This window comes from Acipenser ruthenus, chromosome 29 (assembly GCF_902713425.1).
Source record: "Acipenser ruthenus chromosome 29, fAciRut3.2 maternal haplotype, whole genome shotgun sequence".
NCBI lineage: Eukaryota > Metazoa > Chordata > Actinopteri > Acipenseriformes > Acipenseridae > Acipenser > Acipenser ruthenus.
The window spans coordinates 7,934,840-8,070,324 of record NC_081217.1 but is presented as its reverse complement, the minus strand read 5'-3'; the positions used below and the strand labels follow the sequence as shown (position 1 = coordinate 8,070,324).

The 135,485-nt window shown below is 37.7% G+C and overlaps 8 protein-coding genes and 1 long non-coding RNA gene across 17 annotated transcripts in view; 4 read left to right on the top strand and 5 right to left on the bottom strand.

Annotated features, from left to right (window-relative positions):
• The first annotated feature begins 14,323 nt into the window (after positions 1-14,323).
• Positions 14,324-19,749, top strand: LOC117430369 (peptidase inhibitor R3HDML). 2 transcript variants are annotated; one of them, XM_034050354.3, is made up of 6 exons: positions 14,324-14,668; positions 15,140-15,466; positions 16,983-17,101; positions 17,749-17,851; positions 17,940-18,055; positions 18,758-19,749. In XM_034050354.3, exons 2-6 carry the CDS (start codon positions 15,191-15,193, stop codon positions 18,882-18,884), a joined length of 741 nt encoding a protein of 246 aa, XP_033906245.2. In that variant the 5' UTR covers positions 14,324-14,668; positions 15,140-15,190; the 3' UTR covers positions 18,885-19,749. The 2 variants fall into 2 exon arrangements, with proteins under 2 accessions (XP_033906245.2, XP_058860128.1); XM_059004145.1 differs by having other exon boundaries at positions 14,325-14,668; positions 15,108-15,466.
• Positions 19,750-21,919: 2,170 nt separating this feature from the next.
• On the bottom strand, positions 21,920-36,366 carry LOC117399554 (uncharacterized). Its single transcript, XR_004660909.2, has 3 exons — positions 36,170-36,366; positions 23,707-23,769; positions 21,920-22,261 (listed from the first exon to the last, which is right to left on the bottom strand). It is a non-coding gene; the product is annotated as an uncharacterized LOC117399554 (long non-coding RNA).
• On the top strand, positions 23,755-57,649 carry LOC117428354 (hepatocyte nuclear factor 4-alpha). 4 transcript variants are annotated; one of them, XM_059004143.1, is made up of 10 exons: positions 23,755-23,879; positions 48,159-48,333; positions 49,855-49,949; positions 51,331-51,437; positions 52,176-52,331; positions 53,223-53,310; positions 53,561-53,713; positions 53,895-54,131; positions 55,777-55,899; positions 56,094-57,649. In XM_059004143.1, exons 1-10 carry the CDS (start codon positions 23,831-23,833, stop codon positions 56,234-56,236), a joined length of 1,326 nt encoding a protein of 441 aa, XP_058860126.1. In that variant the 5' UTR covers positions 23,755-23,830; the 3' UTR covers positions 56,237-57,649. The 4 variants fall into 4 exon arrangements, with proteins under 4 accessions (XP_058860126.1, XP_058860127.1, XP_033903131.3 ...); XM_059004144.1 differs by lacking the exon at positions 23,755-23,879 and adding an exon at positions 30,425-30,548; XM_034047240.3 differs by lacking the exon at positions 23,755-23,879 and adding an exon at positions 45,062-45,262.
• Positions 57,650-62,207: 4,558 nt separating this feature from the next.
• On the top strand, positions 62,208-69,868 carry LOC131702072 (alpha-tocopherol transfer protein-like). The gene is made up of 5 exons (XM_059003746.1): positions 62,208-62,319; positions 63,397-63,837; positions 64,317-64,510; positions 65,124-65,234; positions 67,300-69,868. Exons 2-5 carry the CDS (start codon positions 63,411-63,413, stop codon positions 67,576-67,578), a joined length of 1,011 nt encoding a protein of 336 aa, XP_058859729.1. The 5' UTR covers positions 62,208-62,319; positions 63,397-63,410; the 3' UTR covers positions 67,579-69,868.
• Positions 69,869-70,111: 243 nt separating this feature from the next.
• On the bottom strand, positions 70,112-80,032 carry LOC131702071 (serine incorporator 1-like). The gene is made up of 10 exons (XM_059003745.1): positions 79,737-80,032; positions 77,668-77,829; positions 76,911-77,104; positions 76,455-76,534; positions 76,153-76,290; positions 74,399-74,568; positions 72,556-72,646; positions 72,038-72,224; positions 71,060-71,290; positions 70,112-70,928 (listed from the first exon to the last, which is right to left on the bottom strand). Exons 1-10 carry the CDS (start codon positions 79,773-79,775, stop codon positions 70,790-70,792), a joined length of 1,431 nt encoding a protein of 476 aa, XP_058859728.1. The 5' UTR covers positions 79,776-80,032; the 3' UTR covers positions 70,112-70,789.
• Positions 80,033-82,296: 2,264 nt separating this feature from the next.
• Positions 82,297-85,761, bottom strand: LOC117426403 (uncharacterized). Its single transcript, XM_034905272.2, has 3 exons — positions 85,319-85,761; positions 83,420-83,764; positions 82,297-83,105 (listed from the first exon to the last, which is right to left on the bottom strand). Exons 1-3 carry the CDS (start codon positions 85,454-85,456, stop codon positions 82,974-82,976), a joined length of 615 nt encoding a protein of 204 aa, XP_034761163.2. The 5' UTR covers positions 85,457-85,761; the 3' UTR covers positions 82,297-82,973.
• A 1,259-nt stretch (positions 85,762-87,020) lies between these two features.
• On the top strand, positions 87,021-111,114 carry LOC117428832 (cAMP-dependent protein kinase inhibitor gamma-like). Of its 5 annotated transcripts, none has more exons than XM_059003898.1 (3): positions 87,021-87,169; positions 109,350-109,528; positions 110,176-111,114. In XM_059003898.1, the coding sequence occupies exons 2-3, from the start codon at positions 109,378-109,380 to the stop codon at positions 110,259-110,261; spliced, it is 237 nt and encodes a 78-aa protein (XP_058859881.1). In that variant the 5' UTR covers positions 87,021-87,169; positions 109,350-109,377; the 3' UTR covers positions 110,262-111,114. The 5 variants fall into 5 exon arrangements, with proteins under 5 accessions (XP_058859881.1, XP_058859879.1, XP_058859880.1 ...); XM_059003896.1 differs by lacking the exon at positions 87,021-87,169 and adding an exon at positions 87,332-87,354; XM_059003897.1 differs by lacking the exon at positions 87,021-87,169 and adding an exon at positions 99,939-100,109.
• A 2,643-nt stretch (positions 111,115-113,757) lies between these two features.
• LOC117427649 (adenosine deaminase-like) lies at positions 113,758-130,488 on the bottom strand. Its single transcript, XM_034045829.3, has 11 exons — positions 130,328-130,488; positions 125,492-125,553; positions 124,865-124,987; positions 123,010-123,153; positions 122,129-122,244; positions 121,502-121,626; positions 118,565-118,636; positions 116,018-116,119; positions 115,390-115,457; positions 115,004-115,133; positions 113,758-114,371 (listed from the first exon to the last, which is right to left on the bottom strand). Exons 1-11 carry the CDS (start codon positions 130,376-130,378, stop codon positions 114,267-114,269), a joined length of 1,098 nt encoding a protein of 365 aa, XP_033901720.3. The 5' UTR covers positions 130,379-130,488; the 3' UTR covers positions 113,758-114,266.
• A 4,477-nt stretch (positions 130,489-134,965) lies between these two features.
• Positions 134,966-135,485, bottom strand: part of LOC117429528 (CCN family member 2-like) — a 7,073-nt gene continuing 6,553 nt past the window's right edge. The window contains exon 5 of the mRNA XM_034049113.3: positions 134,966-135,469. Coding sequence (XP_033905004.3) covers positions 135,212-135,469 — 258 coding nt within the window. The 3' untranslated portion in view covers positions 134,966-135,211. The remainder of the gene's footprint in view (positions 135,470-135,485) is intronic.

Sequence of the window (135,485 nt, the reverse complement as noted above, 5' to 3'; positions counted from 1 at the left end):
TGATAACCCTTAAATTGACCTTCTGAAATTAGGATTGCATGGGGTCACTAAACTGGTATCACTGGATTTGCTTGCAAAGGTATTTCCACTTTTTTAATTAGTGTAATAAATATAAGAAAATGTAAAGCTTTTGATTTGTTATAAATATGATGGAATATAACCTGATTTTACCTGCTTCTGTTTGGGATTTAAATCTTTAAAACAGCTGAAACTCTGACCCTTCCTGTGACAGGGTAGGGTCACGGCCAAGCTGTTCCCAGCAGGGATAGAGACTGAGACAATAACGCTGCAGTGAAGCGCCAGTGCACACGTTTAATCACCAAGACAGTACACCAAACTAACAAGCAAACACATTAACACAACAAACGGCACAAGGGCCAAAACAAAAGCTCTACAAAACTCAGACATAAACACAGCACAGCAACATGAATCTCCACCTCGATCACCAGCATTAACTCTTAACATGAACACCCTTTTTATACACCTGTGACTGGAGCCTCATTAATCATGCATCCTTTATTCAATTTACAGCTCCAGCCACATTCCCACGTGTTCTGACAGGGAGGAATTTAACCTCCTCCCTGCCAACCCAATCCCCCCCACCCCCTCCCCCCCCCCCCACACACACACACCTGTGCACCGGCAGGGCTTTCACCCTGCAAAAATTACATATTAGAGTTTTCTGTTCATCCTGCGTAATCAAATACATGGTTAAGTTAAACTAAACCGTCATAAACCCATGTTTTTTAGATCTACTGTGTGAGTACATTTCCTGCAAATAATATACATTTTGTCCATTTGAAGACCACCCTAAATCCCTTATATCCGTGCTATCCTTCATACATCAGTAATCTTATACTAACGGAAACCAGAAGAACATACCTGGAACAATGTGTGCATTTAAAATCTGTGCACTGATGCTTTTGTTTCACTCCCAGCTTCCAAAACTTAAGACAAACTTGGCTGTACTTTTCAAAACAGCTGGACTCCTATAATCTGAACTAGACTATACAGTCTGAGTAAAATACAATTCTTAGGAGAGAGCCTGGAACATTTCTATGTTTTGCTGTTGGTTTATTGAGCTGCATTTTGAATCAAACCAAAATGCACAAAGCCTGTGCTTCATTGAAAAAATTGAAAAGCTTGCATTTCTGGGGATTAAAAACACTGTTGTAAATGATCTAAACAATAGCGATTATAGATCCACTTTTTAACATTGCTACATACAGTGAAATCAGGCTTAATGGAATTCCGAGAGGTGCCTCAGGTCTGCTTTTTAAAGGAGGTGATATGGAGAATACAGCATGGTAACAACAGCAAGTGCCACTGGTGATGTCCCGAATAGAGTTTCTCTGTGATGCGTCGTGGAATACAGAAGACGAAATGTGCGCTCTGATTGGCTGAAAGATCCTGCTCAGTCTATAATAAATATTAAGAGACAATATTGTTTTACGATGGCACTCACGTTGGAAAATGCTTGTGGCAATAGACAATTTCTGCAAATATACACTGGGTAGTTCCATTAAAGGCGATACAGCTATAGTAAATATTTGATTTGTGTCTGTCACTTGTAGGCACAGTTCCCAATGTATAGACCTTTTCATTTTTTTGGTGGTGGTGTCAGTGGTGGCACCATCTTTTAAAACATGGTAGTTTTCTGTATTTACAGTACATCATTACAGATTTCAAAATAAATAAATAAAACAACACACACCTGCAAGTAAGGTGGCAGCCAGGTTTATCTCAACGTGATCACTCACAGTTCTTCACACAATCTAAATGATTTGACTTCCTCATATACTGTACCTCCAGCAATACATTTGGCAGCTGATGTACACTAACACCGTTTTCATACTCAGGTCTTTTTCTAGTAGGTCAGTTGCTGTGCTGTATGGCGTGCCATTTTCTTAGAAAAAAAACATAACAGAAAATGTGTGTATTTCAGTTTTCAAAATACATTGCTCCTCTTCTGGTGCAGATCCATTGGCATCAAGTATGTTTCTGATCTTGCGTTTTTAATGCGTGCACATCAAGCTCTTGACGTCTGTGAAGAATTTGCTAGGCAGCCGTATCCAGGGTTATGGAAAACAGGGATACACACAGGTTTGCAGACAGGCCATGCTACTATTACTGATACACTGAGACACTAGGGATCATACAGCATACAGCTATGGCCAGAAGTTTTGCATCACCTAGGATTGAGACATAACATCATTTAGATTTTTTTATTTATCATGTAATCAAAGAAATGACAAAATGATATTGCAAAAGTCTACCGGAAGCCATAATAGTAGTACCGTATTTCATGTTAGAATTCGAAATGTCACTTTTTTTTTTATTTTTGTCAGTTTTGTTGTTAAGTATATTGAAAACTACAATGCGGTATATAATTCAATGTTAACATTATTCAGCAGGTTTAATTCCACAAAATCACTTAATTCTACAGGGTGATGCAAATCTTTTGGCCATAGCTGTAGTCCTTATCTAGATTAGCCATACATTTGGCATTAGGGTAAATACAATAATAACCCTTCGTACTAACAGCCTCAAGCCTTACATTTCATTTACCTTGCCCACTCCGCCAGTCTCATTGTGTTATTTTGAAATTCTGTCAGACATTGTGGGGTTTAACATGCTGTTCACAGCATTTAGGTTCTCTAGACAAGTCAGATATAGAGAAAAATGATAACTCAATATTGGAATTTTGAACACAGAACCACTCTCAAGATCACAAACGGAATGGTGGACCAAACAAACACAATGTGAATCTACTTGAGGTGGTGTCTGGGGTCTCATTTATCAATAGTTCAAAGGGGAAGGAAAACCAATAAACAGGTGTCTTCTTTCGCAAGAATATATAGTTCCATCTGGAAAAAAAATGGAATTCATTGACAGAACTCAGAAGATATGCTTTTGGTGAGCAGGTGCTTCAAGGATGTGTCTTTTTTAGCTCTACTGTTTTATATACCAGTGAATTTTATATATATATATATATATATATATATAATCTTATAAATAAACTATTTAAAAAGAACTCTTGGAAAGGTATGCCTATTCACATCTGGGGAGCAGCTGTGTGTTTTTAAACGCCATATAGGTAATGAAATTACCTCACGAAGTGTAAATACCACTGCCTCCATAGCAAACTGTAAAGCCTGGTATATTGTTCTATTGCTCGTAAATCAGGATACCATTCATGTTCACAGAATAAAAGAGAAGGAAAATAAACTCCTTATATAAAAAATATGACATTAACGCCTTAATCCCCTTTTCAGACACCGGCAGGGTTACAAAGCCTAGCAACACCGATAAATGATCTATACCAAGCTCTGGAAACAAGTACCAGGTCCAGTGTTACATTTACTTGGGATAGGGAATGCATGTTTGTTTCACTTTCTATAGTACCAGATATCATTTTCTTTCAATGAAAATACATGTTTGCTAATACATGGCAGGTACGATTTATGGAACTACAGTCAGCACTCACATACCCAATCCTATACAATTTTGACTTCAATGACGGGTCAACACATGTGACGCATATCTGATTATTTAATTTTGGCCCGTTCCATCCCTTGTCCATTTTTTCTGGGAGCACAAAAACAATACAGTGTCAAAAATACATAGCTGAAAGGACGTGTTTTAAAATTAAAAAGCTTCCATTTAGATGTACTGCAGTTGGTTTTGTTGGTAAAGTATTTTTCAACAGTATTTTAATTCAGAACGATATGATTCTGAAAATATCACTTGCCAAAAGAGATGAGACGTGGACTGTATTACAGTACATACTTTTAAATCCAGTACGTATTGTAGCAGCATGTAACTTCCCATTAACGACCCAACAGCAAAATGAAATAAAAATGTTACCCATGCACAGAATTGCTTAAAACGTAAAAGGTAATGCAATTTAGCAAAAAAAACAGTTTCCAGGATTAAAACAGTGTCCAAAGTCAGTATTCAAAATTGAAGAATATATTGCTTGATAAGGCCCTAACGTCACAGTTCACTTGCAAATAATGCACCAAAATGACTAAAGATAAAAGAAAAATACAGCACAGTATTTAAAACTGTTTAATGATTAAGTGTTTTACATTAATGTAGCTTGTCTTGTTCGATTTGTTTTTGCTGCATTTTCGTCAGGTGAAATTGGAGGAAGCACTTTGTAACTGCACAGTAAAGACAGGCTGATTTGTCATGTGAAAAAAAAACAACAAACAAAAAACACGCGCTGTGACGGATAATCAAATAAATTGTAACATTGAAGAGATGGGCTTTGTATCAGAAAACTGGTGACGGAGTCAGAAATCACGTGTGACAGGTAAGTACATTAATTTGTTACATATATATAATGGGAATTGATTTGTTTCTTAATACAAGGATGGTAAAACGCGACTGATGTGTATCCGTGCACTAACTGTATTTTTTTAGCCATAACCACTTTAATTAAGGTATCCAATTTATAGGGCAGTGGAGTTGAAGACTTTGAGATATCTGAGAAATAGCCAATTTGGACGTAGCTTGGATCTGTTTTTATATATATATATATTCGATGGGAGTCTCAATCAGTTTAGACTATTTGCTTGTCTGCCCAAGCAGAATGGTAAAGGAGACACACAGACGGGTTGAAACTGTGCATGCTGTTCAGCGCAATAAGCAATGGCACCCCACCAATGTAAATTGTAACATGTTTAAGAATTCTGAGTCGTAAAAGAATCCCAGATGAAAGCTGAGCAGAGATGTAAGCAAGCCGGCAAAGGAGAGCCACTCTCATCTTTACATTTTCACTGTCAACAATAAATTATTTCACTTCAGAGCATGAGGAAATGTCACTGATTTTAAATGAAACTTACAAATAAAGGTGGAGATCTCACATATTCAAACAAAAGTTTTCAAACTGGCCATAAAACAAATCTGTATTTTTATTTTTTTGACTGATTCCTTTTTTTCTAAAATTTTGAAAACAGGATAGTTTAGTTTGGTAAAGCATGGTTAACAAAAAAATAACTATGGTTAATAAGCATTGAAAAATACATGTTTACTGTGGTTATCTTTTATAAGGGATTAGATCATTGCTGAGTTTAACAATCAGATATAAAAACAATATTTACCACCTGAAACTTACAGATTGTTTGAAGAAAACGATATATATCTCAGTACTCCCTTCACTTCTACCCCTAACAACAAGTGAAAATGGCTGAATAAAAAAAGTGCTGTACAGCGATTCTGTGACTTAACGGATAATGAATTACAAAACGTACTACAAAAGAAAGATATGGTCATCTTAAGTATTACGAATTGTAACATTTTTGTTGCAGCTTTGAATAGGGGAGAATAATATTTAATCAGGATAATAAAGATGTTTGGATGACTGGGTTTAAAATAATGGGGGTGTATGACTGCACAGATTTTCTTTGCAGAGTAATTTGAAATGCATACATTTCCGTTCTTGATTCCAGACTGTTGCTTATCTACTAAAGTACTAGATATTCGAGAGCCCTACAGTACGTTCAAAAATCAAACAGCTTGCCTTGTTTTACACAAAATACACATTTTCATATACAGTAATCGAAAACTGGAAATGGCAGGTAGGTTCAAAAGATTTGAGCAGTTGTGTCTATTTGCTTGAGGGGCCTCCAAAAAGCAAAGCTGCAGAGTGAATTCCAGTATTTTCTCCATTATGCCATGGCTTTCAGAGTTCATTTAAGAAACTGATCCAATAGAAATGGCATTCAACAATTTACTGTCTGTTTCCTTTGGCACTTAAAACGTGTGGTGTTATCCAGAAGCAAGAACCGAGCCTGCCGACACTGCTAACTCTAAAAGATATATGGAAGACTGTCTTGCAGTGTGACGCATGGGTGGAGTTCACTGATTCCACTGCCAAGCTACTGTCTTCAACCAAAAGAGCAGGGTTCCCTGAGACCAGGGGAGGGGACACATGTCAGCACTGTGGCTGAAACTTCAAACAGGACTTTAGTACCATTTCTTTTATGTTCGCTTAACAAAAACACAATGTAGTTGGACCAGCAAGAATCATTTCTTGCGAGCATAGCACTCTCTAGACATCACATGATACCAACAGGCTTTTGTATGCTTGGACACAATGTCTAGACTTAAAGAAGTGATGTCACAGCATAGGGGCTAATTGGCACTTTTTTGATTGTCTGAGGAGCATCCTTTAAGTTGGACTTTTTTCATATTCTAAATACAATTTAGGGAAGTCATTGTTGTCCCTCAGCCCACTATATAGAAATGTATATAGAATATTGTGTAGAATGCTGTATGATGCAATCTGATACCCACTCTTACACAGCACCTATACAATATATTTGTATATTAGATTAATGAGGTGTAATTTCCATCTACTACAAAGTATTTGATAAAAGCCTTCTGATGCAAAGAAATTTCAGATGGCCTCATCACATCAAAATCAGGGTGTGCTATATATATATATTTTTTTAAATGTGTAAATTGACCATTTAAATGTGTGATACATTGGAAGCATTTTATTACAACTGCAAAAGGATCTGACCCCTGCAAGAAATCAAAACATTTGGCGCTGCCATAGCTGCACTTTATAATTGCTTTGATTGAGTAACTTAGTTGTGGGAAACTTGTCTCCCTTGTTTCTCACAAGGATTTATTATGGAGTCCATTCACCTGTTTAACATGTTGAAAATGATCTTTAATGGAAATGCAGTGGCACTGCAATAGCAACAGGGGCACATGTAGCAGAAGGACAGCTACAATGATACAAGTTACTGGCAGAATATTACCATAGTGGAAACATACCTGTGATCCATCGTTTCTGCTGTGGTCTGCTAGTACACTGATACACTGGGGTTGTTTTGGACTGCAGTGCGACTAGAATCCTGAATTTCTAGATGGAATTGTTAACCCCTTATTCACATTACTACAGTACAGTGACATGAGCAGAACATCAGGGTTACATTTTTTGTTTAATCCATCACTCTTTAGATCCCCAATATGCCAGCAACTGAAAACTCTAAGGGGGTAATGTACAGAGCAAGAGGGTTTTGATGTGAGTTAGTTTGTAGCGAGTATAAGATATTTAGCAAACAGATTCCTGGAAATGTCCTATGGAAAGGCCCCATTGTCACAATTCCCACTATCTATCACTGTGAAGGACTACATCACTGGGTAAATTTGTTTTCAGCCTGCCAAAACAATGTAACAGGCCCAGCTGACATGAACAATGTGTCATTACATGGTAACAAGTGAAGCCAGTTGCCTGGATTTACGGTAAGTGACGTGTTTCATGCAGCAAAAGGCGTTGCTCAATGGTTTCCTGGGCTGGGGATCCCATGTTGACTCTCAGCAGCTGTGGACCTTTTCAGTTGACATTTCTCCATCGCATACACAATAGGTGTTTGTTTTACTCTTAATTGTCGACAACTGACGGATGAAGTTGTTTCAGTGATTTGAACTATGACAAATCAGCGTTTTACTAGTTTGTATGAAATGGAATACCGGTATTACTTTATTCCTTACTACTAGGAGAGAATTTACTCTAACTCAGGGTTGTTTGTGTGCATTGGGTCATTCTGTACATTTTAAATGAACGACTTCACATAAAATATATAGCAACACATTGAGTAAATATTTTGATCTGCCTGTAGATTACATCGTCTCTAAAAATATCCTGTCAATGTCCAGTCTGTTCGCTTGATTCCGTTGCTCATCTGATTAATCCCTTTTATATTGCCGTTCAGCATTTTTTCATATTTAGTGACAGAAGTATTAACTACTTGATAGAATTTGCATCGGTGTGTCTGCTGCTATATTTAAAGTCTTCTTTTCATTCATTGGCATTGCCGTGATGGTAGTAGTTGTTTTTTTTTTTTAGCTACCCCAAGTCTTGATTAAAGTCTCAAACTCTTTGAATGGAACATGTGAAAGCAACAACAGAGGAGGATCCATGATTGACATTTCTGTTTATTATGGGACCTGAATGTTCTGATAGGGGTCCCCCTGTCTCTAGATCCCCTAGTTTTGAGTTTTATGTGTCACAATACATTCCATACATATAACATGCTTGATCCATCACATCCCATTTGTTACTGTTCTTGTGTTTTCTGGTGGTGGTTTTCTGTAAAAGTCCCCATTCCAGTCACTGGACTGATATTCAACATCTCTAGAAGTTTGTTTCTCATTTTGCTAATCAAATGTCTATTAAATGTGGAGTTTTGAAAGAAACACGTGTTATAGCTAACATGCATTTTCATCTAAAATATCTGGTACTATACTAGAGTAAGGAAAAGTCTCAGTTTCCATGCCTCACTTGCATTTCCTTTGTCATTTCACCTGAACAGTGTAATCTGGGTCAAAGCATGGTACTGACATGTCAATCAATAGGGGAAGCAGCTCTTTGCTTACTGACAGGAAAGTAGCCATTGAAGAAGTGGGGACAATTCAGATGAAATGTCCAAGAAAGTGCAACACTATCTAAAAGCATAGCTTGCAAACAGAGACTTATTTAACCTAGTGAAGCACATGTGAAACCTATATAGCTCATGTCATTGCAGAACGGGTAAGAACTGATTATTTGAAAATCAAAGGAGAAAATCCTACCCTTATTAATAAACCTACCGGATGGTACTGTAAAAGGTCTTTTAACGCTGCACTGGTTGTCTTCCCTGGCTTTTTAAGTTTCGATATAATGTGCTAATGTATTGGAAAAGCTGGAGTGTTTATATTACATTATCTGCCTGCTATGAAGGAATGCTAAGTACCGCTTTTCTCCAGCAGGTGAACCATTCCAAAGCCCTATGCAGAGGGTAACATCTGCGGTACATCTGCGGTACAGCTGCAGATTCTTCAATGGCAATGCAGTTACGTTACAATGAAAAAAAAGGATCTTTACGAAGGGGCAAAGGTTGGAAGAGTACCACAGTACTCTATTGGCATATTGGTAGTACTATAATGGTCCGAACCAAACCAATAATACTGTAAACAGTTTAATATTAGTACCAGTGTCACGGGAAATTGGTAGACCGTGAAATACTTGGATATCGCCTATACTGCGCATGCGCGAATTTCTGAATTTAAACGGTTCATGCCAGCAATTTATATCTGTATACTTTAATAGTTGAACACCGTGTGTTTATTTATTTATTTAGTTGAACACCATGTCTTTATTTATTTATTTATTTATACAGCCAGCCCTTGCGTCGTGTACTCGTCAACTATAGCTATACCATAAACGCACAGCCCTAACAGCGTCGCCTCTCCCCGCCCTCCACACACACTGCAAGCAGTTTGAGTGACAAGTCAATATTGAAGACGTATTATTTTTTAAATATATGTGTTACACGTATTTTATCAATTACAATCAAATTATCTTTTTGTTATCGTGAATTTAAAACAAACATACATGCGAATGACATGAAATCACGTTTCATCTGCAGTGCTAATCAAACCCTGCTGAATTATTTCCTGAACACTAATAATAACACTTCTTAGTACAGCGCTTATAAACGCTTACCATAGAAAAATACATTGCAAACTTATGCTGCATATTGAAGCAGCGAGGCATGGTACAGCATATTGAAAACAAATTAATTTAAAAAAAATGTTAAAACGTGTTAAATGCACAGTATAACTATTTGAAAAATACAATAAAACTATACATATACATAGATATATATATTTGGTCTACTCGGTGTAAATAGTTTTTGTGTTTGAATCATTGAGTCTTGTTTTAACAGGCAAAGTGCTAACCCTCCCTTTAAATTCAGAAAATCGCGCATGCGCAGTGTAGGCGATATCTTCTTATTTCACGGTCTACGTATTTCCCGTGACACCGGTGTTCTACTTCAAAAAGCACCCGTAAAAAGAATCACAGATTAAAGGTCAGTGGTCTGTATTTCCACTACGTGTAACTAGTATAGTAAATGTATGAAGTGGGCAATCTTGGCCTGTTTATATAGTGTAACATTTCAGGTTAATTTGGAGAAGGTTCTTTGGAATGCACACGTATTATATGAATCTAAAACCTTGGTGTACATTTACTAAAACTGGACTACATTTTTTAGTTAGGCTGCTTTTGCAATTTAACTTATATCCCTTGATGTGTTACTAAAAAGCATATTGCATTATTAATATTATCATCTGAATTTAGTTTACTTAGTCTTAAGGGGTAGTTTTCAGATAATTGTTTTTTCAGAAAATAAAGCCGGATTTGAACCCAGATGTTGAGAGAAGACCCTGTGCGCTGACCCACTGCCTCCCAGCCAATCCCTTGCAGCTTCTTTGAAGTAATCATTGGAACAGCATGTGCTGGGTGTAGTGCAGACAGAGGCAGATCTGTTAGGCGAACATCATCTTCTGCTTTCAAAGAGAACATTGCTCTTTCTTTTGAAAAAAGGAATTAGTAACACTACTGTGGTAACTTTGCTTTTTTGTTTTTTAACTCAGGATTTCAAAGCACTGAACATGGTAAAAGGTCACCAGGGTTCAAGGAAAGAACAAATATTTGGTTGCGTTCATGCTTTCTGGGGTTGCTGAAGGGATAAGTCTTGCCTTGGAAGTGTGTGTGCAATGCAGACAATACTGTAGGCTGTTTCAAGTCAATAGATTTGAACGATGACGATGAAAGTACAAAGACATTAGTTCCAAACCTGCACCTTGAATTAACTGTGCAGATTTGAATATGAGTATGTTTAAAATGTGATTATGTATGAGTATGTTTAACATATGATTATGTATGATTATGTAAAATTAGATTTTGTAATTTAATAATAGAATTGTTATACACTGAATAATTACCAAAATCTCCCTAATGGAGACAGCTGTCTTATACCATTTGGTGTTCCTAATAAAGTGTTTCATTATTCAGTGAAAATCTGGAAAAACTCCCTTAGCACTATTCTGGTGATACACTTTTCTCACTGCTACTGTTCACGTGTTTGTGCCTATTGATGTCACAATCCTCTGCAGTCTTTGTCTTCCGCTAATCAGTCACCAGCTGCTTCCAGCTGCATGTAGACCAGTGAGCAGCTGCATTCTGGGAATGCAGGCCATGTGGAATAAAAGGAAAATAAACTATTTGAACGTTATAACAAAAAACACCTGAAATAGCGGTATCAGCTGTGTAAGTTAGGTAGTGAAATAACGAGGAAGCACAGTATACACATATATAACGAGGGATCACAGTATACACATATATAACGAGGACGCACAGTATACACATATATAACGAGGGAGCACAGTATACACATATATAACGAGGACGCACAGTATACACATATATAACGAGGACGCACAGTATACACATATATAACGAGGACGCACAGTATACACATATATAACGAGGACGCACAGTATACACATATATAACGAGGGAGCACAGTATACACATATATAACGAGGACGCACAGTATACACATATATAATGAGGGAGCACAGTATACACATATATAACGAGGACGCACAGTATACACATATATAACGAGGACGCACAGTATACACATATAACGAGGACGCACAGTATACACATATATAACGAGGGAGCACAGTATACACATATATAACGAGAGAGCACAGTATACACATATATAACGAGGACGCACAGTATACACATATATAACGAGAGAGCACAGTATACACATATATAACAAGGACGCACAGTATACACATATATAACGAGGGAGCACAGTATACACATATATAACGAGAGAGCACAGTATACACATATATAACAAGGACGCACAGTATACACATATATAACGAGGGAGCACAGTATACACATATATAACGAGAGAGCACAGTATACACATATATAACAAGGACGCACAGTATACACATATATAACGAGGGAGCACAGTATACACATATATAACGAGAGAGCACAGTATACACATATATAACGAGGACGCACAGTATACACATATATAACGAGGGAGCACAGTATACACATATATAACGAGGACGCACAGTATACACATATATAACGAGGATGCACAGTATACACATATATAACGAGGACGCACAGTATTATATACATATATAAAGTGCATTTCCATTGTATGGTTTCACAGATTCAGTTTTACATCAAGTGTTAGTTTTCCCTCTACCGGTAACCACACGACCATTTTTAGACAGGTCACTGAGAATTGAGAATTTACCTCAGGAACATGTCTCACCCATACAGAGCCAGTGTGTGGTCTATTTTTGTAAGCCCCTTTTTTTCTGAATGCTTCATGGTCTGCAGAGTTCTTGTTTTCACATGGCTGTCAGATTCCTCCCATTCTGAGAGAATGTAGTCAGGTTGTCATGAATCAAAACTATGGATAGCAGAAAATATCACCAAACAGTAAATTGACGTTTGATCTGCTGCATGTTTCTTGGAATCTATTTCAGAGCTCTTTAGCTGAAAATAGCTTGATCTCTTAGAAGTAAATAAACCATTTATATCTACCTACTCAAACTTGTTAGTATTTTTATTTTTACTTTAGTCTTCAATTCTGCATGTTGAAGTATTCACTCATTTTTGGAACTGGCTAACCACAACAGTTCCAAAACGACATAATATTGATTAACAACCCTACAAATAAGTGTAATTGATCATGTATTTATCATGACTCAAAACTGAATCAGTGCCATTTTTCTCCCCAATTTAGAATGTCGAAGTATGTTCTCTCACTGGAGCAACTCCCCATAAATTCTCAGGATACCTGAAAGTCAGTGGGTGCCTCTGATCCCAACACCACACCAATCGCCTCCAATCCAAGGAGCTGCTGACAATTTGCCTCCATAACCTGTGTAGAGCCAAAGCCAATGCAACACTCCCTGTGGAATCCCCAGCCAAGAACTTATGCGCTCCCCTGACTTTATGATTCCCCCTGCACACCATGTGGTTGTGCCTTTAACATAAGTGAATCCTGAACCTAAAACACTGCATTTTAGAATTTCTCTACCCATTGGCAAAATATGTTGTGCTCAATTGAAGTCATGCATGTGTACAGGGAGGTGATCATTTTGAAACTATAGACTGTAACCTTTGAGCAGCTCATAAAAAAATGAAATATTATGCACTAATATATATATATATATATATATATATATATATATATATATATATATATATATATATATATATAAAATACCGTTAAAGAAAAGATCAATTCAAGATCATTATTATTTTTTTTAACTTCATGTTTATTTGTGCATTTCTGAGTCATCCTGCGTACCTCCTATGACCCTTAGAAGTACCCCGAGGGGTACGTGTACCCCTGGTTGAAAACCACTGGTCTAGCTCATCCTTTTCCCCAACAATCAAGTTAAAGTAAGATGCCAACATCTTACTGAACAGTTCAAGACAGTGCCAACTTCTCTCTTTTTCATTGGCCCTGGGCAGAGTTCTACCAGCGGGTGCTGTGTACTTTGGCATGCGCTGCAGTCTAGGGGTACAGTATATTACACCTGGCAAAAGAACAGCCCTGAAGCAGTTCCTGGAATCCAGGGTGGCTGGAGAACTGCTGATTAGGCAGTGACTTACAGGAGGCCTACATTGTAAAGCACGGGGACAAAACACTGAGCCTCTCTTTATCATGACGACTAGTATGTAAAGACCTGCTTATTTAACTTTTCATTGTGAGTGTATGCTGGGAACCACAGCTGTTTCACTTTGTACAAACTCTAGAAGCTTTTAACATGTCAGCAAGAGTGTAAATCACCTCAGACTCAGTCTTTTTTATACTGATTCAACAGTAATACTTTATAATATGTGTTTGAAGTGCAATTGCGATATCTATTAACAAATATTGATACTATTGCATTGATAAAAATGAAGCGAAACAGAATCAGGCTTAGATATGAAGGTAAAAACAAGTAAGAAATGACCGAATCGGCTCAAAATATGCTTAAAGGGACGTTATGTGATCAAAAATAAAACCGGAAAACTTCAAGCCCTAGTTATGGAATATGGAACCACTTTTACATTCCACAGTAATAACATTAAATACGCCTAATAAAACTTGAATATTTAAATCAGAAGCTGACCTCAAATATTACACTGCTGAGCTGTAATTAGGATAATATTTTGCATTATTTTGCCAAAATATCACAACACCAAACTGGAATGCTTTTCTTGTAATTCTGCAAATCATCCATCTATCTATCTATCTATCTATCTATCTATCTATCTATCTATCTATCTATCTATCTATATATATATATATATACTGTATATATATATACATATATATATATATATATATATATATATATATATATATATATATATATATATATATATATATATATAATGGATTGAAATGTGTAAAATAAAAGAGAAACACATTTGTGGTTATAAAATGGATTTTAGTCTCTATCCATGCAGTGTATGTATGTTGTTGGACAGAATGTGCCAACAACGTCAGTCCAGGAGGCACATTGCAAGCATTGAGGGAACTAAATCAGCTATCTGTGTTTTCTTAACGTTAGGACACCCCCATGGGGAGAGTTAAGATCTAGGTTTGTGCGTCAGATGCCATCAAAGGGCTGCAGGAGTTGGCTAGGTTCAATCTCTCTGCCACATGTGTCAGAAAGGGCTGTTTGCTAAGGCTAGTCTTCAAGTCTGGATCTTGCATTCTCGCACTCTGTCTCTCCCTCTCTTCTGTCTAACTCTCTTGGATGACTGCTAAAGGTATGTGCAGTGTGAGAGTCAGACCAGCTGTTTCTCTCACATCTTACTTGACTCAGAGAAAAAAAAGACATGTGCTCTCATATTAATCCAGTTTTCAAAATAAAACCATATTCATTATTTTGTATATAACTACAACGCGTTTCTTTCTAAATGTATTAGGAATTCTAAATTAGTGTTAATTGATATAATCTGTTTTTAAATGTCTTTCTTGAGATAGACAATTACTGATAAGTGCTGTTCATATTTTAATATTAGGTAAGCCTAAGTATCTGTGGGAATTAAGTATTGCTACATTGCATGCAAAATTCTAAATCTATTTTGTAGGGTAAAAATAAATGTATCAACATTAAGTCTACACTAGTATTATCTACACTAACCTGTGCATGGATTTAAAAGAAAAGGGGTAAAGTGCTTTTTCTTTTTTTTTTTTTTTTTAAAGACATGCACACTTCATTTTAGATTACTGTTCAGTTTTAGCCACTTTGGAGCACCCTACCCTGCAAAGCCACACTGAAGAGGAAAATGACTGATGTATATTACCACCTGTATTTCACTGGCATTGTGTTGTGGATAGCACAGAACTCCAGCTCCTTCGCTTTGCCAAACGCTACCGGCGTCCTGCAGCGTCCAGCCAGCGGTGCTGACTCAGACCTCGAATTCAGGGACTTACTCAGCCTCGGCGTTCCGCGCAACAGACGGAAGCGTTACATCTCCTCCAGAGACATGGGCACGCTTTTGGATTACCACAACCGGGTGCGGTCGCAGGTATTCCCCCCAGCGGCCAACATGGAATACATGGTAGGTAAATGTAAAAAAAAAAAAAAAAAAACTCAGCTTCAGGATGTTTCTTACTTTTTAACTAGTTTTGTAGCATCGACGGGGGCTAAAGCAGTACAGTGGGGTTGTGAAGAAATGCAGCGTTTTGATTCCCTCATAGATTAACTTAAGAGTTGGTCAGAGACAGCGTTTTGAAATGTAAAAATGTAAATGAATCAGAGATTTCAAAAAGTCAAAGTGAAATTGTTAGTTCAAAAATAGGGAGGGAATTGTCTAACCTGTTTATAGAGAGATTGATTATATAATTGACATTTGTAAAGTCTGTACAGACGCGTGATAAATCATATATAAACATTGTAAAACCTATTAAACACCATGGCTAACCATGATAAAGCTTGGAAAATGCATAGTTTATGAGCAGGGAGAAAATGTGGTAAACTCCAAAGCTAATGTGCAAATACACCATGGCGAACTCAAAGGTTCAATTGCCTGTGAAATCTGCAGGAATATAATACTGGCTGGTTAAGTTCGTCTTAGTTGTTTCTTACAGGTTTGTACATTCCTGGGGGTCTTTCTTTGCAGAAAAAGCACTGAGACAAAAGGTCCAACCTCATAAATTTCTTTTGCATACTAGGAGGGAAAAAAAAAACAGTTGCCTCTTTCCTCTATCCATTTAGGTAGCAAGTTGCACTCTCATTACTTTAGGTTATTTGCTGCATTGAATGCTAGAAGGAATACAAGATGAGGTGTGTAGGCCAATGAAGAAGGTGCTAGTGTAACAGTGGCAGTGTGCTGGATCTGGTTCATGTCCAGCAATGAACAGAAGCTGCCTTGCTAATGTAAGGCATCCAGTAAACCAGCTGTTCATTTTCAATGAATGAATACTGCTGCAATGCACATTTTATTCAGAGGGTTTTTCGAAAATGTAACAGTTTAATGCATATTGTTGGTAATAATTTGTTCTGTACTGTAAATGATATTCCACCTTCCATTTAAGACTTATCACTGTGAATCTTTTCTGGACATGTTACACATTACACTCAAAAACCAAACCTGCCCTTCTGATACCTCTGCAATCACAATGGCTGTGTGGCAGGAGTTGAAACCCCCTCTAAAACCCCATAGATATCTAGTACTGGCATTGATTATCATAGAAGGGAGACAACAGCTTGTGCCACTACTGATAAAACATTAAGAACACTTTTTTTTAGCTTACTAATACTGTTAATAGGTAATATATACTATACTGTTTATAAAATAATAAAAACGGTAAAATAAAACCTCATTTGCTAAACATTACTACAGTAGCATCTTTAAAAGTAACGAAAGTACCACCCTTTCAATGATACAACCGATCAGGAGATGACAATCCTGAAGTAGGGATATATTAACCAACTATGAACAAAACATCTGTTAAAATGTTAGTAAGCTTGTCGTTAGCAGCTAATAAACTAAAAAGGTGCCTCTTAAGGTAAAGAGTGACCGAAAAAAATGTATTATCCAGACAATTTGAGCATGTTTTGTTCTTGTTTTGCAGATCTGGGATGAAAGACTGGCAAAGTCTGCTGAAGCCTGGGCAGCACAGTGTGTGTGGGACCACGGCCCCCCTCAACTCATGAGATACATGGGCCAGAATCTGTCCATTCATTCTGGGAGGTAAACCAAGGCTCTTCCTTTCATTTTTGTTGGCATGTCATCTATATTTCTGCCTTAAGTAAATCATGTTTAAAAATCCACACTTTAAAGAGTAAATCCATTCAATTTTATTTTTTAACTCTCCCTCTACCTTTGCATGATGCTTGCAATCTGAGTTCTTACTCAAATACTGGGTTTTCTTTATTGTTTCTGTTTTGAGGATTTTTCATCTAGACTGAGGAGCTGCTCTTTAATTCTAGTTGGCCACCATATATGTAACATAGGCTAGATCTGTGTCTTTATAAAAGTAGAGCCAGTGATCTACACTGTGATATGTCTATAGCAGGCAGCTAGAACAGAGTCGAAGCTCCTGAACTGGGGTGAAAGCCAGAATACAGAAAAAGTATTTGCAGTAAGACTTAATAAAAAGGTAAGGACTTTAAAAAAAAAACAACAAAGAATGTCATTTGGACCTACTAACTCTTTAATGAATAACCCTCTTCTGTGAGCACTGACTGTAGCTATTGTCAATGTCATCTTTCATGAGCACTGAGTGGGCAGTCCAGTTCAGTGAAATGATCGGAGGATATACAGAATAAAAGTCTTACCTTCCAAGTTACACAAATCTTCTTCTTAATTATGAATGGATTTGTCCTGTTTGCTTCCAGATATCGCTCAATCATCGAGCTTGTCAAGTCATGGCATGACGAAAAGCAATATTACTCCTTTCCTAATAAGTGCAGTGGATCTGTCTGTACCCATTACACACAGGTAGGTAATAAACCCTGAATTGCATTCTGTGATCTGATTGCATTTAAATAAACAATTTTTCTCAGCAGTATTTCAATTCCCATTTCAGATGGTGTGGGCCAATACCAATAGAATGGGATGTGCGGTTAACACCTGCTCCAACATGAATGTGTGGGGAAGCAGTTGGCGCCGTGCAGTGTTTCTGGTATGCAACTACTCCATTAAGTGAGTATATGAATCTTGATGTTATCCAGAGTTATCTTGTACTGTTGTCTTTTTCACCCCTTTATAACCTTTTCAGAATGGTTCATAGTTCTTTTGCTCTCATATTAAATTTCGTTTTTTCACTGTTGCTCAAACAGGCTCCAGTCTCTGTTGCAGGCCTCTGTTGTTTTGCCTTTTGTCTTTGGTTCTTGGTTCTTGAGAAATCATGTGACACTGTGACCTTTCAACAGTCAATAACCAGGCACCAGTGACATATTACAAAGCAACACAGGCCTGCAAGCAAGTTGGCAGTCAGATTGACAGAGCGATATAGAAAGGTGATTAAAAATATATTTTTAAATACAGGTATATTACCAATGTGTACTTACCATTCACTAATATTCCTAAACTTAGCGCACAATTCTGTGATTGTGTGTATCAAACTCCGTATATTAACAAGATGTGCTTAACAAGGTCATTTTCCTGATCATTTATTTTATTTGTAAGCACATGCAATAAAAGTTAATGGACCTAAAGCTTAAAGTGTATCCTAAAATCTTAATATTAGAGAAACAGAACTCACAATTGCAAGGAACCTTTTAACTCTCATTACAATCAATCAGTAACTTTAACCATGGTTTTATCAGTTCTAAAAACTATTAAAGTACTTGCACTCATGGCTTCCATTGTTTGTTTATTTGTTTCTCCATTTTCTGTTGCCAGGGGTAACTGGGTCGGGGAAGCACCCTACAAGATGGGAAGGCCCTGTTCTGCCTGCCCTCCAAGTTACGGAGGTTCCTGCAGCAACAATTTATGCTCTTCAGGTTTTAAATCCAATAAAGTTAACTGATTTTAGAATTTTTGTACTGTAACATCTCACATATAAAGCCACAAGATGGAAGAGGTGCTCAGTTTTGATATTGTGTGTTTTTTTGGTTTTTTTAAAAGAAAACATTTTGAAACTATTATCAACTTTTCCTTCCTGTATAATAAGGGTGCTTGTTCTATTAACTTATACAAATTAAATACGGCAGAATTTGACCCACTTTTAGTATGAAATACAATACAATATAGTGAAACCGTGTTAGAACAAGTTTAGTAGGACATTGCTTAGGTCATTAAGACCTCATAAAGGTACAGTATTTTGTAACAGGAATCCCTTGTAAGACATCCACGTGTACAAAGAAATACCACTTTAAGAAATGTCACCGTTTCTGGAGTTCAATTAAAGCTAAAGCTGGTTTTCCAGTCCAACAGCAAGCACCATCTAGTGGACACAATCGGAAGATACTAATGCAGGTATGCTAACAAAATAAAAGATTGCGTTGTTGATCAAACTACACCTGCTGAAACATACATTTAGGGATTTATAAATTTGTTATACAAAACAATCCTCCCTATGTATAATTTCGACTTATTTTCCATTACTTTTTAATAACAGGCTGTATTTTTTTTCCAGTTTTTTTAAATTCTCAATTTTACTTTTTATATAAGTTTTGATATTTAAAAAAAATCAGTGAGGTTTTATTTCATTATTTATTAGTAGTTTGAAAAGCATCTCTATAATATTGTTTTATTACATGTGAACTGTACATACACTATGTTATATCTTCTGCAGTTGTTACATCTGGATTACCAGATGTTTTTATGTTGCACTGTTAGATTTGTATTTTGTTTGTTTTAAGATTAAAGGATTTTTTTCTTTTTTTTCTACATGATTTTGTCATGTGTAGTTGATTATAATATATAGACCATTTTCTGTAACTTGTCCAAATATGTAAACATTCTTACGTAATGGGTCGTATTTATTGGCAAAGCCAAATGCAGCTACATAGTCACAAAGCTTTAGAACTCAAAATAATGAATAATGGTTTAAGAAGCACCTGACAAAACCGCCCCCAGCTTCTTCTTTCACACACCTGTGTCTGTGTTGCTTCATGGTCACACTATTGATAAGTTAACTTTGACATCCTTTCTAAAGAAGTGGACACAGTTTACAGACTGGTGAATAAAATGTCTTATCTGCTGTTTCGCCACCATGCTGCAATTGTGCATACATGATTTTCGACATGGCATAAAACATGAGACAAGTGTAAAGCAAACAGGAGGTGTATGCAACTAAAGAGATATCTGTGTCCAGATAATACTGCTGTGTTCTGCAAGCATGTTTTAATCAGCTCATTGATTATTTTGGTTGGTCTCAATCAGCAGTGATCTGCTGTTTTTAAGTTACAGTGAAGCCCTCTTAAGTTCATCTCAGTTAAGATTAAATCGCAGTTTCCATCAACGTTATATTAGATCTGGCTTTTCCATCATATTTCAACTGAATCTTGTTTTGTTGTCTCACACTATACTGAACCGTTGGTGTGAAACTGAGCAATACAGCACAGTAGCAACAACTTTTGCTTCTATAGCAACTGGCTTTTAAATATTTACACATTTCTAATTCAAGTATAAAATACAAGCAAAGGTAAATAAAAGGGGGACCAATGGATATTATGTTGAGGTTTTGGTTATTAATTGGAACCTATGTTGTGTTTCTGAAAGGAGAGTCCACCCTCTAATCACATACGTAATCACACTGTTCCTATAAATAGCCCTGTCGCCTGCGCCTCTTTGCCGTTTCTTTGTTTGGTCCTCCTCCTCCCCAGCCTCCACCTTGCATCATGTCTTGTCTAGGGGGAAGGTGGCCCAGCATGCCACTAGTCTGGCCCGCTGGCATTAGCTGTCATCAATCGATAGTCATTACATCACAGTTCAGCCAGCACATATTTTCAGAGCTATTTACTCCTGATTGGCATCTCTGTAATGATAAAAACAAAAACAATTTACCATTCTAAAACACATACAAAAAATGTTTAAGACTATTGGGTCCTAAAATAAAATGGGTCGTTTATTTTAAGTTATTCCATTAATTGCTTTTTTTCTGAAAGAAATGTGTTATCACAACAAATAGAATCTTACCCTCTGTGTTAAAGTGTAAAACATCATGAATCAGGTTGGTGTTGTCTGAATGAACCACTCCTATATGTGTTGTATATGTCAATAGATAACAGTGATACACACTTTTCTTTGCACCTGTGAGTATGTGTGAGCACAGCAAGAGGGTTAATTGGATGATTGTTTACTTGATAATTGATAGGGCTATAAAAGCAGGCAGCTGTGTGGAATGGGAAGAGGAAACAGAATGTAAGTTTTGCCACAAGCAGCATTTCCGCTGCCTGTGTGCTCCGCACAGCTGTCAGTTTTGCCGCTGCCAGAGTTGCCACACCCAGAGTTGGCCCTGCTGGAGTGCCCTGCATCGCTGGCAGTGTTGTCACAACCAGCATTTTCGCTGCCAGAATACCACGCACCACTGTTGACGTTGGGGACACCCCGGCAGTATTAGGTGAGGAGGCCGCTACCACAGCCCCAAGCACCAACCCACCCACAAGAGTCCACATAGGGAAGAATGGACATATGGTGAGGGGGGTTTAGGGGGGTTTAGGGGGGTTTACTTTACTATCAGTGTGAATTTGTCAGCATTAAGAATCTTTCCACACCCCTTTAATCAGATAATGGTTTACTATCAGTTAAACATTCACTGTAGGTGACCATGGAGGCCAAATCCACTACAGTAGGGCTGCACCCAAAGGCCCCCTGCAGATATTTTTTTACAGCCAGACCCTAAATTACTTAATTAAACAAAAGGGAATGAGCAATTTAGTATTTACTGGTGGTACGCTATTAAATATGGCATAATTTGAGTAGCATCATTAAAAAAAAACACTTATACAAAATAAACGGCATGGTGGCCAAAACAAACAGACACACAAAACAAACAAGTACCGTGCTGGTCGAAATCCAGCACGAGTAGCAATTGTAGTTCCATTTCTTTGTATATTCACTCATGTCTCGATCTTACTGCCTGAACACCCAACCCCAGAGTGAGAGATTTCCACCTCATTTATGCAGCTGTGCCTGGGCTCGATTGCCTGTTAGTCATTCAATCAGGTATAGGCACATGAACTGCTTTGGCAAGGAAGACAATCAATCCTTCCCTGCCAACTGTAAACACCTGTGCACAAATCCATACATCTTAAACACTAATAACACCACACCCCGTGCACCAATACATACATACATTGTAACTAATAATAACAGAAATACAAAACACGCCCAGGGGCGGGGTATCCCGCCACATTTCCCTACAGTTCTCTTAGAAGTCCAGGTTTACCTGGGGTTTAACTGAGAATAAATGTATTCGTTAACGCTATCTTGCAAAAAATATAAATATATAATTTTCTATGTATCCTGAAACAATGACAATATAATGAAAATTAAATAATATTATTGAATTATAAAATAAATCTCACGCCACCTGGACTGTCTAATTTAATTTCAGTACATTGGTCACAATGCAACACACAATCAATGGAAACCCAACACAGCTGCCATCTTGGTACGACCAATCCAAGTTTACAGACTGCACTGAGGCAATGTGAAACTGTTTGAACCTTTGAGCTTTGTGAAGCAGGAAGTGTCCTCATGGCCCCTGGATCAACCGTTTTCATTTGTACGGGAGGCGCAAAGCACTAGACTAGAGCAAGCTTTCTACAGAGGAATTCATTTTAAGACAAACGTTGTTATTTAATGTGTGCCCTATTTGCGGCTGCATTCACAAAATGAAGTATATTGCAAGTTTGTTTTAACAACTTCAAAATACAGGGGCTCCCGAGTGGCGCATCCAGTAAAGGCGCTCCTCGCAGGATGTGCCCTATAGCCTGGAGATCGCAGGTTCGAATCCAGGCTATGTCACAGCTGACCGTGACCGAGAGTTCCTAGGGGGCGGCGCACAATTGGCTGAGCGCTGCCCGGGTAGGGAGGGCTTAGGTCGGCAGGGGAATCCACGGCTCACCGCGCATCAGCGACCCCTGTGGCCGATAGGGCGCCTGTGGCTCTGCAGCGGAGCCGCCAGATCTGTGTTGTCCTCCGGCACTATAGGTCTGGTAGCATTGCTGTGGATCTGCAGTGCGAAAAATGACGGCTTGGAAGGAGCACGTTTCGGAGGACGTTTCCTGAGTCGGCGGGGGGGTTGCGAGCGGTGAGCCGGGGATACAGATAATAATTGGGCATGCTAAATTGGGGTGAAAACCGGTGTAAAAATAATTGGCGACGACTAAATTTAAAAAAAAAAAAAACTTCAAAATACATGCACAATTACTGCCCTGCAGTGACACAGCAGTAACACAGCTCTAATCGTTGATACATTTGCATACTGTAGTATGCATGGACAGTTCTGCGCCTGTTAAGGAAATGAACACATTAACAGGGAGATTTTCACATGTTTTCCCAATCAATATGCTAAAAGCATGACATCGATTTAACAAAGTGTAACTTCAGTGTAGCTAGTGTTGCTAATGAACAGCATTTTGAAGTGTGTGTAAAATTAAATAAATTGCTCAAGCTTCAAGACTATGGATGGAGCATTTCAGTTTTTGACTGACACATATGCAAAATGGTGAAAAAATAATATGGCTGTAAAGCTGTGTTTGAGTTTCTTTCCTCACGTTACTATAGTTACAGCTGCTATAGATTCGCCTGCATAAGAGCCTGGTTACTGTTTAACCTCCCCACCCACATTTGTCCAGATTAGAGAATCAATAAGATAACAGCGGGATTACAGGCCTTACCTTACACCAACAACACCTTCCTCTTCCAACCGAAGAAACCCGACACAACTGCAATATCGTTCTCTAAAAGGTAAAAAACAACAACCACAAAGCATCTCTCTCGTGAAAACTTGTGGGTCAAGATATGGTCAATGTTAACAGGCAGACCAAAGTGAATATGGACCTTCCATACGGTAAGCTACCAGCAACTTTTTATTCATTTGTTGTGCGTCAACATTACAGTATGAAGGTGTGGGATAGATTACTTTCTGTTACTGCTTGTGGGCCTAATGGAAGCAGATAAATGTTCCACAGACACTTAAGGATCTGGACATTATCCTACAATATCATGCAGAAGCACAATATGACTAAATATAGCCTTGCAGGAGAAATGTGTTGTGTTTTTAGAAAGACCAAGGGGTTATAGAGAATAGAGAAGCACAGCTCATTACAAACATATACAGGATACGTCTGGGACTTTGATTACCGAATAACAATCAGGATTCGAAACTGTGACTCCCAATGGGACATTTGCACTTCCGAATGCAGACTGGAGAGCCAGTACCTGCAACTCCATTCTGCTGCATAACTACTGTAAATCATTTAAACAGATACCGCTGCGGGTGTGTAGGATTTGTAGAATGTAATTTGGCATAAATCAGATGAATAAATTGCAACGAAGATGTTGTGAGGCACATAGCTTGTTTGTTCAGATGCTGTGTAGATTTTATAGCCCAGTCTGGGGGCATGTATGTAAATTAGATTTTTAAAAGACAGTATTGATTATTGACAGGTGCACAGCATGGGCTTGTTCTGATTCTAAAACAGGGCTTCCCAACCCAGCTCTCAATTACTTAACTAGACCCTTAATGAACTAATAATTTGCTTAATTAGACCTATTTACTTGTTTTCAGCTCTTAAACAGTTGCAGATTTCACGTTAGCCGTAACATTTTATAACTTGAGCTCTGCAACTTTTTAGGAGCTGGAAACAATTAAAAATATCTAATTAAGCAAATTATTAGTTCAATTAAGGGTCTAGTTAAGTAATCGAGAGCTCAGTTGGGATGAAAACCAGCAGACACATGGGGTCCCCAGGACCAGAGTTGGGATGCCCTGTTCTAAAAGGATGCTTTTCAAAATACAGGTACATGAACACAATGTAGCTTCACTACAATAACACTGTTACATAGATGTTGTTACTGTATGCAGTGCCAAGTGCATGTAATAAATATTAGTAAAAGATAACTACAGTGTAGTATAGTTAATGTATCTGAATTTTGAAGTGTATCAGAAAAGCGACAAGGATGCCAGTTGCACTTCAAATTGCATATGAAATATGTTTAACTAAATATACAATGTCTTGGTTTGAACATTGTTTTGCTCAAGTTGCTAGTATAAGAAGCTGGAGACTTGGAGGCATCTGTCTACCTACGTCACACTTTCATTTTGAACATATATCAACTACTTACATTTTTACATGACGTATTGTGGACATGTATCTCAATAGATCTGTTTCTGACTGTGTACTTTTAAAAAGCAATAGGGCAGTTAAAAATCATATCCCAAAGAAACCATACTGTACATTTATTCAGATGTTAGAATGTTGTAATTTGTTCTTTTTTTCTAAATAGTGGTCCTTGCGAGGGACAACGAGGTCTATAGTCAGGCATGGAGGTGCTGGTAGGCCCGGCCCTTCTGCCTTTAGCTTCTGTCACCCGAACCGCCAACTGAGCCGAGCTGTGTGATGGCTTTGTGTGGACGTGTTCTCCAGGGTCTGAACTGAGACTTGTTTGACCTGTCAGATTCAAACCTAGACTCCCAGAGGCATGGACTTGCTGCTGTGCTAGGGTTCTCATGTCTGAAAAGAGACACACAGGCATGATGCTGAAAGAGGACACGGTGTCACAGTCACACCACGTGTCTGAGTGGCTTCCCTCACTTGGAATAGCTTTGAGAAGCACAAGGGGTGCATTAGCTCAAAGCCTTTGTTTACAACCACATGCTTAAGGCCCTTGTCGGCCTGCAGTTAACTTTATGTTACAAATACATTTCCTTGGCAACTGCCGTCTTTAAGCTTCTTTCAGGCACAGATATTCCGTTATGTTACATTTCTTTGTGCAAATGAGGAATGTTGCATTCGTTGGCCTAATAAAAGCCAGTGGAATTCAGTTGTTCTTTTCTGCAGGCTTTCAATAGAAATTTATTGGTGAACCTTTTTTTCTAGAAGGTAATCACAGTGAGAAATGATGTCAAGTGTGGCTCAGTCGTGGTGGTACCACAGGACCATAACCCCCCTGCCCCCAAGTTGCTTGACAACATTCATTCTCAGGTTCAGTGGGTTTATTTGATATTGCATCAAATTAATATACTGATGCTAGTGACCCTGGATATTACTTAAATTATCAGCCAAAACATTAAGTGCACTGTGGCAGGGCGGAGGAAAAGCAGTACACATAAATAGAGGGGACAGGCCAAAGCACAATATATGTGTTTATTTATCACGGATATATAAACCGGTATGTTGGTGTGTTCTGTGTGGTTGTTCGAGAGGAGGAAAGGGAGAGAGCGAGAGAGAGAGAGAGAGAGAGAGAGAGAGAGAGAGAGAGAGAGAGAGAGAGAGAGAGAGAGAGAGAGAAAAGAAAAACGAAAGTGAAAATAAGGATACACGTTGTCTCAAAAATATAACTCAGGCTAATTGACAAAACAGTTACACATATTTAGATAATAATTCTTATCATTGGTACCCAAAAGTTTAATCGATTCATCCTTTAAAAACTCTTTAAAAAAAACAGTTAACATACCAAATAGTAATCTTATTAAATAGTAGTCTTGAAACAGGAAACGTTTTCAGTGTGATTATTTTGATATACTCTTATTTGCATGCTACCATTTGCTTGTATAGCTGTCTATTTTTTGTCAAATCTGCTGCTTTAGTAGTGATGTAAAATCAGTGGAGGGCTTTGACACGATAAAGGTACTTGTACAGGCACTTTATTTACATCTTCCACTAGGAGTCAAGCAAAGCAGTGGCACAATATGATGTTCTGTCTAGGTTAGCAATACAAGCACATACTCTTTACTCCAGCTATTATTTTCTCTTTGTTTACCACTGTGTGTCATTTGCATATACACGACTGGCGTTTCACTTCCTCTATGGGAGCATTTGTGCTGGAGTGAATTCTATCAGCACATATACCACTGTCAGAGTCCCAATTCAAACCGTGTTGATCTTGTTCTGCTGCTGATCGAAACAAACAGAATCGATGCCAAGTGGAAAGTATTTAACAAATGCATGTTGCAGGTTCTCCATTACGTTTTTACTCTGAGAGTATGCATATTTCTGCTGGGTAGTGGTCTTCAGAACACACTGCAAACTGTGGGGCAGATGCAGCACTGCTTGTCATTGGAATGCTGCCCTTTTCACATCTTCTGACAGACGGAATTCATCTCTTACCTGGCCCAATGCTAATTGGGGACACAAATCAGTCCTTTTATAGTCCAGTTGAAAACTGTAATAAAAGAAAATAAAGACATCCTGGTAATACAAGCAATGGTCTTCCTATATATGTGGATAGTGAGTGCTGTATATGTTCATAATGGTTTGACTTCTGTGATTTGTTTGTACCAAATATAGGGCAATGCAGTCTCTGTATTCAGTAGGCAAAGCAAGGGTAGATAAAATAGCTTTGAGCCATTGGTGGAATGTGACCCCAGTGACAATGCTTTCTGATTTTGGTTTCACAATGGAGTGAACCAAAACAGAATGTTTTTTGTTTAAGCGTGATGGTACTAGGATGCGATCTAGTGTATTACTGGAACCTATGTGGTTATTTAGCTGTTACTTCAAACATTAGAATGGGAAAGTGGTACATGACACAAGTGACAAAATCATTGCAACAGTATGTTACCCAACCCCCCACCCCCACCCCCATTTTTAGATTACATTAATATTGCAAACTTAATTAGCTGCTGATGTCTTAATGGGCTTTTCAGTATTTTGGTTCTGGTTCATATAAAAAACAAAATATTTCAGTAACACTTTAGTTTATAAGTGGTTATAAAAAATGGCAAAAGTGGATAATAACTGTATTGCAAAAACAAAGCAGCCCCATACAATTGGTGAGACAAACATATAAAGACAGACAGACAGACAAACAGACAGACATAGAAAGACAAATACCTGAAAAGACAGACAGACTATATATTATAAACAATAGTAAAAAAGTGTATAATAATAGTCTTATTATTTCTAATCATATTCTATAATTGTTAATAGCATAATTAATAACATGTTTATAGATTGTTTATAATCACTTATAACGGATCCCTAAACTAAAGTGTTACTGATATTTCTTGGTTCAAATATTGGTCAAATTTTCAACTGAGTGTCATAAAAAAAAAAAAAAAAATTGACAATACCATTGTATTACTTTTTTTAATACAGTAAGTGCCCAATAATTTGTTTCTTGTCTCACCCAAACAAAACACACACACACACACACACACACACACACACACACAGTCTGCAAATTTTTGCTTTAAGAAATAACCCAATTTCAGAGCACCTCTTGGTTTATTTGCTAGCTTGCAGAAAGTTAAATTAGTCAACCGCACTGTAGGTGTACTGAGTACTGAGTAATGTGTCTCTCTGATAACCTAGGGAGGTGAAGTGAGGGTCGGGTGTCTTTCATGCCACAGGTACAAACAGCAAGACCGTGTCAACAAGAGGCCTGCCACAGAGCAAACAAACACACGTCAGCTTTACACTGCACTGCACTCATAAAGAAATGAAACTGCTGTTTTATTGCTGGTAATGCTGTACGTTGAAACCTATGTGTTTTTATTTCAAGTAGCTACATGTGTGTAGTTCTACTAATGCAATTTAAATAACCCAGTATGTTCATTTAGGAGATTCACCTTCATACGTTCTAACTATTTCTTTACCAGTAGTTTGAAAGCAAATTCAAAGGCAAAGAGAAGAGTTAAAAATCAACAGTAAAAAAAACAAAAAAAACAGCGAGGACACTCACCTACCTCAGCTGCTTCTTACTAGTTTTTTTTTTTTACTGATAAAATTGGTTTTTTTCTCTTAGTAAATGTCAACTTTCACTTTAAAATAGGTCCATGCAAGTTTGCTGTCAACCGCAGTGCATTTCTGTGTTTGGAATGGTTTAGTTCCTGATGGATAATGCTGGATAGTGTGAATGTGTTGGGTAAAGGACCTTTAGACCATATTCTGGGTAAATTTGAAAACCACTGAATAACGTGGTGTCCAAGAAAACAATCAAATAACCCTCTCAATGTGTGCATTGCTTTTAATATCAGCTATGCTATTTATTTATTTATTTATTTATTTATTTATTTATTTATTATTACTAGGATTTGCTGCAGAATTGCTTTAATTGAAAGCGTGTTAGATTCAGTAGTGACAGTTATTTGTTTAATGTTTCCATATGCAATAAAACAAATGTGTGAGCATTAATGTAAATTATTAAGGCTCCTTTGTAAAACTGCAGGACTGGATGGGACTCAGATATGTTGTTGCTGTTTTCTTAATGTAAACCTGAGCAGTATAGAGCAGTATAGAATGTAGTATACAATGTGAACACTAGAGAGCGATAGTGGACTGCCTCCAGTGTCAGGTTCATTGTGGCTTCTGCCACCTAACTGGTGAGGCTTTACATTATTGTTTTGTAAGAACAGTATCTGTCTGTTTCTAAAATGTTTAGTGCGGTTACCTGTGATACCAGCTCATGTTTATAAACACTAATTGAAAAAAAAAAACTTTCCTTAAAACAGCCCACAATGTTTTGTGAATATAGCCCAATGCTTGTTAGGTTTAGATGCTGTAAATCTTAGACAGTTCCTAGTGGTGGGATACAGGGTGAACTGAAATTAGATCAGAGTTCTATAACTTGACAATGAAGGTATTTATATTTGGTTGCCTGGAAGAGAAAATTAGGGTGGTTTTATGATACAATGTTGAATTATTTCATTTCTTTTGTACTGGGTTGAAAATTGTATTGCCAGAGATGAATTGTTTTCTAAACAGAGTGATGTTTGTATTTGTATTTTTTTTTTAAATCTATACTGCCTCTTATAAAAATCTCTAAATTGAAACACCCACTGCTTGTACAACAACGTAGTTCAATTAACTGAATCAACATGGTGGTTTTGTTCTTGAAACACTAAACAAACGCATGAACTAAATGTGAGTTTCTGAGATATATATGCTGATAAGTGTTAGAATACTAGATTTACAAATGGTATTGATCATTTATAAGGGGTTGGTAAGGGACATCATTACAATGTCTGGGAATTTAGGATTAATACTCTAATTTCTCCGATGGATGAAGTGTGACTGTTTTTCACAGTCAGTCAATCGATTGAAGAAAGGGCTAAACCCCACAGGACATCACTGTAAGTAGAAAATAACCCAATCCCAATTCTGTAATCCATACATGTCCTTGATTGTTAAGCATGCATTCCTAGCGATTCCAGAGCTAGCTTGTGTAACTAGACATACACTAAGAGTTGACTATAACATTTACATACAAACTGACCAAGAATCATAATGAAGTGGAACCCTGTGGAATTAGCAGGTCTTTACAGTGGACACTGTTAGCCTATTCACCTCCAGTGAAATCTCATTGTGACAGGAATTAAAGGATTATCCAGGCTGCCACACTTTAGTTTACAGTCCCTTCATCCCCATCTTGGTTTCTTAATCAGGGCCTGATGCTGCAGTGTTCAGAGGAAAAGAAAATGTACAGGCAGTCAATGAGGCTCTTTTTCTCTGTGTTTTGCGGATCTTATGAAGCATAAATGGAGAGGATGGCTCAATGCATCTCATTACTCCAGGTACTAAGACTTTAATTTCAATAACTGTAACCGTTGACAACACGACTTGCATACCTTGTATATAAATTAATGCAAGATGACCAATATATGATGCATTTGTCTTGTGTGTTTTCCCAGATTGCTTTGTTATATTATTCTAATTCTAACAGCGACAATCTGGTACCTCTACTGTATGTTTTAAAATATTGGTTCTTTGAAGTAGGCCTGCTTCTTAAATAACTGTGCATTGTTTCGTGAAAAAACTCCACCCTTTCAGAAAACCATTTAACAGTGGTACAGTACATGTGTTGTCACTGAGGGTCTTAGAATCTGGATAGTTTTTTCTCAGAAACCTGATGTTAGAGGGAAAAATCTCATTACATGTAACCATAAAGTCGATTTAAGGTGAATTTCTTTGACTATGACACTACAGTTTTTAAATACAATCACTGAACTTTTGAGTATTTGTTTGATGTTATGCATTTTGTATCTGTTCTACGTTGCTGCTATTTACACTGGGACCTGCCTGGAAATTAGACATTTAGTCACAGGGAGTAAAATAATAATAATAATAAAAAATAAATAGTGCACGTTATATTCACCAATCTTCTTAGCCTCTTGAAGACCTTTTATATTGTAATTAAGTGAAAATGTGTGCTGTTTCATACTCAGAAGAGCAGCATTAAAGTCAGGAGGCTAGAGCCATGCACCTCTATGTTGTGTCTTTTACACACTGGGTCAGGCGTTGACAGTATTGAAGGGGAAGGGGGTAGCTCATTGCTGTTGCATACCAGTTGATTATCCCCCACTAGGGGGAGCATTGCATGTCCGTTTGTCTTTACAGTCATAGATGAAACCTTTCCTTTCTTTTTTTTACTTCCATTTTGACTTGTATCGAGAGAACTGCTTGTCTAGTGGTTACAGCATTCCTTACCACAAGCTTGGGATATATGGATGAACTGTCTGGCTGTCTGTATGTCATTTGTACATAAGGTGCATGTAGATCATGGTGATTTATAATTCAGGATAGAGATACCTCTTGTATTTAGAATGTGTCATGGTTGCTCACTTTGTTGGGTGGGGAAAATAAATCCCTGCATTGCTTCCTTGTTTTTGATAGTGGCTTTAGGGAACACCTCACAAACACATCACTACATTATCAACAGTGTCAAAGCTCATATTCATGTGAGCTCTTTAATGAAAATGCAATTAGGTCACACCTTTGAAAAGTGTGATTCAATGTCAGCATAAAACAGGGAGAACCTGGGAACTGTAGTGTTTGATTTAACTTAATTATAAGAAAACTTATAAGAAACATCAGTTTGATGGAACTATCCGAAGCGTTTGCTACTGTACTTGATTTAGTTTCTCTTATTGTTCACACCTTTGATAAGTCAGTCCTTAAGATAGTAATATATATATATATATATATATATATATATATATATATATATATATATATATATATATATATATATATATTACAGTGTTAGACTGTTACAAGTTATAAGCCATATTTCAGTTTTATTCATGTGCTTTTATGAAGAGTACTTAATGAGTAATTGTGTCCACTAGATGGCACTGTTAATTACATAGTGCAGTGGTTTTCAAACCTTTTTTGGCCCTGCAGCCCTTTCCAAATAATCTAGTTTACCTTGTACCCCCATCTGAGATAGGGTCATAATATACCTATGAAAACAGGGAAAAATACGGTCTTTTCTAATTACTAGATTAAGTACTGTAAATGGAAAACTGCTGTTAAAAACGAATACAGTACAATTAGTTAACCACAGTGTATTAAATGACTAAGGCGTATACTGTGTTTTATGTGGAAACACAACCTTAACAGTGAAAAGATACCAATGTCACATACATAGTGCATTGCTGCTGTAAAATATGAGAATACTGGCCACAGGCTTGGCTTCTTAGCCACTCAGTTTCTAAAACGTCTCCAGTTCACCAGAGTTCACCAGTAACTGTAGCAAATGATTCAGCCAGATAGTAACTGATTTCTGTAGAAACAGAGACAGCAAGATACCGTCCGAGGAGGAGATCTCAAAATGACATGGTTAAAAAACAAAACAGCAATTTAAACCTTCACCAACATGTATTCTCAGCAAAATGCCAGTTAATAATTAAGCAGCTTTATCATGTGTTGTGATTGATTTACAAAAAGAATTGGTTTTAACGTTTATTGATGCAATTGTTTACTTATTTATTGTACTGAGGCCTACTTACACTTTTATGAGTTTATGACAGGAACCAAAGATAATGGAACAAATGTTTGGCATAAAAATTATACATTGTGCACGATATTATGTTACCTGATTTGACTGGGTTTTATGCAACGCTGTAATTACAGTTTCCACCACAATACTTACATAATATTAAAATTACAGTATATTGTTACAGTGAAAACCACTTGAAAGATGAATTGGTTAATAGAATCAACCACATATTGTAATCAGAAATGCCACATCTATGTTAGTTAATCTAAAGCATTTAAACCCATATTTACTGACTACATTTTAAATAAAGTTGTGTATTAAGGATGCTGATAACTTTATGAAAAGGTTACCCATGTCTATCATCTAATTTCTTGGTCACACACACACAAACAAAAATAAAATACAATGAATCTTCCAGTGGTTTTGACAGATTAATGAGGCTCTCATAAACACATTAGGCTCTATTTGATGGTAGAGAACAGCTTATCCAGTTGGTTGGAACATACTAGTGAAAATCTGGAGATGCACCAAGGAATCTGTCCATGCAATCACATGGTAATCCACCAGTAGTTTGCCATTGATATATCTAGTTTTTAAAGTCATGGGGGGATTTATGATACAAACCTATTATTCCTAAATATAAAGGGAAGCTCTCATTATATATTTGTAATATTATTTAGCATATGGCTGCTCATTTTGTTCTTTTCTTATAAAAATGTCAGTGTCATCCTACCACTTCAAAGTAACTACTGCTGACAGTGTGGGTACTCCACCAACCCTCTGTTCGTCCGGTATGGTGGTATTTCTCTGTCAGCTGTATACTGTATAGCAAGAGTATTGTGTTAGAAGTTTCCAGTCATCAGTGCATATATATATATATATATATATATATATATATATATATATATATATATATATATATAGATTTGGCCAGTATTGAAGTTCCCCTAATAGCAAACCAATTGTACAAGTGTACACAAATTATTGAAATGATTTATCCTGAGTGAAAGTTCAGAAGTAACACACTGTGTAAGTATTTGTTTGTTGCACTGTTGATTTGATGTGTCACACAGTTGTACCACCAGCTAGTAGTTGAGAGGATCTTTTTTGGACCTTTCAGCGTTCACATTAAAAATGTGAATGTTATTAAAAGTCAAGCCGTGTTTGCTAATGCTTTAAGGTGCTGACTAGTGCCTAATGATCCCAATGAAATCCAGGATGGACAAGCTTTGCTGAAAGGGTTCTGACATTTGTCATTTACCTTGTGAGATGGTGACATTTAAATCCAATTGCTGTGTGTGTGGCACAACATGCAAGTAATGAATATGAATCAACAGTTCGTTGAATCCAATTTGCACACTGTGTTAAATGGCACAATTTGCCAATTTACACTAATCGGGGGCAATGATCTATTTACGAGACAACAGAAGGTAGACATGGGCAATATTATAGTACACTACAAGTACCGCTTATTAAATATATTTGCACAACTGAGCACTGTACCTTGCAAATCAAGTGTTTAAGAATGAAACACACATCTGAAGAAACAGATTAGAATCAGATTGGATTGGTTTAAACCGGCAGGTTATAGGTTAATGAGATCAACCCCTTCGTTTCTTATAAGTTTTGAGAGAAAAGGGTAGGTTATTATGTATTTCAGAATTATTTCAAGATATTCTTCATATCATGGCAGATGAAGAAAGTCAAGGATCATATGCAGTAAATGCCTTTATCTTGTTCAGGTATTAGATTAACAGCTCTTGTAAGAGGCTATATGCAAACATTCTAATCAGAAATAAATCTGCCTTCCACCTCAGCTCCAGCTCAGCAGTGTTTTAAACCAGGGACCATTTCATTTTCAATTGCTGGAGGGTTTTTTGCCAATGGTGGTGCAATATTTTTATAGAGGCAGTAAAATATTAGAGTCATCAGCCATTTATGATTAGCCACAGCCTGAATGCTCAAATATGTGAGAGCAATTTGAATTTCATAGCTTTAGTTAATCTTTATAGAAAAACAGACTATTTTATTTTCCTCTTAAGGCGCAGCTAAATCCCTTTCAAACATTTTAATATGATTTTCTCAGGAATATAAATACATCCTAGAGACTCAAACCCAGGCAACATCGAATGCAAATATTCTTTCATTTTATTAATCGATGTTATGCTTTTAATAGAGGATCAATCGTAAATTCCTAAATAACTTTACCAAAGTGAACTGTATTACTACCGTATTGTATTAATTAGTAATAATAATAATAATGATAATAATAATAATTATAATAATTATTATTATTATTATTATTATTAGTAGTAGTAGTAGTAGTAGTAGTAGTAGTAGTAGTAGTGTTATTATTATTATCAGAAGTAGGTTTAGTTTAATTTAAAAAAAGACAAAGAGATACAGCTGCAGCATACTTGTGCTCATGTTTAAACACAACATCAATTCCTTTGCATTTTCACTGTATATGCTTCTACCAAAGACTATCGACTGTACAGGGTCTGTTAAAACTCATTAGGGGCCTAAAATGAGATTTTCCATTTCTATATTTCTATACTGAATCAGTTGTATGGGTCAAGAGACCCTGGCTTACAACAATACACCCTGACAGACACAGGTACTGCAGTACTCCTACACAAGCTATCTTTCTGGCACCCTGTAATCCCATGTCCAATAGGTTATAAACCCTTTGGGTTATACAGTAGTTTTTTAAATAATAATGCCAATATCAATTTTTCACCAAACTCAAATATGCCTTTCATTGGGACAGAGTGTACAGTAGTTTGCCTCTCTTTCTGCAGTAAACCTGGGTTTATTATATGCAAGCAGCTACCAGTAATTCAGAGGAGAATATGTAGATGGTAAACTTCGTAACACTTTAAAACAATACCTGCAAAGTCATAATTAATCCCTGCGGTACAGTATATATTGTAAGAATACCATCAGAAATCAGAACAATTCATTAATAAAATATACATTCCTATACTGTAATGGACACAAATTGATAATGAAGTTTGTAACAACATCAATATCTTTTTATAGATTTTTGCACCCGTTATGGAAAACATTGTTTAACTTCGAAATAAATACATTTTTTGTTATCGCAAAGATTAGCCAGTACTATTACAAAAAAAAAAAAAAAGTTTTAATACATTTTGCTGTAACTAGATCCAAGATTTCTTGAAGTATGGCATTGCTAAAGCACAAACATCAGCCAAGCCCGGCTTGCATGAGAAGGCTACAGATCAGTTATCAGTTAACAAGGTTTAGTTCTATGTAATTATAGCACCCTGTTGCAACCACACACAATAGCTTCGTAATGCTAAGCATTAAGGCCTCAAATACGCTGCTGCAAGCACATTAGCTCAACTAGTATCTATCTTATCATATGCACATCATAGCCATAAAACTTACTTTTTCTACGTGGAGAAGCACCTTTTGAAGTAATAAGCCATTCCTTCATATTCAATATTCCTCTTTTAATTTAGAGACTGGATTTTAATAGCGATCCTTTCAGGTTTTTTTTTTTTTTTAAATGTCGCAGCAGCTTGTTCAAAAGTGATCTCTCTAGAGAAATGCAAAGGTACAAATAGGTTGTGGTTACAGATGGAGTTTGGTCAGTGGTCGGAGATCTATATTCTGAAGGTAGACTTTGTCCACAAACTGGAATTTGAAATTTCAAAGGGAGAAATACTGTAGCACAGGGAGTTACACAGTTTTGAGCAGTCTTTGGCTGTTGATATTTATCCTGATGCAGTTTGGATCATTGATTGCAGTGCGTTACTTTGTGTTAGTCTTTAACTTAAAGGTAGAATGAGGTGAAATAAATATCTGAGTATGGCTTACTGCTGTTTGTATACTTTAAATATAGTCATACAGGATACAAATCCATTGAGATTATTATTATTATTATTTGTTTATTTAGCAGACACCTGTATCCAAGGCGACTTACAGAGACTAGGGTGTGTGAACTATGCATCAGCTGCAGAGTCACTTACAATTACGTAAATGACTCTACCAGAAAGACGGAGCACAAGGGGGTTAAGTGACTTGCTCAGGATCACACAATGAGTCAGTGGCTGAGGTGAGATTCAAACCGGGGACCTCCTGGTTACAAGGCTGTTTCTTTAACCACTGGACCACACTGCCTCACAGTGTGGTCCTGTGGTTAAAGAAACAGATGTAACATCTTGTTTACTGTGGTGTCCCATGGCAAGCTGTAATTACACAGTTACAATATACTGTTCAGTACATCCAGACAAATCACTAAAACAACATCAAACTCAAAAGCAAAGTCTCATATTCAAAGCAGAATTCCATTGAACTGATTTATCTGCTCACTTCTACAACCTATACAATCAACATAAAACCTTTTATAGCTTTTTCAATTAAATTATAAGTCTCTTATTTATATTTTCAACTTGTTCCATAAGTTTGTTGACTATTAAAAAATATATATTATTTCTTATCCTGGGTACAACCAAAAGTTATAATAATGTGTGAGAATCATATACAAATTGAGGGGCTGGTTTCTTCATGGCCTCATATGCTTACAATTTAAAATAAGTCTAGAAATTCAAATAGTGTTATGTATGATCTATCATATTGTTCATTTGAAGTGGACATTAATTCAGGATTCGTTCAATACATATCCATGTTGTTGATATTTTTAAATATGTGTTTATTCATAATAAATTAATGCTAGCATTGGGGTTAAGTATACATATTCTTTGATGTATTTGAATTTAATAGTAAATCATATGCTTGTTCGTCTATAATCACATTTGAATTACAGACGCTCATTATAAGTTATTGCCCCTTCTATGTAAGACAGATTCATTGTCTCAAGTTTTAACCTATGAATTACGAATGAATGTTTAAAGTTCTGGATGAAACTCTACACCTATTCTATTTGTTTTAAATGTGTGCTGTATTGTAATAATGTGTTAAATTAATATATGATTTGGTTTTGCAAATGATAAGAAACTAGCACCACATATCATAGCTTTAACAAACAAACAACGTTCTCAATGGCAAAGCAGCAGTGAAGAGGCAATAGTAGCAGCAGGAATGGCATGACAAAGACGGAAAAGTTATAGTACTGCAATGAACTGTATTTCAAATTGCAGAAATAAAATCATTCTGAAAGAAAACTGTGGTTACAGTCCAGATTAACCACAGTGTAATGTAATGCACTTTCGCTGCAGAAAATCAGTACACTAGCACAATCTTTTTTTAGCGACTGTTTTCCTCCTATGTAATTGTTTTACTTGTTTAATATCATATGATGTGTGTTCTGTATGATTCTCTATTGCTGTTTCTGCAGAAGCCATTATTTGCCATGCTTACTAACGATTCCAGCTTCTGAAAAGACTCCTCAAGATTGTGGGAAAGTAAAATAGGGAGTGCAGTGCACACCAAAGCCTGTGCAACTCTGAAATATGTGATCAGCATTAAGGATTATTTTTCAGAAGCAAATCTTGCTGGGATAGTACGCATGGAACTCTGATATAGTTACTTAACTATATTATTTAACTCAATTTTTTTTCTTCTTCTTCGTTTTTTGGGTTGGGTGTTATATATACGGTGGCTCACTGAGGACATGGAAGAAAATAAAATGAGAAATTTACTAGGTTGAGATACTGAGATATTGCAAGCATAGAATAATGGAATTGGAATTGCAAGCATAGAATAATGGAATTGGAATTGCAAGCATAGAACAATGGAATTGCAAGCATAGAATAATGGAATTGGAATTGCAAGCATAGAATAATGGAATTGCAAGCATAGAATACTGAGCTATAATTGCAAGCATAGAATACTGAGATATTGCAAGCATAGAATTGCAAGCATAGAATAATGGAATTGGAATTGCAAGCATAGAATAATGGAATTGCAAGCATAGAATAATGGAATTGCAAGCATAGAATAATGTCCAGTCCAGAATCATATTAAAGGACATATCTTAAACCCCAGTGCACTAGAGCGGACATTTTGAAAAGAGCTTTGAAACAGACTTTAAAGTTATAAGTGTAAAAAGTTGTCAGGATGTTAACAATAAAAAAAGAAATTACAGGTACATTATTTAAACAGTTGTAGCAACACATGGGGACATGTAACGTTATATTTTCCAGAATCCCACTACTTACTCTTTAAACAGGTAGCAATTAAATATTAGGAAAATATATGTGATATATAGTATGATATATTCTTTTCTGGCTTCCTAGTAATAAGCTTGTTGTTGCAGCGATGGTACGTGTAATGATAAACATAGTTGACTCACATGTTTTGATTTAAGGTTATATTATCCCTAAATATGGTAACATGATGGTGGACGAAAAAGCCTTAACCTTGTAGATTGTGTTTTATAGACATGTATATTGCTGCTCTTAAGATTTCAGGGAAAATGAAGATCTGTTCTGTGATATAAGGCTTTAATGACAGCTCTGATAAGATATACTACATTCCCTGGCTCATTTTTTTCAGGCTTACCCCATTAATGGTGAGAATTTTTCTTTAAGCAAATATTGATATCTAAATAAAAATGTCTTAAGAGCCCTGAATAGCAGTAAAGATATGTGTTAGCAAGCACAACAAGATTCAAAGCTGCCCCAGTTTTACACTAATATATTTTTGGCAAATTTTTACTATATTTGTCCCTTGTTTTGCGAAATCTTCGTGCCAGTCCATTTTGTTTACACACCCTTAGCAATACTAATTGATATTGTATTATAAGTGATCAATTTATAGGTGTTGGAAAAAATAAAAACACATGCCATATGTAGTGGACACTTTCTTGTAAATGGATTGTCCCTCAAATGGATGATACATGCTCACATACCATGTAACACGGATGTTGAATCAGTGTTATCCTGGTTGCCCATGGCCCCCAACTCCTTTATCAGCATTACAGCAGTAGATTCTAATATATTATTGTAGCATTACCGCTATATTGGATTAACCAAAGAGGCGACAATACGGAAAAACCTCTTTGACGGACAATACAGAAAAAAAAACAACTTTGTCATGGATCATTAACTAAATAATCTAGGTTAATTTGCTTTCCCATGACACACATTTTAAAGAACGACACAGAATCGCTTCGCTAACCATGGGTCACCTGGGCTTCGTGAAATGATTTGGGATCTTTTGCATGCTCTCCAAAAAATCTGATCTATTTATTTATTTTGCTCCAGCGAGATAAAAGGACATGTTCCTCAAAATGAAGCACTTTTAAACAAAGTGCATAAGAACTGAAGTAAACCACGTTCTAATAGGAACTGAGCAGCAGACACACAAATATTCATTCCAGCAAGTTTGAAAACTACAATTGGGACACCCTGACAATTGCAGTGTATTTGGACCATTGCATGACACAGCATAATCAGCACTGGTATATGGCAGCACAATGGCACTCATATGGTGCAATAGTATAGCAATGCATTACCAGTGTGTGCTGCATTGGCTCATTACATTTTAATACCATTAGTCCAAAGTATAACAATCCTACCACTGGGGCACCACTTTTCCTATGCCTCGTTGGAGCTGCCCTTGTGGAACCACTGCATTGTTACTGAAGATGGTTTGTGAAGGGGAGATAGACAAAGTGGTTCTTAATTGGTAATCCAGTTGAGCGAACACTGTAACTGATATCCCAAAGTCTTTTCCTGTACAGCTCCTCCGAGGAGCCTCCCACGCTCAGCTCAATGGCACTGTACAGCTGCTGGCTCACTCATGCATGCCTGTGACACAAAGAAGCAGTTAGCTGTGACTACTCACATCAGACTGGCATTCAGCATCAAACAATATTAAACCAGTGAAAGGATCCAAGGTCTGTCACGACTGAAAGGGGGGAAAGAAATACTAATACATGTTATTCCATCAGTCTACTGGCCCATTATGGTGTGTGTTTCTATTTATTTGTCTTTGCTCTTTACCACAACTGAAAACTTTTTTTTTTTTTTTTTAGATTGGTTCTGGTATAGTTACTTAACTATATTATTTAACTCCATTTTTTTTTCTTCTTAATTTTTTCAGTTGGGTGTTATATATACAGTGGCTCACTGAGGACACTAAAATGAGAAATTTACCAGGTTGAGATACTGAGATAATGTATCATCTGATCTTGAGATAACTGTTTGAAATGTTGAGATCTTGAGATCATTTATCACGTGATCTCGATATAACACATTGCTATTTTTTTTCCCACTGTCCTTAATGAGCCACCGTAGTGGTACGCCAGCAAGTAAAGCATTATTTTAAATCCCTCAAGCTCAGACAATGCATGTACCCAAATCCTGCTGGGCAGGCAGTTGCATTTTCAGAAAGGAACTCTGGTCTGGATACTTGTATATGATTTAATCCAGTAGCATTCATTTATGCCAATGTGCAGGCAATTGAATGCGAAACCCTCATTTTTTTCCACATGTTAACTCTGTTATTTGAAATATTTGTGTATTTCATTGTTTTGTTTACCAGACTGTGATTGGAGTGTTTTTTGATACCGTTATCTGAACTCTGACTCCAGGTGTTATTTAGGGAGAAAGAAAGAAAACAATAAAGAAGGAATGAAAGCATATTGAGATGTTTAGTTAGTCCAGGATTGTACTATACAGGTGGGTTTGTGTCATGAAGGTGCACTGTGGATAATCCTTGCCAGAATGCTCTATAGTTGCGCAGGCCTTATGATTTATAGACCTTGTATGCTGAAGCACCCAGGATCAATGACCTGGGGAATTCCTTGGCAATCACTTTCCTCTGTTGAAATGAAAGGCTCAGCACTTACTAACTCCTTCCAGTCGCGTTGGAAACTGATTTACACAACCCATTTTATACGATTCATTAAATGACTTACAGCTCGTTTCACAGACCCTGATTAGCAATAATGTTAATTTGGGTAAGTTAGTCCGCGATTCATGCCAATCAGTCCGAGAAACAAGCCTCAAGTGCTTCGTATTAGTTCTCAAATCCACAGGGCTTTTGAATGAACCTAAACATTTTTTTTAGAAATCTCTAAACTCTTTAGGAATATCTGAGGTTACTGTAAATACCACTCTTTAATTGATTAATCAAAAAATGATTTACTAAATCATTTTTAATAAGAGCAGGAGTTGTGAATAGTGTTTCTGTAATTCAAAGTTCTGAAACTGTATGGATACAAGTATATTGCAAAATGCTTCTAAATGTTTAGTGTATGCTGTAATAGACATAGTTTTAGTGTCATGTCAATATCGTATCTATATTTTTATAGTTAAATATCTCCAATGGGAATTGGGGAAAGCTGTGCAGTTGGTTTACAAGCATCAAAGCCTACAATACTTGGATTTGTTTAGCAGTGGGAATTCTTTAATTGCACATTCACACACAACCAATCGTATCTGCCAACTGCCTTTTTTTAAGTAATAATAATAATAATTTATTTCTTAGCAGATGCCCTTATCCAGGGCGACTTACAATTGTTTCAAGATATCACATTATTTTTACATACAATTACCCATTTATACAGTTGGGTTTTTACTGGAAGAATCTAGGTAAAGTACCTTGCTCAAGGGTACAGCAGCAGTGTCCCCACCGGGGATTGAGCCTACAACCCTCCGGTTAAGAGTCCAGAGCCCTAACCACTACTCCACACTGCTGAAAATAGAACTGGATTTAAAACAGAACAAAAGTATGTACAGTATGTGTTCCAATAGACTTCCATTAATATCCGATAAGATATTTATTTTGAGCTTCTCCTGTCGAAAGATAATAATAGATAGTAATAGATTTCCTTACCTGTAATTTACATATTTACAAATGTGTTTAATTATTTCTTATTATTAAGTTCCCAATATAAAGGCTTCAAAGTGAAACATTTGCTATTGCACAACATCATTTAGATATTTAATTTAACATCATGCAATCAAAGAAACTTAAAAATGATATCTCAAAAGTCTACCGGAAACCATAAGAGTTTCATGTTAGATTTCGAAATGCCACATTTTTCAATTTTTGTCAGTTTTTCATTAAGTATATGGAAAACTACAACGCGGTATGTAATTCAATATGTTAACGTAGCATTATTCATCAGGTTTCATTCCACTTTATGAAGCTAAATTAGTTACCGTAATTCTATTGGGCCATAGCTGTACACAAGACGTTAAATTGGATTTTCCCTGCCTGGACACTTTTATGAGCACTTATCCCCCCCCCCCGGAGTTTCAAACAGGAACACGAAGTCGACACGTCTATCAGCACTGTGTGTGTTCCTGCCTGCCATATTGTCTTATAACCCGAAAATGAAACAAAAAACACATTTCTGTAACAATGGTTTCTAGCTCTCCTTGTGTCCGCATGTGCCCTGCATTGCAACTGAAGATCAATCATGAATGCGAAGATCCGTGATAGTGATGATTCAGATAGGTATTTATTTATCTATTTTGGTGTAAATAGGTCACTCACCTTTCTTTGAATTGCTTCCTTCTTAATAACTTAATGTAAAAGATAGCACTTAAAGTTAGGTTTAGATCCAAGAACTCAAGATAGGAAGGCTTAACATGCCCAATTTTTCACCAGTGAATGGCATACACCCTTTTTGAAGAGTTAACTGTGGTATGCAATGGTAGACAAGGCTTAGTTTTTCATTGCTGTATGGTAAAGCTAACATACATTAAATTCAGTACACTGGGCCCAGTTCAACGTTTATCTGGGAAAGAGGGTTTTAGGAAAATAGGAATGTTAAAAAAATAATGGCCATAGTATAGTTAAAGCAATCGTGGACAAACTAACTCAAGATTATTGTTAGTCAGGTTTTGTAAAACCAGTATATTACCATTAGGGTTTATTCTGCTACCTTGCAGGATGCCACTTGTGCTGCTTGGTAACCACAGCTTACCATGATCTTTTTTTTACCTTTACTTATATTTCCTTTAGACTAAAAAGAAAAATAACAAGCAATAGAAAGTTTTATTTTTACGACTTAGCACTTAGTCTGTCTTTTCAGTGAAACGTTCTTTCCCAACTCCCAGCTTAGCCATTGGCCAGCTTAGAGATAATCATTAAGGCTTTCTATAAAGTAAACCAAATTAAATTCATTTACATATACAGTATAAAGGTATAGTTAGGATAGCTGATTGCAGGCTACTAGGTACGCTATTTATCGAATTTGTTTCATCATCGCTGGCATATCGCTACTCCATACTTTGCATGTCCTAGGATTTTTACACCTATGTCACTGATAAGTAGCCTATGCAATAGCCTGGAATCAGCTGTCTTGTACATGTACAGGACACTGCCCAGTTTTTAAAAACGTAGACGTCTTGAAGGTTTCCACTGCTGGAATAGCAACCTGCTAGCAAAGCAACATGTTGGCAAATAAGCAGAAGCACATAACTGACTTGTTCATTGGACTTTAAAACGAGGAAAGACCATAGTGCTTATAATAGTTACATATAGAGAAATAGAGTCTACTTGGAATAGAGTCTCTATCGCTGGCATAAAAATCTGATCCACTCTGAGGAGCGTTATCTCGTTGCACACTTGATGTGCCCTGTAGTTATCACTTCATTATTCCTTTGATCACAGCACTATTCAATCACATTTCTTGACACAGGACAAGCCCAAACACACCCATGCTTTTAACTGAACACTCAAGAATGACACAGAAAGTGCATTGTTGAGAAGGTGTTTCTTTCTTAACAGTGGATTGGTGAATAGGGGAAGTGCAGAAACTGTCAGCAATTGTTTAGGTTGAGATAATGAATGATGTCACCAAGTACCATTACTTGATCTATTCTAAAGACTGGCATATTTAAAAATGCCATTGTTTAAATCCTTCATATAGAGCCCCTTCAGGTTCTTGGGGCCTATTTTAACCTAAACACTGGCAGATCTAAATACACCTGTCCCTTTTAATTTATCAACTAGTTTAGAACTCGGACGATCTTACTTAAGGTAAGTCCTTAATTAGTGCTAATTGATATCTGTGAAACAAGCAAGTAATAAACTCTCCAGGCTTTTTCATTCAGGGACAATATATAATGGATCTTGGTCTTTGAGAAAAGAATCTTCTATGGGGTTCATCCTCAAAAGGGACATTTTAAAATAATCCTGCAACCGCTACAGCTATTAAATAGTAGCTGAAATCAGCAAACTTTACTGAAGTATATGTCATTAAAACAATAAATATCTAAAAAACAAATCTCAGTCCTGCTATCACTCGAAAACAAGCTGATACACCAATGAGTGGGCAGGTTAAACATTAACCTGTAAACCCCTCCACCTCTAAAGAGAACAGGCCTTGGAGTAGGCTGGGCCCTTTAGTCACAACTGGGACTCGGAACTCACTGCAAAGGGACAACGTTGTGGTCAGTTCAGAGTTAGCCTCAGACAAGAGAGCACGAAGTGACCTGATAATGCGACTTTCGAAAGCACTGATAGACATGGACATGGCAGACTACAGCGAGGCTCTGGACCCTGCCTACACTACATTGGAGTTCGAAAATATGCAAGTCCTGGCGATGGGCAATGGTGAGTCTTTTACTGCGTGAACCTAATAATAGCTCTTATAAAACTGTAATACTTAAATACTATAACATGATTTACCATGCTTACTGGTGCTTTAAATGGCACTGCAGTCTTTATAGCCGCTTTTAAAAAAGACCAAATAATAAAAACGATGTGTGCAATTATTTAATGCTAATACTGCAGTCCCAAATCAGTTAACTTTGGTTAGGTAGGAGTGCCACCTTATATTGTATTGCCAATTTCTACAGCAGACCAAATGCACAGACATTGTATAGTGCTTCATACATTTCTAATCGATTTGCTTGATATTTTAATTTCTATTTATTATATTGTTTTAATGTAAATTCTGTGAACAGTGCGATGATATGGAATCCCCTTCTCTGTCATTGCTGTCTAAACTGTGATATTCAGACCTTGATGCTGAAGTTATACGTTTTATAGATACCAAGTGCAATTATATTCTGGTTTCATGGCTCATCAGATCCCCTCACTAACACAGTAATTAATTAACCCAAATTCTCTCTGTTTACCTACGTGTCACATGCTCTTTTTATTTGACTTGGAAAACTCAATCATGGCCTAGCCTTGTGAGAAAGCACTAGCCACTGTAACTACTGAAGCAGGACAGATAACAAGTCCTGCCTCTTTTTAATGCAATATTCAATTTCAATGGAACAAATTGCAAAGTGCCCGAAAGATGTCATGAATTTGGAACTGCTATTAATCTTGACAAATTAGCCATAAGTAATATGAATTAGAATGATGTTACGGTATTTGTATTAACAAGGACACTACTGTATTTGTGACAGTTCCCCCAGAAACAGCTGAGTTGCATTATGACGGTTTTAGTGGAGCTGTCAAAATCTACAATTGCAGACTCATTGCATAGCTGTCAAAGGTGTGCATTGTTACTGGGAGTCATTGATATAAGAAGTAGGAACAGCTCTGAAACTAATCAACTGTTAATCCTTAGTCACACATCATTGAACACTTTTAATAACATGCTTATGGATGCTTGTGTGATCACAACTATCCTACCGCTGCATTTACAAACCTGTTTGCCAAGAAAGATACCCCAGTTTCATCTATACCAACACAGTGCATGGGATACCCCATTTTTAATGGGTTAAGGTAGGAGATGTAGGGGGATGTGGGGTGAATACAGGCGATTCAAATTTGTTTTAATAATATATATATATATATATATATATATATATATATATATATATATATATATATATATATATATATATATATATATAACCTCAAGGTTTCTGTTGAAGAATGTTTTAAATGTGTTTTTTATTGGGGGGGGGTTGTTGAACCAACAGGGCTTAGAATAATATACAACAGCAGATGCTGTACATGTACCAACTTTTAAAAGCTGCTGTTAAAGGGGTGCTATGGTGCTGCTTTTCAGGTGTGGGTCCAGATGTGTAAAAGGGTTCAAGCAGTAAAACGATATTGCATGAGAACGAATGTGAGTTAAATCATACATTAGGGACAGACTGGTCTGCTAGTGTGCATAGCACTCCTGCTGCTAATTGTACCATTGAGCAGCCCAGCCCAGATCACTCTTACATGACTGGCCTCACTGGAGAGCTTCACACGTTTTTTTTTTTTTTCACGTTTTTTTTTTTTTTTTTTTAATGCAGTTTTGCCAAAATCAAACTGAATCAGACACAATATCTTTAAATTATAATGACTAAAAAGCCATAGAAATCCCTGTGTAATTGCTGTTATTGATATGATGTTCCACCTGAATTCAGTCTGTGGCATATTTCAGTCATCTAACAAAAAAATTAATGCAGAATAATATCGTATCCTATGTAATTCTATTGGCATACATAATATTTTCAGATATTATTTTAAGGTGTTACATTGTTCTCAATAGTAGAGTCCAGGCCCTATAGTATTGTATAGAATGCATAGTAGACCCACAACTGAGCATATAACAGTAATACAACATATTATATCCTGTCTGCAATAAATGATCACTAAACATGGAAGGTTTTAGACTGAAACAATAAATACCTTAACTCACATCCAATCAGAACTCTCATTTGGATAGATTTAAACCTAGAATCTCCACTGTTCCACTTTTTAACTAAGCAAACATATTGAAACTTAAACCTCTGGAATAAATGCCAGTGAACAGTGTTGCTGTCTGAGCCATTTGTTTATCCAAGCTGTACCATGTACTGTTATCAATAGATAGGAGGGTTTTGAATCATAATGAAAGTGAAAAGCAGACCAGATCCTACTGATTATCATACATTATGTACTAGCACATTTTAAATAGTTATCCTCCAATCCGACAGAGACACAAGCAGATTAACTGAATGCAAATAGACTGTTTTATTTCAAGTAGTGTACTCCTTGCTCATTTATCTTATCTTCATATTTGAGTAGAGTAGGAGAGGATACCTTTAGAAGATGATAAGGTCACTAATCTTCCTTTAAAACATGTTTATTTGGTTAGGGCAATGATTATTTTGTATAATGCTGCTCCAAAATAACAACAACGAACAATGCCAACAAAATTTCATACGAGTACCAGATATTCCCTGTATGAAAAATAAATGTGTCTAGGAATGTATAGTTTATGGAGCTGATATCTCTGTAAAATTTCAAACGTTATATTTTAAGATTTAAAATTCTACACATAAGAAAATCATGGATATGTGTAAAATAAATGTAAGAAAAATATTATAAATATTCCCTAGACTATATATTTAATATAGGTCATATATATAGCATGCTACAGAATGTCTGAAATATAATAAAATGCTCTTTGAGTATATTTTTGCATGTTTATTTTCATTGCACATGGTTTAACAACCTCTATTCTAAAGTGTTTCTAGTAATAACAATAATAGAAATCTCCTGTCATTTTTAGACTCCTCACCTGCCGAAAGTGCGAACATGAATGCCTCCAGTCACCTGAGTGCAGGAGCTCTGTGTGCGATATGTGGGGACAGAGCCACGGGGAAGCACTATGGAGCCTCTAGCTGTGACGGCTGCAAGGGCTTCTTCCGGAGGAGCGTCCGGAAAAACCACATGTACTCCTGCAGGTGAGACCCGCAGTGCTGGGGTGGGGAACCTGTCAATTCAAAGGTGTTTTCTTGAAGTATTAAGACTGGTGTCATCATATTGCACTCCCAAAGCCAGTCTGCTCTGAACAGACCCTCAATTAGTACAAATTTTGGACTTACCTTACCTAAAGTAACATTAGCTAGTATTATGGGGTCTGTGAAACCAACAATGGGCATGTAAATATAAGCATGGCATGAGTATCATTGTTCTTTGTGCAACCTGCGTTCATGTAAGCCCCACCTTCATGGTTATTGGACATGGCAGTCAATATTAAACCCATGCATAATCAAATCAAACACACTCTATTTGTATTCATGGGCCGTTGATGGCTCCTTTACCATCAGTGGTTGTCCGAACCATATCAACACATTCCCGATACGGCCTTACAAATGTAAGTAGATTTTCAGATTCGCCAAGAAATCGGAAAGCTAAAGGTCAGTGTAAACTTATACAGATGTGAATACAGCCTATTATACTGTAGAAGCATACTTGCCAACATTTGGAAACTGTTCAGAGGGACACCAGAGGGAGGGTGTAGCAGCTAACTCCAATCCTTCACATTCCAGTGGCTCCCACATTATACTCAAAATCATACACACCAAATCATTCATCAGTAACCTGAGACCTGGTCATGTGAACACAATCACTGCAGTGCACGGGAGTCAGCAGCCGCTAAAGAGAAAGAAATAAAAAGAATAACAGTACGGGAGCGAGAGCGAACGCCCTAGAGCTGTGAAGAATATCGAGACTGTCGCGATCATCTAGGGGCTGTTGGCATGTATGTAGAATGGATAAACATTTCAAAGGATGTTTGAAATGGTTCAATCTTCGTTGTTTTGACCATCACCTGATTTCCCTTTAAAATATGCCATGTTCTCTATAAACAACACCATGCTTCCATTTTTGACCATTACTATGTATTTCAAACAAGAGCATTATTTTAATAAAAAGTGCTGTCTGTTAAGCCATGTATTCAATACTGACATATGAACATGTTATTCATCCAACGCTCCTGTAACCACACATTGAAAATGTGTCTTGTTGTTGTTATAATATATTCTAAATGACTGTGAGGATCATTCACATAGAAGCTGCTCTTGTGGCAGGTAATGTAAACGTTTATATATGGAAAGCTTCCTGGATTACAATTAAGTAAATGCATTGCCTTTAGGGCCTAACTCATCTGATCAACACAGTACATGAGTGTTTTATAAGACGTTTTTTTTTTTTTTTTTTTAAATAATCAAATTATTTAATAATCAGAGCTATTCTGCCACTGTTTCACAAAAATAGCGAATAGTTCCCCAGAAGTCTATTCAAAAATGTGTTACTGATGTGTTATGTTTGTGGAAGTAGAAGAAATATCAATTTTCTTTCTGTTCATTGTTCACTTGTACACCCAGAGTGAAGAATACCTCATTTTTACTCGTCCGATATTTAAACTGCTCAGTAAAGTTAAAGCTGTTTTTAATGTGACTATTCCTTCGGTTGTGTTTCAGGTTTAACAGGCAGTGTATTGTGGATAAAGACAAGCGAAACCAGTGCCGCTACTGTAGGTTGAAGAAATGTTTTCGGGCAGGCATGAAAAAAGAAGGTATGACTCCTCTGATGTAAATACTTGCAGGACCTCATCCTGGACTGTATTCATCTGCAGCCAACATGTTCTGCTTATCGTGAAATTATCTGTTTAATTCAGTTGAAAACATAACACACTTTCTGTTTATTTGTTTTTCCTTTTAGTCTTAACTTAGATTCAGTTCCATAATAAACTGTCTTAAGGGAAAGTGGAAAAGCCTATTCACTCCTCTCACCATTCTGTGAGTTCACTTTACCCCTGACCAGAACACCCCCCTGACAGTCCCGGGCCAAGCAGAGAAATGTCCTGTGCTGGAGTTAGAGGCCTGAGAGGCTAGTGAATTAGCCCTATGAGCCTCCAGGTATCTCAATACAGTTTTTAATAGAGTTACTTGGGTATTATTTCCAGTGACTCTGTGTGGAAGCCAGGTTGTGTCAGTTTAATGCTACTGGCAACTCTGATCGAGAGAGCCTGTTGATTGTGGAGCACCGTGCGTGTAAATTCCTCATCTGTCAGTACAATACTGCTACTAGATTAAAAAATAAAAAAAAAACTTTATTGCCACCAGGGATTACTGGTGAACTGCTGATAAGGTAAGATTACGTTAAAAACAAGGAGTATAGAAATGCAACTGGAGACATACCTGAGCTGTGTTGGAAGCCAAGTCCCAGTCTGTTAATGTTCAATAGAAACCGCATTGAGGTCTATGACCGGCTTTTGCTGAACAAACATTTCTAAAGCATCATTGCGTGATTAAACACTGCATCCTTACTGATAAAAACACCATAACCTTGGGAGGGTTTTTTTTCTCTTTTTTTAAACAAGAGCTGACTGTAAGGTTTTCTATTGAGGGCGTTCATAGCGGGACTATTTATTAAAGTATTGTACTCCTATTCAAAGAAATCATTTGAAAGGATTGATTCATAGTTTTCCAGGGGGCATCCACTAATAAAACACCTATACATGTGTTATGTAGGGGTTGATGATTATTAATACAAAGTTTATTAGAATAGCATGTTAGTAAAGCTTTTGTAAGGTAATTATAACACTGTTTTACTATAGCATGTTATTGTTATTATTATTATTATTATTATTATTATTATTATTATTATTATTATTATTATTATTGTTGTTGTTATTGTTATTATTATTATTATTATTATTATTATTATTATTATTATTATTTGGCTAGTACATTTGTAGAGGAAAACATTATGAAATAAATTAGCTGATATGGGAATGGTTCTAACTTGGAATTGGCTAGTAGTTAACAAAAAACACATTTGTGTGATCAAAAGCTGTAATTCATTGTTCATTTTAATTTAATGAGTATTGCATGATTATTTTTGCCTGTATATTTTTCAGTGTGATAGAATATTGTTGAATATTTTCTCCCCAGCTGTTCAGAACGAAAGAGACCGAATCAGCACCAGAAGGTCGAGCTACGAGGACAGTAGCCTACCGTCCATTACAGCCCTGATCCAGGCAGAGGTGTTGTCAAGACAGGTAACTCACAGAACAGATAGGCAAGCTGACTGCATCTGCAAGTTCAATAGACTCTGAAAATAACAAGTCTATTGGGCAACACTTTACATTGAGTCTCCAATTACAGTGTATTTACATAGTCATTACACGTTAAATACATGTGTCTTTACACTTAATTACAATGTTATTATGCACATCTAAATGTACATCTTTTTGCAGGATATATGTAAGTTAACAACTGTATCAGAAAGGGTTAGGATTAGGGGGTTAAGGTTAGGTTTAGAGTTAGGGTTATGGTTATAGCATGCAAAAAATGTGCACATTAAGTACATTGTAACTATGCATAATAACATTGTAATTATGTAAATGCACACTAATTAGAGACACTTAATGTATAGTGTTACCATTGATTGACCTACAAGAAATTGTTTCACTGTGGTTGAATCTGCAATGCTTTCCAAATGCAAATAAAACACTTGCAGCATGTGAGGCTTTAGAAGCTGCAGTCATTGTTATGTGTGTATCATCAGACTTCAATATGCATTTTACAATATAAATCATGTTATCAGCAGGTCAGTAGTTTAGGGTTTAAATGATTATAACAGTGGCAGCAGCATGTAGATCTGCTACCACAAATAGGATTTCTAATAACAGTTTTTATATAAACTGAATCTCAGTGTTATTGTTTTTTATATACCTGTATCAAATATGATTTTCATGCATAATTGAAGTTTATACAGTGCTTGTATCTCGTTTCAGATTTCCTCTACATTGCCAATACTAAATGGAGATATCCGAACAAAGAAAATTGCCAGTATCATCGACGTGTGTGAGTCCATGAAACAGCAGCTCCTGGTCTTGGTAGAATGGGCCAAATACATTCCAGCATTCTGTGAACTAGCACTAGACGACCAGGTGAGCCACCTGGACTCCAGCTAATACAATGTGTTGTATTTTAATGCGTGCTGCTTCCAGTATTTCATCCTGAGCTTGCACATTCATATGCCAGTAGCATTCCATGTTTCCAAGATCATTTCAAATACATTTTCTTGTTTAAAAAATCAACACAGGTTTATAATAAATTCACATCACCACTTAAATAAACTTGGTTTTCTGAGAGATTTCTTAGCATTTCAAACTGGCCAGAAACATGGAAAACCTACCAGGCTCCATTTATTTTGCACCAACCTAGTAAGCTGGTTTGAAAAATAAAAAAAAGCTCCACAGATTCTGAACCATGCAGGAGACAGGGCTTGGTAATTCATTTCTAGGTCCTGAATTCATGAGAATGAAAGAGCCACAAACAAGGAAATAACATCCCAATTACAATGTGAGCTTATACTTGTTTTTCAGTTAGTTTTGCACCAATCCTCTTGATAGTGTATAGCTAGGTACTGTCCCTTGTCATACTTCAGGGGAGTGGTAGAGCTGAGATTTAAAAAAACACTGACGCTTGGCTTGCTGTTGTACAGAAGGACTATGGGGCAATTTTTTCAAAGAATTTCCTCCAGTCTTTAATTAACTCTGCCTTTTTGAAAGGACAGAAATGCCTGTTAATGTTACACGACTATAACCACTAACTAAGTAATGAAATGCAATGTCTCTCAAGCTGTTGGTTTCTCAGTCTTGAAACATTTACACGGAATTGTCTCGCCTCTAAAAAACAAGAGTTAATTAAAGACTAGTGTAAACACCCAGCATATGAATACACTGAGATGAAGTTTTGAAGGTACAGTAATGATTTTAAATAGTGCCCTATATTCTCCTGTTTCAGTATTCAAATAACTATAATGCTGATTCATACAGGTGGCTTTACTACGGGCACATGCTGGGGAGCACCTACTGCTTGGAGCAGCAAAGAGGTCTATGATGTACAAAGACATTTTACTATTAGGTAAGAAAATGTGATCCCAAAGGGAGAGCTGAAATAGTTTTATCACTACTCTGGAACTAATGTTGGTGTAGGTGTAGATTTGCATGCTTTTAGCCCAGACATCAGTGTCTTGAATTTCTTTCAATATAGATTTCTTGTAGACTGCAACTTGGAAATCAACCACAGTATCACGGGTCTTTGTGGAATGACTTTGTGGGTGGAGAAGATTGGGTGTTGATTCCAATTTTGTTTTTTCTTTTTTTTACCAAAGGAAATGACCACATTATTCCTCGTAACTGCCCGGATTTAGAAGTGAACCGGGTTGCCGTGCGCATCCTGGATGAACTGGTGCTGCCATTTCAGGAGCTGCAGATGGACGATAATGAATACGCATGCTTGAAAGCGATTGTTTTCTTCGACCCAGGTATTGACTTACTGTAAAAATGCAAAACAAGTGCAGTTTATATATGTCTGCAAACTCAGGATTCTCATGTTGAGGTTCTGATTAATGTAGTAGCCCCTAGTTTAGCTCAAAGAACATGTAGTATAGTCTATAGCTTCTTTTGGAATGAGCTGAGCGCTCTTCTTTATATTATCTATCCCAGATTCCAAGGGTCTGAGTGACCTCAGTAAAATCAAGAGGATGCGCTACCAGGTTCAGGTGAGCCTGGAAGACTACATCAACGACAGGCAGTATGATTCGAGGGGCCGCTTCGGGGAGCTGCTCCTCCTCTTGCCCACCCTGCAGAGCATCACCTGGCAGATGATCGAGCAGATCCAGTTCGTCAAGCTCTTCGGGATGGCCAAGATAGACAACCTCCTGCAGGAGATGCTTCTAGGGGGTAAGCACACTCACAGCTCCACACTCGGGCACTGGAAAGATATGAATAGCTTCTGTCAGGGATTCCCGTTGTCATTCTTCAACTTTTTAGTTTATTAACTGTTCACAGCCAGCTTAATAACAAGTTAGCAAATCATATTCATGGTAACATGTTTATGAAAAAAGGTATATATATAAAATGACTATTAACACACAATGAGCAACGTTTGGTGGTGCTAGTAAACTGTCTGTTACCAGTTACAAACTAGAATGCCCTTTCTTAACTTTAAGGACTATTTGAAGGTTTGCAGACATAATTTATAATCAAAATGGACTTTAACAAACATTCCTTAAAACACTCCTTAAAGTTTTGTGAATAAGGCCATATAACTATTAAGGACTGGTAAGTCCTTGATAAAATCAAGCCTGCAGATCGAGAAAACTTTTAGAACTGTTATTAGTTCCTTCACATTTTTCAAAGCACTCTTTAACCTAAAAGAACCACTCTTCAAAAAACAGTTTTATTCAAGGCTGAAGAGCTCAGTTCCAACCCAATAAATGTCCCATTGGTGCAGTATGTGATACCTGTTTCAATATATTATAAGGAGTGGTTCAGTACAATACAGAATGCAGTTAATGCCACTTCAAATAAAGTGTCACAACAAAATAAGAGCAATCTCGAGGGTGCTCAAGTCTTAATTGTACACCGAATAGCACAGTGGCAAAGGTTATCTGTATAACTGTTGTCAGAAGCCTTTTAAAAGGTTGATATGGTTCAGTTAATGAATAGGTAAATCAAAGGGTTCACTGGCCCGGGCATTGGCAGCAGTCAGTTCAGCCTGATTCCAGCCAAGGCTCTCTCTCAGTGGTGTGGCCTTGGCCTCATTCTTAGCAAAGGTGACCACGTAACAATTAGCAGCTCCAGAGCCAGAAAATACTGGCTTACATAAAAAAAATCCCCAATGTATGTTTTCTCATCATATTTTATAAAATATACAAACAACTCTTTCCTTATCTTGATTCTAGACCTATATTAATACAATTGCTGACAGTTGAGTGCATGTACTTCCCTTATTCACTCATCATACATTAGTGTATTGTTTAGAATATGTTTTATGAGCCCCAGCTGGTGTATGTGTTATATATTATTAAACCCTTAGATTACTTCCCAATTGGCTAATACATGGTCACATGACAAAAAAAAAAACTCAGCAATGACTTCTAATGCCAACATACAATAAACAAAATGGTGGACCAGTCAAGCATTACAGATTTCTCTAAATGAATAATGTTCAATAAGAGTTTAATATTAAGACTTTAATAAAGCTGATATGTACCTACTGTCTGTCACTTTTTAAACCCTCAGGACATTGTTTTTCATTACAGGCCTCAATTCTAGTCAATATCAGCAAACACTATAATAAGGTGTGCATTTAATGGATTTGGATTTCCTTTTAAAATCACTGCTGCAGATACAGCATTCATCCACTGGGTGGCAATGTGTCCTATATAAAAAACCCATTATAAAAAGACAGTAGGTCACCCAGGTAAAATGTAACAGCATTAAACGAGACAGGAGGTAATTTTAAATCCATTACACAACTATGCATCACAGCATACTTGATTCATGTTCAGATGATTACAAGTGTTTTGTTTTCGGTTTGAAGGTTCTGCAAACGAAGCCCCTCACACACCCCACACTCTCCACCCCCACTTGGTCCAAGAACATCTCAGCAATATTGTCCTAGTGTCCAACAACATGCCTAATCAGATTCACAATGGACAGATCTGTAAGTACAAAACAATGATAATGGAACCACACACATCATTTAAGATTAAAAAAACCTCAAACTTCTAGAAGCAGGTGAAAGTGAAAGTATTACACTTTGATAGCTCCAGTGTTGTACTGTTTGTGTCGTTAATATCAGTATTATTATTTTTGACTTTCACAGTATTAACATTCCTTCTCTTTTTCTTTGTCCAGCCACTCCCGAAACTCCACTTCCTTCCCCTCCTGCAGGCTCCAGCTCAGAGCAGTACAAAATGGCACAGGGGGTGATCACTACTGTAGCCAAGCAGCCAATATCTATCCAACAACCCATCGCAACCAAGCAAGAGGCGATGTAAGAGCCACGGGGGTGGAGGCGATGTAATAGTCATGGGGGTGGAGCTCGGAACCTCCAAGCAGAATGTGAAATGATTTTGGATTATCTTTTTTTTTTTTTTAAGTACAGCCAAGAAAGCTGTAGAAATAATAATTTATGGTATCTAAACCTATTGTACAGATGTTAGGAAAAACTATATATATATTTATCTGTTGTGACCACAAGATGGTAAGCTTGGACACAGAAGTCTAACAGACCGTTAAGAAAAGTAACTCAGCCTTTAACTTGAAAGACCCCCTGGCACACAGTGCCTTCTTTTCAGTCCTGGTGGTGAGAAGCTCACAGAATAAATGTAGTTTAGTTAGCCGTTTAAAATGGTTTGCCGTCTACTTTTTCTACAATGATATAATAAAACCCAACATGAAAAAAGCCTTGGAACATAATCCAAACAGCAACTTTTCTTCAAATCTGGAAATGAAAAGGAACCTTATTCACAAATATGTTTTTAAATGAAGCTTTACATACTGCACTGCAACCCTTGGCAGACCCGCAGCAGTGCAAGTCTGAAAGCTCCATTCACAAAGACATGTTCTATTGATATCATATGACATGTTTTATTGATATCATATGACATGTTTTATTGATAGCATATGACATGTTTTCTGGTGGTGGCAAAGCAGAGCTTCATTTTTATCAGCAGTCCTCCTGTTTGTTTGTTTGTTTGTTTTTTTATTGCATTTTACTGAAAATTCATGTTGTTGGTGCTTCAATTATATGATCAAATGAGTAATTCTAACATTAGAGAAACAATGTTAAATAGTTTCCTACATTTCTTTTTTTCTCTGGCTTCCATCTGATAAGAATAGGCACAGTACAAGAATGCATACATACATACATACATACATACATACAGTACACACCTACATTCATTGTAACACTTCTAAATGCTATTATTTACAGTGTAAAATACATACAGTTTGTGTAGCAGAATACTGGTGCAACTTTTTGTCAATATTCCTTTGTTAAAACCTTCAGATGTAAACCAAGCTGTTACTTAAAAACTGTCGTTTCATATTCTGAAATGGGGTTACAGCCTTTTATTGTACCTGCTGTCTTGGAAAGTGAGGCTTCTTTAATTTATTAAGTGCTTAATTTCCCAACCAAATCAATGTATAAATTATAATGACTGTTTCTAGTGATGCATCGAAAGCATAAAGCAGTAGGCACGGGAAATAATTCAGGAGATGTTCTTTTTTCCCCTTTGTATTTAGAGTACTGTAGTTTCTGAAAAGTGTATTATAAATGTTTTATTAACAGAAAGTGCCTTAACAACCACGTGTATACTGGATACTGCCTTCAGGTTGCAATAATGGTGGTGTTCTAACTTCTTACTATGTCAAAAATTAAATAAATGCCAAAAGATTTTTTACACAGACTTTCTTGATTCTTCTTTCCATCCATTTCTGAGCCTGTTTCTGGTCTGATAGATTTGAAAGAAGGTACAGAAAATGAAATAATGTCATACATATTACCTGTTGTACACTTCTGTTTGTTAGATAGCTTTAGAGCTTTATGTTTTAAAATGATCTTATTCAGTTCATGCAACCCTGGCTCATTGGGTAAAGGAATGACTGCACGGTGTGCAGGGTGAGTCATATTGTCACTTAAAAATGTTGTAGTAAAAGCATAGAAAAGTGCAACACAGCCAAACAAAAGTATGATGAAGCATAGGCAAGCACTGCAAATCCCAGAGAGGTATGGTAAAGCATGCACATCTTGGTAAAGTGAGGTAAATGCATGGTATAACCAGCATAGGAAAATTGCTAAATTATTACGGTGAAGCAGATAATTGATTAATAACAGTAAAGGATTGGAGAGAATTTCACCCTCCTGGTGAAGTGGCCCTAGTAAGCACAACAGGCTACTTATAAGAGTAATTCTTTACCCTGGTATGATATCAGACTTAATATAATAATGAATATACATATCATGTGCAATTGTGAGCCATAGATAGCCAGGTGCTATTTCCCCTGACCAGTGTATTACCAAGGACAAGACCATGAGCAGACCACATCAATGGTAACACAATGCACTGACATGGCAGCAGAACATGGTATTGCAATGGATTGCCTGCACTTGTAGGTTCAAACCATTGTGATATCATTGGTATGTCAATGTATGAAAATGTCACTAGTGTAGTCAAGCAAGAGGCATAGAGCAACCGCATTGACATTGGTAAGAGCAAAACCCTTAGTAAAAACCTTAGAACCTCAGGAATAAAGAAAACCAGAACTAAACCCAGTCCATGCAAAGGGAGTGCACCAGACGAACAATACTGGAACAATAGTGAAACCAGCATCAGAAATCATGGGCACTGCTTACAAAATATCCACTCTGCTAGAACCAAAATGATAGCAGAAACAAAACAAGCATGCTGATATTGTTTCAGAGGCTTCAGTCTGTTATCTTTGAAAGCAGTTTGTGCAACTTGTGTTTGCTCTGCAAATACTGGGCCTCCAGTAAGCATTCCATCAATAGCACAACACCCCATGACAGTTTATTTAAGGCAGTTTATTTGTCATTTTGTAACTTGAAAGGCTGTTTCTTTTTAATTAAAAAGCAGAAATTCAGCTCCATTATGTTGGTTCTTCAAGGGTTTCCTTTGGGAGATACACAGATTTTACAATGGTTTCTCAATAGAGATATAGAAACTAATATCATAATAGATACTATCATATCGAGAAAGAGTTATAAAGGGTTCATTTGTATCAGTGCATCTCTATAAAATGAGTTTTCTTCCTGAAGAATGTAAAACTATTATTTTTTCATCTTACTGTATTGCTGTTCTAAATGAGACAGATTGTAGACTCCCATCATTCTTTTTACCAGGCCTACAGTACGTGATTGAACTGGTCTGTTATCAAGAAGGGTCTGTAGTCTTCCGTGTTAGCAAGCCCTCACCTTTGTGAGCACTCCTGTACAGAAGCCAGAAGATCTTAAACAGTAGTAAGTAGATTTTAATCAAATGTTATGGGATAGTGTCACTATTGAATCATACCATGGGCTGAGACTCAGTGTTCGCCATAGAAACTGCACCCATGGAAAAAGGAATCATAAAAAAGGCAAATTGGACAACGTGGCATTGCTAAGTCTTCTTGTTCTCTCAGAGCAAGGGTTTATGATTACTTTATAACTCAGTCATAAAATAATTAAAGCTTGCTTCAAGGAACAGTAGTTGCCAGTATTATGTAGGTTGTTGTTCTGTTGACATAGTTACACTATTCATTCCTCTTACAGTCAATCCTTTTAATATCACTCCTGTTACTGTCACTCTCCACTTAGTATCACACCACACTGAAATATACTGAGTATCAAGCTGGACAATCCATACTTGTACTATCATCTTTACCTTTTTTTGAAAATGTGTAACAGTTTACAGTTCCTTTAGTTAAAGATACACTTGTGTTAACTGCAGGTTAGAATGGAGGTGGCTGGAATAGAGGAGAGAGATGCTCTAGAATAGTGAATTATTACCCCAACAATATGAATTTAATAGAATGTGTCTTATCCCAGCTGGGTATGTTGATCAAGTCTCATGTGTTTTTTAAAAGCTACAATATAATTTGCAATGCCCAAGTGAAGGGAGGGTTCTTTAACAGGTGTTGTGTTTTCTACAAAGCAAATCAGTGACAGGGACAGCTATTAGCTGCGGTTTAAATTATTTACTGAAATAATGACTTTTGCAGTGCAGAAAAAAAAGAACATTCTTGAGAACGCCATGTACTGGCAGGGGTGCTGAGTCAGGAGAAACTGCTGTAAATGAATAATCAGTTAAAAGTTTTCATTGAAAAACAAACAAAAAAAAACATCAGCAAAAACCAAATTCAATGCTCAGCTCCAACAGTATTAAACAAAACTACTTAAACGGGAACAGTTTTTAAACATGTTATATGAAAACAACCAATGAAATACAATCCAAATGACCGTGTGGAAGAGAAATGCATCGCAGTGTAATTCAAAGGTTGTTTATTTCTCATTTTGTAACTTGAATGTTTTTACTGTTTACCTTTCCAAAAAATAGTTTACCCTTTGGAGTAAAGTTTTGAATATTAGCCCCAATATATTATTCTAGCAAGTAGCTTCTGTCCAAAACCAAAGGCATAGGATTCATTCAATTAAAGTAAAGTAAAAAAAAATCACTGTATTAAAAAATATATCAACACATTGCAACATTTTATAAGCTGCTTCGGAGTGGCTTTGTGCATTGTAAATATTTCTAAATAGTATGTGTTTGTGTTAGTGCAGCGATTGGAGTTAAATCTGTGTCCTATTTTCTGTATAATTCCCCTCAAACAGCCAACTGTGTGAGAATGTGGCTGGACTGTGCCAGTCTAACCTGATTGGAGGGGAGCCAAACACACCTGTGAGGAGGTGGCTGGGTTAATTGGATAACTGATTACACCTGGCCACCTGCACAAAAGGTGAATGGGTAGAGATGGTTTAACCAAATTACAACTGTGTGTGTGTTGGCTGTGTGAATGTGTGATGTAATGCCTGACAAATGCACAGTTTCAAAATACATGCTTGAATTACTTTTTTTTTTTAAAAAAGCTCCCACAAGGGTAGGGCTAGAAGAATCTGCTCTGGTGAAATGGTTATAAAAACATGGAAATGAATTAAATACATCTTTAAAAAGAGGATTTAAGGAGAAGTTGATGAGTTAAACAGGGACGACATCTTGGAATACAAAATACATTGGAAATAAAAGGTTGAGAGTGCTGTTAAGATTCTTACCAAATATTTCAAAAGCACCAAGCTTTTAAAAAGAGATACGAATTCGGCAGATATTTGTTTTCATAGTAGACACACAAGGATAATAGATCATTTAAGGGATATAAATGCAAGCTAAAGCACACGGAAAGTAAGTTCATATATTTGTAAAGATAAATGTTAAATTACAAACAGAGGGGGGAAACTATACTGTATTAAAACGTTTCATTTATAATAGTAACTTCATTAAAAAAAAAATCCTGAACTACAGCATGATGGTGAGACCAGTAAAATATTATATAAAAGACAAGAGAGTCACTTATTGAATATAATAAATATGAAAAGAAATGAACCTATAGTGGAACACTTTGAGTGAAAGACAGGAATAATTTAAGATTTGTGGCTCAAGTTAAAACTTTTCAAGGACTATATAGAGCACTACATAGTAGCAGTGCAAGGCTTATAATGAGATCACAAACACAGATTCAAATTGGAATAAACCGACATATTTGCTTTGCCATCAAAATCCTACAAGTACCTCCACTGTTTGTTTTCAAACGCATGCTGCCTTGGGAAAAGTATGAAACATACCGAAACGTTAGCCAGACAGGAATTTTTGAGCAAAGATATAATGGAGGATACACCTGAAACTTTCATAGAATAGTGTAAATGTTCCACGAACGAGGACAGCTGAATAACCCACCAAAGGGCAGTCAGTTCACTGAGGTCTCTATAGAGAAGAGTGTGGCGCCCTTTAGGAACTGATAACAGACAGGAATGAAGTTGGCTCCTAACCTTTAGAAAAAGAGTGTGAACACACTGGACTTCATAAGAAGACGTCTGATTGTCCACAGTGGTATATATTTCCTATAAGTCTGATTAACCTTACATGTCCAGAACTGCCAATGACATTTCAACAACAAACAAAAGAGTAATCCTTATCAGTAAAAAACAACCCCTATACAGGTTTAGCTTGGTCAATTTGTATGGTGCTTTAATGCTTCGCCTGTCCTGGATTTATAAGTGATGCATGACCACCCTCTGGTGGTACAATTCGGCATAGCGTGTCAATAAAGTAAAATGTGATATATATATATATATAAACACTTGGAGGAATCAGAGGTATTCTTTGCTTTGTCGAACACTTATTTTTCTGAGTTAATAATTAAACTTGTTAAATGATACATTGCTGTGTTAACGCATATATTTTCATTATACGTATTAGCAGGAACATGACGCGATGCCACCAGTTATCACGTGATATTGGTTATCCAAATGGATAGGCTGACAAAGAGACTACCTGCACAAATCCAGGAAGTTGGAAAAAGTGGACAGGTCAGTGACATTAGGGGTATTGTGCTATAACATTGTCATTAAAAATAAAAACGTGTGTTTGGATACATATTAATGAATGATGTACATGCATCAACAAGGGCGTTTAAGTGTATTTATTGTGAATATTAACAAGCGACTGCATGGTCTTTAAATCTGAACAAAGATAAAAGCATTTCCAAATACCGAGTAATTATGGTTAAAGAAGAAAAAAAAAACGTTTTATTTTTTAGAGTTTACTAAAGAGAAAAATAGCCTACTATTTGTATTGTAAATCGGACGGCAATGTGTGTACTGACAGTAAGGTATAGACTGGATTGGAAAAGTGGGTAGGGTGCTTACGAAAATTGACCACTTACAGGGTGGAAATAAATTGCATTTACAGTAAAAGTTAAAATATACATTTTAATATTTAGGTCCTCGCGCATAGAATTTTATTGTTATCATTTCTAAGCGTTGTAAGCGATGATGGACAGGACGCTTTATTCATTTTTTGGTGCGGTGGTGTATGCGACAGAGACAGGCTGGATATTTCTAAGCGACCTGCTATGTAAAACCCCGTCATGATTTTCCTTGGAATTCAACATATTTTTCTTCGTCTGGTTTGGACAGATATATGGAAGTTACCGTTTATGTACATCGTAATGTAAAAAAAAAAAAAAAATAATAATAATAATAAAAAAAATCATATTTTACGCTGTTGTTTCTTTTGCTCTTCAAAAAAATGCAACCCTAGATAGACCCAGGGATCTGATCAATGCTCTTCTTCTTCTTCTTCTTCTTCTTCTTCTTCTTCTTCTTCTTCTTCTTCTTCTTCTTCTTCTTCTTCTTCTATTTTCTAAATATTCCCCACGTGTCTGAGCTGTCTTGAGGGGTGAGGGGTTAGTTCAGTTGTTTTCGATTCTCCATTGAGTGATGATCACCACTGACTGCAAAGATGAAACCACTAAACCTATTTAATGTGGCAGATTTGTACCTTGAAGTATAGAGCAGAAAGTATTGGTGCATGACAAAGCAAAAACAACAAACAAGCCCATTGGACAGATCTTTTATAATGATACAATATCTTATTTTTCTCAGTACACAAGTAGCCAATGGCAGAAGAGAATGACTTCACTGTTGCTGGACCTGTTGTTGAAAACGAGGTTCAGTCACTGCCACATGCGTATTCCTGCACCCTAACACCGGAGCTGGTCGCTAAGGCTAGAGAGGAGCTTCAGGAGAAGCCAGAATGGAGACTCCGAGACGTCCAGGCTCTCAGAGATATGGTCCTAAAAGATTGCCCAAACCTCAGGACTCGCTTAGACGACGGCTTCCTGTTGCGTTTCCTCCGGGCTAGGAAATTTGACTATGACAAAGCACTACAGCTTCTAGTCAACTACCATGCCAGTCGACGCAGCTGGCCGGAGGTGTTCCACAATCTCAGGCCGTCGACAATAAAACACGTGCTGGACTCGGGGTTCCTAACTGTCCTACCACATCCAGACCCTGACGGACGTCTTGTCTTGTGTCTCCGACCAGGTATTCCATCCACTGTAACATAGTAGAATCCATTTTATTTCAAATACTACAAGAAACATCAGAGTGGGGGTTAGTAGAACATGCTGGGAGACACGCCTCTAGTTTGGATAAGGAGTGATTTCCAATAAAAGAGATTCAAATGTATTAGATATGTATTACATTAAAAACATCCCAAGGCGCTATATAGATGAACAGTTAAGAGCAGGTCAGCGGATGCTTTTTTTTTTAGTGCACACATTGACCGTGTCAACAATATTCTGTTTACAGTTTACTACATTCTTCCTGGTTTGGCCTTTTAAGCATGCCTTTTTTTTTATAAGCAGACCGTGTTGAAAGACCACTTTGTTACTCAAAGACAGTCCTGCCTTTTGGAAATCTGCTTGGTTTGATAATACAAAAAGTTATCAAGTTATCTTAAATATGAGGCTGGCAATTCAGCTAGTAATTTTTTTTTGCATATTTCTTCTTCCCACCTGTAGGGAAGTGGAGACCTAGTGACTACCCCTTTTTAGACACTATCCGTGCAATATATCTGACTCTGGAGAAACTGATCCAGCCGGAGGAGACCCAGGTGAATGGGCTGGTTATTCTTGCAGACTACAATGGGGTTGGGTTGGCCCATGCCTCTCAGCTAGGACCTTTCCTGGCCAAGAAAGTGGTGGGAATTCTTCAGGTAAGGGGGCATCTCGAAGGTGCAGTTTGCTATTAGAAATCTGTATTACACACATACACAACCAATGGTAAATAATATATGCAGTATTATAGTAATGGATGAGTCATTAGTCAACGTGATTTAACTATGGCACCATATTTTTACAGGTATGATGATTGCATAGCATTTTTTGTTTTTGTGAATAAGCTGTCCCTCTCTGATTTACAAGTCATTTTAGTCTGATCTGACTTTGGTAGCTGGCTGACAGTAGATGCCTGGTTGGCTGCACAGATTACTGAAGCAGTGAAAGTCTCAAAAACCATTCAGGAGAACAGATCCTTCTTTGCAGATTTTGGTATTCAATGAGGAAGGATCGCCTAGCCTTCCACAACAGTTCAAATGCTGTGAAGACTCCAGTGTAATGGCATGCCTTCCTGTTTTTTTTTATTTTGATATGAATCGGGTATGATATTCTTTCATTAATAATCATGCGGAATGACATAAACCCCACCCCTTTGTTTTCAGTGCTGACGTGTTCTTTTTTGTAGCAGTGTTTAGTGATTGAGGCTCAGAATGTTGTGGAGCATGCAGTGAAGGAATGCAGGCTTAGAAGAACTGATTTTTGTTTTTCCAGGATGGGTTTCCGATTCGGATAAAGGCAGTCAACATCATAAATGAGCCCAGGATTTTCAAGGGGATATTTGCCATCATCAAGCCTTTTCTGAAGGAGAAGATGGCACAAAGAGTAAGTAACTTGATGTATTAAGTGGTGATAAAAACTAAAGATTGTTAAAGCACGCTGCCTATAACTTTAATGAAAAGCTATGGTGTGAGGACACTATAAATGAAATCGGTACAGTATGGAATTAAATATCTCCTTTGTTTACTGCTTTGACGAAGGATGATACATTTTAAAACTGACTGATGTATTTAAAGATCAACATGCTTTATGTGGGACGAAAAATATCCTGCATGTTTCTAAACATGCAGGATATTTTAATTCTAAACATGCTGTTGAAATCAGCCTTATATATTAAGACTGTCTTAACACAGTAGACGGCATTGTCTGTATATAATAAAAGAAGACTGTAATATATATATATATATATATATATATATATATATATATATATATATATATATATATATCCTACCGGTCAAAAGTTTTAGAACACCTCCATTTTTCCAGTTTTTATTGAAATTTACGCAGTTTAATGTCTCAATGTACTCTGAAATTAAAGCATAGAACAAATAAACAATTGGAGATAAAAAAGAAATCATGGAATCGTTTTGTTTGACAAAATTTAATCTAAATTTTTGACTCATCAAAGTAGCCACCTTTTGCAGATATAACAGCCGAACACACTCGTGGGATTCTTTCTACAATGGAAATCAAATATTGTTCGGAAAGTTCTTCCCAACACTGTTGCAGAAGTTTCCACAAATGTGTTGCACTTGTAGGTTGCTTTGCTTTCACCCTTCTGTCCAGTTCATCCCAAACCAGCTTGATGGGGTTTAAGTCTGGAGACTGTGCTGGCCATTCCATGATTTGAAGCCTACTGTCTTGTTCTTTTCTTCTAAGGTAGTTCTGATATAGCCTGGAGGTATGTTTTGGGTCATTATCTTGCTGTAGGATGAACCCCTGACCAACTAGGCGTATACCAGAGGGTATTGCATGGCGCTGCAAAATGCTGTGGTAGTAGTTTTGGTTCAGGGTGCCACTCACTCTGTGCAAGTCGCCGACTCTGGATCCAGCAAAAGAGCCCCAGACCATCACGCTTCCTCCTCCATGTTTGACAGTTGGTGTCACACACTGAGGAACCATCCTTTCGCCTACTCGACGGCGTACAAAAACCCTGCGTGATGAACCGAAGATTTGAAATTTTGATTCATCGGTCCGTAAGACCTTCTTCCAGTCTTCAGTAGTCCACTGGCGGTGCTTCATGGCCCAGGCAAGCCTCTTTTTCTTATTTTGCCATCTTAGCAATGGCTTTCTTACTGCCACTCGACCTGTCAAACCTGCAGCTTGAAGTCTTCTCTTCACAGTTGAAACTGAGACTTGCTTACTTCGACCAGTGTTAAGCTGTGCTTGAAGCTGTTGTCCTGTGAGCCGCCTATCACGCAAGCTGTTGACTCTCAGAAACTTGTCTTCTGATTCTGTTGTGGCTTTGGGTCTGCCAGACCTCTTCCTGTCAGAGTTTCCTCCAGTTTCCAAGTACCTTTTGATGGTGTAGGAAACTGTACTCACTGACACCTTGGCTTTCTTTGCAATTTCTCTAAAGGAAAGACCTACACTTTTAAGGGTTATAATGGTCTGTCTGTCAGAGGGTTTGTAAGTAATCAACAAAAGTTGGGACACCTGTAGGACTTGTTAGCATCAACTTTTAAGGCTTAATTTACTTCCATTGCTGCAGAACAGCTGTAAGTTGTTAACCCATTACTTGTTCCCTGAAAAAGGCCTTTTTGTATAACTCTGAAATGTACATTATTTTTCAGTTTTTGGTAACCTGAACTTTTTTTTTTAACCTCTGGCAGTTTACCGCTTACCTTTGTACCATTTCAGGTTATTCACTGGACTTGAACTGCTTAAATTTCAATAAAAACTGGAAAAAATGGGGGTGTTCTAAAACTTTTGACCGGTAGTGTATATATATATATATATATATATATATATATATATATATATATAGACTGAACAAATAGGATGAACACAGGAGTAACAGATACTGTTCAAACATGTCCACTTTTGTTTGTAATCAGCCTGTAGTACGTTTGTTTTCTGTGTGTTTTCTCTTATTCTTTCCACCTAGTTTATTCTTCACGGGTCAGACCTGAACTCCCTTTATCAAAGAATCCCCTCAGGCATCCTCCCTGAAGAGTACGGGGGCGCAGCTGGTAAACTGAACACTGCAGATTGGTCAACAACCCTACAGAACTCTGAGGAGGAGTTTGTGGTGGAGTTCTGCCAGCCAGATCCACTAGAGGGCGCCGCTCTACCAGACTCCATGCTGTTTGAAGGGGAACCCTCTGAAGCACAATGGGATGATTCCTACAGGGGAGCGAGGTCACAGTTATATTACTGTTACTGATATACAAAAACATTTGGGGTCAGTACTGTTCTTGTGCAGAAGCATATACAATGCTTAGTATAGATGTAAAAAGCAGGGCCATTCTATGGGATAAGCATTCTGCTAATAACATCTTGAAGGGTCCAGTTTTAAAAGTAAAGCATGCCCCATTTGTTTTAATGAAAAATAGTTGCAAATAGGTCAATTATTTTATTGTTTTGTTATATTTAGAAACAATGGAGGAAAGCTTTTATAATTGGTGACAGTGACACCACCAAGTTAATTTCCATTATGACATTACATATTTATTAGAAAATTGATTCCGTACCAACAGCCGATCACCTTCCAGCTCTAGCTGGCTTCTATCAGGTGGCAGATGCCAGTTTCATACTTCAAATGTGTAAAGCACAGAACAGTACTACCCAAAAGCAATAAACTATTCCTTACTGATCATATTATCTTTTTTTCTGTTTAGCATTTCATTTTTCTTCTTTGAAAAAGGTTTATATAATCAGCATTGTGTTTTTTTTTTGTTTTATTTCATGTACAGTAGAGTCAATTATCTGAACTAATTGGGACTGCTACTAAGTTGCATAATCGATTTGTATAGATAATCTAACAGGTATTAATAACAATTACTGTACCTTTAATAATATATAGAATAAAGTTAACATACACAAGTACCTACTGATGTTATATAGCTGGTAACCTATTCTATCACATTAAGCATACAAAATTACAAAGCTTTACAAATCATTAAATTAATGCAATTAATTTAATCTACAGTTAAGGTAATGAAATACTGTCATTAAACGTACCATATACCAAACTTTGAAAATCAAAGAATACAATTCAGCACAACTTTGACACATTACAGAACTTTAGGAATCATTAAACTTCAAAAATTCAAATACTTTGATACTTGCTGTTAAGGCATTGTAATAACATGCAATTGAAATGAATAAAAGTTCTTAGCTGCTCAATAACAGACAGGATCTCCGGCCCTTACTGACGAAATAGAAGAAAAATCAAGAGCGAGGTCACTGTTTTAATTTGCTTAACTGCAACAATTTAAAGCACACGATGCTCTAGCTAAGGGTTTGGTGGTCTGAATAATTCTTCCATTTGCCTCAGTCTGCTGGTCCTTTTTTGGGGAAGCTAAATCTCGTAGCCATTTTAGCAGCAGAAGCTGTGTGTGTAATACACCACACGCAATTCATCACGTGATTACAGATGCGTTCCGTTGATTAGACAGTACGGTTGATCAAAGATCGGATAATTGACTCTCTACTGTATATATAAAAGGAGAATAACATGTAAATGTCCAGTGTTACAAAACTTTTGAAATTAGAGACGACAAAATATATGATTTTAGATACAGACCACATGCATTCTTTTAATAAAATAACTGGTGATAATCCGTATCTGGTTATATCAAATAACATGTCTGTCTTTTGTAATTGCCAAATGCATCTGATTTAAATGTGGCATGAAGCTGTATCTAAAATGCATTTTTGCTTCATATTGACAGTGAGCTTTTACACGATTCTAAATATAGATTCCGATAGCTATAGACATGTTGGTAGAAACTGGGTTAGCAAAATATGATTTTGCCTTGTGGCCAGAGAATTAGTTGCTCCATAAACATGTTTTTCATGTTACAACCTTTTGATTGCCATACTAAATGGTACTCTGAAGGGACCTTAAACATTTAGTTTAATGTGCAAATGTAACGGCCAATATCATCTTATTATTTAAAAAAATAATTTATAGTAAAATGTATCTGTATTTGTGGCTTCTACTTGAGAATAAGCACTGATACTGCGATAAAAGCGATTCAGTGTTACAGATGGTTTGAGTCTCTTGGAGAGTTAACACAAACCACATTCGGTTTCAATGCATACTTAATGACAAACTGAACAGAATCAATTCATTTTCAAAATAAATCTTATTTCAGCCACCAGACTGGATGTAATTGAAGAACGACTCAATTTCCATGTAGAAAACAGCTTGCATCACAACTGTTTAAACAGACTCTCGAAGAGTTCCAAATATGTTTGATCAAAACTGTAATGTTACATCTTTGTAGTTTTATTACGTGTTGACTGCTGTTGTCTGTTTTGTGTTGCCTTGTTCGGACACCTGTGTAAATCATTTGTGAGGGTAAATCTCCCCACAAATACTTTATTTTAAGCCTTAAAAGGGACTGATGCTTCTTCTGTACATTGTGCCAAACGATTACTCTCAGGAATTCAATCCAACTGTTCTGCAATTATATTACAAGCTATTCTAAATAAAGTTCAAAATGAAAGCGTGTCCTGGTGATTGTCTCTGAGAAAGGATAATTCAGTACAAACACATCAGGCTAGGGGGATTAAATAATCATCTTTAAATGAACCTTGATGTTGAACAGGTGCGTCAAATTTAAACGTGTACAAGCTTCAGTTTAGTTTACTAGAACTAACGTTTAGAAATTCACGAAACCTTTACCAGCTACTACTGCACAATGCAACCGAAGTCGCAACAAGAAGCTTTAAAAAAAAAAAAAAAAAAATCTGATAAATGTTTTATTTATTTTATAGTGCAAAGCCATACAGCATAAACACATTGCTTTGTTCAATGAGCTACAGCTAGGCATATACAGTTTTATCAGCCTGCCAACCTAACACTTCATTTTAGATTAAAAAAACACAAATATTTTACCTATTTGGCAAAAGCATCTTATATTGCAATTCTGTAGCACTTGACTATAAATTATTTTTTCCTTGCTGAGCATGAACTTTTGTAAAAGTAATATTTTCAAGTTTAACTAAAAAAGCACAAAAATCAATAGAAATATAAAATGATTAGCAGTAAGGTGCATTAAAAATAAATCTATAAAACATAAGACATTAACTTAAACACAGTTCTTATAGAATGTTCAGTGCACTGTTGGTTTAAATTTTAAAAAAAAATGTTGCTGCTCTTAGACCTATTAACATAATAAGAGAGAATGTAATTGGAGCAGGTCTCAGACTACAAGGAAGCATATTTTATATAACGCATTCAGACAAACAATTTTTTACATACCCACAAGCAACAGCATTTTGCATAGCAGTGATGGAACAATGTTTTAACAAGTCAACTAAAAACAAAATTACATTTTAGAACCTACAAGGGGAAAACAAATAATAATTTGGCTTCAGAAAAAAGGACTGTATTAAGAAAATGTGCTTTGTGGAGAAAGATGGAACTAGTTGAATTCCCTGTTGGTGAGAACGACTGGGGCAATCAGGGTCCAAACGTACAGGACCAGACAGACCCAACTGGACGTCATCTTCACCCACACTGCAGGCCACTTGCTGGTCATGGTCTTATAGTCTGCATCAGGGCTGTGGATGGAGAAAAATAACTATTCACTTTCTATGTATCAAAAGTGCACAGAAGAGCTCACAACTCTGTCCTTGGCTCAACCAACAAAATAAAAGCTTTGAATCTGCACCAGAAAATGTTGTTCACTGACCTATACCAGTTGGTGAGAGTCATCATGATGTACAGTGAAGCCAGGCACAGCATAAAGTGGAAGAAGGAGTAGCTGTACTGAACCACATCCCTCTCATTGTCTTCAACACGCCGTGGTCCATTCCCATCCTCAAGATGTCCGCTGCCCCCTGCCGCGGTGTCATCCAGCATCACCGAGTCGTTGGTGGACAGGGTCAGCTTGTTCACTTGGGAGTTGTTGGAGGAGCGGATGCTGCATTTGAAAAAGCAAACGGTTTGGAATTGTGAGTTTCTCCATGGTGTAGCTCTTCACTAGGTTACATTTAGGACTGGGGAGTTTGGCATGTCTGCAATGCAGTGTAGATGTCATTTAGCTTATCCATCACCTATCACCTACCACACTCTTGCTATTTTTTTTTTTTATAAATCTCAGAACTTTCATCCACCAATCACGAAGCTCCATTAGAGCAGGGGTTCTCAAACTCAGTCCTGGGCCCCCCCTGAGCTCTCAATTACTTAACAAGACCCTTAATTGAACTGAACCTGAAATTTGCAACTGTTTAAGAGCTGAAAACAAGTAAAAAGGTCTAATTAAGCAAATTATCAGTTTATTTAAGGGTCTAGTTCAGTAATTGAGAGCTCAGTTGGAACAAAAACCAACAGACACGGGGTCCCCAGGATCGAGTTTGAGAACCCCTGCATTAGATGCTACTACTATATGGCAGATGACTGTGGAACATGCAATGAACCCGTGTGACAAAGTTACAAGTTGTTGAGTTTGAGAAAATACTAAACGAAGCAAAATAAACTTGATTGGAGGGCATTCCCATCTGGCTCATAACTTCCTGATGCGGTCATCTACTAGACAGTAATGCCCGAAACAACGTCAGGTAAAACCACTGTTTTGACCTGCATTGGAATTCAGTCACAGGTTTTGCCAAAATGCTGCTCTTTTGAGCTAAGGTTTTCCCAGGTTAGATTTTTGGTTTTAACTTCTTACCTTGAGAACAGGATGCACAGGATAAAGATGACAAGCCCAACAATGCTCTGGGCATCCCACCACTGCAATGACTGATGAGGGGCTGGAGTTTCATCACCAGTAATCACTACAGTCCTGTTTGCAGGCACCACGGTTGGAGCAGCAATCTGCTCAATAATACTAAGCAGACTGGGGTTACAACTCCGATCTGGATCAGAAACAAGATAAGCAGAAACAAGAGTTAATAGAAATGAACAGAACTGTTTAAGCCACGTAATCAGAAAATGTTGGCCATGCAAAATAGAAGGTCATAATTATTTTCTTGCTTATATCAGCACACAAGAATAGCTGAACACCTGGATTTCTTCTATGGTGGCCACTGCTTTCATTTGTGAATTTAGTTTTTATTCAAATTGCACTGAAGGTTTTACATACACCTCCAAACTGCATTTGCTGTTGGCCCAAACTTGGCAATAAACTATGTGCAAGAAGGCCCCTGAAAAGTGTATAAAATGTCTTGATCTGAGTTCAGTTCTTACCAGGTTCATTTGTCATTGCTGACCATGTAAGGTACATTGTATAGAGAGTGATGATGGAAGACTGCAACAGGCCTGAGCGAGGCTGAGCCTCCTAGAATACAAAATGATATATTTATGTTAGTAACATGCATACAAGGATACATATTAAAAGTACAATACGGTTTCAAAGGGTGAATTGCAGTGATCTAAAAGTAGCGTCCTAACTGGGGATGATCCTGTGGTTAGTATGGAGGACAGTATTAATGATAGTCTGCAGAGTTTCAATTGCAAAGAAACAGATGTTTCCAGATAGATTGCAACAATGTGTCAGTCTTCTGCCCCCATAGAGGACTGTAAAACAAGGTACTGTTAGTCCAGTGTCTCTTTATGCTTAAGAGCTGTACTAACTTGTCACTCATATGAGATTAAAAGATTATATTAAGTATCCTTTTCAGCACTGAAGAGAGTGAGATATAGGTGTCAAATACATTTCTATAACACTCAATGCAAAGATAATTCAACAAACTCACCGACTCTACGAGCTGGTGAGCTACTCAACAAAAAAAGATGGTGGCACCCAAAGCTAGCATCAAACTGTGCTACAAAGCAGATCAGCTTCACAACGGTAAATGTAAAAAATTAATAAAAAACAAAAAAATAAAACAGTGCAAACAGCAGAAAAAGTAACTATAAAAGACATTATTATTGTAACAGTTTTATTGCATAACATTAAGGGAGAATTAGCTACATTTTAGCATATACGGCCACCGAGCTCCAAGAAAGTCTAAAATGCGACTTAAAATCTACTTCAGAATATAGATTGACCAAGTCTGGGTCATAGTTGCGCACTTTTGCATGTGTCTCTGCATTGCACTTTGTATCAGTAAGCTGCCATTATAGCTACAGCTTCCATCATAGAATCTTCTTTGTCAGATATTTCAATACTTTTTTCTCCACATAAAACCTCCCAGACAGCTGCAGCAGCCACTGCAATGACATCCATTAAATTAACAAAGCTTTCCTAAATACCCAGAAATGCTGAACTTTTATGGATGTTTTTGTTGACACTGAAAACTACTGTTAAGTTTAGGTATGCACCCATAGTCACAAAAAAATAAATAAATAATGGAATAAATTACTGTAACAGTTTCGCTAACTGCAAGAAAAATGTGCCCCACCCTGTATATTGCTGACAATTCTCACCATTTCAGGTTGCCCCAGACCTGGATATTTGGCAATGCAAATATGTATTTAAAAAAACAGCCACATATCCTCAAAACAATGTTTCATGTCAACAGCTGAATCATTGGTTTCCTTTCACTCTGAACTGTGTACCGTTTATTACACTGAGGGACTTCAAAATGGCTAGGACATGCTTCCGGTTTCTAAAAAGCAATGCAACCAGGTCTTACGAGCAAATATGAATTGTTAGCTTGGCAGAGGTTTCCTTGTAATTGTCTTCTCTTTCGTATGAATTGTGTAATGTTTCAGTTGTAAGTTTCCCAAGGCACTGACGGAAATGATGACTCATTAAGGCTTTCCTAACCATGGCATTAAAAAAGCAAACAACTAAAACAAAAAACACAGTAAATGGTATTACAGCATTTAGACCAGGGCACACACAAATATACCGCTACAAATAGTGTACACACTGTACCATTTTATTTCTCATGATCTCATGATTTTGCCAAAAAAACAGACAATGCAGAAAAGAGTAGTTGGTGTTATATGGAATGCAACTCCTTTCAGAGCAAAAAAGGATCTTTTTCGTAGTTCTAACCTGATCTTCAGTTTGGAAGATTCTTTTTTCAGTAGTTCTACAATATGTGATCCAGAGTTCTTTACAACAACACATAAAGCTTACCTGAACTTTAGGCAGGACAGAGGTGATGGAGGCAGCAATGCAGAAAAGCATGTTGAAACTGATGAAAAATTTGTTTTCAATACAACCCTCAGGTTTGGTGTAAAATACATACAAAAGGACAATGGCCACAATGGACAGGATGTAGTTTAATCCAGTGGCTGATAGTAAGGCTGGAAAAAGAAAATGAAAGCTATGGTTGACATTCAAGTACACACAAATAAATGCCAGCTAAAATGCCATCCCTCTGTTACAGTATTCAGTCTAATAGAATTAAAGAATTCTGTGTAGAGCAACATGACGTTTTAAACATTCTTATTAACTCTTACCAGAATTCTATTAATCATGTTCATATTCATGTCTTTAAACCTCACAGATCAAAACCTGTCGGGCTCAGAGTAGCACTGCCATTATACCACAGGTACACCCTCTAAAGCCAACGGGACATTAACATCTTGAAACTTGTTTCAAACATCAATATACATTTTTTAAGCAGTTTAAGTAAATGTAGTTCATGATGGCATTAATATATACAGTGTAACCCGCTTAATATCCCCATTACCGTGCAGAGTTATTTGGGGATATTATGCGGGTTGGGATATAAACAGGGTCTCATGTTATCTTATGGCGCCACCACGCAGTAGAAAGTAAGGGACATTTAAGCACGCCATATTCAACCGTTTTACATATAAACAAAGAAAACGGAATATAATCCATATCTGTACTGTACGTCTTTTATTGCAATATTGTACTAATATTACAGTACTGTAACAACAAATAGGTTTTTCTAAAGACTGTTTACTTTAATTAAACAATAGCAGAAATTAATTTGTCTAGAAAGCTCAAACAAACACGAACAATTGCTGCATACTTTAATTAGCTAGCTGACATTATATCAGTGCAGGGGAAACCAGTCCACTAAAACACTTACCGCACCATAAGCTTAAGTTTATTGCTGTAATGTAACATAATTACTGTAGCTAACAACTCAAACAACGCTATGTGTACAATCTAATAAAATCAGGAACAACAAAGCCAGATACAGTTACTATATTTAACGTTAACGTTAGTTACTGTTTCTTTCAATTTCTTAGCTAGCTGTTGCTAGTGAAAATGATTAGTCTATACTAACGTTAAACTTTAAATTTTTTGATTGTGAAAAGAGAACATCGGTTGAAAAACGTATTGTCCTTATTTTAAAAAGTCATGCAATGTTGCCTGGTGGGTGTTGAGGGGATAATAAGCGGGGTTCCTAGTGATATTAAAAGAGTTCATTTAACATAGAAACCTATGGTGAGTGGCAAGTGGTTTTAAAAAAAACGTGATAATAAGCGGGTTGGGATATTAACCGAGGGGACATTAAACTGGGTTACACTGTACATATACCTAGTAGATAATGACCACAGACATTAGCGCTCAATTATTCTGCTAAAGGGTTTATTTTTTTTGCACTGCTACTTTTTTCAAACTGTAGGTTTTTTTTCTTATTAAAGCCACACACACCACACTTAAAACTATTTTTATTTTCGAGGTAAGCCCCACAATATCAACATGCTGTCTAACTGTGTTGTGTGCTAATTAATTAATCTATGTCTGAAAGCAGACTAATAAAAGTAAAAAAAAATGCACCATACTTAGAATTGCAGTTCACTTGTTTAGAAACTTCTACATGTTAGAAATGCAGCTTGTGTACTGGTTTCAGCCAAAAAATGAAAAGACATTAAAGAGTCTTGGCTCTGGTTGAGTAGAGTCCCTACCTGCATACCAGCAGCGTGAATTTCCTTCTTCCATCTTGTCAACCCAGGACTCATTCCAGGAATGGGCAAAATCAACCAAGAATACCAGTTGTATAAGGATAAAGCAAAAGGCACCAAAAGTACCTATGACAAACCAGGCTGAAAATACAAACCCATTATTTAAAATAACCTTTTTTTATATGCTTGGATATTGTCTCTTATAACACAGAAGGTGCCAAAATGATTTTGCTTTTTTTTATTTTTATTTTTTTTATATTAAAATATATTTTGACACTCCTCTGAGCTGTTTCTACCAGACCTACCTCGAGTGAAAGGGCCCTCTGGGATGTAAAAGGCACCGACTGTAACAGCAATAATGGCGGCAATCTTAAAGAACCAGAACCTGCAAAAAACATCAAGCAGTCAATACAAATGTTTACATACTGTAAACAGACACTACATATAAAGCTGCTGTTGTTTTCATGGTGATCTACAATGAGATCAAACTAAAACAGCAAGCTTTTGCTGGCGAGGCCTGACCTGTACCAGTAACATTGTAACTGTTAATACTTGAAACATAGATATTCACTACATCTTCAAAACTTGAAATCAGCAGACCTTTATAATTCTGCCTAGAATTATTTTTCTTATTTAGTGGTTAACTTAAATGTATTAATTGTTATGAAATAAAAAAACTTCATGTTCGTTCTACTCACTGCATTAACTTATTTTCCAATACAAACTTTGAATTGGGCCTCGTCCAAGAATTGAGAACTCACCCATTATGGATGGCAGCTCTGGGATCTCTGCTATTTTTAACATTAAGCATAAGCAGAGAGAAGGCAAAGAAGGAAATGGCCAGTCCAAAACACATCCGATACACGGCCTTATAGCCCACAAAGACATCGCAGTTCACAAATCCATCTACCGTCGGGATCTGCGTTCCACGACCCCCTTCGCAGAATCCTGGTATCTATTGGAAAAACAGGAAAACAATGCTAGAAGAGAGTTCTGATCTAGGATAATAGGAAAGCTTTCGTACCAGCCGTCAGGTCTTGGATTTATTACCCATTTTCAAAAGTAAAATCCAAAACAATTATTTGGAGGGCTTAATAGCAACCTCAATGTAAACCTTGTTCTGTTTTTGCTTTTATTTCCCAAAGTGATCAGACTCTACTGTAAGTGGGGTAGCGTGACAGAAAAGACAAAACCAAAGTAATACCAGGAGCTTGTCCCCATTATATTTTGGTCAAGACATTTTAATGTGCTGCTAACATTACCAAGAGTCATAATAAGCAGGTTTGAATGCAATAAAATCAAGTGTACCATCTCCAAGCAAAAACACATATGGTAAAACTGTATCCATGGTGTTAGACTATGGGAGGCATCAGAAGTTCAATCATAAATTGCTCAGTGACATCTACGTATAGCCTCCTCCACTTCACTGTCACCAGGGATTTCATTGTCACAAAAAAGGCAGGGAAATGGAAAAGTACAACTAGTTTGGTGGTATGAAAAGGATTTGGTTTTAATTACCTTTTTTAGTTGCTGCTCAATCCCCGGAGCCAGCATGATGCAGGAAACCATGGTCCCAAGCAGCAAAATAAAAGCGTAAATAAGGCGGGTAACTGTAGAGTTCTTGCTGTTGGGGCAACATCTGCACAGCAAGCATGTGGCACTGCTGCACAAACATGGTATCTGAAAAGAAACACACACACGAACAAGAAACTGAAAAATCAAGTGGGACAGGGACACAAGAGCATGCTCTTTCAAAACATTTTAAGGACTATTTTAAGGATTGTTTTGCTACATACCATTTCTTAAAGACCACTTCATCAAGTTTTTCAATTGTTTTAGAACGGGCTAGAAGTTTATCCTCACTTTTCAGAGCACTGTTTAGTCTTCAAAGTTGTTTTTATGTAATTAAAAACAGCACAGGCTACTTTTTCATAAATGTGAATTACTGTACCTTAATAGATTTGTCCTTTCTATTTGGTGAATCTGTCACATCTCTGGCTGGCATCTCTGAGTGTGATGCCCCAGATACTGTGCCTATGGTTTATAGCTAGTGCCTAGATGAAGACCTCTATCACACATGTAACTGACTGCGGTAATCAGCTGTTTCTATGGAAACTGAAAGCGCTCTGTTCTTAGAAACCACAGCTACAGTTTTTCTACATATCAGGACCACACTTCTCAACTGACACCTGCCTTTTATCAACACCTGGCTGTAATCAAATCAGGCATCCAGGAGCAATTCATAGCACTGTTTGGGTCTGATTCATCCAAAGTGCAATTTGCACCTGTTACCTAGGCTTGGTGGTCCAGTGGTTAACGAAAAGGGCTTGCTACCAGGAGGTGCCAGATTCAAATCCCGGCTCAGCCACTGACTCACTGTGTGTGACCCTGAGCAAGTTACCTAACCTCTTTGTGCTCCGTTCTCCGGATAAGACGTAAAACCGAGGTCCTATTGCAAGTGACCCTGGTGTGAAAAGGTGTGTCCCTGCAACATATACTACTTTTGAATATGGGCAGACAACAAAGCACTATTTATTATTAGTGTTCACAGAAGGCTAAACTAGGGATAATATTTTTAAAAAGATAGCACTGAATCATATTTGAATATAAAATGGATAAGAGTTGTTGGCGCTTTAAGAAGTTGGAAACACATTGGTCATGTGAGCCATGGAAAGGCTGTAAACAACTTAATGCTCAAGCCAGACGAGCAAGCTCATAGCTTTGTAAGAGTCAATTAGTGGCTGCTGAATTCGCCTTCCTGTAATCAGCCACACAGTATTCCACATGAACAGAGACAGCAATAGTACTATCAAATATATACAGTATACAAATTATATATACCAGCAAGGCTTGGTTCCATGCAGCTAGTAAAACTGGGACAGCACCACAGCCTTCTGTTTAAATAATTTCCTTAATTATTAAACACAATCAACCATTTGGCCTGCATTGGCCCTGAATGGATTCAGTTGTCTGTACCCCAAGGCTAAAACAACCTTTTGAGGATGACAAACCGGCCAGTCAACCATTTTTTACCTTCTATCTTGGCTCAGGGCAAAAGTGAAACTGTATGCAGCACACCTGCATTAAATCACTCGAAAGCTCACCGCGCCCAAGTGGCACGCTGAAGCTGCAGCTAAGCCATTCGATCTTATTGCTGCTAGTTTCGTTTCATAACCCCTGGTGATATTTGGTTTCAAGTAGGTGTCTTGTCAGTAAAACTCAAAATGCTTCGACTATTTATCAAAGATAATTTTCTCCAGACGGCTCTGTGATAAAATGGTAGCCTAGTCGCCTTTTTTTGTTTTGCATTACTTCACTTTTTTAAAAATAGCGACTACATTCGTACGGTCAATGGAAAGCATTACTGGCGAATTGTATTGCAATTACAGTTATTAATATTACATTACTTGACAAATAATAATTGACTGGTATTATTTTTTATAACTTAGTTTTACAGTCTTTGTAGTCGTGTGTTACATTAAAACTCGTGGTACAGTTTATAAACGGACACATCACTTGACAAGAAATTATTTTTTGTTTGTGTTTCCTGTTCAAAAGCAATCAAGTTAAAATGTAAACAAACTTACACAGCTGGCGAGTGAACAGGCCCCTAAGACAGCTCCCATCGTCTTCCCAGATCAGGTCGACCACTTCCTGGTACCTACGTTCTTTCGTTCTGTTTTTTTTTTTCCTTTGCCTTATTTTCTAGATTTGCTTCGGCTATTGCCTCGCTCACCTTTTGCTGAGACTAAAGACTGGCTAAACACCAATTACTAAGGCGAGTAACTGTACTTCTCCCTGTCACCTTGTTGTTTCTCGTGAGACTGCTCTACCCACTCCGCAAGAAAATCGAGCTGCGTCTCAAGCGATGATGTCATTACGTTAAACATCATCGCGTTAATTAAGCCATCTTGGTTAGACAGTGAAGCTGTAACCTATAATGATAGTTTGGTCAACAGATTAAGAGTTTATGGTTAAAATTCCCTAATTTTATTTTTATAGTTAATATTTTTGTTGTTATTTAAAGTTACAAATCCATTCTATTGGAAATGAAATACTGTACCTGTATAAACATTAGCAACTGATGTTTGTTTTCCAATGTACGCTTCCTGAAAAAAAGGTATCCATACCAAAATGTTGGGGAAATAAGTTATTCTGTTTTTATAGTACAATTGTATTGGGCTTTATCAATTTTGCTAGAACCAGTCTAATCAATTTAGTTATAAAATCTGTCTGCTTCTTTTATCAGTGTGGTTTAGGGCAACTTATAGATTACAAACCTCAAAATCCTGCTTAAGAACCTAATTTAGCACCATGAATGAATTACCTCTGTAAACATGCTACAGGTGCTTCTGCACTAACATGGGTGTATCAGTTCTGGATGAAGTGACAGGTGAGAGAGGTCAGGATCACATACTAAAGTTCAACCAGAATGATTGAATTCAATATCCTAATTACATTCCCCGCTGCCAGAGCTAGGTTGAAGTTCTGCCCTATCACCCTGCCTCATGATTTGGTGATCTAAACTGGCATATCCCCTCAACCACAGTGCGCAGAAGAAGCCTGTTTCCCAAACTATCCCCTTGACGCCTAATGGAAAACATTCTTGCCCATCAATCCATGCCCATTTCCCTGAATGTAGTCAAGGATGGCATTGATGCCTATCACCGGGGCACATCCAGCCAGAACACCTCCTGTATAGAGCAACTTAGTAAAGAAACACAGGCTAATGTGCATCTGTAACTGCCAGGTCAAGTTTTAGATTCCTAAACCACAAAATGAATAACCTGGTTTTATTAACTTATGTATTTTAAACTAAGTACATGTTACTGAAATTCAATAGATATAAATTTGTGAAGAAACTCAAGAGAATCTTACGATGTGGTTATTACATTTAGTACAGATAAAAATGAATGAAAAAAAAACAGAGGAGCAGGATTTTTAATGTTCTTTCTCTCTGGGGGGTAATGTTATTGATGCTGGTTAATGTTTAAACCGATCATCTTCTAAATGGCTTCAAACTCATTTGAGCTCCCTCTGTTTCTGCTTGACATATATCTAAACACATTTTGCATCTTGAAAGAATGATGCTGTCATAGAGAGAAATGGTTTTGACTGGTTGTGAATACTATCTCTAATCAAAACACCAGACGTGCGTTTTTCCCTCTTTTTGTTTTGTCCACGTCAAAGCTTTGGCTAATGTTTAGCTTTTCTTGGCATTTCCATTGACCAGACAAGCTTGAACTCCTGAACCTTGAAAAGAATTTCAAACTGGTTTAAACCAGCCTATGAAAGCCTTTCCTGGAGGCAGTGGGTCAGCAGCCAGTCCCAATTAACCCACTCATCAGAGTAACAGCAGCCTGCCTGAGGTGTACTGCCATAGCTCCTCAGCAATCCATTCACTCTATAACCGCTTTAGAACTCACTGAACAGAAGTAACCAATACTGATTACAAGATGAATCAGTAATGTGATACCAATTCAAAACCAGGAATCTCTCAAGTATATACAACAGTGACTCTGTCTTCAGTTTTGAGAAGTCTTTCCATCTGCACATAAGTTTATGATGGAACTATATGGCAAAGGCAAGACAGGGGACAAAACAGTGAAGTGACCTACATAGCTAACACTAGCTTTGCGGGTTAGATACAGTTAACACTGTGCTGGCATTTGATTCCAAACTTGGTGTGTTATTATTTAGTTAGCTATTAATAGCTTTGAGAAGTATGTCTTGCCCTGTCCCTGAGCTGTCTGAATACAGACTAATTGTGAAGATGTTTGTTCAGACTTTTCACACTGTTTGCATTTTCAGACCTTACCTGAAACTTGCAGGCCAGAATAAATATTCTCTCTCTCTCTCTCTCTCTCTCTCTCTCTCTCTCTCTCTCTCTCTCTCTCTCTCTCTCTCTCTCTCTCTCTCCAGATATATATATATATATATATATATATATATATATATATATATATATATATATATATATATATACAGAGAGAGAGAGAGAGAGAGTGTGCAGAGAATTAAAAAAAACAGCAAACAGCTCTATATCCAAGGAGAATCAGGATCCAACAGGATACTCATCAATTGCTAGGAATACATGATGAAAAACAGTAATCGATAAACTGAAAACGCACTATTTATTCATTTGAATTATTATAATACTTAATTATTAAAATAGCAACCTGTTATTTAGTAAAGCAGACTCTATAATGACTTGCCATACAGATATGTTTCCATATACCCAAATATACTGTGTGTGTGTGTGTGTGTGTGTGTGTGTGTGTGTGTGTGTGTGTGTGTGTGTGTGTGTGTGTGTGTGTGTGTGTGTGTGTGTGTGTGTGAGTCTTTTAAAGTTATGTGTATGTATAAAAACTGTGAATCACACACTTGTAACCACTTTGTACCATTTCATTCTTCAGGTCCATTTTTTTTTTTTAGAATCTCTTTTTTAGATTAGTGTCAGTCGGTATAGCCACTGTAATGATTGATTTTATTTAAGTATTTCAATATCTGAAGATCTTGCATCTGGGAAATAATTTACAATAATAAACATCTTTTAAAAGAATGGTGCTTGAAATGTGAATACATTGCGATCTGAACCACTTAACTTCATATGTGCCAGAAGGATTCATAGCCTACTACAGTAAAACATTTCATAGAGTAGCAGTAGACCTTCGTTGTTCTTTAACCAGCCATACTATTGTTATTATTATGAGACCAGCACAATGCAGGAAGATACTACTTAATGCTTGACGGGTCCATCTGGTGCTGTTGGTGGGAGTATGAGGCTGGCAGCTCTTATCAGTAAAAGCTCTCTAAACTGCATCCTAGGTCTCCTCCCAGCAAACATGTGACTGCAGGACAGGTAGACAGCTTTCACTTCTTGTCAGCAGGTTACTGGAGCGACCACATTTACACGTATTCAAGGGTATTGTGGACATGAAGTATGCCTGTGACACCTATAAAATAAAATGTAAAAAAGTTATTTTAAATGCAATCCCCTCTGTAGTATATAACAAATGACTTACCGGAGTGTTCACTATTTATTGTTTTCTAAAATGGTCACAACGCATGAGATAAACAAAACAGAAGGTTAAATTAAGAACCCTTACATCATCTTAGCCAGGTCTATAATATCAGCAGTTTATACTGCAGACTTATCACAGTGATACATTCCAGCAGTGTTAGTTTGAAGTGTATAAGCACTGCTACGTGTACAGTTATCTTCTGAGAGGGTGAGAGGGACACACATATGCTTTACTCTTGAACTTACTTTCAACTTTCTGGTCTTTGCATCCAGGGAGTTGTCACCAGACTGGATATCAGGTCTGAAAGTGGGGTGCAGCTCCGGTGTGAGGTGTTTAGCACTGCTCTGTCTGCGGTCGCTGCTTTTCGCAGTACTTTTCCTGCTGTCGCTGACGGTGAAGCTGGTGTTGGTGGACAATGCTGTTCTTATGATTCTGTCCGCAGTGAATACAGTTGAGCTTCCAGATGGTGCGTGAAGAAGGAGTCTGCTGGTAGGAGCAAGCTTTTTCTTCATGAGGTGAGCAAACTGTTTTTTCTCCTCATTCAACTGTCGCATTCTGGTCAGCTTCTGATGGTCCAGCCGTCTTAGCGTCTTTGGGAAACAAACAATGGAGTGGGAGGGGAGAGGGGGTTATTGTTTTGTCATGTGAACCCCTTATAAAATCTTACTGAGCCAAGCATGACACAAGGATGGTAAAACACATTAAAAGCATTGTGGTGGGGTAGCGCTGTGGCTCCACATGTTACTGGCAGGAAAGGAGACTCGGAAACAGGGAAGCTGAAGTTTCAGCGCTGTGGCACACATTTATTTACAAAAATAGAACAAAAACAGTAACAAACAAAACAGGACACTAGGGCCAAAATAAAAGGTTAAACAAAATATAATTACCTTCTGTTCAAAATAAAGGTTTCAGAATGCCCAGGCTGGGCAGAGCCTTCACTGGACTTTTCAAAAACACAAGTCAAATACTCGGTCCCTAAACAAAGGATTTGGCTTTCTCTCTCTCTCTCTCTCTCTCTCTCTCTCTCTCTCTCTCTCTCTCTCTCTCTCTCTCTCTCTCTCTCTCTCTCTCTCTCTCTCTCAGTATTATAAATCCAATTTCTATAGACCTTTAATTGAATGCACTGTAAATCAAAATGTTTAGGATGATTATGGAATAGGTTATAAACATGTTAGTGTTTATTGTAATTCATTTTAGATTATTCTTTAGACACACACTCACACACAAAACATGTTACCAAAATAAAGAAAGTAAACAATACAATGTAAAGAATATAAATACAACACTGTGTTTATAATCTGTTTTAAAAGGCTTGTGTTTGATTATCAAACGCTTGATTTACACTGTAGGAACCATACATGATTTTTCATCCTAAAACATTTTGTAGAAATGACAAAGATATTCCAATTGGAAAATCTGATAGGATTTAAAAGAATGCACTATAAGATACATTTTTCTCTTGTAAAAACAAAACTCGTATCACCAAATCATCTGAACAACTGTACATTAGTCACTGGAGTATCCGAGTTACCACAGTGTGTGGAAAGTTAGCTACTGTCTAACTGCTAAACGTCATTTGAACAGTAGGTAAGATATAATGTAATTAGCCACGCCTTTGTTGAAATAAAACAACTGTAAATATTGAGTGCATTGCTTTGATACAATCAGCTTTGCAAAACCTAAAACAAGGAAATCAATATCAGTCGCTTACAATGGTTCCGTTTTGAGTAATACATCATAACATAGTCAAGACAAGTACAAGGTACACATGCAGTTATCTGCTGTTAAAATGTAATGGTGTTACACCGAACTACTGTAAATACATTTCTAATAAAACCGATCCAACGATTTGATTGGATAACAAACCAAAACTGTCCTGGATTCTCAATAAAACCAGACAGTAGGCCTACATTAAGTGATACACATGCTGGTTCAAAAAAAGGAATTAGGAAAAATAAATGAATGTCATACTGTGAATGTCATATATTCGAGAATAATATTTATTCTCATCAATTATTCCTGCTAAACGGACTATACTTTCCAGAGAAAATCTAAACAATCAGGATTGCTTAAGATAATAATTAAAAAAATAAAAAATAAATAAACAATAAAGACACAAGCGCCATAATTTGAAAAGTTCTAACCTGCATTAGTTTTTTCTGCTCCTTGATGAAATTATTATTCACAGCCTGGGAGGCTGTCATCAGATCGGGTGCACAAAGTGAATAAATAGGATCATTTTTATACAAAAACGACAAGGAGGTGGCTGGGCTTGCATCCATTTCCCCGGACAAAATATGAGCCTGTCAGAGAAGGTTGGTCGCCGCAGTGCCCTCAGGGTTTAACGAATCGATCATTTCCAGCCGAACAGATGTAGCGCGGGGCAGACTCTCATCTGTTGTGCTGTGCGTGTGGTGATGGGTCTGACTCATAACTCCTGGAGAGTCCTGACGCGATCAGCAGATAGTTTAATTCCCGCTTCAGTGGAGTTCTTCCCCAAGCTTGGTTCAGAAATTCCACAGCCTGGCCAACGGTTTGAAGGGCTAAACACTGGACTTTAACATGCAGTCGAACTTGTTTACAGGGGTAGCTGTGCAATAAAATAAATACTCTCTCTTACAGTTTGGCGTCTGCTTCAATGGAATCCCTTTCAATAAAAGTAAAAAAAAAAAAAAAAAAAAAAAAAAAAATATATCTATCTATCTATCTATCCATCTATATATATATATATATATATATATATATATATCTATAGCATATGTATATATGTATATATGTATGCAATTTTCAAATAAAAATGATGCAGTTAAACACACACACACACACACACACACACACACACACACACACAAATCCAATTGCCTATGTATACAGCTATGTAGCCCAATATATTTATTTACATATCATTTTAGTTTGTTTAATATGTATTTAATTGATTACCAAATACCTGGCAAGCCCTTAAAATAATTCCAATCAACAACCTTTATTGCCATAAAAAAGGCAAGGACTCCAGAGTCGAGAGGCGAATCGGGTTAATTATTAAACTAATCTACATTCCTCGAGTGATTGGCCTCCTACAAAGAAACGTTAATTGTAGCACGCATGCAGCCATTTACAGTAGTTTGCAGACTGATTGAAGTTATTTTCTATCAAGTTACTGTACATGCTGTATGTTATTTTCACAACATGATTGATTTGTTCTATGAATCTGCTCTTTAGTTTCTAACTTAACCCAGACAGCCCTAATCTGCAGGAAGAGTCACGCCGTTTTTCTAGTTAAAGGCTGTGAAGAACAGTTTGATAAAATGCGTGTTGTTCTGCTGGATAACGCGCATTGGGTGTTTGGAAGTACCTCCTTAGCCGCTTTTGCACCGCACGCTCCCTTATTGGGTGCGATGATTTCACATTCGCAGGGAAGGATTTCGTGTGAATAAAACGGCTCTCTCTGCCAGCGCATTTTAAATATAGATATTTTAGAATTCTTCATGCAATGTGTATTGCAGACTCCTCGCGTTGATACTGGCAGTATTATGACAGGCTTTGAATTAAAGGGGACATTTAAAAAAAACATCCAGCGCCGCTTCTCTACTGGTGTAAAATAAATAGGATACACAAGAATATTAAATGCCAGCAGGCAGGGAGGGTATATGAATAATAGTACAAGTGAGCAAGCGTTTCACTGCTGCAAAAATACACACTGTAAAACGTGTTTCATATGACAAGGTACCCCGATAATAATGTAGCGCTCCTGCACTTGCAAAGACGATGCTAGTTATTAGTTATTCTAGAAGATTAACCCTCCTGTCGCCCCCTATTGTTTATAAAGGTTTCCAGAGTAACGAGCCCCGCCCACAGAGGACGGCTTTCTTTCAGTATCCACCCGGGAGCTGCTGAAAACTGATCCCAGATGTTGCCCAAGAAGGAAGGGAAGTTGAACATTTTTCAAATATACTATAGCCAGTGGACACAGAAAACACAAGATTAAACCAGTCAAGGTTAGTGGAGGAAATCCAAATCTTATCTTGCTTATTGTGTAAAATAAATGTATACAAGTGTCTATGAATCAAACGAGCATTTCATGCAGACATGATTATTTCTGGTTCAGGGCAAAGCAGTGCAACAGTGTATCGGGTTCCTGCATTGTCTATAAACCATTCCGAATAAAACGACTGACAAGCCCGTAAGTGATCAATTGAAATAAGGTTCTTTCTGTGCGTGCGGTGCTCGGACTTGAATACAAATCAAGTCGTTTGCAGGTCGTGGGTTTCGTTTTTTGTTAAGACTGCATTGTACTGAATTGTATTGAATAGCGAGAAGTTTGTTTTTAGACCACAAAATAAGTCGGTTTGTTTGTGTGCTAGCTCAATGCGACGTTGTTTTTCCATTGTAATGTTGTTGAAATTCTAATGTAAATATATGAAATAATATATCCATGGAAATCCCCAAAAATGTTGACGTTTCAGAATATGTCGCTGCACAAAAATACACGCAAGGGCCTATATTCATTCAATATGGTACTACTTTCATAAATCATAGAGGCAATACAATGTGATATTGGGTCGCACGATTTTAAGAGTGGTTTATCTTTTTTTGTTTTCTTTTTTCTTTTTTAGATTTTTTTTATATATAATGGGAGCTTTAAGTATGTACCAGATCTTAATCTAATCAATATGAAGTTACTGTAGAGAAAAAAAAAAAAACAGTATTCTGTAACTCCCTCTCCGCCCTTTTAGTTAAAAAGGAAAACACTGACAAAAATTTGCTAATGGTAATCAATATCGTGCTTTGATGACATTTTTGGTAAACAAATATTGTCAACTTATTGGATCTTGCGCAAAACAGAAGAGTGGCAAAGTTTTTTTTTTTTAATTAAAAAATAAATAAAAATGCATCATATAATTGGCTACAGTAAATAAAGGCGTATCTGCAATATATTGTTGGCCTCAAGATGGCAGAATGACAGTGTACATTGGTTTTATATCGTATATCTAGTAATGTACAAATTGTACAGTGCAGCCCAAGCTATAGTGATCAATAGGGTGTGCAGCCAATATGTCACTGATTCAAGAGACCCGTCTGCACAGTGTTTCAATTGATCTGGAGGGATGTGCGACCATTCCTCCCCTTTACTCCTGCTTGAGCACAGCCAAATCGAGGGATGCTTATTAAACTCTCTGCTGTTTATTCATTTATGTTGCGTGTGGATTTGAAGTTAAAAAAAATAATCTAACAACAAACATTGTCTGGTATTACATATCTCGGCTAATGTTAGGTGTAAGTGTAATTTAAATGGCTGCAGATCAGAATATTTGTACACATTTTCTAGGCTTGTAGTTGGTTTAATGCACCAGCTCTGCAGCTGCTACATTACTAGGAGATGTATTTTTGCAATCTGAAGTGGTGTTGCTGGAGTCACACATTGCAGTATCTAATGTGGCGTGTAATGACCTTGTTAGTTTCTAATTCCAAAGAAGAAATATGTGTGGGAAGAGCACAACTAATGAAAGCAGCAATGGAAATAAAGAAGTAGTTCTGACAGAACAAGCCGCCCCCAAAGAATGAGCTGGCACTGCTGTTTGTGCTTCTGCAATTCAGACTCCCCAGCTGTAAACCATCTAGAGACAAAGAGAATGCTGACTTGTGTTAGCAGAAATCACTTCCCATTTAAGATAGTTCTGATCACCTTTCATACTTAATCATAAATCTGAAACTGATTCCCAATTGTTGTTTGTAGAGGGGTAAAGAAACTGGAGCGAATTATACTATGACAATTATCTGTGTGCTTTGAAAACTACATAAACATCAAAGTGTGTGCAAGGGTAGAGGGCTAGTGGTACTTGCAGTTAACATTCATAACCTCCTACTGATGCAGGTATATTCAGGTTCAGTGGTACATGCTTTTGTCTCTTTCAAATCCATTCCAGTCCAAGACCCGCAGTTTTTCAATAATGTCTTTAGTTATTGACCTGAGTAGTACAGATCCTTGTTCTAACTAGATATTTTAATTGCATTGAATCTTGGTGTTCATTGAAGTTTAAGTACCTGGTTGGAACAAGGTACTGCATTGGAATGGCCTAAAAGAGCCACACTTAAGTACCACTGGTTTAGCTCAGTTGACGTCTTGTAATGACCAGCTGTTTGGATTTACATTACAATGAATGTGCATTTTTATAAAACCACAGCTCTCTAGTTTTGGATGTGATAATAGTTTTACTTACTCCTCTTTCTGGCTATTGGACATGGTTTTCTTGACATGAGAGTAGCAAGCATGATAAGAGTTAAGCAAACGAATGTTTCTGACACTTCCTGAACAGTGTGCTAGCGTGTAGTCCAAATGTAATCCTGCCTAGGTCCTGCAATTTTATTTGAAAATTACGTCAATTCGTGCATGGGCCGCTGCCGGTGTTTCTCTGTATAGGCCACGAGGCTGTAGCTAATCAGAAAGAAAACAATTGTGTATATGTTTTGTAAATGTCCAAATAAGGACCTGTGTTAACCGTAAAATGGGATTTCCAGTCATTTGTCAGAGAACAAGCAATGCACATTCACCCTAAGACAGCTCAGGGCAGACTTGTAAGTGTAAAGAAAACCGCAGAGCTTTTTTTGATATTTTAAATGTTTAGATCAATTAAAGACAAGCCTATTTTCTGTGAAAGATGTGTAACTCCAAATACACTTGCAGGTATTCACAGGGTGGAAAGAGTTAAGCATAGCGCCTGAAAAGCTCAGTTGGGAAATAAAGAAAGTGCTTACAAACAAAAAAACGAAACATTACTGGAAGTGGGCTGCCAATGCACTTGAAATACATTGCAATCAGGACCTTTTGAGTGGAGTGTGGATGTAGCTGTGTAGAAAGCACTCCCCTCTCCCGCTGCAGTACCTCTGATGTATTGTGCTGGCTGTGGGCCAGACAGTCTCATGGAATAGCCGAGTGTCACTTAATGATCTGTGGGAGAGACATAAGAGGGAGCCCGAAGTGATGAAAAATGAATATGACTGACCTAAAAGAAAAGCTTGTCTAAAACACAGAAAACATACAGTGGAGCGGCACTTTTTCAAAATAATTACATTATTAGTAGTTGTTCTTAAACGGGATGACAAATCTTAGTTTGCATTTGGTAAAGAAGGGTCATGTTTTTAAAGGCTTTACCTTTTGTTAACGCCTATATTTTTGAGACCCTGTTTTAAAAATGAGAAAGAAACAACTTCAAATTACTGGAGACACCTGAGGTCTCATTTGAATGATCTAAACAGTTTCCAAATTCTAAAATAATATACAGTTATACCTGTATTAGAGGGAGGTATGTCAATCTGCCATTGTTTAGATCATTAAAATAACCCCTTTAATTATATTACCCAGTTGTTTGAAATTCCACTCAAAACAGTGGTACCACTAAACTGGAATACTGCCCAGTTATTATTATTATCTAGTGTAAGACACTGAAACTATTTCACTTGTTATCATAGGATACTCCGTAAAGCTACTTTGGGATTGTTTTTTATCTAGCAGGATAAATCACAGCTGGGTTTTACGAGAGCATATCACTGTGCCGGAGAATCCCTGTGGATTGTATTGAGCACCTGTTTTCAGGGTAATCCTGGAATAAGCACACACAGGTGGGGGACTCCCCAGTGCTGTAAAGTGTACTAATACAATCCAGCTGGCAAGGTATAAGTTGATGAAATCGTCCACTTAGCAAGTTAAAGACTGGAGAATCACTTTGAAATTTGGGCCTAAAGTCAAGTACAAAAAAAAAGGAGGTCTGGTTCAGATTAATGTAACAGGTGAACATTGGAATGTAAATAATCATTGTAGAAAAAGTCATTACACCTTTAACTAGGGATATTTGGCACAATATATAAAGCTTTAACTGAAACTTTATTTAAACACTCTAATGTCTGTGTTTGTTTGAACATTTTTGGCCTCATCCTCATCACAGAGTAATTGCAGTGTTTCATAATGACTTGGCTGAATTACATTGATTGATTATTCAAAGTGGAATAATCCATTTTGGCTAATCATACTTAATTACATTGTTGATGGTGTGCTGTATTTTGTGCTAATCTTGCATGAAGGCATACAAGTTGATACATTTGATCGATTATTTATTTGAATTACAGTCAACTCCATTTTTTCTCAATCAATTCACATGAATTCATCCGTTTTCAATATCTACTCAACCAGCAGAGCTACTAACTGCTTTGTTTTAAGCAACCTTTGAACTAAAACAATATACAGTAAATAGAGGATACTGAATGAAAGGAGTTAAATTAGCAGAGTATCCCATTTAAAATGGTCAGGTTTCATACTTGCTTTAGATAGCCTGTTTTAGCAGTTCTGTAAGGGGTGTTAAACAGGTAACTTGTTTTTCATATGAAATTGAGAAATTCAGGCCAGACATGTTTCCTTCAAAGGCATTGTTTTGTTTGACATCAGGAGAGGCACTGTCTGACGAGTTTTTAGTTGAATGACATCTTTATATTCTAGTAAACAAGATGACACTTGCATCACTGCAGTTCTTAAATTCCTTAAATCATACATGATTCAACTAGGAACTATCTCTTTGTCATATTACATACAGCAGTGCTTTGAAAGAAGAGATGTTCATGGTTCATGGTTCATGGTAAAACTGTTCTAGAACAGGCCAATATTTGTAACTTGTATGCAAATCTGGAAATGTAATAGATTAACCCTTTGTGCAAATGGAATTGTATTTATATAGTCATACATTGACAGACCATATTAAAATACAGTATTTTGACTGTTAACCGGTTGTTTAAGAATTGAGCCTACATTTTATGCAATAGGTTTAAACACATTTTAGTATTTTATATTCTTTACACTGTGTGTCTAAAGTATAGTCTCAAGCCATTAAAAAGAACACTAAAATAAGATTTATTTTAAATTGTTAGACATTTGGTTGTACAAAGTACTAAGATAAGTGATGACAGACTGTATATCCTCATAAAACGTTTTGTAAAAATGTTTTGCCAAATCCAGTGCTGCTTAGAATCTCTATTTTAGTTTAACAATTTCACATTTAAACTTTTACAATCTTAAGGCACTACAGTACACGTCCAAATTTTTTTTTTTATTTGAATTGAACAAAAATGTCCATATCTTACTGCACGTTACACATTTAAGCCCATAACTGTTGTACAATACTTCATTTATTTTGGAATCAAAATTCTTTGTATTTGTTTTGTTGTTGCATGCAGTAGTGAAGACTCACAACCTTTGTGTAATAGAATTACAGCATGCTGTGCACTTTTGCCATGTATGGCTCTTGTTTTCATCTGGAAGTAATTGTGTATGGTTGTTGTCAGCTTCTGGGTGTGTAGTTACTAAATGTGTGTCTGCTGTTTATAAACAATGCTAGGATTTATAGCACATACTGGAGCGCCTGGTTAAGATTCCTTCTGTCCAAACAAAAAGTATTGACCAGTAAACTAACAGTGCTTACAAAATAGTATTGAATAATAAATGGTAATGCATAGTTAAGACAGTTAGGTAATTGGTAGTTAAGACTTGTAATCAAATGAGGTGTAAGAATTAAGAATCAAGTATAATAAAAGGACTGATTTAAAGTATGTGGGATAACACCCCCATGTATCCCCACAATCTAATGCACTCGATGACTTATGCTAAATAATGTTATTACCAAGTTTCATCACATTTGGATAAAGGGTTTTCAAGATATACACCAGAGAAAAAATATAAAGAGTGACATGGGTATGAACGACTGCTTCCACTGTATCACCGTCGCAGAGAATTTCTCATCCTCCAGGAGGGATACTAAGAATGCCTTAGCCTCTAATCTACACACTGTACCCAAAGAAGCACAGTAACTTGAACTAACTTAAAACAAAAACACTCTGCTGCACTTAAACCTATTTAGATGAAGTCATATTGTTGAGTTCAACCCATCACGAGGCACTAAAACAAATTGTTTCTGTCAGAAGTTAGTTCAGATTGTCAAGCACCGCACAATACAGTATTATGATTTTGAGACAAAGATAATCGATGCCAGAAAATCAATCCTTTTCTGAGATTTATCTGTGACAATGTTTTTTTTTGTTTTGCTGCTTCTGTTATCAGCAACAGCGTAGGATTGTTTTCAGCTGTTTGTGGCTTCATAATATATATTTTTTCAATAGAGGAACCATGGGGCGGTTAATATGATCCAGCTGTTGGTATGAAAGGTCATTAACATTCCATTCTGAGGCCATCTGTTTCCTGTTGACTGTTGATACTGTTTAGATTAGAGACAACATAGGAACCCAGGCCACAAGTTCTGTAAATTGTGGCTCTAGCAAAGCTGCCATGTGGGATAGAGGATAAAACTATTTACCAGCTGGTTTGGAAAAGAGTATTCAAATTTTCAGAAATATTTGAAGCCATTTAGACAACCACTGTTTCCTTGTTTTCTTATCTTAGGTTTTTTTTAATTTATGAGCCAAAATATTTGGCTTGGGAGCAGAGATACAGATTAGGACATTCAAGGTCAAAGCCAAGTTTAGGTTCAGATTGGCCAATAAAAGTTTTAGTCTGAAATAATAAGTTACAATATAGGAAGTGACTTTTGTTGAAGTTTAAAAAATAAAAAAATCTGTGAAACTGTCTAAAATGTTAAATAAGACCCACACAGAATTCTGAGAGATGCAAGGTCTTTATTGCCTTGGTTCAGCTCCCTAAGATTGTCCAGTAGCAATCAGACCATATACATTACCAGGACACCACACTTTATCTAATGTGTTGTATTTGAAATATGTTCATATATCCTGAATTGAGGTAAAAGCAGCGATGAACCAACAGATAAAGTAATAAGAGGTAAAAACAGATTGTAAAACCCCAAAGTGACTGCTGACTGGATTGATTATTACGATAGGCTTCATGTGATCCGATACAAAGAAAACATTAATCGAGGAACCTCACAAATCAGCCAGTACCACTTCATTAAAATGTCTCCTTGCCAATATATCTCTCTAATCATATTTTTAGCAGGGACTGTTAGAGCTCATTAAACACATTGGGATTGAGCAGATTCATCATACAGACTTTCACTTACATACTGGTACTTTCAGTCTTTCATTTCTTCACCACTGGAATGCACTGCCCTTACTGCAAATGTTCATGTTTAAAATTAATCTGTATTCAGTTTAATAAATGCAGATGTTTTCAAAGAGATTGATGCATCCTTTAAAGCACACACACACACACACACACACACGTAATGTATTTGGTCTTATTTTACATTGAAATGAATAGGAACATTCTTTTTTAAATAAATAACGTTTTTTGAGGGGCCATGCTTCGAAGAAAATGGGCAAAGCCTTTAGTGCTGGTGGCAGCTAGTCTTTTTATGCCTCGGATATAAGGTTTTATCTGCAGCACTGACCATGGATGTGTCTAATATGCAAGAAAACAATTTCCCTATTCAGCTTGAATAAGGAAGTAAGAGTTGTTTGTTTCCTTTTTTCCCAATTCGGGTTGGGTAAGGAATAAGGAAGTATTATATTTATAATATATTTCCTTTTTCCTTATTGAATAGAGAATAAGGAATTAGGAAACCCCCTTTTTTTTTGAGAGCTAATCAAGACTTTAACATCACTTTTCATACTTCCAATTAGTGTGAACAACCTGATCGCAGGTTCCTCTTCAAAGTGATGAATATACTGTATATTCAAAAATATTACATTATTATTGCTTCCTGGAACCTAATAGCGTACTGTTTCGGTCACATGATTTGATTGCTGCTAGTCCATTGGAGTGGAATTGACATCTGAAGTGTTGGATTTGAAATAGTAAATTAAAGTATTAAAAGCAAAACCCTTATGGTCTTTAATAATGCTGCTCGTGCGAGTATGTGGTGAGAAAAAAGTGTTTTAAAACCTTTAAAATCTTTACGCAATAACCTATATAAAAGCAACCTTTTCCTAAACAGTTATGCCCACTCAGAATATGGTACTTGACTGAAAAACACATGGGAAGTGTTAATCCTGACCATTTTCCATGACTGTGTTTATTTAGAATTTGTAGTAGTTACTGAATGTAGAACAAAGTTTGCCAACTGTTTTTTTTCCTTTTTAAATTGGTTCAGAACAAAAATGCCTGCAGCCTTGTTCATGGCACGGTCTTTAATTTCAACGAGATGCAATTATTTTTCTTCCCTGTCTGAGTAATAACAGTAATTAATAGCTCAGCCTATGACTAATTGTCCTTTTGGAATAAAGAAGCTAAAATCACAATACTAGAATATCTATCCTCCTAGTTGACTCTCCTTCCTCCTATTTTATCCCGCACAGGGAATGAAATCCAAGTCGCTGGGGATATGCTGTAGTGTAGGCAGTTTTATGTCTGTCTGTATGTCGGTCACACATATGAAAAAACGCTTATTTGTGATTACATTTGGTATTAAGATTATTAGATTCTGGAGATATGTGGAGGGGGGTTCTGTCTGTACATTAATTTGTCTGTCTTAAGTACTGCTTGCCCAATTTCTATAAACTGTTAATTTCCGGGATCCCGAGTGATGCATTTGGTAAAGACACTCCGCCCGGAGTGCAGGATGGAGATCGCTGGTTTGAATCCAAGCTGTGCCACTGCCGACCGTGGATGGGAGTTCGCAGGGGGGCGGCACACAGTTGACCACGCGCTGCCTGGGTGGGGTAGGGGTTAGGTCAGCTGGAGAGTCCTTATCTCACCGCATACCAGCGACTCCTGTGGCTGGCCGGGCGCCTGCAGGCCAGCCTGTACGCAATTCAGAACTACGTGGTCATAAGATTCATAAGATAATAGCACACAGTCTAAAGCATTACTCTGATGAAGACGCTCCCCCATTTAGTTTCTGATTTTAACTGCCAGTATGAGTTGCAGATTAATCAGTGTCAGGAAGCCTTACTTGGTCTAGTCTTATGGTTTGGGTTCCTGCTCGTTTGGTGGAAAGCATTAGGAAAGGACAAATTGCTCTGGATTTAATAAGAGACTTTATTGTTGTTGTTGGTAAAGCCAGCAAATGGGTGATCAGCTGACTTGGCTATCCATCAGGCGCTTAGTGGTGCTAAATATAAAACAGATGGAGAGAAGGGAGTCCATGTGTTAAAACGTGTTTCAAGGTTATGGAGGAGTAAACAATATACAGTGTGTGTGTGTGTGTGTGTGTGTATATATATATATAAATAAAGTGGTAAATCATATTCGACTTTCCCAGGGTATTTTGTTGACTTTTCTCAGAGCAGTGGCACCGAGATTTGGCGAACCCTGTTGAGCACATGACTCGGTCTGTAAACATCATAAAAATATTTATAAAATGGAAATCTACTAAACAAAACAAAAGCGCCTGCCACAACACTGTCAATCGGGTGTTTGGACAACATGGGTAGCTTGGGTTATTCATGGTGTTCTAAGTTTTGTTTTGGAGGGATATGTGACCAATTCTCAATTACTGCCTATTTTTCCAGCATCGCCCATAGTCAGACTGCTAGTCTTGGAAACAGAAGCACCTGGCTACTGAGAATCTACTGTCAAAGTATGTCAGGTCTGCTGTCTTACCCATTGTGACTGAAACTTTCTTGGAAGAAAAATTCAGATTTTTTTTAACACAGTGGCTGATGAGTTAATAATACTGACATCAGTATACCTCTCAACTGAAAAGCTTTTTTTTATTTTTTTATTTCAATGTTAAGACATTCATCTTTGAACTGTGGGGTTAGAGGTTTGTATCCAGCCCTTGTCTTTCCATGCAATTCAATGGGCTGAGATGCCATATACAGTGGCGCGCTACGGGAGATAATCCCTCCCCCAATCAGGTTGAAATAGAGAATGTAATGGATCTCCTTCTAGCGGCTGATGAGTTAATAATACTGACATCAGCATAAGACACATACTTTCCTCTCGACTGCAGAGCTGGCCTTTCCATTTAATTCAATGGGCTGAGATGCCAATTCCTGTCATTTTTGTTCTAATATTGCAGTTGTTACAGAGGTATTAGAAAGCTAGCCAGCTGAGTAAGAACAGGAGTTTACTGGATTCTGAAGAACTTCCTCAGAGAAAATCCCTTTGAGTCATCTATCAAACAGCAGCGGTGATCTCATACTTCAGCTGTAAGCTGTCCGACAGCATCCTTCCTATTAATTTACAGAGACCCTGCTATTTTACACCCTTGCAGATGGCCTGGTCTGACGGGCAGCAAGGAGAGGAGCTGTGTGTACAGCATCATGCATTGCCTTTAATTAACCTTTTTTTAATTTCAATTTCCGTATTAAAGTAGATCCATTTTGAGCCAGTAGTGAAAAGCATAACATTACATGGTAGAAAATAGACAAACCATTTATATATATAGCTTATTTGATGTTTATAAGGGTAAGTGCATCAGTTTCAGCCACAGTGGGACAGCCTAGCTTCTTGATTGGCAGTGCAGTTAAACCAGGGATGTGAACAAAAGGGAAGTTCTGCTTTCTAAGAAAAAAAAAATGAACGCAGTGAATAACATACATCGCCACGCCACAGCTGTACATACAAAATTAGAGCCACCAGAAAGATGAAAAATGTTTTTTGTATAATTTGTTATATATTTAGGGACAGATCGAACCTTCTTTTTAAAGCAAAGGCACATTTTCTGTTACAACTTAACTGTAGGAGGGAACAGTTTATTTATTTCCGAGTAGTGCTTATTAGCCAAACATTTTTCTGAAGCTCAGACCCAAAAGAATAACAGCAATAAGGAATGCAGTTTGTTTTAAACCTTGTAAGGTCATGCACACACACACACATAACTGAGCGCAGGACCAAAAGGCGATCATATTGCAGTCGCATTACGGTCAATGGCATTCATATCGAATTAATAAAATACCAGCAAGAAAAGAGCCAGACAAAGTGTGATGCAGGCAGTCACCTTAGCATACCTATCGGATCGGTTTTCATTTAGTCAATGACAGCTGTAAAACAATACATTAGACAACTGAGAAGGCTTTGTTAGGAAACATTTCCCTTTACAAACCAAAGGGTCGATTTGACCAACCTGTACCCGGTCGGCATAAGCAACAGCTGTATCTTAGAGCATTTTCCAGCACTGGGGAATCACCCTGCATTGCATCAACCACCTATCCGTGGTTACCCCAGGATTACCCCTTAAAATAAGCGGCTGATAAAATCCAGGTGGATTCTCTAATACAGTAAAATGATCTAAAAAAAAAATCTAGCTGTAGCTTGTTCTGGTGGTGTATATAGGTTGTTCAAATGAACAACCCATGTACACCACCATATATATATATATATATACTGTATATATAAAGACACTATCAAGATACACATTTGCAATATGAAACTACCAAGAATTAAACAGTACAGGTGCTTCAGTCATAACCAAATTATCAAGGCTAGATGACTCAGCAATTTAAATGTGTTTTTCCGGTGCATTTTGTCCTCGGTTCACTTAAGCAAATGTCTACTAAAATAAACAAATGCTGGACCGTGAATTTTAAATCGGCCTGCATGTCTCGATACTTAACCCTTTACAGTATATGGTTTTATCAAGAGAGGTCTTTTTAAAGGGTTTAAAACCATTGTTGCTTGAAGAAAAGTTTCTTTGTGTCTGTTCTATTGGGCCAATAAAAGAAACTCTGCAGCTTCTTCTCAATCTGAAAACTGTTATTAGAGCAGGGCTGTCCAATGTATGGCTCTAGTCTGGAGCCATGTACTGTATGACTCACTGAGCTGCCCAGTATAACTCTTTTCAATATCACATTCAAGCTTCTTAATGGGATTGGAAAGGCTGCAAAAGGCAATCTATAGTGTTTGGAAGAAGCAACTACTGTCACAATGCTGCAAAATGGATGTGTTTAACCATGACATAGTTAATGAGCACAAGCATACCAAAACTGTCTCTTTTGCAGTCTGGTTTAATTCACCCAGCTACGGTATTTAGATTTAGTAAACTAAACTTCTAATACTGTACGTTTTAAGTATTTGTAAAGCTCAGCAGTCTCTGAAGCTCTGCTTTTTATCCAGCGACTTCTGCTTCATCATCTGTCTGGAAGAGTGAGAGCAGACCTTCATTGTTATTCACCTTTATTGCATTATTATTATCCCTGCTGGGCATGCATACACCCAGCAACAGGGATGTTGCAGAGGTCTCTGTGTATCTATATGGTACGCTTTAGTTAGAGTTCTGCATATCTGGAACTGCCTCTCCAATTGTAATGAACACTGGGTCACAGCATTGATGTTTGTCATGTTGCTTCATGTTATTGGTGGCTTAATTGTGTGTGAACAGCTATGGCGAAGGATACTTGTTACTGACATATCGATGACATTATTATTTTTTATGAGAAATAATTCAGTACTTGTAAATGGCTGTAGTGGTAAGGTGACTGCTGTTCAGAAGACTTTCAGAGAAAAATATGAGAAAATGATTGTCATTAATCATTTTTCCTGCATTTAGTATCTGATGTGAGCGGCATGAATTCCATATTTCCCCACCCTTCTCCAACTGCAAACACAAGCTGCTAAAAAAACACCCACAGTACTTCAAATTACAAGGGGGCTGCCCTTATGTATAAATAAGCTGTGAATATGCATGCGTGGTGTGTCGCCCTGCCCAGTTTAACAGATGTTTGATGAGATACCGCAACAGGTGAAGGAGGGATTTGTTTTCAGTGGGAGTCTTCATTTGTGGTGAGTCTGCAGCCTGCAAATGGGAGGATATCAGAGGCAACATGTGACCAGGTTTCAATAAAGGAAAAAAACATTCCAATGCAGGATCTGTACTGAACAACAATGCTACTTGAGGAAAGGAAATAAACCCCCCTTGTGCTTGAAGTACGTTGGTGGTGAAACAAGCAGCTGCTGACTTCATGTGAAACTAGGCACTTAGTGAAGGCTAGCTAGAGCGAACCCAACCCAACCAGAGAGCTAGCCAGCGGGGCTTCTCAAATGTAAGGTATTCTAATGAAACGGTAAAAAGTAGGTTTAAGGGACTGAAGAGAGGATTCGTTATTTATTTATTATTCACTGTGCGTTGAGGAACTGGGGTCTGAATTTTGGTGAGTAGTGCTGTTGCTGATGTGATTTCTTCAGATCTACAGTAAGCTGACCAGTGTTTTTTTTTTTTTTTTTTTTCATACTTTATTTCCTTTTTGCTGAAGTGGGTTCATGTAATAGTCCGGGCGAACTAGGTTTTGTAAATTTGTGGAAAAAACAACAACAACTTTGCTTTAAAAGCGATTGTTGCATCATTTTGTTTTCGCACATGTCCGCTTTGCCCAATGTATAGTCGTTATAGGATAAGTTTAATATAATGTAGGAAACTAGGTTATTCTGTTTTGTATGATTATAAATGAGTTGTTGTGCATTAGCATTTAATTGTGACATTGATGGGTCAACTTATCTTTTTTTTTTGTCTAACACAAAATGTGAATGAGAGAAAAGGAACATTAGCTTAATAGCTACCAGTACTACAAGCTGAGCTGAACTATAATCTGTATTTTAATACTTTAAATACACCCTCATTAGAGGTCTAGATACATTAAAACCAATACTATTCAGTGTATAGCAGTGAAAGCAAATATTCCCATTGGAGCGTCACTTATGTTTATAAATTCAGTCCATGTTCCAGTTACAAAGAAAGAGATCATATTGTGTTGGCTGTTTATCAAACCTTGCCTCTTCTGAGGATCCTCTTTATAACTCTATAAAGAAGCATTTATTTTCTGTATCAGTGAAGGGTCTCTCCTCATACAAAGGCAAGTTGAGAGGGAGATTTGTAACTTGAGTGTGTCTTAATGCTGTAGCGGCTACACAAGAACGGCATTAACCAATGGTGGGTAGATCTGTGGCAGGAAAGTGGATTCATTGGACCTCACGGATATTGAATTCCCACCTGAAAACATGGAAACTCCCTGAAATGAGGGTCCGTTACTTGTCGTTAATACGACAATGTTAATACACATATGACAATAGTAAAACAGAAACTAATGAGAATTATTTGTGGTGTTTGGTGTTTGAAGTAAAACTCCTTTATAGATGACATTCAAACAAATAGATTGTGTTTCCTACTCTGTGAAGAATTGAGTAGTTAGTCTCCCTGACCCCCTCTGTAAATTGCACCAGTGTCTGTATAGTTTGGCACTATGACTGAGAAAAATAAAGCTGGGCATGATACGGTTAAATGACAGTCATTTTCAAATGCCAGATGCAACGGAGAAGGCGTCCTCCAATTCTAGTTCATCTTTTTTTGTCAATTAGCATCTAGAAAATACTCTGAAAGTATCTTGTAATGTAGAAAAGTGTTCAAACCCTATTTCAAGAGGGGTAAGAGGATTTGACCCATATAGAGGAATATTGCTAAATATGATTATCTTTGTGAACAGAAGTAAGTGAGAACGGAGAGATACACAGATATCCAGTGGAGGTTTCAGGATCCTCTTGCTTGCTTTGAAGTGTTTCAGAATTTGAGGACTTTCCCGTACTGTCTTGTTGCAAGAGTACTCGTTGATGCCTTACACAAGAGCATTGGATAATGCAAGACAGATCTGGTTTCAGTATAAACATGCACTTGGGATAGCCTGTAAATATCAAGGGCTTTGTTGGTTCTGTTTTGTAACTAATGAAGAGCCTTGGTGGCTCCAATGGCCTCCTCTCATTCGTACATTGTCTTATGGCCATACAAAATAATATGAAATCCTGTCGTGTAATTAAAGTTACAACTCATGTTTCGGGGTCTTTATGAAAAATACGACAAGATAAACAGGAGTCCCTGTCTTTCTTTCTTTCTTTCTTTCTTTATTGACTGACTGCTGTAATTGGGCTTTTTAGCTTGTAAGAGGAAAAGCTTCAATTTAATTGCCTACAGTTTGTTTGGCTGTTCAAACAGTTAAGTGTTTTTATACACCGATCCCCAGTGCTTGTGATTGTACCGACTCACTTCATGCTTCTGCATCATCACATTGATCTGTTGCATTGAAAAGGTTTTCAGTAGTGGTAGTTATTTTGATCGACCCACCGAGATCAGTCACAGGTGGACTTTTTAGAGCATTTTACAGCACCAGGGAATCCCCCTGGATTGCATCGATCGTAGGAAGCACTGAATGACCTCAGACGCTGTGCAAATGAAACTGACTGTCGGAGGCACAGCCATACATATTTCATAACATGAGACCATTACGGGGGAGTGTGCCTAGCTAGCAGCTGCTGGCTTAGTACCGTACAAAAACTTCATCCTTGTATGGATTTTCTTCTTCTTGTTTTTTAAGAGAAGTATTTGCAGTGACAGATTACAAGCACCCACTGGAAATACACATGCAGATCAAAGAATGAAACTCTCAAGCCTTAAATCACGCTGAGAGAGATTGTTTATAGCTCACATAAATATTTTGCAAAGGAGAACAGCCTGCCAAGTATAATAAATAAGACATTTATTGAAGAACCAAATGTGACATTATTAAAATGGCTGGACTTGTTTTGGATGAAAAAAATGTGTTTTCTAATGATATCAGCTGGGTCTCGTCTTGTGTGATTGCACCAAATATACTTTTTCATTTGATTTCGTGGTAGTATATATTTAAGCTTCTCTGTTTAGAGGAGTGCATTGGAGTCATGTGGGTTTTGTGACCTTTTTTTGTTCTCTAAATAGCTGGTTATAATGAATAGATCCACTGAAATGTAATCTCTTTTCAATCTGAGTCTTCGCAGTTTTGGATTTAAAATGCTAACCAACTTTTCTTACATATCTGTTGAATTTCTGGGTTCTTTGCATTTTTTACATTACGTTGCAGCTATTTCAGAAACAATGCTATTGATGAAATTGCTTTGTGTTGCAGTTCAGGCTCACAGCAGTGAGTCTTGCTGCATCCAGACCATGTCACTTAAAACAAAGCAAAAAGATGCTCTATTTATCTGCAGCCTTGTAGTTCAGATTCTGAATTAAGGGAAGAACCATCATCTCCTCCTGAAAACCATTTGCACAGCACAATGCACCCACAGCAGGGCTATCCTTGAGTCTCCCAGTCCATTCTCTTCCATTGCAGGAGTTTCATCCACCCTGTTCCTTCTTTATTCAGTTGACCTCGATGAAGATACAATGAATAGTGAAAGTCTTGCAGTGGAATGAACTGGAGGAGCCAAGCCTGAAAGGGTAGTACAGCTGGGTTTTTGAATCTCAACAGGAATAGAGAAAATGTTCCAAATATAAAGCAGGGAGTTAAATAAAATTTAAAACCAAAAAAAAAGTGTAATTTGAGCCTGCAGTCAAAGGAAACTGATCAGTATTCAATTGTGTCCCACAATTCTGTTCAGAGTCACCCTGACACATATTTCTTTACATTCTTCTGATGACTTTGTGTTGATTCCTGTAAGGTAGTTGTAGCTGTTGGTACACAAGCTTCCCACTACGTCATCCTGTGAGGCGTGGTACTAATTGCAGCAGAGGGAAATTATCAATTATTTCTGAAAGTTTTGTTATTGCCCAAGAAATAAAAGCATTTAAACAGTCCTCATTCTTTTTCCATGTGATGTTTCTGTTGTACAGACAGCATGGCACTCAGGAAGTGCTATACAGCTCTCATGCTTTCCTTATTGTCTCATAGTAGCAAGCTTCAAATTCTCCAAACATTTATTTTAGCATACACATTTTCAAATGGTTAAAGTGGTACAGTATGTGACGTTTTTGTCAAGCACCCAGCATAAAATGTTGCTCTCCTAATTATGCGGTGCCACTTTACATCAATTGGTATTTCTGAGAAGAAATAGGAACTCCTTGACGTTACTTACTGTCTTTATAATTAGGGTTTTAGATGAAATAATGTACACTAATACACCCGCAGCTACTTATTAAGCGGGGTGGGGTGGGGGGGCGGCTTGCAGGCTGCAGAGCATCAACAAGACAGCATAGCTCTTGAGTGTTCTGAAAATAGATCGTAATAATGCTATTAAGCCCTGGAAGTGGCAATTCATCTGTTGACAGAAGCAAGCTACAGTAACTCCTGCCTCCCCACCCCAAGTATGTACTGTCAACAGGGGCTTTAGCATCCATTGCTTGATATTCAGAGCATTCAGTTGTTTTTCCCTATGCCGCTTGATTCAACCGGTTTTATTTAAATGACTTTAGGGCTGCTTAAGTGTACCAGGCACCGAGTGGATACACCTGAGACCTTTATACCAGCGAGGGAAATGTTTTTTTCATAGTTTCACACATAACCAGCTCTAAACTTTATACCAATTGCAATGCAAGTCTTTCAACATGACTTTGTTGTGATTTCTATCGCCGCTGCGCCTGTCAACAGTACCTATTCCAAGTCGGTTTATGTTGAAAAAGAACATAGAATGACCAGAGAACAGACTACAGTAAATCCTTAATGTCAAGTGACAAAAGAAGCGTAGCCTGTCTAATGAAACTCACAGTGCTGTGATACCTGGACAAGACCAACTCTTTGAGCATTCTTTGGCCTTTTAAGTCATGTTTTCCAGCAAGCAATGGTAAAAGATGGTTAATGTCTCAGAAGTGTTGGAGCATGGAGAGTAGCGCTGTAAAGTGCATAGCTTGCTTCCAGAAATAAATTGACCTACAGTATGATGAAGAATCTTTGCTACTTAAGACAGGCATTTGGATGTATGGACTCCATGCTGGTGAAGGTGCATGGCCTCTTCAGACCATGCATGAGATCATCTTGGCAGCAAGGCCATGGCAGTACACCATGTCCTATCAATCAGCAGGGATTAACAGAACTGAAAACCTTTATGAACTAAAGGACAGCAATGAAGAGCCAATGTTATACTTAACAGTGCACATACTGAACAGTGACCTTTCTAGTCCTGGATCGACAGTGAGCTTCTTATTATATCTTCAAATTCTGGCAGCAGTCTTTACAGTGTTGGTATGGTAAATTTGGAGTATATTTTCTACTCAGAAGTGGCTATTCTTATAGTAAGACAAGACAACATTTTGTATAAATCATCCATGTTATTGGATGGACCATAAATTACACACATTCATCTTCAGAAATGCACAGTAGTCCCCGGTAGATTCTGCTTACAGTGTGAGCTAGTTTAAACCATGGCTGAGAAGATGTTATACTGCTTTTTGATTGGGTCTCTGGTAGTAACTTTGATAGTTCCTGTTAATGTTTTTCAGGTTGAGTTTCGGATATCATTGTAACTGGCATGCATGTCATCACACAGAGTTGACTCAACCTGTTGAAGGGAATTTCAATAGCTCAGGTGTAGAACGAAATGGCTGGAGGGCAAAACAACCTGTTGTGTGTGTGTGGCAAAGTGCCCCCCCTGTGTATGGTATATGATACGTGTTGTGTGTAAATGTTGGTGTATAGGCATTGGTACACGGGATATAAGCGGTCTGTGTTTCACGTGTGTGTAAATTGTATATTTGTAGTTAGACACGGGGATGGCACATCACATCACGTGCAAGTAAAAAGTAATATGTGAGCACGGGGAATTGCACTTTAATTAATTCACGTGCAGTTGTACCGAGATTCCAATTGAATGATTGACTAGCAATCGAATCTCGGTACAACTGCATAAAAGCTGCATGTTTTCACTCACTGGGGGTTGGTGTTCGGTGAGTGGAGAACGGGTTAGGAGACAGAGGGAATTGTAAAAGTAAAATAAGTAGTAAAAGAAGCTCACCGTGTCTGTCTGTGTAGTCCGTTTTGTTTGTCTGTTTATTTTGGCTCAAGTGCCGTGTCCTGTGTTTTGTTGCAAACCTTTTTATTTTCTGTATTAAATGCTGAGCGCAATCACGCACTCAGCTTAACCAAAACCCAAATCTCTGTCTGTTTGTTACTTCCTGCATCTGGTCTGACGCCACCCACTCTGGCCGTCTTTGTGACACGTGGTGTCAGAAGTGGGATGACAGCGCCTCCAGGGCTCAGGCCAGAGCGGGAACCGCAGTTTTTTTTTGGAAAAAAACAAAAAAAAACAAAAGGAGAAGAAATGGGGAGAAGAGGCTGGAGAAGAGCACAGGAGGGCAAAGGGAGAAAGGCGGAAGCAGGGCTGTGGTGTTTCGACTGTGGCCAAACTAGCCACACCACCATACCCTGCTCCGTCCACAGGACCCTACAGGCAATGGCCCAAAGACTGGGATGGGGGGAGTGGTGCCCTGGCTGTGGGGCATATGGGCACACGTTGGCCCTATGCCCCATGCAGGATGAAGAAGAGGAGCCCTTGCTGCCACGTCCTATGCCTGAGCGGGAGGAGCCTGAGCGTCCACAGCCCAAGCGGGAGGAGCCCGAACGTCCACAGCCCGAGTGGGAGGAGCCCGAACGTCCACAGCCCGAGAGGGAGGAGTCGGTGCGTCCACGGCCCGAGAGGGAGGAGTCGGTGCGTCCACGGCCCGAGAGGGAGGAGTCGGTGCGTCCACGGCCCGAGAGGGAGGAGCCGGGGCGTCCTAGGTCCGGAGGGGAGGAGCCGGGGCGTCCTAGGTCCGGAGGGGAGGAGCCAGTGCGTCCTGTGTCCGGAGGGGAGGAGCTGAAGGCCCAAACCCCTATTTTTTTTTGGGAGGGACGAGGGCGTGAAGCTCAGGCTCCACAGCAGCCGCTGTTTTTGCTGCTGAAGGGAGCCCAGCGGAGACGCGCGCCACCAGCCCTACCCCCGCTGTCGGAGGAGCCGGCAGCGCCACCACCACCCGAGGGAGAGGAGCAGGAGCTGCCTCTGCCTCCACCACCTGATGGAGAGGAGCAGGAGCTGCCTCTTCCTCCACCACCACCACCCGAGGGAGAGGAGCAGGAGCTGCCTCTGCCTCCACCACCTGAGGGAGAGGAGCAGGAGCTGCCTCTGCCTCCACCACCACCACCCGAGGGAGAGGAGCAGGAGCTGCCTCTGCCTCCACCACCTGAGGGAGAGGAGCAGGAGCTGCCTCTGCCTCCACCACCACCACCCGAGGGAGAGGAGCAGGAGCTGCCTCTGCCTCCACCACCTGAGGGAGAGCAGCAGAAGCTGCCTCTGCCTCCACCACCTGAGGGACAGGAGCAGGAGCTGCCTCTGCCTCCACCACCTGAGGGAGAGGAGCAGGAGCTGCCTCTGCCTCCACCTCCCGAGGGTCCGCTGCTGCTGCCGTCGCCTGGGGTCGCCAGGGATCCTGCTTCGCCTGAGGTCGTCGAGGGTCCTGCTTCGCCTGGGGTCGCCGGGGCCTCTGCTTTGCCTCGGGTCGCAACACGGTGGCCGGAGCCCCACGGAGGGGAGCTGGCGGCCACAAAGAAGGGGGGGGAGGTCAGGAGACCAGCTCCCCCAGCTGCACTTTCGCGGCGGCAGATAGTGTGGCTGAAGCCCCGGAAGAGGGAGCTGCCAGCCACGAAGAATTGGGGGGTGCCAGACATTCCACCATGGCCACCCCCAGAAACAACTTGCTTCCCCCTCTTCCGGGACTTTGGGACTGAGGGGGGAGGTGGCCATTGAGGCCATGTGTGCGTTGCACAAGGGGGGGTATATGTGGCAAAGTGCCCCCCCTGTGTATGGTATATGTTACGTGTTGTGTGTAAATGTTGGTGTATAGGCATTGGTACACGGGATATAAGCGGTCTGTGTTTCACGTGTGTGTAAATTGTATATTTGTAGTTAGACACGGGGATGGCACATCACATCACGTGCAAGTAAAAAGTAATATGTGAGCACGGGGAATTGCACTTTAATTAATTCACGTGCAGTTGTACCGAGATTCCAATTGATTGATTGACTAGCAATCGAATCTCGGTACAACTGCATAAAAGCTGCATGTTTTCACTCACTGGGGGTTGGTGTTCGGTGAGTGGAGAACGGGTTAGGAGACGGAGGGAATTGTAAAAGTAAAATAAGTAGTAAAAGAAGCTCACCGTGTCTGTCTGTGTAGTCCGTTTTGTTTGTCTGTTTATTTTGGCTCAAGTGCCGTGTCCTGTGTTTTGTTGCAAACCTTTTTATTTTCTGTATTAAATGCTGAGCGCAATCACGCGCTCAGCTTAACCAAAACCCAAATCTCTGTCTGTTTGTTACTTCTTGCATCTGGTCTGACGCCACCCACTCTGGCCGTCTTTGTGACAGTGTGTCACTGAGCTGGGCGGGTGAATATAGTAATACACTATGTAAGTACCTTTTTGAGCTGTTCATAACAACATTCGAAGTGTCATTTCAGTTTAGTTCCAGATTCTTTGCAAGCTGACTTTTTAAAGATGGTGCTTGACTGGTAAGATTATTTTCTTGTTTAAGTGATCCTGCTAAGGTTTTTGTAGTACAGTATTTAATTAATACAGCCTTTATACAAGTTTACCATAGTTGTTTTTTCATGGCATTTTTGCAGTTTTACCATGCTTTTCCTATGGTTATACTATGCATTTACTGTACTTTACCATGGTTATATTCTGAATAGAATAGAATTCTTGAGTAATTGTATTCTTAATATCTCTGTTTTGTGTTTGATATCCAGAAAAGAACTGTTGATATCAATGTTAAAGTGACGCCAGTAATGCAGTTTCAGGCAGCGCCTCACTGTTTTTGAATTGCAAATGTAGTCGATTACTCAAAGGGAAGGGCGTGCCTTGTTTAGTGTCACCTTGTGCGATTGTACTCGCTTGGATTTCCTATATTCTTCCATAGCCTTGTGCACGCTCTGCTTTTTCAGCCCAGGTTGTTTACATGTCAATCAAAGGATGGGGCACATGCTGCGTGATCCTGCTATGCATGTGCCTATGACTAATCAGCAGTAGTGGGATGGTTAGACGGGACATTTCAAGCTATTTTGAAGGAAGTTTATTTTTTTTAATATATATATTATGATGGTGTTAAGTTGATATTCTCAATCTCTGATATTTACAGTACAGTCCAGTGCCATGCTGTTATGTTATGTATTCAAAGGTAAAGGGATTATAAATGTCTATTTTATGATGTTTCTTGATTGAGAAAGTCATATAAACAATTCCACAGTTGTAATTCAATTATCCAACCCCCCTGGTTTTACTGTATTATTTTCTTGGCTTGGGGTAAAAAAAAAAATCCTTGGTGTGTTGCTGGTGGAAAATGAAAAATGGGAGATGTGTTGAATTGATGTGCAGCTTCTTTCAACTGCATCCACTAAAACACACCTGTACTGTACCATGTTGAGTAATCGACAGCTGCATGCAGCTTATTTGACTGTTTTTTAGTTTGTTCAAAAGTCCACTCCTGATTCCCTGTTTTTCTGTCCTTCTGTTAAACAGGTGTTATGAAGTCTGCAGTGGTTGGGAGATGATGGAGGTGGAGTCTGCTTATTCAGATTTCATTTCCAGCGATCGGACTGGTCGCAGGAACGCAGTGCCTGATATCGAGGTGGAGGGCTCTGTAGTGGGGGCTAGCGAGGTCACCAAAGACCTGGCACAGATGGAGCTGAAGACTCAAGGTGAGTGCGGATAACACAATACAGCTGTTCTTCTTTTCTCTGCCACTTTCTACAAACTTCTAGTGCTTCAGAATAAAGTGTTTCTAAGAGAGCCATTAAATACCATGTTTCTTACTGCTCTTTGGTCTCATGTATTTTTTTGTTTAAGGCAATTGTATTCCAAAACTTATTTCAGTGGCACCGGCTATAATATTAATGTTTAGGAACTAGTTTATTTTTAGTTGTACTGAATATCTTTACAAAATCACTGGAAACGACTGACGTAATAGTAAGGACTAAACAATAAGTGGGGAATCTGTGGCAAAAATACATTGGAGTGCTGTGAGTCACAAGAAACTATGGATTATTTGAATGCTGTTGTCAAATGCCAAAATGCCATTGATTGCCAATCCCCTAAAAAGCACAGACCAGTTAACCGTGTGGCAGATATTAGGCGATGAAAATACATCCACCAGGAGGTGAAAATGAACCTGGGGAATATTATACTGGCAGTATTCTGACAACGAGATGTTTATACTTTATGTATTTATTTTTAATTATTCAAAGTTACGTATTTTTTGAATGATGAAGCCTGAGTTATATTGACCTTGCATAAACTCTTTGTTAGTGTGTGAGTATTAATGGTGCAGAACCTTTGTATTTTTCAGAAGGGGAAGGAGCAGCAGCCTCACAAGTTCCTGGCAGTAATTTGACAGGGCAGCAGGAGGGACAAGATGGAGACAAGCCTTCCTAATTGTTATTCCTCAGAGAAAGTAAATTCTTCTTTAGCAGCCGACTTGCTGTCCAGGGCTGTCTCCAGAGAAGGACTCAAACAGCACAATAAAAGACTGTTTCACAGAGGGACTTTACCCAGCGGGGTCTCTTGGGTAAAGATGAAGTTTCCCACGTCGGAAGATAACGAAAAAAACATATTGACGTTTACTTTGCATCTCGCAGCAAGAAGCTCCACTTCCGGGATCGTGCCTTGACACTACACTTGCATTAACGCACAGAGAGAGGACCAACGGTTCTCAACGTTTTAGGCAGATTTTTCTCCACTAAAAACAAAAAAGAAGATATGCTGTACACTACCAACTGTGCTTTTCCAGGATGAACCCCCCAATCCTGACACCTACCAGAAAGGATTCAAGATAATTCTTTATTTATTTTCTTTTTCTCTTGTTTCACCTTGGAAACTGCCTTTTAATATCATGAATATTCTGTGTGTGTTACTATAGTTTAGATGAAGAAATATTTGTTTCGGGGAAGCATATGCTGAAATGTTTTGAAATACAATATTTTATTTCTGAAATTAAAAATACCAAACATTGTATTTGGGGGAAAAAAAAAAAAAAAAAAAAACTGTTCTGTGTGATTCTTGTCACGGAAGTTCAATATTATCCTGTGGTACCTTCCTGCAACTGGAATTCATGCATTCACACACACACACACACACACACACACACACTCAACAGGTCCTGTTCACAGACTGTTTTATGAATACAGTACATAGAGGGTACTCCACGAACGCTCATGGAGCACTGTAGCTTTTCCACAAATGATGAAGACGGAATAACCAACAGTGGGATGTGTACAGCAAACCTCATGAGTGAAATAAAAGTTTAACACTGGATTAACATTCGTGGAGCATTCTGTTTATAAAACAGATACAGCTATGGCCAAAAGTTTTGCATCGCCATATAGAATTAACTAATTCAGCTTCATAAAGTCGAATGAAACCTGCTGAATAATGTTACGCTAACATATTGAATTACATACCACTTTGTAGTTTTCTATATACTTAACGAAAAACTGACAAATTGAAAAATGTGACATTTTGAAATGAACATGACATACTGTACTACTATTATGGTTTCCAGCAGACTTTTGCAATAGTTTTGTAGATTCTTTGATTAGATAAATAAAATATCAAAATTATGTTCATATAGTTTTTTTATGCCTCATTCCTAAAATTCTAGGTGATGCAAAACTTGGTCCTAGCTGTACAATTTATGGAAAAGAAACTGTTGAAACCTTAACTTAGCAGCTGAATTCTGAGAAATACTTTCATTAAATGAAGATCTGCATCTGCTTCGCAACGCAGCTTTTATTTTGAACAGTGTGATTCACCCAGTCATTGTCATTACATTGGAAGAAATGTACAGTGGGGTTACTCCTGAGGTAAAGCTTTGTGACTAGGTCCCAGCATCTCAACAAATACACTCTGAGTCTTCTCACATTAATCAAGTGCCATTAGATACAGGACAGAGAGAAGGAGACACAACTTCAACAGAGTGGTGAGGGTATGGAATAGGTTACCTAGTCATGTTGTTCATGTAGAACTTGACAAAGTTCTGAGATCAATCAGCTATTCGGAACCGGACAAGCATAGATGGGCTGAGTGGGCTCCTCTCGTTCATATATTTTCTTACTATAGTTGCTGTTTATCTATCTACTGTGACTTCTATGAAAGATTTCTCATGCTTGAATTAATAAATCGCTGCTAAAATGTATGGTGCCATTTGGTGCGTTAGGACATCGCCAGGGATCCCCATCTGGGAAAAGGTTTGTAACGAGAAGTAGAAGGCCTTGCACAACCAGTCAAACAGATGGAGGGAAGGGGTTAATTATATTACTAAAACTGTGTTGACCCCTTAATCTGTATTGTGAAGAGAGCCCATTCTTAAGTCAACACAGTGGTATTTGGCAGAACTCTGTGCTTTGGGAAAACTGCTTGAGCAGAAATGTGGAAAGTTTGAATAACAACTTTTTTTTTTTTTTTGGGAAGAATTTAGAATTCACAGCCAGTCAAAGCTTGTAAAGTGAGAGCAATGGAAAAAGAAATGGAAAGTCATCTTAGACACGTTTTCATGCAAATTGGGAGTCGGTATTAAATCTGTTGGACACCTTCCCAAGTCCATTGTAGGCACTTTTAAGGTAGCATGGAGCTCAACACACATAAACTACACTCTTTGCAAACAGAAATGCTAAATCGTAAGAAGAAACACCCCAAAAGGTGCAGCACCTGTGAATTCTCTCTGCTTTAAACTAAATGATTTGGGTTGAGTTTGAACAGTAAAGTTTGTATTCTCTATTTGCTGACCAAGAAAGCAAATAATAATGAACTGCAGGATCAGCCAGTCCTTTACAAACTGTTTGGTTGTGGGCTTTCTGCTGGCCTGAAAAAGTTATCTTCTTTGTTCCTTTATTACAACTTATTTCACCTTTTCTAACAGTGGGTTGATAAATAGGTAAAGTACATAAAGTATAACAATTGTTTTAACACTTTTCACACTACAGACCTCAGCGTAGTAAACTAATCTAATATACTGTAATCCGTCACATATCCACCCTAACTGTTTAACCTCCATGACCAACCTTTTCAGCAACGTTATTTTATTATTGAACACAGAAGATTACTTCAGATACTGTAGCTCCACCAAAGTTTTTGTACACTGTTGTACAAGTATGTGCTCTGTGCTTTACCATTGCTGGTAGCGTCACGTGAGCTATTCAGTGACTTGATATATAAATAAATCCTGTTTGCCTGCGGGGGGGCGTATCAACTTCAACCTCTGTCTCGATCTCCTGTCTGTCACTCAGCAGCGAAAGCACACAGCCACATGGCAGACGGCTACCCTGTCACAAGCATTAATACCCTGTATCTTTCTAAACAAGGGTTTTAGAGGAGCTCCCTAATTAAAGCTGAATCTCAAAACAATAATTGTGTGAATATAGTAATTGTTACAGCTGTGCATAATGGTATTTAAAACAGGATTCATCAGAATTTTTACACACCTGCCCTTACTCTGGTCACGCTGGAGTCGGATATGTGACGGATTACTGTACTATGCAGACGACCAAAAGGTAAAGACGTGCCTTGCGTTTCATTTGCTTATTATTTTATGATGTGTTTAAAGGGTAGGTCATTTTCTTGAAGCGTTATGCAATCCAGTATGACTTACTTGTTGTCTCCAGAAATCCAGGTGCATACTGAATAATTTTTGGCCAAGGTGTTCCACTTCACAAACAAACCAACCCCATCTCATAGTTCTAGATTGCATTCTTCTCAGCTATAAGGATGAAGTGTGTGATCAAACCAATTGCACCTGCTTATGAGTGTAGCAGCAAGAGTATGGCTTTTGTAAACCTATATCTCAATAAATAGATTTGTGAATATCTAGATTACAGATTTGTTTTCCTCCCATGAAGAATACATGTCCGTAAGCAAGAGAAACTGACACACAACGATAGCTATAAAAAAGATTGTATTTTATTAAATCCAGTCCATTGTTATCATAGCAGCTCAATAGCACCCCCTCTTGTACTGTCAAGTCACAACATCCGACTTCATAATGTATATTTATATAAAAGCCCTGCACACCCTTTTTGTTGTTTAAAAACGATAGTAGTAGAAATTAGGTTATGAAAACAAATGTATATTTTGTATAAAACTAAACAAAAAAGCAGCTCTGTGCTACAGGGTTTTGAGTCAGTATAAGGCAGCTGCTATTATTTTTAAGCAGTGAAATTAATATTAAATTTCTGTTTCCCATTTAACTGCAGTATTTCCTGAGTTGTTATTGTGGAATCATTTAAAATGCTCTTTTAATTTTCAGCTAACACCTTAAGAGGAGATTTGCTTCTGGTTGATTTTGACTGCAGGGCATGCCAGTCTGTCTGTTGCCTGGAACCAAAGGCCTTTTGTTTCGTCATCAGCCAGACTAGATTTCCGGAGTGTAGGAGTGGATCCTGTTCTTTAAAACTCTGTGGTTTTAACCATTCCGTAGGCTTCATACAACCTGTTCAGGAGGTCCTTCTTTTCCTTCTCTGGTAGGAAGCTGGATTTAGCAGAATTCAAATTCTGTGTGAGTAAAAAATGAAAGAAATGTTAGCTGATTGTATTCTGTTTATTTAAGCGATAACATTAGGGCTGGCCGAGTGTACAAGGAAAATAAAACAACTCTTGTGTGGACAAAACTTGCTGAGGCCCTAAAGTTACCCAAATTCCACAGGGTTTTCAGCCTGCCTTTAAAAGGAATATTCTGTTGGTGCCAGTCAACAGTAGAATCTGTGACTTACTGTATCTGGAATTAAATGTTCCTTTGAGTTTTTAAACTGTATTTCAACACAATATTGCCATTTATATCGGTTTTATTTAAAACAATGACAGAGTTATTTAAAAGGTAGGTATGTGGTGAGGTTTAAAAAGCAAACCATTTACGATGTTGGGTTTATTGCAGCATATATTATATACAGCAACCTCGACTTGCAGAACTAAAACTTATATTTAACTGTTCAATAAAAATGTATCTTTTTTGATGCCGTCTTCAACCTCAGCTGTATACTGTTGTTTCTAAGACAGTCCGCTAGTAAAATCCATTCTCAGGGTTTATGGAAGCATGCCCCTAATCTAGAATCATGTTAACCAAGCTTTGCTACACTTCAGAAAATGCACTGACGTTATTACGGTTACACATTCGGAAGATTTCTTACCACTCTCATAAATTCCTCTTCTGTGAAACCCATGTATTTCTTCACAGTTTTATAATCATCTTCCAGCGTTGATTTAAATATCAATGGGTCGTCTGTATTTATAGAGTAATTGGCCTTGTCTTCTCTAAACCTGCACAATGGAAAATCTGATTAAGCTCGAAAGCCTGAAGAGGTACGTCTTTAAGCAGTTTGCTGGGTTTGAATTAGTTTGGATGGCAGGACATCCGATTTTGCCCAATAACCTCACATATGCCTTCCATGGTTATATATTAAGATACATTTACTTGGTTTCAAATAAAAGTACCAGAATCATACTCAGCAACATAGAAATACTCAGGCTTTGGTTACTGTTATACAGTAGTCAGTGGGACCAAGCCAAATCTTACCTGATTATGGGGTGCTTTGTATAATCTGGATCACATGCTCCAGTCAAGTAGCTAGAAATTGGACAGGTCTGGAGGCAGAAAAGGTATTTCAGTAGCCAGTAAACACGTTTTTCATGCACCTAAAATTCTGCATGTAGCAAAATCTCTATCAATGGAATATTCCGCACCTGACCGGCTACATTCCGAATCATTGCATGTCGCATTTGCAAGGTGGTATGTGCTTGCAATATGCAGAATACTACAATTGTAGCGTTCTAATCTTGTGACAGACATGTATACTGAACCTCATTTGTTTGCTTTGGATTTCCAGTGCTTCCTATTCAGCATACTAGCTCTATGTAAACAGTGAACCACAATATGCAGAATGCATGTTTTGCTTTAGTAGTAGGAATACAAAGAGCAGGTCAACATGCTGAGTAACTGCCATTACTGATCTCAAGAGATATATATGTTCAGTTTAAGAGCCAGACCTTAAATATTCAGAGTTCACTGTTTTAAATTTTGCCTAATTGCCAGGTAAATGGGAAATATGCTTGCTGACAATTTGCAAAAAGCAGATCTAGTGTGCTTTACATTTTATTCCACAAGAGGTCGCCATAGGATAGCGATGTGTCAATCTGCTGCTCACCTCAAAATGCATGTTTTGCTTTAGTAGTTGGCTGTACAGCTCCTGGTCTTCCACTGTGTGGTAGCCGTGTCCGATTCTTTCAGCTTTCAAAACCTCTACAGCCTGGAAAAAAAGTCATATATTCAGATATTAACTGCTACCAAAAACTCAGTCACTCTCTTACTGGTATTGTCCGTTTGAAAGCAACAGGAAGCACCTGTCATGTTGTCTTTATTGTCATTATGTTGTCATAGAAAACCTCCATCTCTGGTATTTACAGTACATTACATTTTATATTTAAAGGTGTCACACTAACATATTTACAGTAACAAGATTAATTGGATTATACAAACGACGTGGGCCGAGCTGCTTAGAAGTGTGCATTACCATGCAAATACAGACGTGCTCAAATTTGTTGGTACCCTTACAGCTCATTGAAATAATGCTTAATTCCTCCTGAAAAGTGATGAAATTAAAAGCTATTTTATCATGTATACTTGCATGCCTTTGGTATGTCATAGAATAAAGCAAAGAAGCTGTGAAAAGAGATGAATTATTGCTTATTCTACAAAGATATTCTAAAATGGCCTGGACACATTTGTTGGTACCCCTTAGAAAAGATAATAAATAATTGGATTATAGTGATATTTCAAACTAATTCGTTTCTTTAATTAGTATCACACATGTCTCCAATCTTGTAATCAGTCATTCAGCCTATTTAAATGGAGAAAAGTAGTCACTGTGCTGTTTGGTATCATTGTGTGCACCACACTGAACATGGACCACAGAAAGCAAAGGAGAGAGTTGTCTGAGGAGATCAGCAAGAAAGTAATAGACAAGCATGGTAAAGGTAAAGGCTACAAGACCATCTCCAAGCAGCTTGATGTTCCTGTGAAAACAGTTGCAAATATTATTAAGAAGTTTAAGGTCCATGGAACTGTAGCCAACCTCCCTGGGTGCGGCCGCAAGAGGAAAATCGACCCCAGATTGAACAGAAGGATAGTGCGAATGGTAGAAAAAGAACCAAGGATAACTGCCAAAGAGATACAAGCTGAACTCCAAGGTGAAGGTACGTCAGTTTTTGATCGCACCATCCGTCGCTTTTTGAGCGAAAGTGGGCTCCATGGAAGAAGACCCAGGAGGACTCCACTTTTGAAAGAAAAACATAAAAAAGCCAGACTGGAATTTGCTAAAATGCATATTGACAAGCCACAGTCCTTCTGGGAGAATGTCCTTTGGACAGATGAGTCAAAACTGGAGCTTTTTGGCAAGTCACATCAGCTCTATGTTCACAGACGAAAAAATGAAGCTTTCAAAGAAAAGAACACCATACCTACAGTGAAACATGGAGGAGGCTCGGTTATGTTTTGGGGCTGCTTTGCTGCGCCTGGCACAGGGTGCCTTGAATCTGTGCAGGTTACAATGAAATCTCAAGACTATCACGGGATTCTGGAGCGAAACGTACTGCCCAGTGTCAGAAAGCTCTGTCTCAGTCGCAGGTCATGGGTCCTCCAACAGGATAATGACCCAAAACACACAGCTAAAAGCACCCAAGAATGGATAAGAACAAAACATTGGACTATTCTGAAGTGGCCTTCTATGAGTCCTGATCTGAATCCTATCGAACATCTATGGAAAGAGCTGAAACTTGCAGTCTGGAGAAGTCACCCATCAAACCTGAGACAGCTGGAGCAGTTTGCTCAGGAAGAGTGGGCCAAACTACCTGTTAACAGGTGCAGAAGTCTCACTGAGAGCTACAGAAAACGTTTGATTGCAGTGATTGCCTCTAAAGGTTGTGCAACAAAATATTAGGTTAGCGGTCCCATCATTTTTGTCCATGCCATTTTCATTTGTTTTATTATTTACAATATTATGTTGAATAAAAAATCAAAAGCAAAGTCTGATTTCTATTAAATATGGAATAAACAATGGTGGATGCCAATTACTTTAGTCAGTTTCAAGTTATTTCAGAGAAAATTGTGCATTCTTCGTTTTTTGTGGAGGGGTACCAACAAATTTGAGCACGTCTGTACACAGGCTATTAAACTTGCAGGAACTAATACAGGCACAGTGACATTACTAAAACGTGCCAAGTCTGAGAGTGCACAGCAAACGACTCTGTTTCCAAGAAGAGATGATTACCTCACTGTCCTGCTTAGCACGCCTGTCATTATAATCAAGGTAGAATCAGGCTGCGTCAGTGGAGAGCACTGGTGTCCAATCATTGATAGCTTACCGTCTTGTCAAAAAATCTGGACCCCTAGCAAAAGTTTTTATTAAACTTTCACTTAAGCCTATTTTACAAGAAAGTCGTGAGTATTGCACAAAACTTGTTTCATCCAAAAACAATAGAATGCCAGTTACAATTATTATTATTATTATTTTTTATGGAATTGTATTCTAATATTGAAAACTGAACGCATTCCTGATCCTATTTTAGGTGGTTCAGGTCATTTGGTTATACTGTATTATTATTATTATTATTATTATTTATTTCTTAGCAGACGCCCTTATCCAGGGCGACTTACAATCGTAAGCCAATACTGTATAACTGGGCCAGGGGCTTACCTCTCGAACGACAGATGGTGGTCCCACCTCTCCCGCATGGACAGTCCTGTGGATTCCACTCTTGACAGCTTCCTGTAGAGATGAGATGAAAGCGTACATTAGATCAATGGGGTGCCACAGTGGTGATGCCAGTCACCTTCGTGCTTGTTGTTACATGGTTCTACATTAGAACCACCAGGGGGGGTGAGTGAGCAGTGTTTATACTGTACAGTACAGTAGTACAGTTAATATATACAAACTCAACACAGTCAGCCCTCTGTTTGAGCAGCCTGCATTGTGTAGCAGGCAGTGTTGTGCGATGCACTGCTGTTACAGATTGAGACCTCCCTGCAGTGAGGTGAGGTTCAAAGCTCTGTAAGCACGCCTGCAGACGAGTCTCTCTGATATGCTTGCAGTGTCCGTGGTCGCCACTTTGCACCCAGCATCCTTTCTGATAAAATTGCTAATTCAGAAATGACACTTATGATGGCTTTGGTGTGTCAATTAAATCCCCCATTACTCACATTTCAGTTTCCCATAATGAAAACGTTTTGCGTCAAAGCTTTTACTGTGTTTAAATGTTACTAGGCTGCTCAATCTAGTAGTAATAATAGTATATTATTAACCCCAAAGGAAGAGTCTAAAGTTACAGGCACTTATGTTGTACAGCTTTCCCAGCAATTCCATACTGTGCAGGATACTGCTGATGCACCAATATACCACTTTAAACAGGGCACAGGGTTAAAATGTATGTAGGTCATTGATTTCCCTGTCATGCTTCTAATATCACAGCTCCGGCTGAATAATTGAATTGGTTTCCGTTGCTCCTTTAGTAATTTGCATTATGCTAGCCCATAACAGAAATAACCCTTTACAGTAGAGTGAGCCCATTCAATTATATATAAACTGTTTGTAGTTATACCTTTTAATAACGGTACCTTATGTACATCTAACAGATATGAAACCAACTGCTATCACTTCCCTTATACAGAGAACTTTAGTTTACAAACAGTTATTTTACAACTCATCAGATATGTAGTTCCCATCAAGGATGGCACAACAAGGTGAAGCACGAAGTGTGCATGCACTCTGCCTCCTAAAAACGCATCGCAATGATCTGGCAGCTTCATGAAGAATTCCACGTCAGCACAGATGTCCACTCTTTCTGTGGACTGTGGATTTCTGATAAGGAAACATTGTTCACTAACACAATAGCCTGTGAATGCCTCCTCTTTCACAATTTAATTTCCTTCTAGTCACACGGTTGGGAGTCATCTATTGAGAGACCTAAACAGAAAACATTACACTGATTGTTGAATGTTAAGAACTGTGTTTTTCTTTATTCTGTGGGCAAAACAATAGTCTAATCACACTTTGAGCAATGCACATGGGACTGTCAGCAAACTGGAGTGTCAATAAAGTCTGCTTTGCAGTGAAGTACAGTGCATAGAATTGTAGACAACGTACAGCTGTATAAGGAACATTTTATTTGAATGATAAAATGAACTGATTTCCTCTAAAAATCTGTTAAATCGTGTAATAAAAAGACACCAATGCCGTTCTAGTCCTTAACGGACAGATTAGCCCAAGCAGGATGGGAAACGTAAACAGCATAATGTGAGGAATCTGTTCTGTTATTAAGGTCCTGGATTCAATTAAAATGAAGGCGTTGCCATGAACTTTGATTTAATTCTGGGCTCATAGCTTGGCAGCAGGATTAGTAATTTTTTTGTTTATTAAGGAGCCAAGTATTGCTAAACTGGTTTTATTTAAGCGTCCTAATAATTACTGTAGGATTCATTCACTGTGTCAGTTGTTTTTCTGCCATATACAGTAATTGCCTTCATCATTTTTGATCAATAAATTGTGGAATTATATAGCAGTAAAAACACACCCATGTTGAATGACTCCTGGCAGTATATCTAATCAGTATATAGGTGGATTCACTTTCAACAGCAGCAAAAGCTGCTGAGTCCTGAAAAGCATAAATGCATTAGGGCTTGTCATTCCCTTCAACCTAAATGATGCAGCAGCACTTCATAGTGATCTATAACCCCTAAAGATCTGTAAGCAACTCCCTCTAGACATGTTATTCATTTGCTTCCTGAGAAGTGAAAGGGGGCATATCTACAACGCTCAACCCTAGAACAAGGTTGTCTTGATTGAATAAATGAAATAACCAAACCTATACTTTTATCCCAATTCATGCCTAAATTTGATTACTGAATGATAACAATACTTCAAAGAAGAGGGATCCAAAGACTGTTAAAATGTTCTATCTTAGCCCTGACAATTGTAATACAACAAATAGAATATGATAGCGCTTTCAATTATTTACTTGGCGTTCCTCCTGTGTTCCACAGTGCTTTCTATTCTCTAGCTATCAAACTGAGTTTACAATAGCTTACTATAATCTTTAATCAGTCTTATTCGGTCTATATAGCAACAGAAAATGTTTATCTAAGCTGTCAAAAACAATGGCTACTGAAAAAATGTTTAAATTAAATAAACAGCACAATTCAAACCTAGTTAACGGTCTACTTAGATTAAAAAACAAACACTAAGCCAAATACAAATACCTGCATTTCAAAAAAACAATATACTGCATAAAAACAAAATTGCCTTAAAACAATCAAGGTATGTTCCACTGTTTTCTCTTTCCCTGGTAAGCACTTTTTTTTTCTTTGGTAAAATGTATACATTAACTTTAAATGCATATATTAACTCTACCTTTAAGCTTTCTGTATCCAATATTTATTTAAAATCTAGTTAACAGTCACTGTGGTTAAGCTATGACTTTATCATCAGGAAACCATAAAGACACATACAGAAGCACCCATTTGGGGTCCATCTAAAACCCAAGTTAAAGTGAAGGGTGCTGTTAGATTTTGCCAGAGGAGTTTCTCTAAGCCCGGGGAATCCAGTATCCTAGCTAGAATCACTAGCCTCATACTGTACCTCATATGCCCGTCTATGCCCTGGGAAGGCTTCACAGTTCAAAGACTCGTCACCTGCCAGGTCAATTGCCACCACTCCCTCATTGCGATACTTCTTACACAGTTCTACCACCTCCGATGACCACTCTGCACATTCAGAAGAAATGTGGAGGTTAAGGTTACATTATGGTTAGCAAGGTAAGCAATTTAATAAAAAGTCCCCCTAAAACACATTGTTAAAAAGATCAGATCAAATACTTTTAGTTCATGTCTCTTGACGTTATCACTCGCTAACCCCCACCCCCCAACCCCTCCAAAGAGAAACAACATTGTACCCAGAACTGTAAGTCTTAAAACTCCAGTAGATTCAACTTCATTTCATAATAGACAATTGCATATTCTCCTGCAACACCCCTCATACTGCACACTACAAATTGCTTTTATAGGAACCTGCATGAGGTCACAACATCTTGGAAGAAAAATGCTTTTATATTACACAATACAGGCAATGGATACCAATCTCCTGTCTGTTTTTTTCCATTAAACTATTAGACCGATATACTGTAATTAACAGGAACCTATGACAATAAACTTGCATGCACGCACACACAGTCTGTAGATAAGCACACACAGATGGGTAATACTTTACTTGGCATGTGACGCATGCAGCAGAGAATGGACCTGGCTTTAATGTTGAAGGCCTGCTCTCCTTCCCGCAGCCCCTGATTAACGAGATTAACCACCTCATCCGGTGTCAGGTCACCTCTGAGGACAGACACAAAGCACATTGACAAATTCAATCGTCCAGATGAAGCAAATCCATCCTGACACTTTCTGTTTATACTTGGCTACGAAGCCACGGCAGCAGAACATTGATTTACGAGTTAAAGGATTCTTCTCCAGATTGCTGGAGCCGTTTTCAATCAGTGTAAAGTCCCTAATACAATCCCTGTGTGGATTACAATGTAAAGGGTGGTTAGAAACTCAGCAGGCCATTTCGCAATAATGCAGAAAGAAAAACTGTTTACCACAGAAAAGACAGGCAGTTGAGACACCAAATGTGCAAATTAAGCCATTTTCAAGGCGTTTACCACAGTAATTATTTAATTAAGTTCTCGAAAGCACACAAGCTGTGTGTCCTTAACGTGGGAAATTTCTCTTTAAAAAATAAATAGAAGCTAATAGAAGACTACAGTTTTGCATCTTATCCCCTATCCTGTAGGAGCACAAAAATACAAATACAACCACTAGCAGCCTGGACAGTCACAATTTAACATACGCATTTTGATATTGTCCAACCCAGTCACTCTCCATGGCTAGTAAAGAGATCACATTGCATTTGCAGTGCACTAAATATTTTATTATACGTGAATACATGATTGTCTCATGGGGGATGCTAATATACAGCAAAAGTTAGATTGGTGCAAAAAAACATGTACTGTATAGAAGGCAGCTTGGCTATTGTAGCGTTGTCTACCTGGGCTTCTTGTGTTTAATAATAGCGAGTTCCATAAGAAACACTTTACTTACTCTTTTTGGTTCCAGGGTAGAGGGTCCACGTTGCAGTTTGCTAGGAAGTGGGGACTGTATCTGACTTCAACATATATCACTCCTTCTTTGGCTTTCGTTTCCACAAGTTCATAGGCTATTCTTTTAATAGCTTCTCTGTCACCCCTACAACAAAATACAGTACTTCATTCACTGGAACCTGGCATGTAAATTTAGGGGTCATTTAGTCTGGATAAAATAGAAGTATCGGAAACATAAAACAAAGGCAAGCCATTTTTAATAGTCAGGATTGCAAACAAATCACTATTCTTAACTGACTAAACAGGTTCAGATAAGCAATAGCACAATATTCGACACTGAGAGTGTTTGTTTCAGTGTTTGTTTCACTCATGGCCTGTAACCAAATGCTGTTGTCTTGCAGGCCTATCAAAACTCCTATTTAGACAAGTCCATGCCTTCTAGGAATTGGACTGTGAGAGATTTCACTTTACTAAAGTCATTAAATGTGATAAAACAGATTGCAAAACAGCTGGCATTTGCTCAGTGAGTCCAGTACAGTGAAGCTTGTGGCAGTTCTTCTTTTATTGACCTACAGATACTGCAGATTTTAATAATAAGCTGAGCTTTACTGCACTGCGGAAGAAAGGTTGTTTGTATTTTGGACTAAAGCTAGAGCAGCAATGGCGGAGTTTCCATGTATGTTCTCAACCACAAACCTCATCCTCTCAAGCTGTTCCTCCAAACGTGCATGCGCATCACCACTTCATATGTAAATAACCACACATGGAAACTCCCCTGTCTCAATCGGGGAGTTTCCATGTGTGGTTATTTACATATGACGTGGCGATGCTCTAATGGTGTATTTTTGTCTTTAATACCAGATTTGTTCCTTTTTATTCTGTACATTTAAACAGTGCCGGTATTTAGATTCACCACTATTCAGATTAATACACGCTACTGTCTTTTGTATTGTACCTAATGATGTTGATAAGGTGCTCAATAGACAACCTCTAAGGGAAAACACCAGTGATATTAATACTGAGTGAAAGGAATACAGTGCTTGGATCCACCAATGTAGTTAGTCAAGCCAAGTAACAAAGCAGAGCCTGGTGGAATGTAGGGAAGGAAATAATGGTTCATTATTGCAAAACAACTGCTAGTGCTGAGTAAGAATCTCTTTATCAAGGGCCTTGAATTGGGGAACCTGCTAGCTGTTCAGAAACTATCTGTTCAAAAACAACATCAAACCAGCTGACAACAAGCCACGTCGCTTCTGTTTACTGGAAGGAGATCTCTAATGAGTAAAGATGCTCAATGCTGTTAAAACAAATGTCCAGTTTGCTTTAAAAAAATAAAATAAGAATTGGAGAAAGTGTTTTTTGCCAAACCACAAAAACTAGTTTCATGCCACCATCCACACACACGTATGCTGTCCATTATATTTTCAATGCTAATTTGTAGTTTGAGCTCCTTTTTGTTGAGAAAAATAACACTTCCCACTCACTTCCCATGGGAACATCAGAATATTTAAAGGTGGCTGTGCAGAAAAAAAAGCAACATTTAAATGCCAAACTCAATATACATGCTGTGATTGTTTTTGAATTGTTTTAGATTTTTCTGATGAACTGAAACAATCAAAGGAGCAGCACTGTACTAGAGATTAAATACCTATAGACAGCACGTCAGAAGCGACATTGTTTTTTTTCCATTTACACTTTGAGATCTTGATAAATGAGAAGATTGACATTGCACTATGCCCTCCCTCCCAATATAAAAATGTAAAAAGTGTCATTAACGATACATAATTGCCTTTTAACACGTTTAACACTAACGCTAAGTGGTTACAGCATTGCTTTGCAGTTAAACACACACTCACGCGATTACAGGCATGTAGTGGCTGAACTTGCCAAGGAACACTGTCAGGCTGGCAGGCTTCTCGCACACGATTAACTGCAGCAGGTCTTCCACAGTGTCCACCGGGAGCTTCATCTCTCGCTTCCTGCAAACAAAATGCCCCCAGATCACTTCCAACTCGCACGTCACTTTAAACTTGCTCGTGGGACAAATTCTCTCGCTCTGAACCCAGTTTCAGAGTTGAAATTTGTAACTAAAATAGTCATGGTCTAGTGTTTTGAGTGGTTACCTTTCCTTTACTACTCGATGATCTGCAGTGTTGAGTGGAGATCTCTATCCTATACTACTAGAGCACTCTGCAGTGTTGAGTGGAGTTCACTTTCCTATACTACTAGAGTGGTCTGTAGTTCTAAATGAAGTTACATTTGCTATACTGCTAGAGCAGTCTCTAGTTCTGAGTGGAGTTACCTTTCCTAAAATACTAGTGTTAAAATAGTTTATTGCAGTATGGTGGTGTGGGGTGCATAATTATGAACCCCCTCTGATATATAATAAACATACAGTTCCAGCAATAGATACCTGAACTTGCCTTGTTTGCAGGAGGCTGTTTTATTTCACCCAATACTACAGCACACTAGATTGAACTCACCTAGCAAAGTGCAGGATGGTCTCTGGTCTAACAGCCCCATCGAGATGTACGTGCAGTTCTACCTGCAGGAAAAAGAAATGAACACAATTCATTCTCTATCTGTTAAAGAGCATGAAATAAGAGTTACCATCCGCAGTTCAAAAACACACAGCAATGGCGCTTTCAAATTTCCACACCACTTTTCAAACTGCTTTCTTTTTTCTGGGTCTGCTTTGGACCCGTCTTCAACTGCTGTCACACAGAAGTCTGCAGAGTGTAACTCCAAGTGCGTTCAGCCCTCTGTAATGTGGAGACCAGTGGACCAGCGACTACGTTTAATGCCTTAAATAGACTAAGTACTGTAAAAAAATAAATAAATAAATAAAATAACGATTCACTCAGTAGCCTTATAAATAAGCACTTTGGCAAGCCAGCTAACACAATGGAACATATAAGAAGTGTATCTTAATAATTTTTTTGGAACGACTCAATTCATGGCATTAATATCCACCACACGTTTACATCTGTTCAACAAACACAACATTAAGGCCTTTTTTCTCATAATTTGATAATTTGCTTTAATTAATGTATTTCTAATCAATATTATGTTATTGCTGTCTTTAAAAGTACTTACTTTATGTTATGGTGGCATTTGTATATATATAACATAATAAAGATAAATTGAGGGTTAACACACTTTTTTTTTTAAAGTTGGTGCCTCCCTCCAAAAACATAATCCTCATGAGATCTTTCTGATAATGTTTTCACTTGAACAGAGTTAAATCCCTCCTGAGGGTATACAATTACACGGAACAAAAACATGAAGTCAGCGATTATTGAAGTGTGCGTATTTGTGTTGAATCTACGCTTTGAGAAACTTCACACCCAGAACAAACATATCAGAAACCAGTGCATTAGGTTTTGAGGTAGACTAACAATATTGTCAGGAGCCATAGGTACAAGACTGTGCTAGTTTTGCTTTGGTATTACTTTTTTCAAGGTCCTTGACTTCTATTTTAATTGTTCCTGCTTGTGATGTAATAATAACCTTGGATATACAGTACAGTATATCCATTTTGAAGCAAGTGTTTTACTTCATTTTTTTTCTGAAAGTAATAAAAAACGTTTTTTTACTCGTCCCTACCTGCAGATTATCTGTTTTTTGCTGATTGTATAATACTGAGATTATTTGGAGAAAACTTTCCACTTGTTGAAAAATCTTGATCTACTTTCACATATTCAACAATTGCACAATATTTGATAACACCTACTAGACTGAGAGTCCAAGGATTCAATAATGTATAGAATATCCTGAAGCTAGCACTCCAGGTGCTGAATTTAATACACAATATTCTTTAGTGTCAGACCTACAAGGATCATAGTGGAGCAACACTTCACTTACTGTCTTCTTCCATGTACTGTTCTGTAGAAGGCAGGAGCCAAAAGGTCTGTCCATTTCACTTAGTTTCTTGTACTTACAAGAAGATGGTGGCTGCTGTTCAAGACCTATACCCCAGTGCCCTGTACAGAACTCAAACCTATCAATCTAGGGTTATATTTCTACAGTTGCGTTTTTGTTTTGCTTCCCCTGAGAGACAGCAGCTGCAGGCACATTGTTATTCACAGAACGTCAGAGGGTCAACAGAAATCTTGTGTGCCTACCGCTAAAAGACATGGTCACAGGTACACTGCTGTTCTCTATGCAAGCCAGTGGCTACAGTTGGTGGGTAAATAAGAAATGAATGTTCCATTACTGCTTTATTAATGGAATCTGATTCTGTTCCATTCTGTGTTCCATTGCAACAAAACATGCAATCCCCAGAGATCTGTGTTTGGCACAAAGAAAGCAAAATGAGTTTACCATCCCAATGACCCTTTACTTCTGACATATTTGTTAAGCAGGTAAATTCTCTGTAGAAAACTTAATTTGCACATAAATTTAGAAGACAATTGAAATCTTGTTTTAGTGTATCTATTTGTACACACACATTTCCAGTGGCAATGTGTCTATAGATGTCCTACAGATGTCAGGACTGCCCAGTCCCTGACCATCTTCCGGGGCCTCCTCAAGACTCACCTCTTCAGACAGCACCTGTAGGACTCCTCCCCTCTGGACACTTATCACCCTTAAATGCACTTTACTTGCTCTTATCTGCTCCCTATTTTACTGCATTTAACCCTGTACTTTAGAGTACTGTAATCTGTCAACTGTCATTTAATCTGTAGTAATTTCTTGTTAATTATATCCTGATGTAACTATCACTGACACTGTTATCTGCTCCGTTATTGAATCGTATTTTGTCATATACTTGTACTTGCTAGAACCAAAGCCATTGTATTTTATCTTGCTCTTAATTGTATTAATACTTGTACTGTGATTCTTGAAATGTATGTTTGTTTATGACTGTAAGTTGCCCTGGATAAAGTCACTTTAACAGAACATGTCAAAAACAGGTAGATTGTTGTTGGTGCATTTCTTAGCCATAATAGATGTTCTGAAATTGAGATTGAGAAAAATGTGCGCGAGTAGGAGTTGAGTTCATGCAAAAGAAAAGCTTTGTGTCTGATGGGGAAGAGCCTGAAAATGTCTTTTGACCAGTTTTTCACTGAGGAATACTTAGACTAATCTTTTTGAAGCATCTTTCAAAGGCATTCACTGGTGCACTTGAGCTGAAATGAGCCTATTGTATATGTACATATTTTTTTCTCCCCACAAATGTAATGTGTCTGTGCAATCCTCTTAAAAATGGACGAATGTGTACATGTTTACAATATTAAAAGTTGTGTGTAATTACATTTTCTAGTTTCAATATTCCACGCAATCAATGATTTGATGTGTACTTCATCATTTTTACCAAGAAAAAATTGAATGAACTAAAAATTTGAAATAACATTGAACCTAGGAAATATGACTTTTAAGATCCACTTGTTTTATATACAAGCAAAAGTACATTAATTTAGGTTTAACTAGATGAGAAGGAAAATACACAAGCAAGGAATATGCATTTAGGTTTGCTTAGACTGTGTATAAAAAGCTTCTACAAGACTATCAATCAATGTCAGTCCTGCAGGCAGTTAACAAATACTAGCAGGAACACTTTAATGTGTGTTGAATTGCATAAACAATTCCCATGAATTGTATATTGATTGTACACATCAGTTGTGCTGTATATGCTTTTTGTTAACCCTACATAATACCAGTCCACATATTCAACGTTGACAGATCTGCCAGGTGTTTAATTAGAACATTCATCAATGAACTCCCTCTAATTTCTTCAGCAAAGTTAGTGGCCATAATCTGTAGGGTCTTTGTGATTTTACTTAGGCCCTGTCCACACTATATGGTCACCTTGTAATCAGATCGCTTCAGGTAGTGCGGTTTATCAGAAGTGTGGACGCTGAAATACCGTACTACATTTTTTGTGTATCCACCAGTATCCCAAAATCCTTTGCTGAAGGGCTTTCTATCACTGTAAACTCTTTAATGGGTATTCATTGTATGCAAAAAAAAAAATGATCACTACATACCTGTTAAATTAATGGGGAAAATAACAAAAGCACAACGTTAAATTAGGCGACTGCAAAAATGAAATGCAAGTTAAAAGTATGATTTGGATGAACAGTTAATATAATTTGTCAGCTCTGTTTGAAATATAATTAATATTGTTTTGTAATTAACAGCTTTTTTCAGTTTAATTATGAAAACAGAATTAGCTCAATTTGTTTAAAGGATGTCAACTGATTAAAAAATAAATCCTAGAGGCCCCCGAGTGGCGCATCCAGTAAAAGCACTCGCGTAGAGTTCAGGATGCGCCCTATAGCCTGGACGTCGTCGGTTCGAGTCCAAGCTATTCCTTTGTAGACCGAGGACGGGAGCTCTCAGGGGTCGGCGCACAATTGGCTGAACGCTGCTAATGTGGAGGGGGGGTTAGGTCGGCCACGGTGTCCTCGGCTCACCGCGCACCAGCGACCTCCTTGGCCTGGCCGGGCGACTGCGAGCTTGTCCTCTGACGCTGTAGCTCTGGGTGGGTGGATGGTGATTCTGCAATGTGTAAAAAAAGCTGGCGGCTAACGGCACACGCCTCGGAGGACAGCAGATGTTCGCCCCTCCCGAGTCAGCGCAATAGCAAAAAAGTAATTGGCGACTATAAATAAAAAAAAAAAATCCAAAACACTTGTTTTATTTTTTTTTATTTTTTTTTTAAGCAATATGCACTGATATTAATATATTAATATGAATCATAACACGTTATTGTAAAATAAAATACAGTGCTAGGAACTGTAACCAAACTATAGTGTGTGGACGCACTATGAAACGCACTATGAAACGGTACTTCAGTGTGGACGCTTTAGTTTGAGCTGGATTAAACAGTTGTGTCGAGATCAGTTATGTAGTGTGAACAGGGCAGTGTGTCAAAGCACAGTTTTGTATAAGGGTTGCACTTGACTCCCTTGTAAACGAGCTAATTATAGCTCATATGGCCTTTTTCCAATAAAAAACTTAAAATGAAAAACATGACTCGTGTTAAACTTGTTTTTAAAGCTATACAGTCGTTGTACAGTCTCCTGCGAAACTGGACTTGACCGAGTTCCTCGTGCAATATTAATCACCTGAAAACAGACACCGCTTAACTGAACAATAATAAATATAACTACTGAAATTCTACTTTGAATAGCAAATAAATAAAACGTAAACCGGTATTTCAAAATACAGTACGCTTATAATTTTGCTGTATTTATTGTGGATATCAAACTTTACCTAACAAACGTGCCGAACATTTTCTCTGTTACACCAAATACATTATTCACAGCAGCTTCACATTCGTTTTGCTATTGTTCTGTTTCCACGTTTCTTACCTTTGGCTTGTCAAAAACAGGTAGACTGTTGTTGGTGGATTGCTTAGCCATAGCAGATGTTGTGAAATGGACGCTTAATTTGTTGACCTAGCAGTTTGCAAGACGCGCGTTTCTGTTTCTCCCTGTCACAGCCCGTGCAGAGTACAAGCCCGAGCTCATTTCGAACACTGCTCTTATGCACTGTAAAAAGACACGCCTCGATCCTCCCACTGAAAATACTGTAATATCAGAGACAAAATTTGCATGGTAGCACACACTACCACAGGAATGCCGCAGAGTTAGTGATTACTCAAAAGCAATCTAAATCATCTCAATCATTTAAGCCATACAACCGTCTACATGGAAAAGTTTTTTTTTTTTTTTTTTTTTTTTTTTAGCATACTCTGAACTATTAATCCTTGAAAAAAGAACAAGAATACAGTGAAAAGGACAATGTCGTTTACTAACACAAGATGTCACCGCGCCTTATTCTGATACTGTTTTATTGCAACTACATCACAGCGTGGGTATTTATTAAGGACTCCGATGCAGACTTGAATCAGTGAAATGGGTTTTATTTAACCAGAAATAGGCTTGTTATTCTTTTAAAACATTGTTCAGGATTACATTTCTGTTATACAATAGCAAGAAAAAAAAAAAAAAAAAAAAAAAACCCGGAATCGCCGAACTTTTTTGTGTTGCGAGGTTCTTCAGCAGGGAAACGAGTGAGGAATGAGTGTACCCTGCTGGTAAACGAATGAAGTCTCGTGAATGGCATCCAATTAATCCAATTAAGTTTTGTGTTGCGACTGTTCCATCCCTTTTATATGATGTTTCCAATCATTTCTAACTTGGTTGATCTAGCCTAGCTTACATATATCTATTGCAGTCAACTTGGCAAAACCTGAACTCAGTTAAAAGTACCGTAACACAGACTTATAAATAATAATAATAATAATAATAATAATAATAATAATAATAATAATAATAATAATAATAATAATAATAATAAAGACAGCATGAAACAGTTCATAAAAGAAAAATTGATTATAGCATTGTTAATTGACGAAATAAAAATACTAATTCCAAATCATTACAACACAGTGGGGAATATGAGCATTACTTGCCATATTACCATATTTACCATATATAATCCATTTTAAAATGCCTCAAGGTAATTTCTCACAAATATGTGGATCTATGCATAATAAATGGACACCTACATTTTGTTTAGTAAGAGCAATAAATTACAGGGCAGCAGTGTGGAGTAGTGGTTAGGGCTCTGGACTCTTGACCAGAGGGTTGTGGGTTCAATCCCAGGTGGGGGACACTGCTGCTGTACTCTTGAGCAAGGTACTTTACCTAGATTGCTCTAGTAAAAACCCAACTGTATAAATGGGTAATTATATGTAAAAAATAATGTGATATCTTGTAACAATTGTAAGTAGCCCTGGATAAGGGTGTCTGCTAAGAAATAAATAGTAATAATCATATTGGTTTCATATTTCCTTTCTGTATTAAATTACTATTATTTTCATAGTGCATGCTGCCTAAAGAGCTACGTATATGAAATACCAGTTATCTACATCCCTCTTGTTGCTGTGAATCTCCTGGGATATAATTGTCTGTTTCAGTCATCAGATCCAGAAGTTAACCAACCCCCTGAGGCCTATAGAGAGCTCTCAAAACATGCTTTCTCTCTAAGTACAACTGGTACACCAGAGTGTAAGCATTAGCCTTCCCTCAATGGGTGTACACACGCCACAGTTCTCTGTGGTTTACGGATGGATTTCCTACATCCACTCAGGGCAGAGTGTTCCAGGGAGCAGGTTAATGGTTCATTTGGTGTGCCTGCAGTACTGAGACAGAAGACATATTTGAGAGTTATTTAGGGGTCATCCTCAGGTAAGGGTAATGAATGAATCCCCTCTCCCTGGTGACGTCATCCTTCATTTAAAATTCATGATGTCTATTCCTGATCGGCTTGGGTCGTCTAAACCCGCGACAGTTTCTTATGCAAATGAATGTCCATTCGTGTTGATCATATGGAAAAATAATAGTGTACATGTAATTATCTGTTGGTGATACAGTGTATTTATTGTTTTATAATGGTCCAGATGCACAGAAACGGTTCTAAATAGCTTGAAACAGTATCTGTGCGCACCATAAATATGAGCATCGCTTGCTGTATTATCATATTTACCATATTTCATTAATTTTAAAATACTTCAAGGTATTTTTTTATCACGAATACATGTTTTTTATCCTTGAAAACCATCACCAATAATATCACTAAATGTCTATGCTTTACTTTTGTGTTTAATACGTTTCTAGAGCCATCAATGCTAATTCACGTCCAGGGTCTAGGTTCTGCAGTGTTCTGAAAATGTGCAGTTATACACTAGATAAGATAAGCACAATCAAGACAACTTTGTAATCTTTCCCCAGCAGGAACATGAAAACAAGCAAACGTGATGTTCAAGTGTAACCAGGACACACCAAATGACACGATCTGACCGACTTGATTGACCAAAAATAAACACGTTTCTATATATTAACTAACATAAAATGAACAGTATCTGTTAATAAACCAGTAATAAACTAACTGGGGAATCACCCTGGTACTGCAGTACTGTACATATATAGAAAAGTACCACCTAATACAATATTTATTCAATATTAATAACTGCTATACAAGAACACTACTTCAGTATAGAATTATACTACAGAATAGAACAGTACAGTATTTAAAAAAGTACACAAGCTGTTTTTCAAGAGAAATCTACTATTAATGGCTCAGTCGACAAGTCAGATAAGGACAGTAGGTGGCAGTAGTTTGTTTGTTTACCGCGCCATGCTGAGCTGTGAATAATGTACACTTTTTTTTAATAAGCTTTTAATACACGTTTGTTTACATTATAATTAGTAAATGAATATGCAAAGTTGTTTATTTCTAGTATTTCTAACTAGAGTGTAATTCAACTGTAACTGCATGTGTGGATTTAAGGCATTGTGAACACACAAAGAACTGGCAATGCTGTTCATTTTCTAATGATTTTTCATTGTAACTACACAACCGCGCAATTACTGTATTACTACAACGTAATTACAGTTAGGTATCCCTCAGATAAGGAAATGTATCCTTAAGTCTCAGGCCCAGAGTTAGGGCTAGGCAAATTAGACAGCTGCCTAGGCGGCAAATTTAGAGGCCGACAAAAAAATAAAATAAAGAATGAAAGCAAGGAGTCAGCATTACGTTGTGGTTTTAATTTCATAATGTTACACGGATCAAATATTGTCAGTGTGACATTGTTGTTAAACCTAATTTAGAGCCTGCTTGAACGCTAGCGCTGGCTAGTGCTATGACACATCCAGAGTGAATTTAAAATCTGTTTAGCTTTGGTTTCTGTTCAATAAGGATTGATTAAAAAAAAGGTTAGCTGTGATTAGTAGCAGTATTACCTTATATTAGCTTTGAAGTAACACATCTGAAGCAAACGTGTAGCCGGGACACACCCAATGGCTATTTTACAATAACAAATCTCATACATTAATTGCAGCAATTAAGCAATTGGGATTCAGTAATACATCATAAAGAGTTTTATAAAATAGTTAAACCACAGTTGATAAATTGCTTTGTCACAATGTGCCCTATAAAAGGATTAATCATTGATTGTGTGTGCAAGAGACACAATTAAGACATTGTTAGAATGCCAGTGGTGTGGGAAGTAGTGAATGCCCAAACAGTAGATGCAGTTCAAAAAAAGGGTCCCGTTTATTTATCAAAACAAACCCCTCCAACAGCAATGGTAGCAGGGGCTTAAATGGTGGGTTGCAGTCCCAAAATAAACAGAGATGGAGGAAAGTCTACCACCAACCTTACTTCAAGCCTTTCCTGGTCGGGAAGTAGATTTGAAGCTCAGATTCCTTCTCTCCCTGTCACAACTCTCTATAGGAATGTTACCATGTAAATGGAAGCAATGTTAATATGTACAGTTGAGACTGGTCCTAATGGTATAAGAGTGTCATTTAGTGCGATGAAGCGATTCGTTTTTCATCAGGGAAGTCTAGTGGGTATATTGCCTGACTCCCCTCCTGAGATTATGTCGTAAACGTGACTGAGGTGACGTGACACCAAATCAAATTACCCTCCTTCTTGACCTATTCAGGATGCTTCCCTTTATGATAATAATTTAAAAAGCTACATTGACAACTTTTTTAAATTAGATCTCCAGCCATACCAGGCTCTAATTAAGAGTACACTGATTCAGAAGTGCTGTGATTGATGACTGCACAAATCACTACAAATAAGACAAACTTTAGATCACCAACAAAATCGGGTATGTTTACAATTTTAGATATTTGTTGCTCATCAATTAAAGTCACATACATTTGTTGAATTGTGAAAAACTATCTTAAAAATAACTTCCAGTTTAGATGGGTGTTTCCTTGTTTTCTGAGCTAACCTAGTAATTTGTGCATGCCCGGGCAAGTGTAGCACGTGGCCTGCCACGTTTTAAAGGGTACCGCAAAGTAACACTACACCGGTCAGTAAGACTTTACTTACATCTGTACATAATGATCTAAAACTCTGAATTACTGTACTGTACTCAGAAACAAACACATGTTCATTCCAGCAAAGTCTAAAACAACGATAGGTTTATCTGCAGAATTACGTCGTCTTTATTTACAAATCAGATATCAAATAAGTGCAATTGTTATTGAAATAAAAACAAACCTTTAGATATAAAATGTATAATGTTGTTTACAAATATATACAATATATTTACATGTAATACATTTTTTTTAGAAGCTGTGTATAAACACTTGGTTCAGTTTCGCTCAGTGTTCCTTTCAGAAACAGTTCGTCTTCATTGCGCACATCGCTATGCTCTACACTGTGCTCTAAACCGTTGTGTGAGCCTGTGGACAGTTATAGTGACAGACGCAGGAGTCGATGAACATCATGAGGTGCTGCATGGTCCTTCCGCGGGGACACTGGAACTCCACGGTGGCGGTCCTGGTCTGGTAAGGAGTGCAGCATCTCGAGTCTGCGCAGGTCCCACAGTATTTTGGTTGAAAAGTCTGTGCACTGAGGCATCCCTGGTGCTCAAACCGGACTGGTCTTGCTGCTCTCAGGCTGCGTTCGCATCTCTTTGGTCCCTGAAACACAAGGAGC

Coding starts and splice junctions, on each gene's coding strand:
- LOC117428354 (XM_034047240.3), top strand. CDS start 45,148: ATGCGACTTTCGAAAGCACTGATAGACATGGACATGGCAGACTACAGC. Junction 48,334..49,854: donor AACCACATGTACTCCTGCAG/GTGAGACCCGCA, acceptor GTTGTGTTTCAG/GTTTAACAGGCAGTGTATTG. Junction 49,950..51,330: donor GGCAGGCATGAAAAAAGAAG/GTATGACTCCTC, acceptor TTTTCTCCCCAG/CTGTTCAGAACGAAAGAGAC.
- LOC131702072 (XM_059003746.1), top strand. CDS start 63,411: ATGGCAGAAGAGAATGACTTCACTGTTGCTGGACCTGTTGTTGAAAAC. Junction 63,838..64,316: donor TGTCTTGTGTCTCCGACCAG/GTATTCCATCCA, acceptor TCCCACCTGTAG/GGAAGTGGAGACCTAGTGAC. Junction 65,235..67,299: donor AGGAGAAGATGGCACAAAGA/GTAAGTAACTTG, acceptor CTTTCCACCTAG/TTTATTCTTCACGGGTCAGA.
- LOC117430369 (XM_034050354.3), top strand. CDS start 15,191: ATGACTGATGTATATTACCACCTGTATTTCACTGGCATTGTGTTGTGG. Junction 17,102..17,748: donor CTGTCCATTCATTCTGGGAG/GTAAACCAAGGC, acceptor GTTTGCTTCCAG/ATATCGCTCAATCATCGAGC. Junction 18,056..18,757: donor GTATGCAACTACTCCATTAA/GTGAGTATATGA, acceptor TTCTGTTGCCAG/GGGTAACTGGGTCGGGGAAG.
- LOC117427649 (XM_034045829.3), bottom strand. CDS start 130,378: ATGGCTAAGCAATCCACCAACAACAGTCTACCTGTTTTTGACAAGCCA. Junction 124,988..125,491: donor ACCATCCTGCACTTTGCTAG/GTGAGTTCAATC, acceptor TTTTGTTTGCAG/GAAGCGAGAGATGAAGCTCC. Junction 115,458..116,017: donor AGCAAAACATGCATTTTGAG/GTGAGCAGCAGA, acceptor TTCTGCCTCCAG/ACCTGTCCAATTTCTAGCTA.
- LOC117426403 (XM_034905272.2), bottom strand. CDS start 85,456: ATGGATGCAAGCCCAGCCACCTCCTTGTCGTTTTTGTATAAAAATGAT. Junction 83,765..85,318: donor AGCAGAAAAAACTAATGCAG/GTTAGAACTTTT, acceptor TGTTTCCCAAAG/ACGCTAAGACGGCTGGACCA. Junction 83,106..83,419: donor CAAAGACCAGAAAGTTGAAA/GTAAGTTCAAGA, acceptor TTTATTTTATAG/GTGTCACAGGCATACTTCAT.
- LOC117428832 (XM_034047800.3), top strand. Junction 109,529..110,175: donor GATGGAGCTGAAGACTCAAG/GTGAGTGCGGAT, acceptor TGTATTTTTCAG/AAGGGGAAGGAGCAGCAGCC.
- LOC131702071 (XM_059003745.1), bottom strand. CDS start 79,775: ATGGGAGCTGTCTTAGGGGCCTGTTCACTCGCCAGCTGT. Junction 77,105..77,667: donor TTGAGCAGCAACTAAAAAAG/GTAATTAAAACC, acceptor TTTTTCCAATAG/ATACCAGGATTCTGCGAAGG. Junction 74,569..76,152: donor TTCACGCTGCTGGTATGCAG/GTAGGGACTCTA, acceptor TTCTTTTTCCAG/CCTTACTATCAGCCACTGGA.